Raw genomic sequence first — 144,179 nt, 5'->3', positions numbered from 1 at the left:
GCCTAAGCCTCAGCTCAATTGAATCACAGTTCAATTGAATCAGCATCTCACGGGCACAGGTGAGGTCCAGCAGCAATATCTGAAAAAACTGGGGATAATAATTATGATGCACAGAGTTGGGAAGTATGGGGTGAGCCAACCTGATAACCTAACTAGGGTTGACCTGTGAATGGGTCCAAAAGTCCTCATATACTGCTCTTATTAGAGCAGTTCTAATTCTTTTTCACAGGTACCACCTGCAGACAATGCCTAACTCATAAAGTAAATTCATGATGGCATCCCCAGGCCCCAAAGCAGTGTAAAGTATTAGGTAAAATTTTTGGATCAGGACAATATTTTAATACCCATTGGGTTATGTCATTCAGATAGGTAATTTTTCCACCTATGCAGAGAACCAGTCCTGGAAATTAATATTTAATTCTTAGTAAAAAAAAAAAAAACATTTTATTCTATAAAATTAAATAGTAGTTCATTCTATATTCTTCTGTATAATCCTGGGCAAATTACTCAACCTCCCTTAGTTCCTATTTTTTTTTTTAAATAGGAAGAATAATAGTGGCTACCTCAGAGAATTATACTATGAAAATGATATGTAAAATATCTGGCATATTAGAAGTGAAAAATAAATTTGATCTGTTATTGAATTATCATTTATTTATTAGGATGGTGTTTAGAAGCCAGCTGGAAATAAGGTGATGTCAGCAGGTAAATAAATTAGGCGTTCTCAGGTCTGTGATAAGTGGAAGGAATTAAAATGTGTCCCCTGCAGAAGCCCCTGGAGTACTGCTTGGCATGGAATAACCTTACAGGAAATTTCCAGCAAGGGTGGCAAGTTTAAGGTTACTTGCTTGGTTTGTATATCACAGTTGAACTACCTTGTTGGTTGCTGAGCCAAAGGAATAGGTAACGTTTTTTGAGTTATTCACTCGACTTAGTTTTCATGTGAACTCAATTGCTGAGGTAATGGATGGATATGTGAATACGGCCAACAAAGATGCAGAAAGAGAAGGGATGATTGGAAATCTAAGATATTCTTAACACCATTGTCATGATGAATGACAGTCTTGAAAGTTTGGAAACAAATCACATGTAGCTATACAAAAATTCCCAAGTAGACTATGATGTGTTTGCTTATTGATCTAATGAGTCATAATGAGCCCTTAATTTGTGCCTGGGCACTGAGGTAGTGTTATGAGAAAAAAGATAAACAAGGCAGAGGCCCAGCAATCAAGAGGACAAGGGAGGCTAGGGAGTCCTGGAGAGACTGACAGTGAAGATGTGATTATTAAACAATGCTACTGAAAGTAGTGGTTTTAGGGCTGTTTTATAACATTTAAAGAATAAAGAGACATTGAGTTAAGAATGTAGGATATAAAGTGGTACACAGAGTGTAATTCTCTTGATATTAAAATATACCTAGGAAAAGATGGAAAAGAAATACAGTATATAAAAATGCCGGCTAGTAGTTTTTTAAAGTGGTAGACTTATAACTGGACTTCCCTCTTCAGTTCTTTATTTTCTAATTTTTCTCTATTTATTCTAATGATTGGGGGGAGTACAAGGGATTGAACTCAGGGGCACCTGACCACTGAGCCACATCCCCAGCCCTGTTTTGTATTTTATTTAGAGACAGGGTCTCACTGAGTTGCTTAGTGCCTCCCTTTTACTGAGGCTGGTTTTGAACTTCTGCCTCAGCCTCCTGAGCTGCTGGGATTACAGTCGTGCATCACCTCACCGGCTGAATATTCTTAATGAGGAATTTAAGCATGAACTATCTTGAAAAGGAAAACCCATTTTAAAAAGATGTTCTGAAATTAAGTTAGAAGTTATCTACTTTCTATCTCTGCTACTTGCAGCTTTATGTCTGCCCCAGTTTAGGCTTCCTGAAAGTAAAGACTGAAACTCAACTTGGATGCAGGTATTTTCTTTGGAAAGAAACTCCAGGGAGACTGATCGAAAGAATGAGGTAAATAAGACACCCTGAAGAACAGCTATAAAGTGCAGGTGCATCCTTGAGTGAGTTACCAGTGGCACAGCTAGAGCTCAGCCTCCCTGGAGACTCTCTGAGAAACAGGTAAACTGTGCCTCTGAAAGATGGGAAGCTGGGCATCTATCCACTGACTTCTGTGCCCCTTTAATTGAGGATTGCTTTTGGAAACTTTAACGATTCCCAGTTTCCGGGTTGTGTTGTGCCTGGGCTAAGGAGCCTTGGAGAAAAGTCTGGAGACAGAATAGCAGAGAGACCAGAGGGGGCGCTGTGGGGAGATGTTGACTGCACAGATATATCCAATGTGCTAATGTCAGGTTGATTAGAAGGCATGGACAGGGCACACAAGGTCCCTGCAATATCCAAACGTGTCTCAGCTTAAGAGCTTTGTCCTCATTTCTCCCGCTTAGTGTTTATCCATAACTCAGGAACCGGAAGGCAGGCTTATCACATTTGGAACTGTGTGGAGTTGAGAGTGAGAACAAATTCAGTTAGTGTCAAGTTTTGAAAGATCTTGAGAGGCTGGGATGATGAATCAGATTTAAGGGTGGAATGTAAATAGGGAGAAATGTAAAATAAAAATTTATACATTGTTGCAAACAATTGCAAAGGCAGAGGATTGGAAAACATGTTTTAACAAAAGAAAATTTCATGTAACTTAATACATGTGGGTTTGCCTTTCTGTTTCCAGCAGAAATTTCAGTCCATTTCATATTGCAATCTCTGTATTGCATGAAGGCACATGTGATAGGTACTCAAATGATAGCTAGGAACTTACATAAAGAGGAATCTGTTTTTTGTTTTTATTTTTTTAAATAAGGAATTCAACTTGTTCTCTGCAGTCAAAATTTTTGACCACTAGAAGTTAGTGATTTGAGTTTAACATACTGGATACTCTGGTACAATCAGAGTGATCCAAAAATTGAATAGGCTGCTGTCAGAAGACTGAGGTTTATGGCACTGGCTGCAGTCAGTCCGATGGCCTATAGATGAACCTTGGAGGAGATCCTAGATTTCTTTAAGTCTTCTACATCTGGGGTCTTTATCGGTCTTTTACTGACCCCAAGTACACCACTGGTGCTCAGTCTGGAGTCACCAGTGGTGAGGGTTTCCATGGGAACCAAGAGGGGCTCAGAATTCTGTGACTCAACGCTGCATCCCAGAGGGAAGAGACAAGCACTGAAGCAGTCTCCCCAGTAATAGTATGCATTTTTTTAAACTGTCTAATTAAATATTAACCCCAGAGACAGCATTAATGGGTCTCCTATGTAAACTTTGTGCATCTCATAACCATCCGGGAAAGGGCTTAGGTAGAACACTCCAAGTGAATTAAATCTATATGCACATCTTCTCGCTCTGTTCAGTCACTGACAAATGGCACAGAAGCCCACCCTGAGTTCACCACACTCTGTCTCCTTTATTAACCTGAATGGCCCTTCCACTGGTACTTGTGGTGAGGGTCAGGTAGGGATGTCAAAAGGGAGGGCCTGGGGTAAATGACATCTTTGATCCTTTCTTGCGATTCCTTCTCACCTACGTTTTATTCCATTTCTGTAGTCCCAAAGTATTGAATTCCCTCCTGGGGATGGAGGCAAGAGGCACTGGGGTGGCTGTAGGGTTTGAGAACAGACAGCATTTAGTGGAACAACTGGGAGACCAGGATTTTTATCTTAGCTTTGTGATCTTGGACAAATTAATTGACCTCTCTGGACCCTAAATTCATTTTCTAAAAAAAAGATCAAGATTTTAACTATAGTTCATTAATTTCTTAGCCAACACTTTAAGGCTCTCCTGTGTGCTTAGGGCACAATGATGAACGAGACCTTGTGTCTACCCTTGAGGAACTCACAGTATCTCTGAGGATCTGAATCTGGAGTTCTTATTGGTTAAGATACAGCTGGCCAGGAATCTGTGAGACCCTTTCATTTGCACCCCAAATTTGTGTGTATCTTTTTAAAAAATTTATTTGTTCTAATTAGTTGTACATGACAGTAGAATGCATTTATGCATTTTGATAGATCATACATAAAGGAAATGTAATCTCTCGTTTTTCTGGTTATACGTATTATAGGATCACATCAGTCATGCTGTCATACATGTACATGAGGTAATGTCTGTTTCACTGTACTACCTTTTGGAGGGGGAAATTCCTCTGCTCTCATTAAATCTCATTATAGGGACTCATGACTCTCCAAACAATTAAGAATCCTTGCAGTTCTTCCCAAACCTCTGTCATTTGTGTGCTCTTTTTCATCTTTGCATACCTCCATATCATCTGTGCACATTTTTAAAAATTTTCTTTAAAATAAAATTGGATGCAAGCTCACATCTACAACAATATTCATGAAAGTGTGGGTTCAATTGTATAGAATATAGGTATATAAAATAGCCTTTAAAACAAATGCAAATGACACTTTAACAAAAAATAAAAAGTGCTCCTTAGTGTACCTCCCCAAATACTCTCCATTACCACGGACCCTACACATGTCCTCTGTGGCGTACTTCGGGAAGCACTGGTCTGGTGGTTGCCCCCAGACCACTCCAGCTGCAGTCACTTGAGGAATTTTCCACCTACTTTCTGTCCACTCTTCCTAAACTTCCCCTGTAGCCAGTCGAGGGGCAGATACGACTGTCCTGCTTTTTCCCATTGTTCGACTTTGTGATCATTGTGTGAGGCAGCTGTCACACCCCAGGGCTGTCCCCCGCATTCAAGCTGGCAGCAGAGGACCGGTTTCCACCTTGAGCATCTCCTCCCTGCTGCGGAGTCCTGCGCTGCTGGCCTTGCCGCCGCCTGGCTGACTTTTCTCGTGAATGACAGGGGCTGGCAGAAGGCTGGCAGTGAGTGGAAGCAGTCCTGACATCCGAGCTGTGTGCGGCGCGCTAATTACACTGATGCGGGGTCTGGGCCGAGTGGTCCTTTGCTCAGAGGAAGGACGCGATGCCGGCGCGGGGAGCGAGCGGCACTACAGAGGAAACGGGGGAACAGCAGCACCTAGGCGCATCCATAATTTATAAAATGCCAGCAGCAACAAAGGCAAAGAGGGACCAGAACTAGGAGAACAGAATAGCATAAAGCTTTTTAATGGTCTTTTTCTATTAATGTCAGATGGGCGACCGTTTTTTAAGTGGGTGGAAGGGTTCCAAGGCCCCCATGGTTCAGTCACAAAAGCTAAATGCTGCCATTTACCCCCTCCTCCCCGAGCTTCGTGGAAGAGCTTGGCTGTCCTGTAAGCCAAATGTAATATTTGAGGTTCAAGTAGGCGTCCGATCCTTCTAGAGAAGCTGCCTGCTCTTTAGAAGAGTTTCTAGCAGGAGAATTGAAACTGCTCGTTCTTTTGTGATGATAATATCACCAGCAATTTAGTATCTCTCACATTTACAAGAAGGCCCCAGAGCGAGAATTGCAAGATCACAGGCTCTGGAGTTGAATTTACCAGTAGTGAGATCATGGAAACCTACTTAATCTTTTGGGCCTCAGTTTTCTCTCTGAAAAGATGGAGGTGATGAAATTACCAAACATTCTTGAGAATGTTTGGATGCTTTGGTGATAATGCATACAAACTTGTGGAACAGAATATGAGGTACGAAATACAGTATGACATACCCCATACTTAGGTAAACTTATACCCATTTTCACAAAGCTTTTAACACTTTCCAAGTGCTTCCAAATTTAGTCCAATTTTTTTTTTTGTTGTTGTTATTTACATTCTCCAAGTAACTATTAAGCTGAATTTATGTGTGTCTTACCGAAGGAATTGCTATAAGTACTCTTAAATAAGTCCATACTTTGAGATTTGTCCATGTTGCTCCATGTAGGTGTGGTTCATTTGTTAACTCAGTTGTACATAGTCCCATGACTGATTCTTCTATTTTTCTACTGCTATTCAAAACAGGTATTAATTAGGCCTTTTTGATTCCTTTCCTTTACTCATATCCTCTCTCTGTCTGCATTTCTCTTTATCTTTTATGGGTTTCCCACTTGACTTTCAAGTATGGAGCCTAGATCATACCACCAGAAGTATCTTGCCCCTTCGAACAATATACCTTAGGCATTTGAATTAGGAAAAGATGTCCTTGACAAATAATTTCTTCCCCCACATTTTCTACTGAAAATTTGTCTTCAAGGGTTGCCTACTGAATCTAGAAACACCTTGGAATCAAGGATATCGCTTATGCTTAATGTTTTTTCCCTATTAGCTGACTGAGTTGAAACTGGAAAAATAATCTTATAAATTAAGGAGGGAAGAGATGGATGTTCTGTTTTATTGAACAGTAACTAATCACAAAAGGACTGTAAGAATGTTTTAAGAGTAAAGGAAATTCAAGTGCTCAGTGGAATTAGGCCCAAAGAACAAATGAATGGTAAAGAGTTAAAAAAGAAAAGAAAAAAGAAAAAAACCATGCAGGATGATGAAATATAGAGAAACTGAGATCAAACAGATTTGAAATATCCATTGATCTTCACTTTGCCCAAATGACTCATTCTAGTGTATATTAGTTTGCTAGGACTGCTGTAACAAAGTACCACAGACCAGATTGCTTAAACAATGGAAACTTAGTGTCTCACCATTTTGGAGACTAGAAGTCTGAGAACAAGGTCTCAGCAGGGTTGGTTCCTTCTAAAGGCTGTGAGGGAGAATCTCCTCCAGACCTTTCTCTTGGTTTCTGGTGATCTGCTGAAACCTTTGTCATTTCTTGTCTTGGAGATGTATTACCCTCTACTTTCTCCCAGTGTGTATTTCTCTGTGCCTAAATTTCCCCTTTTACAAAGGACACAGTCATCTTGATCAATTGCAAAGATTCTATTGACAAAGTCACATTCACAGGTACTGGAGGTTAGCACTTCACCATCTTTTTGTAACATAATATAAATTGTGTTCTTTTTATGCTCATCCACAATTTCTTTCTTCAAATCTTCCCACCTGGTTCATGTTAGAGACTGGATAGGTCCTAAGTCAGGGCATGTGCAATCTAAACAAATGACATTCACAAAGCTAGCACAAGTGTGCCTCAAAATAAAAATTTAAAAAATTGAACTTTGAGAGCAATTTGGCAAAATCTGTTATGGTTGAAGATGTGCAGATTCTGCAACCCAGCCATTGCACATCTAGAGACACAAGAACACATGCACAAGGATGTTAACTGAATCATGGTTTATGTTAACAGAAACCAAGAAGCAACCTCAAGTTCCAGCAAAAGGGGAGTGGATAAATCTATTATGTGATTCTGTGTAGCACATTAAATAAATGTACCACAGCTATGTATAGCAATACAGATAAATCTCCCACTAATACAGTATTGTCTGAAGATACACATATATAAAAAATAATTTCTTAATTTGCATTAGGTTAGTGGTTATTTCAGGAGGCTGGAAGGAAATTGGATAAAGTTTTGTGTCCACTGTAATATTCAGGTTTGGGACAAATATGTTAAAGTATTGATTTGTTAATTGGTGTGGTATGCCCTTGGTTTTATTATATTTACATGCTTTTCTTTCTGTTTGAAATATAATAATAAATTTAAACTGCTTTCTGGGAAACAATTTAGAGACCTACTATAGATTTTAGATTTTATTTTACTTTTTCAAAGGATTCAACAATATGTTTACACAAAAATGTGCAGATGAATGTTTATAGTAGCATTGTTCAAAATAGCCAAAAAAGTGGAATCAGCCCAAATGCCCATCAACTGGACGGATAAATAAACAACTCGTATTTTACCTCTATACTGGATTAGTATTAAGCCATAAAAAGTAATGAAGTACTAATACATGCTACAATGTGGATAAACATCATGCTATGGGAAATAAGATAGAGATAAAATATTGTATGATTGCATTTATATGAATTGTTTGGAATAGACAAATCCATATAGATGGAAAGTAGATTAGTGGTTGCTAAGAGGTGTGGAGAATAAGAGATGGGGTCTACTAGTGGGCAGAGGGTTTACTTTGGGGATAATGAAAATGTTCTAAAATTAGATGATGGTGATTTTTGCACAACTTTGGAATATGGTCAGCCTTTCTTATCCTGGGTTCTGCATTCACAGGTTCAATCAATTGTAGATCCAAAATATCGTGGGGATGAATATATCTTTACTGAACATGTGTGGCCTTTTTCTTGTCATTATTCCCTAAACAATAGAGTATAACAACAATTTACATAGCATTTACATTGTATTAGGTACTGTAAGTAATCTAGAGATGATTTAAAATATAGACAGTCTCTGACTTACCCTGATTTGACTTACAATTCTTAACTTTATGATGGTATGAAAGTGACATGCATTCAGTAGAAACCATACTTTGAATCTTGTTCTTTTCCCAGGCTGGTGACATGCCAGAGGATACTCTCTAGGGATTCTGGGCAGTGACAGTGAGCCCCAGCTCCCTGCCATGGGATCTCTAGGGGCAGCTACTCCGTTGCTCAGCTGTGATGTTTGGTCAGTTGGGTGTATTAAAAGCACTTTAGACATGATATTTTCAACTTACATGGGTTTATGAGAAAGCAACCTCATCATAAGTCGAAGAGAATCTGTATATGGGATGATGTAATGCAGGTTACATGCAAATTCTATGCCATTTTATATAAAGGAATTGAGCATCTAAGAATCATGGTATCTGTAGGAGTTCCTGAAACCAGCTCCCCAAACCAGTGGACAATTGTTTACTAAAAGCTACTGAACTGAATACTTTAAAAGGGTAAACTTTATGGTATTTGAATTATATATCAATAAAAAAGTTTTAAAAGGATTCATCTATATAAGCAGAATCCCTTTTATTTTTTAGTTGTTGATGGACCTTTATTTTTACTTATTTATATGCAGTGCTCAGAATTGAACCCAGTGCCTCACACATGCTAGGCGAGTGCTCTACCACTGAGTCACAACCCCAGCCCAGAATTCCTTTTATTAACACACACTTTTTCCCATATTTTTATTGGTATGTTTTAATTATATATAATATTGGGATTTGTTGTTACATAGTCATTCATGCACATGATATAGCAATATAATTTGGTCAATATCATTTCCCAGTACTTCCTTTCCCCTCTCCTTCTCCCTTCCTCTTGTCCCTTCCTTCTGCTCTACTCATTGCCCTCTGTTTTCCCTCCTGCCTCTCTTTTCCTTTTTGCTCTCTAGTCTCCACATATGAGGGAAAACATGACCCTTTACTTTCTGAGTTTGGCTTATTTTGCTTAACATGTGTGCTGAAGTTCCAGCCATTTCCCTGCATGTGCCTTAATTTCATTCTTTTGTGTGTGTGTGTGTGTGTGTGTGTGTGTGTGTAATTGCACAAAACTCCACTGTATCAACACACACTTTCAACACAGTTTGAACAACTGAGTATAAGAAGGGTATCTGTGTGGATGACACCTGGATGTGAGGGATGGCTCAGTCAGTTCCAGGATTAGAGGTGACTTTTTAGTCTTTATTTCTTTATTCTTTCTCCATATTTTCCAAGTTTTCTTTCTATCTTTTTTCTTTTTTTAAGGTGCTAGGTTTTGAACCCAGAGCCTCACACATGCTAGGTGAGCACTCTACAACTGACCAAATTTCCTACAATAAACATTTTCTATTTTTACAGTGAAGCTTTGTTGGAGAATTATTTTCAAGCTATTAATTGCTTATACATCTGGAGAGTACAGAAATTTGAAGAATCAAAAGTATTAATAACTATGCAAATGTACTGGATGCTTATTTTGAGCCAAGCACCAGTGTGCATTGTTCACTGAAACAACGTTAAACCCCTTTTTTAAAAGATGGAAAATGGGGTAGAAAAACATTAGTTAATATCTCCCAGGGGATACAGCTAGTAAAAAGTGGAATTGAATTTGAACTCAGACTGATTGCCTCAGAAGTCAGAATACTTACATTTTTCTAATAGTACATTATAGTTACATAAAATAGTGGGGTTCATTTGGACATAATCATACATGCATGAAATGTAATTTGGTCTATTTCAGTCTCCAGCACTTCCTCTTTCCTTCCCCTTCTTCCTTCCCCTGTCTCTTTCCTCTGTTCTACTGGTCTTCCTTCTACTTATTTATTGTTTTTTAAAATGGGTGCTTTATAGGTGTATATCAAGGAGGAATTCACTGTGGTTTATTCATATATATTCATATACATACATAGCATAATGTAGTCAATTTCATTCTGCAGTTTCTTCCTTTACTTGCTCTTCCTCTACTCCACTGATCTCCCTTCCATTTTCATGGGGTTCTTCCCCCTTTCCCCTTATTTTGCTCTAGCTTCAACACATGAAAGAAAACATTCAACTTTTAGCTTTGAGTCTAAGAAACCAGATGACTATACTGCTACATTATTATGCTTCTAAAGAGTGAAGCTTAGCCAGAAATGAGGTCCCTCTATACTTATTAGCTAATGGGAAAATGGATATTGGTTAATTCAACAACCACAATACAAAATCCTCAAATCATTGACACGTCTTTTCATAAACATATTCTTTTGCCAAATAAGACACACTTCTTTAAGAAGAGTCATATTCATATAATCTTTTGCAAAATTTTATTTCTCCAAAATTGAATTAAAGAGAAAGTGCTTGACATTTCCTTTTGCACACAATTAAGTGATAGCTACGATTCATAAAGGAGAATTCTAGTCTGGGATAACAATGAAGAGTGCAAGCTTATTTAACTACAAAGGCATTAGGATTCTCAGCCTCCTACATGTGTCCAACACAAAGAAAAGTGTATATTTGATTGCTCTCCAGTTCCTCTGTCTGGGGATTCAGCCAAATGGAATCATCGAGACTCAAAACATACTTTGGGGTCTGACTTTTCTATTTCAGCTGTCTTCACTAATCAAATGAGCCAGGTAAGGGAGGTGCACAGCTCAGATGCTTCATCCATCAATGTTCCCAGGCTGAATTTGGGGATTTGAAACTTTAATTCCGAGGAAGGAGGAAGATTGGCTGGAGAGATGGCAGCAGCATGTTCTGCTGTACAGCATGAAGATTTAAGCTCAGGAAGGAGAGAAAGGATAAAGAGCAGGGTAGAAACCAGCCAAAGATGAAGTGCTGCTGGCACGGAAAGGACACTGTAGGGAATCTTGGTTTGAGTTTTTATTATTCAAGTCTCAGCTACATGAGGTCTTGCGTGCAGCAGGACCTTGAATACTAGCTCTCAAATACTCGCTCTTGGCTCCAGTTCTTGAATCTCCTAAGGGCTATGGTGAGCATCCAAACACTATTTCTCCTTCTGGCAACTCAGTTTTCCTTGGGGGAAATCCACTCTCCTCTGATGGGATTGTCAATTAAGATACTCTTTCTTCTCCTGGCCAAAGGTTAGTTTGTGACCAAAGGTTAGCTGTACCCTGGGAGTGCTGCCTTCAAAAGAGAGTTTTTACTAGTTCCTGCCACATGATGCCAAAAACTGCTTTGGTTTCTGCCATTTGGCTTTGTGTGTGTGTATGAGCTTCCTAAAGCCTTTGGATGCATCCATTTTGGAGGTTTTTGTTTTCTGTTTAGTCTGGCAATTTCTGTCATCTCGCTGATGAATCCCTACTCTATTTCATGATGCTAGGATTCCATTTTATGGTTAAAGGAAAAGTTGAAGAATTTGGAAACCTTTCCAAATGGTTCACAAAAATGATTTAAAGATGATTCATTTCAGGAGCCAAATTAAAGAAATATAATTCATTTCAAGAAAGGAAATTTGAGATGGATTAGAATAACTGTCTTTGGCTGAGTCTGTGCTCTTGGAAAAGATGGAGGGTTGAAGTCATTGTTTTGAAGTTTTATGTGAAAATATTTTCTTTGAGATATTTCAACACATGGGACCAACAGGACATTTAAAAAATAATTTATGTGAAGGTATGCCTCCAATTATTTTTTTCCTCTTCACGTGTAGACATTAAGAACTTGCTGCTGGGTGTGGTGGGGCACACCTGTAATCCCAGCAGAGGCAGGAGGATTGTAAACCAGCCTCTAGCAACTTAGTGAGGCCCTAAGCAACTTAGGGCTGGGGATGTGGCTCAGTGGTTACACCCCCTGGGTTCAATCCCCAATGCCAAAAAGAAAAAAAAGAGTTTCCAAAAAGCATTGCTTACATTTGTCTATAACTTTTCAACTCCTAGTCACTCCTTAACTCACCATGGTCTAGTTTCTGTCTTCACAGCTGCCATCCTCAGATCTAGAGGGCTCCCTCTAGACCTCAATTTATGGGGCCTCTTGGCAATAGTTGGCACTGTTGACATTTCCTTTCGTTGTAAAACACATTCTTTATTTGGCTTCTATGACATACATTCTCCTGATTTTTCCTTCTTGCTTCCTGGACTAATTCTTCCCAGCTTTTGAAGGCTCCTTCCCCTGCCCATCCTGAAATGGTGTTCTTCACAGTTTTGACTTCGTCTTTCCTTTCTTTATCCTCCACACAACTGATGAATGGTTTTATCCATTTCCCTGGCTTCAATTGCCATACATTTGTGGGTAATTCAGCAAGTGTGCCCCCACCACCTAGTGCCACCTCTCTGTTCTCCCCTGCCTCCCTGTACCCCAGGCACTTGACTTCTCACCCTGTTTCTCTCTCCAGCAGCTTTCACACAAGTTCTCACTGCATGGAACACTTTTGTCCCTCCTCTTCACCAAACTCCTGCTCAATTTCTACATCTTTTCTTTCTGGAATCCTTCCATGAGCTTTCCCTTCCCTCACTTGGGTTAGTGACTCTTCCCAATCACCTTCCCCCCCCCCCCATCATATACTGAAATTTTAGCCAGATGCTAATAAAGTTGAGGAGAACAAAGAACATGGTTTCCTGCTCTTGAATGTCCTGTACCTAGCTGACGGTCAATACTCATTCTACATTTGTTTAATGAACTAATTAATAACATAAAAGAATATAAGAAAGCTTGACCCATTGTTCCTTATCACGATCAAGAATCCAAGGAGAGCATACATTGGATTAGAAGCGATGGGAAGTTCAATTACACTATTTGGGAAGCATTTCTATATTTGGCTTAATCAACATTAGTCTTGCTCTCTCTGTAGAATTATGTCATTTCCTTGTTAAAAGAGAGAGTCTTTCCTGCTAGGAAAGCAGACAGAAGGGACTAGGTGACATTTACAGACCTATACTGGTACTATGAACTCATGAGAAGCTTGCCAAATTTGGGATCGAACTGACTCAAAGTGCTTTTTACCCATATCTGTTAAATGAGTACACCTACAGCATAAAAATATGCATTATTAAAAGATGAATGGCTTAAATTCTGAGAGGAATTATTATGATTATTCCTATGCACATGTCTTCAAGTCCCTTGTTCTTCTTTTCACTTTACAGAAGGAAGATGATAGCTTTTGGTTCATTCTAGTACCTCCCTACTCTGAGCTTATATCCATGCCACAGAATGTGCTGGAGAAAATCCCATAACCACATTGGCAGGGCTCACTTTAAAGGGACCACTGAAACTCAAGTGGCCCCTTTTGCTGCCAGGCAACCCTACTGTTTGTCTTTGATTCTTTCACTTTCCTACATCCTAGGCAACTAGTTCACACATTTTCCTCTCCAAGTCTCCAATGGCTCCTCCCCAGTCCTTATTTTCAAGTAGTAAGTCAGTTTTACACTTCATAGAGAAAACAGAAGCAACTAGTAACTGAATCTAAACTTCTCAGCATTTTTATCTACCTCCTCTGCCTTCCTTCTCAATTCTGTAGGTGAAATTTCCATATTCTGTCTAAAGTCAGTTCTTTTTCTTCTTACTGGATCCTTTCTCCTCTCATCAACTTCAAGATCTAGTTCCAACAAACCTGCCCTCTCTCCTCACAAAATCGATTTTTGTGCTTTCTGTAACAGATTGTTTCCATCTTACAGAATCCTCTTCACCCCATTTCTGGTGCTAGCTACTGCCCCTCTATTTGCTCCTCTTTTCATGGAGGCTTCTCTATGAAAAGCCTTTTGTCTTCTGTCTTCAGCCCCTCTTCTCTCAATCTCTCTCAAACCCAGTCCAATCAAATTCCACCAAGACAGCCCTAGTCACATTTCCTGATAACCCCACTTGGCAAAGCCAGTGGTTAATAATCAGTCTTCATCATCCTCAACCCATTAGCCATGTTGGACCCATGATTGGCTCCCATTTATTTGATGTGGTTTTTCACTTTGCTTGTAGGATGACATTTTCTTGTTTTTCTTCTACCTCACTGGCTTATCCTTCATGGTCTCTTTTGCGGATTTCTCCTCTTTTTTCCAAGCTTTTTTCAGGCTCAGTTCTTGTCTCTCTTTTCTGTCTAAACACATTCTGTTGTTTATCTCATCATGCCTCCCTTCAGTTCTGTTGACTCACACCCTTTCGTTTCTGATCTTCATCCCTCTCCTGGAGACTCGTAGAGCCAACTGCTGACTCAACATCTCCACTCAAATTTCTAATAGACACCTGGGTCTTAGAATGTCCAAGGCATATCTCCTGGTCCTCCTCACTAAACCTGCTCTAGACCTAGCCATCTTTTCCCCTCATCTCAGAATATTGTAATTTCATCTTTCCAGTTGCTCAGGCCAAAAACTTTAGAGTCATTTTTTTTTTTCACTCTAATTCCTCACACATCCTGTTAGCTCTTCCTTCAAAATATATCTGCCCACCTCTCACCCCCTCCATGACTCACTCTAATCCAGGATGCCATCATTTATTACAATGGTTTCCTAAAAAATAGGTTCCCCTGCTTCTACACTCACCCCACTTTGGTCTCCTCTCAACAAAGCAGCTCGTGCTTTGTTGTTAAGTCAGATCAGGTCACATCTGTGATCAGAACCATTCCTTCCAGGTAAATATTGAAGTCTTTCCTGCAACTCATAGGCCCTAGGAGATGCAGAACTCTGCTCCTTCTCTGCCCTCATCTTCTTTCTCCCTGACTTGCTGCATCCCACACTGGCCTTCCTGCTGCTCCATGCTGTTCTAATGTAGTTGCCATTGTTCCCACTGCCTGGAATGCTTTTTGTCCATTTCCTTCACCTCCCTCAAATCTTTGCTCAGGTCACACCTGCTCACCTGGCAATTCTCTATAAAACCCTCCATGACCATCACTCTGGATTTTCCTTAACTGGCTCAACTTTGTCGTTCTTTAAAATAGTATCTATCACTTTCTATTTTACATATCATTTTTACTGTCTGTTTTTAGACTCCTCATAAAGTTATCTTCTACAAGAGCAAGGATCTTTGGGAATGTAACTTCCTTGACCTTCTAGAATAGGAGCTCTCATCCTTGGCATCATTGACCTTTGTGCTATATAGTTCTTTGTGGTGGGGACTGTTCTGTGTTTTGTAGGATACTGAGCAGTTTCAGTGATCTCTAACCACTAATCGTCAGGGACACTCCCTACTTATGACAACCAAAAAGTGTTTTCAGATGCTGGCCCAATGTCCCCAGTAGGTACAAATAGTCAAAAACCAGTTGAGAACAAGTTTTCTAGAAGAGTGTCTGCCACTCGCAGATATTAAATAATTATTTGTTGAAGGAAAGCAGAATGAGTAGTTTTTAGTTACACTTTGTTATGGTTTGGATGTGAAGTGTCCCCCCAAAAGCACACAAGTGAGACAATACCAGAAGGTTCAGAGGGAAAATGACTAGGGTTATAGCCTTAACCTAATCAGCAAATGAATCCCCCATGTGATTAACTGAGTGGTAACTGGAGGCAGGTGGGTGTGGCTGAGGAAGTGGCTCATTGGGGGCGTGGCTATGGGATATATATTTTGTATCTGGAGAGTAGAATTTTTCTCTCTCTCTGCTTCCTGATCACCATGTGAGTTGCTTCCCTCCACCACCCTCCTCACCCCAAGTCCCCGAGGAATGGAGCCAGCCTTCTATGAACTAAGACCTTTGAAACTGTGAGCCCTCAAATGAACTTTTCCTCCTCTACAGTTGTTCTGGTCAGGTCTTTAAGTCACAACGATGAAAAAGCTGACTAAAACAGTCTTATTCCTCATGTATTCACCCAGCATTCATAATTTACCACAGTCATCACCAGGAAGAGCTTTCAATCCAGAAACCTGAGGCATCCACAGGACGCAATGACTGTCTCTATGATTGCTTTTGTGAAAGACGACATGTGTGGAGAAAGGCATGAAGTTAGGGGTAGTAAAATAAAATTAGGCATCAGGATAAAGACACAGTGAGAAGGTACATGGGAGAGTGTTGCTTATGAGAGTTATGTGGATTTACTCAACAAGATTTACAGGCCTTGGGGCTGCGATTGTGGCTCAGTGGTATAGCGCTTGCCTGGCAGGTGTGGGGCACTGGGTTTGATCTTCAGAACCACATAAAAATAAATAAAATAAAGGTCTTGTGTCCATCTACAACTACAACATTAAAAAAAATTTTTTTTATAGGCCTTAGCGACAACTATTCTTCCAAACTACTTCCATTCCATTTTATAGCCATCAGTTCTCCTCAGCATTCCTATGGATCAGTTTGAGGTTTCAACATCTGTTTCTTTCCAATGGGTGTAGTAATAAAAATAACATTACTAATAAGTATAACATTTCTTATACTGTTCAGAGGGGCTAAGTAATTTGTCCAAGGTAGCACAGCTAGTACATGTCCAGTCCAATAGGGATTGAGAATGAGCTTGAATGATATTACTTAAACAAAACAGGTATAGTGTAAGTAATAGAGTAAGAATCACAAGACCTGTGCAAAAACCAGTCTCAATAATTAAAAGCTGTATATGCCATCTGAGGCCACTACTTCTTTTCTACAATCAGAAAATATGAAATGAAAATATGTAATAATAATGGAGATTTTTAAAAATGTTTCTTCAATTGAAATGATCTTTTTAATTTTCAAAAGAAAAATGCTCAGGCTGGGGCTGTAGCCCGGTGGCAGAGCACTTATCTGGCATGTGTGAGGCGCTGGGTTCGATCATTAGCACCACATAAAAATGAACAAATAAAACAAAGGCATGCAGCCCATCTACAACTACAAAAAAAAAAAAAAAAAAAAAAAAAAATACTCTGTAGGAAAGAATGAGGCTTTCAGTGCTGTTCAGTGAAGACTCCAGTGGCTTTAGCACGATTTGAGGGATAAGGAAAGGTTACCCTCTCCAAAGAGTATTTCTCCCAAAGGGTGTGTAACAGGGACCAAAATTCCTTTAAGCTAAATTATTTATTTGTTTGTTTCATGTTGAAAGGTAAATAATGCACCTGGTACAAAATTCAAAAGAAACGAAAGGATTTAGAGTGAGAAGCAAGACTCTCTCCTGTCTCCCAGCCACCTGGCTTCTGTTCCTAGAGGCAACTACTGCCTCCAGTTCTACTCGTGTCTTTTCAGTTCTATGCTAAAATGAGTATATAGGTGAATTCGGGGCTTCAGCTGCACAAGGCTTTCCTGTTTGCAGAGCACATGCACATGCCTTTTCTCATCTGACCCTTTCAGCAAACACCCCATCTATGTGAAAGAAGTCAGTTGGTCAACTCCACCGGCCCCCTTTGCATCGTGTATCCAGGGTCCTGGGATGTTTAATGAGGTCTGGCCTTTCTCCTACAAGTTGCTGCTCCCTTTCTACCCTCTTGGAAAAGTCTGAGCACAGAATGTGGCACAGGCATTTAGACAAAAAACCCAAATAAAATGGGCAAGCACTTGCCAAGTGGGCTTTTCTTTTTCTTTTTAACAGTGATCCTTGAATTTCCCTTCACATGCATGTTTTTGCCCTCCTTTGCTGGGCTCAGATGCCAGCTGCACGTTGCCATGGTCCGAAGAAGGACCTGTGGGTCTCCCCTGGCAGATGCTGCCACTGTTTTAGCCTGAGGGCCCTGCAGGCAGCCCCTGGCAACATTTTTAATTCAACATCAAACTTCAAGTTGAAATTTTAAAAAGAGGGGGAAAATGACAAGATGTCACTGTCTTGGAACCTAGCAAGCAGAGCTTGTAAATGTACCCAATTTGGGTTTCTTTGAGCTGGGGACGTTTCTTGTCCTTTGTGGCCAGTAGGAGTGGACTGAAAGTCATCAAAGAGACCCTGAAGGATGCTGCAAGAGCTCAAAGGGGATGCTACATCTCAATAGGAGACTTCCAGAACTGCTCAGAGAGCCTTTTAAATGAGTAAAGGCAGGTGGAAAGCTGGTTGGGTACATTTTTAAGTTAAAAAGGCAGGTTGCAAAATAATGTATCTAGAGACCTCATTTTAGAGGGAGAAAATGTGTGTGTGTGTGTGTGTGTGTGTGTGTGTGTGTGTGAACACACAGCAAATAGTTTGGAAGAGTGTACTCCTAAAATTCATGTCTAAGATTACACGGTATTTAAAAATTTTTTATGTCTTTCTTCATTGTCTAGATTTTTTTTACAAAGACCATGTATATTACTTTAATAACCAGAAAAAAATCTGTCTATATAAAATTTTAAAATAAGAAAGATAATCACTACTTGGGAGACTGAGGCAGGATTGAAGTCCAAGGCCAGCCTGGACAAGCTAGTGAGACCCAGTTTCAAAAAACAAAAAACAAAAACAAACAAGAAGCCAGAAAGGGCCCGTGGGGATGTAGCTCAGTGGTAGAGCATCCCTGAGTTCAATTCTCACTGCCACAAAAATTTTAAAAAGTAATAAGTTAAAGAAAGTAATAAAGCTGGATTCCTATTTCTTTAGCTTCTCCACAGATGCCTCCTAGAAGAGAAAATAGCAAGTCTTCAACTGCCTCCATAGCTTGGCTTAGTGCATAGCTTAGCTGTAGGTCAGGGGGCTAATTCACCTAGTGAAAAGCTGGGCCCAGTGTGGGCATTAGTTCAACAACAGCTCCCAACTTCCAGATCACTAGACCCCCACAGTTTACCATTGCTTTTATCATCTTTGACCCCACAGCACCTCTGGAAAGTGCACGGAGCTATCATTTATTTTTCTTCATTTGGGGGATTGAACCCAGGTTCTCACGTATTCTAGGCAAACACTGTCGCTGAACTACATCCCTAGCACTTTTTATGTTATTTTGAGACAGGGTCTCACTAAATAGCTTAGGCTGGCCTTGAACTTCAATCCTTCTGCTTCCAATCTCCCAAGTTGCTGGGATTACAGGGGTGTGCCACTACATCCTGCTAGAATCATCACTTTTATTCCCAATTTTTCATATAAAGGAACTGGGGCTCAGAGAAATTTAAGAGGCAAGCTTGAATGGCAACCTTATGCCCACACTTGAAGTCCACAGCATTCATTACCACATGCTTTAAGATGTGCGTAGCTGTATGTCCTTGCACATCAGGGAACAGTCTGTGAGTTCCTGACCATACACTGCTCATATTGGATGATGATGAAGAAAAACTTTCCTCTAGAACCAGAAATGCAAACTTGGAAATCATCTGGGGCTTATCACCCTGAGAGTTGCATTGTTGGATAAAGGTCTTGATATATACAGGATTGTGCTGTCTTATCTGCCCTCCAATGAAGATTTTGCAGGATTTTAAGAGACGGAAAATCTGACAGGGGCTACCTCTTGTTCACTAACCTAGCTCTGGCACCTAGCACAATACTTGATGCAATGTGCCTCTCTTTTTAGGATGGATGAATGAATTTGGGTGAGAGCTTGAGAGGAGGGGGGACTCCCTCCCCGTGTTCCAGGTCTGGTTCTTTCCACAGCTCACTCTTATTCTCCTCTGCTCCTCATCCCCCTCCATACTGACCACCTGTCTACTGATTAGAACTTGGACTCAGAAATGAGTTGGGTGGAGAGCTGAGTTGAAGGAAAGTGGGGTGTATAGAAAAAAAGCATGCTAAAAAGAGAGTGGTGGGGAGTAAAATCCAAGATGTAAATAATAATCCTTTTGCTCCCCAGCCCCCAGAAAAGGAAGGCAATTTCCCCTCAATCCTAGCTGCTCTGAGCACTAGCTATAAAAATAAAAAATGAGAAATAGACTCGGTTGTTGTCATTTCAAATACAAATGGGCATGTACATTCAAGCTTTATGGCTAGATAACTTCCACTTCCAGTGCTCAGTATTTATTGGTTTTGACTTATTGATAGAACATCCTGGGGCCTGAAGTCCTCCTTCCCACAGAGCAAAGACACCATCAGCAACCGCTTTCTCCTCTCAACCCATGAATAATAATGTGGATGATGATGACGGTGTTATTATTATCATTTGGTATTTAGCCAACGTCTTTCCCCGAAGTACTTAAAGCACTTTATAGGCATTGCCTTATTATTCCTCACAATACCTCCCTGGAGAGAGGGGGAGAACAGAGAGTTGATTTCCATTTCACTGAGAGGAGTAGCTGAGACCCAGAGCAATGAAAGGGCTGCTCCAAGGTCACCTGGAGAAACTGGGCTGAGGTTAGGACGAGAACCAAGGGCTCGTAATGGCTGTTTAAGGGCGCCTTCCTACTCACCACCAGGGAGAATGAGTCATTAGCTCATTCACTGAGTTCTGAGTGTAATTGGACATTAAAAGGGAAATTCTGGCAGAGGCAAATTCTAAAGGGAGATACAAAACATTTGTACAAAATAAAAACATTCTCAAAGTAGGTGGCTGAGAAACCCCTCACTTACCTCAAGGGTATCAAAGAGCCAGAGGTTGGAAATTAGAGGACTTCTGAAGAGGACTTCTTCACTCCAAGAGGAGGGTAGTGGCTGCACTTCACCTCAAGCCAAGGAGATCCCTCGACAAGCTTAACATGAGTTCTTTGGTATCTGTGGTATACATGCGGCAGGTGTGAGCTGTGTCTGAGAAATCCAAGGAGCATGAGGTCGTCCATAACCTCTGGTTCCTGAATGGAGGGCTGAGGCTTGGGAAACAATTTCTGTCTTAGAGTTTAACGGGGCAAAGACTGCTTGAGTGTTTGCCATGACCACATGTAGACCATGCAAGAGAAAGCCACCATGGGGCCATCTTAGATTTTGCCTGAGAAGACCATTCTAAGAGGCAAGGGGAACTTGGTACAAGAATGGGGAAGTGGAATCCAAGATGACCATGGGGCTCTGGGTGGAGCCATGAGCAATCAGCCAGAACGGGAAGGCATTCATCATATCAGGGAAATTGAGGCAAACAATCTACATTATTGGGGTTCCCCAAAGAATCCACGAAAGACTCTCAAGAGAAGGGGTCAGTTTTGAGTTTCTATGCAGTCTAGAAAGTGCTGATCACAACCACTAGGAATGAGGACTTTGCTGTTCCTGTTACCCGATCTTCCTCAGCCCTGCCCTGCCCTAAGAAGTTGGGGTTGGGGTAGAGAATTAGAAAACAGTCTAGCACATCCCGCCCCTAGCTCCAGGTCTAAAGAGGGAGAGATGGGGTGAATATTTTCACTTTAAATCATATTAGATATGTTTATTATTACATGGGATTGGGTATCTTGATTCTCAAACTGAGATGTTTTATGAATTAAATTTAATAAAATTCATCATAATACTTGACTTCAAATTATATTACAGAGCAATTGTAGCCAAAACTGCATGGTACTGGCTTAAAAACAAACACATTGACCAATGGTACAGAGTAAAGACACAGGAACAAACCCACACATTTATAGTCATCAGATCTGTGACAAAGGTGCCAAAAATGTACATTGGAGAAAAGACAGGCTTTTAATTTTTAAAAAAAATTTTTTTCAAATATATTTTTTAGATGTTGATAGACCTTTATTTTATTCATTTATTTATATGTGGTACTGAGGAACGAACCCAGTGTCTCACGCATGCTAGACAAGCACTCTACCACTGAACCACAACCCCAGCAAGACAGGCTTTTTATACGAATGGTTTAACCAGCTGGGAAAACTGGTTTTCCCTGTATAGAAGAATGAAACTACACCCTTATCTCTCACCCTGGAAAAAAATCAACTCTAAATAGATTGAAGACTTAGAATTAGAATTAGATCAGAAGCTATGCAACTCATAGAAGAAAATGTAGGGTCAACACTCCAGCATACAGACACAGGCAGTGACTTTCTCAATAGAATCCCTAAAGCACGGAAATAATGCCAAGAGCTAATAAATGGGATGATATCAAACTAAAAAGCTTCTGCATAGCAAAGGAAACAATTGAGAATGTAAAGTGAGAACCTATAGAATGGGAGACAATCTTCCCTAGCTACACTTCTTCAGAGGATTAACATCTAGAACAGGTGAAGAACTCAAAAAACTTAACACCAAAACCTCCAAATAACCCAATTAATAAATGGGTAAATGAATTAAACATATACTTCTCAAAAGAGGAAACATTAATGGCCAAAAAAATATGAAAAATGTTCATCATTAGCAAGTAGGGAAACGCAAATCTAAAATACCAGTCAGAATGGCAGTTATCAAGAATACAAAAAAAAAAAAGAAAAAAAAAAAAAAAAAACAAAGGCTGGAGAGGATATAAAGAAAAAAGGAACACTTTTACTCTGTTGGTGGGATTACAAATTAGTACAACCACTATGGAAATCAGTATGGAGGCTCCTAAAAAGATTAGGCATGGAACCACTATATGACCCAGCTTACCACTCCTCCGTATTTATCCTCAAGAATTAAAGTCAGCATATTATAGTGATACATGCACAATTCATAATAGCCAATATATAGAATCAGTCTAGGTGTCCATCAATGGATGAATGGATAAAGAAAATGTAGTATATAAGCCAGGTATGGTGGTGCAAACCTGTAATTCCAGCAGTTTGGGAGGCTAAGGCAGGAGGTTCTCGAGTTCAAGGCCATCCTTAGCAACTTAGTGAGGGCCTAAGCAACTCAGTGAGATCCTGTCTCTAAATAAAATATAAGCAAGGCCTGGAGATGTGGTTCAGTGGTTAAGCACCCCAACCCTGGGTTCAATCTCTGGTATCAAAAATAAATAAATAAATAAAATAAAGAAAAGAAAAGAAAAAAATGTGGTACATACATATTTTTTTCATTATGTGTGTATACACACACACACACACAATGAAATTTTATTTGGCCATAAATAAAAATTGAAATTCTGTCATTTGCTGGAAAATGGGTAGACCACAATGTTAAGTGAAATTAGTCAATTTCAGAAAGTCAAGGGTTGTATGTTTTCTCTCACATGTAGAAGCTAGAGAGGAAAAAGGAAAAGAAAGGTGGTGGTGGGCATCTCATTGAAATCAAAGGGAGCTCAGTAGAGGAAAGGGACTAGGAGGTAGGAGGAAGGGAGGGAGGGGAAGGGGTGGGGAGTGATATTGGCCAAATTATATCATTGTATTATGTGCATGTATGAATATGTAACAACAAATTCCATCATTATGTGCGACTATTATGCACCAACAAAAATGTGAAATCCCTAAGAGTAAAAGAGCGAAGTCATAGGGCCAGCCTAGGTTTTCATCCAGTGGCAGAAGACTCTCCCCATAGGGCAGATTTAAATGAATAAAGAAGGCAAAAATTAAACTGTACATCCCTTGAGATGTCCTTGTTCAACAAGTTGGTTAGATAAGCTCTCAGGGGGCCAAGGGTTATGCCAGGAAACACTGAAATATTCTAAACCTGTATCACTCACCACCATTTATACCCAATTTTATCCAGTATCATAATAGTAGCTACTGTTTTCAAGCAGTGACTCTGACAAAACACTTCATGTATATAAACTCATTTAATACTCTCCCTTACCCTGTGAAGTAGATATTTCCTCCCTTGTCTCAGAAGGAACAGAGAGGTACAGTAAACTGGCCAGAAGGCACATAGCTAATGAGCAGTTGAACTAGAATTCAACTCAGGTTTTACTGGCTCCAAAGTCTTGCTCCTGAGGTCTGCTATGACCCCTCCTTCAGAACCATCTAAGTTGCTCTCTGCCCCCTTGGATGTCCAGTGCTCCTCCCAACCACAGCAGCACACTTGGAACCCTGCATGTCTGACTCACAAAGTCTGAAATCAGCCTAGGTCAGCATCATTTGGGCCATGACAAACTCTCCCAACTCACCTGGATCTTGTACCAGTACTTAGAACATTATGAACCTCTTTCGTAGGGACTTGCATTTGTGACTGCTCTCCTGGAATCCTCTTGATTCTGAATTCCTGCTATTGGATCCTCCTAGCTTTTCACTTTAGGTTTTAGCTGGAAAGTCATCTACTCAGAGGAGACTTCCTGACTACCTAAACTATCCTCTCCCATGACTCTGTTTCCTTCAGAGCAATGATCACAACTTGGAATTATTTTGTGTTCCTTGCCTGTCTCTTTACTTAGCCTCTAAATTCCATGAGGACTGGTTTAATAATAAATATCTGTTGAAGGGAAAAAAAAAAATGGAGTGAGGAAGGCATAGGGGAGAGGGGAGAGGTTCATTAAGGGATATCTCTGGCTCTTTGGCATGAGTGGAACTGTTTAGTCATTCCATCACAATGTCTTCTTTTTTTTTTTTTTTTGGTACTGGGGATTGAACCCAGGGGTGCTCTACCACTGAGTTGCATTTTTATTTTTATTTTGAGACAGGGTCTCACTAAGTTGCTGAGGCTGTCCTCGAACTTGCTATCCTGCCTGAACCTCCTGAGTTGCTCGCTGGGTTACAGAATCACCAAGGATTTCTTGAGCACCCATTCTCTCATTGTTACAGATGTTGGCTGCTTCTGTCTCACGACTTGCTCTTTTCTTGAAAGGACTAGGCTTGACTGCAGAGAGCCTCTTGCTGGGAGACGTCTGTGAGGTCACACTGAACCCCAAGGGCAAAGTGTGGCATTTTGCTGACTGATGAGGGCAGTGGAACAGTCCAGCCCCTTTGTCTGGGCAGGAAAATTTCTGAGATGAAATTGATCCTGCAGATCTCCAGGTGGGACCAGATCTAGACTCGACTTTTCTTAAACCCCCTTCCTTGCCCAGCTCCTTCCCCTGCCTTGTCCTGTTTCTTTACTCACTACTCCCCAAACCCACTACAGATTCCTTCCGAGGTCTTTCCCTAGCAGAAGAATCCCCATCTCGCTATCTGAGACTAGAGAACCTAAGACAGGCCTGTTTCATGCTGGGCGTGGGAGGTGGAGAAGGGCAGATGGAGAAGAGAACATAGGCTAAAGCTAGGCGGGAACCACTGCAGTGTCACCTTCCTCTGCTCCTCATTCCCACCCTGATTCAACTGTACAGATGCCATGAATGTGCCACTCAGAATGCCATCAATTATTGAAGAAGCTCTGAAAAGAAGGGAATGTAAACGAAGATGAAAGATTTCCATGGAAGATAGACAGGTCCTACTGCTCAGGGAGGACCTAAGCTATCATGTCTGGGAAAAAAAGCATTTCATATTCCTGCTGTGAGAAAGTTCCAAATGCTTTGGAGGTTAAAGAAGCCTCTCTGACAAAGACAGGAGAGGGTAGGTGGGACTGATGTTCTGTTTTATCTACCCTCCGTTTGCTGATCAAGAGGCAGGCACTGTAAATCTGGCAGCAAGGGCCAAGATAGTAGTTAACTCTCTTCTTAAATCTCCACTGCTACTTTTTTTTTTTTTTTAAAGCTCGGAAGTGAGTCTGGCCATAATAGGGAGGTGGCAACCCCGAGAAGGGGAAGGGCCAGGGGAGTCTAGCCCTGGTCCTTGGGCTGTGCAGGACAGGGTGGAAATGCTTGTGTGAGATGATAATCCCTCTGAACCACTTTCTGAGTTTTGTCAGGCACTTGCAAGTGAAGGAAGAAGGAGAAGGAAAAATTCAGGTCAATGCTAGAACTCTTTAAAAAGAGATATGTAAATGAAATGTTTTATCTGAAGCAACTTTTCCCCTTTTCAGACACCTAGATGTCAAACAATTATACATATTAACTGAGGAATTATGATAATTCAATTACTGTAATAGACAATGAGATAAAGCCCAGCTCTAAACTGAGAAATGCTCTGCAGTAGTTTCAAACTAGCTACATGTGGACCTTCTACCACATCTATTGGGGAAAGTCAAGATTTGCAATTCAGGTCTGATAGGGGCACTGGGTGGATTGTGAGTCTTGGAGAGCTGGGAGGCCTGTCTGCCTTGTTCCCTGCTGTCTCTCTAGTGTTAACAGCAGTGCCTGGGCTCTAGCAGGAGTTCAATAGATGTTTGTGGACTGAAAGAATATATGATCAAGGTTAAGGGTGCTGACTGTGGATTCAGATGATGACCCTGTTCCTTTACACAAGCAAGGTTGTTAGGGCAAGATTTCTTGAACTTTCTGAATTTGTTTCCTCATCTACAAAATCAGAAAACAATGGTACTAACCTGCTAGGTTAGGTGTGAGGTTTGTACATCGCATAGTGTAAGCACCGTAAATGGCAGCTGCTAGTGTCATTAAGCATTGTCTATTTCTTGTGAAAAATGAACAATCAAAACATAATTTTACAAGAGTTAAAACTGAATTCCAAGAAGATCTGTGAATAAATACAATAAAATAGAGCAGTGAAATCCCTATTTTCCTGACCAATGATCGAAAAAAAAATGCCAGAAAAAATAAGACCATTCTTTGCTACCAAGAAACCTAAATAGCAGTTTTGAAGTAAAGAAGACAGTAATGTGTTACAGAATCTGGAGTGTCTATTCACATCTGTTTCAAAAGACTTAAAATTGAGTGATCATAAGATCTTCTAAAATATAATTAAGGGAAGAAAGTAAGTTATCTAATTATGTATTTGTGAATTATATCTAATTTGAATCCCAATTTATTATAAATATATTCATTTATAATAAAAACCTAGTGATGATTTAAAAGCATTCTATTCAGCTTTGATTTATAAAGTAAGATACTAATCCTCTCACACAGATTTGATGTGATATATCTAAGAGAGCCCATGAATATTCATAGCCAGCATATGAACTACATGTCCGCATCTGTATAATACTCTTCTTACCCAAGCTGAAAGATGCACCCTTTTTCCTCTGGAAAAAAAATAATTAGAGTGTAGTTGAAAATGGAAAAGCCAGCAGTCTTTTAAATAAAAGTTGCAGCATCCAGAGGGGCTGCCAGTCTAATAAATTGTTTGTTTAACTTGTTTGGGATGATGAGGTTGACAAGCCAACATGAAGCTTAAAAAGGAAATCTGCCAAGGTGGCCGGTATGCCTGGGGCTCAGGCTGCCTCCGGTGCCTCCATCAGGCATGATGAAATTCTCAGAAGCCCCATGTGCTCTGCTGGAAGCAAAGGCACAATTCGCTGACCGATGTCAGTCAGAGATCTTGCCTAGCTCCTTTCAACCGCAGGCAATCCTGATCTTGGGCCCAGGAGATTTCCCTCCACTTAATGCTGCATCTGACTGCTCCATCTCTCAGGGGACCACCAGGTGGAGACATCTCAGATGAGAGTTTGGGGGTCCTGAGCAAGGGCGTGACCCCACACAGGTGTACTTCATTGTATTCATTAGCAGTGGTCTTCAAAATAACTTGTGTGTCAAAAGATTTTTGTAAGTTGACTACTATTTTCCACGTACATGGATTATCATGTGAAAGAATCCTATAGCAAATCCTATTGAAAACTTAGAAAAGCTTTTGGAATGCTACTGTCTCTTCTACAATTATGGGGTAGCATTTAGTATAGAGCCAGCACAGAGCAAGCAAATTCCAGGGAATGACTTAGCAATGATGTACATGACCTTGGAAGTCATGCATCCTACATTTCTTTCTACCTCTGAGTGGGTAGGTTTGTTTACTTTTGCTGATTCTCTGAATAGAAGACTCATCTCCAAAATGGGTTCAGTAACATTTGCCTTATTAAAAAGCTCAGAGAATGAAATAAGCCTTGGCCCCATGATTCAGGAAGCACTCACTTGATTAGGTTGGTGCTCCTTGAAGAGGGAGACATACTCTAAGGAACCTACTGAATCAAGACCCATATGGAATTGAAGAGGAGGGAGAACCTCCAGGCAGATTTGACAACTTCTGAACTCTACAACCTTTGCATGAACCCCTATGAATGCTTATTCCCCTCTGTACTGTTTGTTTGCAAGCCTGTCTTCCCACGCGAATGGAAGATCTGGAAGAATCTCATGGGCTGCTGTATCACTTGAGGCCAGCACAGCACCCGGCCCACACTAAGTGTGGAACTGAATTAATTCAAATGGTAGTTTTAAATATCTCTAAATATGGTTTTGGGCATCAAGAAAAGGGAAACGGAGATCCTGTAAGTTAGGATTCTTTTACTTGAGGTACTGCACACCCAAACTACATGAGCTTAAACACAGGTAATCGAAAAGTCCAGGGGTAGAGTTGGCTTGAATAATGCAACGGGGACCTGATTTCTCTCTCTCCCTTAGCATTGCTTTCTCTAGTTGGCTCCATTTCAAACAGGCTCTTTGCCTCTAGCCAGCAAAATTATCTCACAGCTCCCGACCTAATGCCTTCCCAGTTTCCATTTTAACAGAAAAAAAATCAGAAGTTTTCATCCCTGAAAAATACTCTCATTGCAACTTTAATGTGGTCATGTGTCCATTTCTGAGACAATCACAACGGACACATCGATTGGTTTGCACTTGAGTTGTATACGCCTCTCGAGGTGGAGTAAGAGCAATTCCCCTTTAATCATGAATTGAGACTGACATTGGGGTGGGTTCTCAAGGTTGGTATACTTGTTTCAAAATGTGAGTGGGATTTTGTATTTATCCAGGTATAGTAAAGCAAGTGCCAATAGATCAGGAGACAACTGCCTTTGAAAAGATAGTTTGTTATCTAGTTTCTACCTTGCAGAACCTCACGAGGAAGTACCAGAGTTGGTTGGAAGGCTGGAGGAGCAAGGGGAAAGCATGAACAAAGCTGTTACTGTGGTTCACATGGGAAGGAATGGTGAGGTAGGGTAAGCAGTTGATCAGAATTAGGATTGCATAGCTTGAATAATTTTGGTACAGTCTGGTCTACGGCAATGGTCTCTGATTTTCTGGCACTTCATCCTAGGGTGATGTAGGTCAGGGGGACAGTATCTTGGACTGCAAGAACCTAATAAATGGAGGTGATGGGGGATATGGACTAGGAATTGTTTATATATCAAGAGTGTGCTCATAGTCAAATTGTTTGCAGTCTCTAGCAATTAGCTAAACCTGGGAAGGGCAATCCCTGGCTCCAGAAAGCCACAAGATGTTAAAGCATCATAAAATGCAGAAAATAAAAAAAAAAAAATGATTGATGTAGTACTAGGTGGCAAAAAACCAAATACCTATTACAAAGACCAAGATCTAATGTAGGGATGTCATCTCATTCATTGAGACATTAATTCGTTTATTCACTCATTCATTTTATTCATTCAACTTTTTTAAATGAGTACATCATTCAGCATTTATTATGAATCTCTAATGTGTTATACACTGAACTAGGTGCAAGGGACATAAACAGTGAACAAGACAGATATGGTTCCTGCCTTCCTGATAATTAGAACTATTACTCAAATCATTATAGGGCTTAAGAATGCTTAGTTTAGTCCTACTAGGACTTACATCACATGATATGTGATCCACTTATTCACTTTTTAAAAATTTATTTATTTTGATTCATTGTACACAAATGGGGTACAACTGTTGTTTCCACTAATTCATTTTAAAAGATTTTAAGCCACCTATTTATTTTAGGTTATAGAGAATGTTTGGCCTATTAATAGAATTCTGGGCCGTTGGAGAAAAGATCTGATAACTGTAAATAAAAATACTCCCACAAGTGAAGATAATTCTTCATGGCTTACATAGCATTTTAGAGTTTTCACATTGCTTTAAATAATCTCATTCCCCCTCACTCACAAGATCCCTGTTAGATAGAGAGTATCCTTATAATTATTTTAGAGCTAAAGCTCTAGAAGAGGTGAAGAAATTTGCCCAAATTTACAATCAGCAAGTGGCCAAGCAGGGCTCCAAATCAAACCCAGTTCTTTTTCCACTTGTATTTTCCAAACCATGGGACCCCTACCAGTGGCACTTGGAGTATCAAAATATGTGACCTCTCATAGTGAGAAATTCATTTCCATTTCAATTACCTCTTAATCCTTTTAGTTCTATCAAGGGCCAAGTTTCACCTGTGCTGGTCTTTAACATCTTTCACTTTCTAATTCTTCTCTCTCTTTAGAATCCAAGAAAGCACAGCTCTCAGGCTCAGAACATTTGGCGGGTACAACTGAGGAGCTAGAATTTAATATTATTGTTTTGCTTTATTTATGACAAGTAATATTTTTTTTTATTTATTTTGAGATATTAAGTTTTTAAAATAATTTTATTTTTTAAGTTATGAAGTGTTGATTTAAAACAAATACTAATAATGTAGACAGTTTGTGGGTATGTGCAAATCATGAAATGGTATCCACTTTACTGCAATCTGGGAACACCTCATGGACAGACAAGTAGGAAGAGACCCCTGGAAGGGAAAATGCAGGGGTTCTCTCACTTCCTTCTTGTCCAGCGAGGAAGAGGACTTGGTTGGATCCTGCTCCATGTCATGTTCTATCTGATGCTGATTTTCAAGCCAAGTTCTGGAGGCTACTGCCAATCCAAAATGATGTTTCCAAATTCTCTTTGAGAAGAAAAAAAAAATAAGGACAGTATGCAAGAGTGCCAATTGTTCTTATATTATATTTTTATTTATCCATATATTCATTTTTGTATGAGTATATGTATGTTAAAATGCTCATGATAGTTGAAGGTCATTGTTCATTGTGATTGTTTCAATATCTTTCCTTGGCTAACCAAAAAGCTAGTGACCTTATCTTAACAATGTCCCTTTCCTACTTTATTCTATATATCATAGAACCTCTGCTCTAGGAGACTTCAATTGCAGGAAACAGCTTGCCTTCTATTGCTAGAGGAAAAAAGATATTGATAGACCCAGCATTATAATTGTGGTCACTAGCAATGCAAAACAGCAAGCCATAAATCCTTATGAACTCAGGCACTGCTGTTTACCATTAAAGAGATCCTTCTTTCTCTCCAGTGTAACTAAATAGATTGGAGACTAGTGAAATAAGATAGCTGTTAAATTAAAGAGGAAAAAAAGTTCAAGTTTCAAGGAAGATGTTACAAAACAAACATACAAACCAATCAACCCCCAAACTCCCAGACCAAATATGTAGCTCTCAGTGACCTTGTAGACCATCTTACATGACAGTCCATTAAAAATGACAGCCCCACCCCTCTGGTACTGATGATAGAAATAAAAAGTGGCTTATCAGTTTCTTGGAATAGCAATTCTTTTTTCCACTAATGTGTCTGAGAAAATGTCATAACTGGGCACAAATAATTAGTTATAAGGCTGTTCATCTAAAACATCCTTTTTTAAAAAACCTGGTCTCAGGGATTTTTTTTAAATTTATTTTTATTTGTTCTAATTAGTTATACATGACAGTAGAATGCATTTTATATAGAAAAGTTAGATACAACTTAAATATCCAACACCAAAAAATTGTTTGGGTAAATCATGGCATACTCAAACACTAGACTACTGTCTAAATATATAAAAATATACTGTAGAAAATACTCAATATCATGTAAACATATTAAGAATGTATTGTTAAAAGATAAAGCACAGAAAAGCAAAAGAGTGAGCTCTGTACAGAATATTGGATATGGTATGACTTAATTTTTATTTAAAATATTGTCGTAATCCACAATATATCAGAGTGGTGAAATAATGGATGGGTTCTATTTTTATCTTTTAGTATAAGTAATTTCTAAAATGTTTATGATACAAATGTGCTACTTTTACTTTAAGGAGAAAAAAAAGTGATTTCTTTAAATTGGCCCCATTTAACCTGTTTAAAATGGGTCAGCAACCCTATGCGTAAGATTAAAAGTGTGTATTTGTGGACTTGCATTTTGCAGTGCTGATGTGCTTCCCCTAGAACCAAAGGGAGACACGAAACCTCTCTGCAAACTCTTTGTAGATTCCCATCTGTGACTTGATAAATATTTGATGCAGTGGCCAGTCAACATCCCTACATTAGTGAAACTTCTGCCCAGGAGCAACTGCACAGCTCTCAGCAATGAGATCGGAGTAAGTTAAAAAGAGTGTATTCATTAGCTACTTCAAAGGGTTTGGTTTTTTTTTAGCTGGCAATTTTGCAGACTGGATTATTGGCCCTGCTGTCTACTGTTGTGAGGACCAAAAAACATACGACCACAAGGAGGAGCCTGCTTTTCCCATTAACAACATTTTCTGTTCTTTGTGTTCATAGCCCAGGAGCAAGAATCCTCCCCCGCCCCCTCCTTCCTCTTGGTTAAACAGCCGTGAATATCTAAAGTGAGTTTAGGATCTGCATGATAAACTGAATGTTAAAACCTGGAGTCCGGTCCCTGTATCTGATGTAGTTTTGCGCAAAGGGTTGGGCCCTGGTTCTGTCTCTATCTCCGTGGTTACAAGTGATAATTAAAACATCAGCACTTTTCCCCCTAAATGTCTTGAGTTAATGAACAGAGTGGATGAACAAAATGTAGTAGGGCACAGAAGAAATCTAAAACTAGCTGAAATTAGTCCTAACTACAGGGATTTTTCAGAAGGATCTGAACAAGCTCCTAGCTATTCTTTAATCTTGATTTAGATGTCACCTCCTCCTGGAAGCTGACCAGAATCCATCCCCTTTTCCAGGCTTGGCCCCCCTCCACTGTACTTGATGCCTACTGTACTCCTCTGAGAGCCCCTAGGCTACATTAGAATTAACTTGCTTGCTTTTATTTCACACAAACGGAGTTTCAAGAGGTTTGTCTGTTCACTACTGTCTCACATAATATCAGGCACTCAGAAAAGTGCCGAATAAATATTTATTGAATGGAGTCTATTTTCCTTGAAATTACTGCTACAAAGGGCTTAAAAAATTGCAGAATTATAGGTCCTCAGATTTGAAAGTTTCCTCTATAGGCATTGAAATGGCAGAGGAAACTCAGTAAAATAGAAGACCAACAGGAGAGGCCCTTAGATAAATTGGGAAAAAGTTATTCTGAGTGTCTTCTCTCTCCTAGTTTCTCTTATTTCCTGCTTCTTGAGGCCTTCATCTTTTCTGTAGAGTCTTGCTCTCAGCTGAGGGTCAAGTAAACCCCAGGGTTGTGGCCATTGATAGCAATTTAAGGCTCTGCTTTTTACACAGGAGACCAGACAGTATGCCAAGAAGCCCTTGAACTCCTAGATAAACGTGGAGTCTCTACTGAAGAATCATTTTTATTTCATGATCTAACAGTTTCATATTTAAAAATATATAGTTTGGCTGGGCTTGGTGGTGCATGCCTGTTAATGCCACTGGCTTGGGAAGCTGAGATAAGTGGATCACAAGTTCAAAGCCAGGCTCAGCAACTTAGCAAAATGCTGCCTCTAAACAAAATATAAATAAGGTCTGGGGATGTGGCTCAGTGATTAAGTGTCCCTGGGTTTAATTCCCAATACAAACACACACGCACACACTCTACTGTTGTGAGGACCAAAAACATGCAACTACAAGGTGATATAGATATATATTTATTTAAATTTAAAAATTTTTAGTTGTAGATGGGCACAATACCTTTATTTTATGTGTGTGTGTGTGTGTGTGTGTGTGTGTGTGTGTGTACGTAGTTTGAAGAAAAAAAACATGTAAAATTTTCAGAAGACAACCCAAGACTTGAAAGAAATTGATTAGGATCTTTTGGGCTCAGCCCTCAGACTCCTGGGATTGAGAATTTGTTCTTGGTCTGATGGGTTACTTTGGTGGTAAACTGTGAGAAGTACTCCTGGCTGAATAGACTACTATCTTATATACACCTTTTATGAGTATTTACATTTCCATTAGTTTCTTTCAGATACTGAAAAGACATTAAAGTCAAAAGGAATTAAGACATAATTGTAGAATTTTCAGCATCATGAATGGAGGTATTACCCAGCAGGGAGGCATTGCATTTACAAAGTCCATTCCTTGGTATCCAGTTAGCCCTTCACAGGTAGGCCGAGCTCAGGATGAGTACCTTAAATGTCCATTTGGCTCTGTTTTGAATGTGTTTAGGCAAGTAACTTAATGCTTCTAAGCCTTAGTTTCCCTAGTTGCAAAATAAAATTAGAATATTTACCTTATAGGTGTGTTATGAACTACTATCAGATATGTTTTGATCTACTGTCTAAAAAGTACTGAGTTCAGTGCCTAGCATGTAATTAGTGCTTAATAAATAGTAGTTCTTACTAGTATTAATTATAAAACTAGCATATGCTCAATCTGACCTACTCTGAATTTGTGAGTATGGTGCGAAAATATAAATGAAGAACCATATGTTTGAATATTTAAGGGTTATAAACAAACCAGCAAACTGTTAAATAAGACAGAAAATGTTCCATTCTTCTACCTCTGAAACAAAATCGAGAATAGGTTTTTATATGACTGAATATCAGCAAATTTTAAAATTGATAGGTCTTTAAATTTTTTGCACTTATTTGGGAATTCTATAGTTAGGTTGATGTTTAGATGAGTAATTATAAAGACGTATAATTTATATATTACTATTCACTTATCACATTAAAATTATTTTTTCCTCATTTTTGCAAACTTACTAGTTATGTTTAATTGGAATTTTTTTATCTAATTTATATTTTAATGATAGTAATGCCAGTTAGACAAACTTTCTTAGGCATTGTACCCTTATTTATAAATTAATTTCAATACAGAGAAAACTTGCTAAGTCAACAGCAACTGAAATTGTCAGTAGAGTTGTAGCAATATTTATATTCAGAAACAACAGACTTTGTATAGCGAGTTCAAATAGTATGAAGTCTTATGGTAAATTATTGTTATCATAGAAATATTACAAAATGTTTTAATTTCATCATATAAACCCATCATTTACTTTGCAATTTTCATTTCTCTAAAAGCAGAATCTAGATCTATAAAAATTTTTTGGCATGGGTGGTACTTGGGATTGAACCCAGGGGTGCTCTACCACTGATCTACATCCCCAGCCTTTTATACATTTTTATTTTGAGACAGAGTCTCACAAAGTTCCCAAGACTGTTCTCGAACTTAAGATCTTCCTTTCTCAGCCTCAACCTCCAGTCCCAATCACTGGGATTACAGGCATGCATAAAGCACACCAGCTTTGTTCCATAAATATATACATATATATATTTTTGGTACCAGAGATTGAACCCAGAAGTGCTTAACTACTGAGGCACATTCCCAGCCCTTTTCTTATATTTTATTTAGAGACAGGGTATCACTCAGTTGCTTAGAGCCTTGTTAAATTGCTGAGGCTGGCTTTGAACTTGCAATCTTCCTGCCTCATCCTCCAGAGCCGCTAGGATTGTAGGCGTGCACCACTGAGTCCAGCTCCATGAAACATTTTTATCAAAATCTTCAAGTCTGGAATAGTACAAAGAAAACAAAAAATGACAATATGGCCCATGGTTTATTAAATTTCCCCGCCCCTGTTTTTTTTTCTTCAGCACAGGGGATCCAACTCAGGGCCTCATGCCTGCTAGGCAAGTGCTCTACCACTGAGTTGCATCCCCAGCCCTTAATCTCTTTTTAATTGAGAATACACTTTGATCTTTAATAACCCCAAAATAGTCTCAATAGAAATCAATTTGGGGATTATTTGTATGTGAATATTTTCCTTTATAGTGAGCAAATATTTTTGCTTACTTATTCTGATATTCTGTATTTGTTACATATTTCATATCAGTTTATTTCAATTTAGAGCAACTATTTTCTCTAAATTAAGACAATCTTCAAAAGGCAAAATATTAAACTCATTATTGATTTGAGTTTTTGGAGTTTCTGCAAGTTTTTGCTAATATAATTAGCAGTAAGTAACTATTTATACCAAATAGCTGTGGATAGCGCAAATTCAAAAGTAACTTTCTGAGGCTGGGGTTGTAGCTCAGCGGTAGAGTGCTTGCCTAGCATGTGTGAGGCACTGGGTTCAATCCTCAACACCACATGCAAATAAATAAAGGTATAAAGTCTATCCACAACTAAAAATAAAAAAAAAAAAATTAAACTTTCTGCCAAAGATCCCAATTCTTATTTAAGTTTCACTTTTTAAAAACCATTACTTAACTGATAATTAAAAACATACAAATTATACATATTAATGTGGTACCATATACTATTTGATGTATGTATACATTGTATAGACAGGTTAAACATATCTCCTGAAATATTTATAGTACTTGGTGGTGAAAATGTTCAAAATCCTCTCTTCTAGCTTTTTGAGCTGTCTGGTACACAGTTGCTACCTACAGTCACCCTACTGTGCAAGAGCACACCAGAACTTCTTACTCTTCTCAAACAGCCACTCAGTCCCCATTGATCCACCTTGCCCCATTCCTCCCTCCACCTACTCTCTCTGGCTTCTTGTAACCATTTTTTGGTCAAGTTCTATGAGATCAACTTTTTTAGATTTCAACTGAGTGAGATCATGTGGTACCTGTCTTTCTGCACCTGACTTATTTCGTTCAACATAATGATCTCTAGTTCCATCTATGTTGCCACAAATGACTGAATTTCATTCTTTTTATGACCAAATAATATTCCACTGTGTAGATGTACCATCTTTTCCTTATCCTTTCGTCTGCTGATGGACACATAGGTTATATCCATTTCTTGGCTATTGCCAATAGGGCCACAGTGAACAGGGATTGCAGAGTTCTCTTTCACATCCTGATTTCATTTTTTTTTTAAAGATATCTACTCTAAAGTAGGATTGATAGGTGATGTGGTAGTTCTATTTTTAATTTTTTGAGACTATTTTTCATAATGGCTTTACTAATTTACATGCCCACCACTGGTGTGTGAGGGCTCCTTTTTTTTAACATCCTCACCAGTACTTGTTATCTTTAATTTTTTTGGTTATAGACTTTCTGACGGAGGCAAGGTAACATCTCATTGTGGTTTTGATTTGCATTTCCCTCAGTGCAAATCAATGAGGCTGAGCATTTTTTCCCAGTACCCGTTGGCCATCTATATGTCAACTTTAGAGAAATGTCTCTTTAGATCTATTGCCCACTTTTAAATCATGTTAATTTTTTTTTCCTGTTGGGTTTTTGGAGTTCCCTATATATTCTGGGTATAAACCCCTTGTCAGATATATATGTCACAAATATTTTCTCCTATTCTGTAGGTTGTCTCTTCACTCACTCTGTTGATTTTTTTCCTGTTTTTTTTTTTTTTTTTTTTTTTTAGATTGATGCAATCCCATTATCCCATTTGTCTATTTTTACTTTTGTTTCTTGTGTTTTTGGAGTGTGGTCCAAAAAAATCCTTGCCCATACCAATGTCCTGAAGTCTTCCCCCTGTGTTTTCTCCAAGTAGTTTCATAGTTTGGGGTTTTACATGTAAGACTTTAATCCATTCTAAGCTGATTTTTTATAGCTGGTGAGAGATTAGGGTTCATGCATCTTCATTCTTTGGCAGGTGGATATCCAAATTTCTCAACATTATTTATTGAAAAGACTATCCTTTATCCAATGTGTATTCTTTGCAACTTCGTTAAAAAAAAAAAAATCAGTAGGCTGTCAATGTGTGGGTCTACTTCTAAGCTCTCTGTTCTGTTCTATCGCTCTGTGTGTGTGTATGCCAATACCATGCTGTTCTGATTACTACAGCTTTGTAGTATATTTTGAATCAGGTGGTTTAATGCTTCCTGTTTTGTTCTTTTTGCTCAAGATGTCTGTTATGGTTTGGCTGTGAGGTAGCCCCCCAAAGCTCAGGTGTGAGACAATACAAGAAGATTCAGAGGAGAAATGATTAGTTTGTGAGAGTCTTAACCCAATCAGTAAATTAATCCTCTGATAGGGATTAATGAGTGGTAACTGAAGTGGTAGACGGTCGCTGGAGAAGGTAGGAATTGGGGTGTGGCTTTGAGGTATATATTTGTAATTGACAAATGGAGATGTCTCTCTCTCTCTGCTTCCTGATCACCTGTGAGTTGATTCCTTCTGCCACACTCTTACACTATGATGTCCTGCCTCACCTTGAGCCCTGAGGAATGGAGCCATCCTCCTGAGACCTCTAAAACTGTGAGCCCCTATATAAACTTTTCCTCCTCTACAGTTGTTCTGGTCAGGTCCTTTAGTCATAGCAGTGAAAAAGCTGACTAAACAATGGCTTTGTCTATATGAGATTTTTTGTGGTTCCATATATTTTAGATTTTTAAAAAAAAATTCTGTTAATAATGTTATTGATATTTTAACGGGGCTTACACTGAATCTGTTTTGGGTGGTATAGACATTTTGGCAATATTGATTTTTCCAGTCCATGAACATAAGATGTCTTGTCACTCTATTTTTTGGTCTCTATCAATTTCTTTCATTAATATTTTATAATTTATATTGTAGAGATCTTTCACCTCTTTGGTTAAATTTAAGTGAGATATCTTAATTTTTTTGTAGCTATTGTGAATAACATTACTTTCTGGCTTTCAATTTCAGGTAATTTGCTATTAGCATGCAGCCTTGCTGTTGATTTTAGTATGTTGATTTTGTATCCTACAACTTTGCTGAATTCATTTATTAATTCTAATAATTTTGGGGGAAGTTTTTGATGTTTTCTATATGTATAATCATGTCACCTGCAAACAGTAACAGTTTGACTTCTTTATCAATTTAGATAGTCTTTCTTTCTTCTTTCTTTTCCCTTCCTTCCTTCTTTCCTTCCTTCCTTTTCTCTTTCTCTCTCTCTTTCTCTCTCTCTTTCTCCCTTACCTAGTTGCTCTGACTAGGACTTCCAGCATTATGTTGAGTAAAAGTGGTAAAAGTTGTATTCTACAGTTTAGAGAGAAAGCTTTTAGCTTTTCCTCATTCAGTAAAATGTTAGCTGTTGGATTATTACAATTGAACTTTATTATATTGAGGTGCATTCTGTGCATGCCTGATTTGTTTAGCATTTTTGTCATTAAGGAATGTTGAATTTTATTGAATGCCCCTTTTGCATCAATTGAGATGACAATACGGTTTTAGTACTTCATTCTGTTGATATGGTTAATCATGTTTATTGATTTGCAGATTGATCCATCTTTGCATTGCTGAGATGAATCCAACTTGATCATGGTGGTTAATCTTTTTTTTGTGCTACCGGGGATTGATCTCAGGGACACTGGACCACTGAGTCACATTCCCAGGCCTATTTTGTATTTTATTTTTAGACGGGGTCTCACTGAGTTGCTTAGCGCCTTGCTTTTGCTGAGACAGGCTTTGAATTTGGATCCTCCTGCCTCAATCTCCTGAGCCACTGGGATTACAAGCATGCACCACCACACCCAGCATGAATAATCTTTTTAATGTGCTGCTGGATTTGGTTTGCTAGTAATGTATTAAGGATTTTTGCATCTATGTTCATCAAGGATTTTGGGATCACCTTTTATTTCTCATATTCTTCTTCGGCATTTTGTTATTTTATGTAAATTAAATGTTATTGTTTTAATAGCACCTTGTCATCATTCCCTTTGTGTGTCTGAAAGTAGTTGTAGTGACAAATGACATTTTCATTAAGATGGTTATCTTTGGACAAATACAGAAAATATTCAGTGTTATTAGAGTCCACAATTTAAAGTTATTTTTTCAATCCTGCTTTTTAAAAAGTGAAATAAATTCAGTAAAATATTCAATTTTAGATTATTTAATTTTTACCTCTTGATAGTTTGGTAATATGTATGACAAATATTAGGTGTGTATTATGATTTTAGCCTACATAATTTACTTAAATGAATCATTAATTAAAAATTGCGTCTACATGTTTTTCTCACTTTTAATAGATTTTGAATTCTCCATTTTAGAAATATGATTTTTAAAAATAGTTTTATTTTTCTCGTGTGCTTTGCCATTTTGGCATTAAGTTTGAGTTTTTTTTTTTTTTCTGCTACACTAGAAAAATTTCATTGTTTCTTATGAATATTGTGCTGCTGTTATCACACAAACCTTGGCTAAAACGTAGAATACTTAATAGTTTTCTCTTAAGATACTGCAGTATTACAACAATAGTGTATCACAGTATTTACTTGTGACTTTCTAAAACACTATTTTTAGTTATTTCAAACATTTTTCCCCCAGTTCTAGTAGTTGCACATTTTGTGGGGGATGCCAGTAATATTTTGTGTTTTTTTAATGGAAATTTTTAGCGTTTCCTGTCATAAATTCTTTCAGTGGAAAAAGCTAATTGTGAAGACAAACTGAGCATGAGGTAATAATGGTAATAAAATATTTTGTCTTTCCACTTAGAATACAGAGAAGTTTCCACAGTATTTTTCTTCATTTGAAAAAAAAATTACCATAATATAAAATATTAAATTTTCTGCAATGTTTATGCAATGGAAAATTCATAACCAATAATTTGAATCAACTTAGTGTTCCTGGAAATATTCTTATGATTTCAGAAAGATATGACAGTCTTTTTCCAGGATCACCTTCCAGATAAACAGTAAAGATCGAACGTTCTCTTTCTTTTCAAATTTACAGTGGGCAGACCAGACTTGAATGTGTATCTTCTGACTTGTGAATTATTATGAATTATTGCTTTTTTATTGTCTTGTTTTGGTTAGGAAAAGTACTTCATTAGTAAAGGACATAAAGTTACAGGTGTTTCATCTGACCAGTTCAAGATGTATATTTGCTAAGAATGTCTTTCTTGCTTATCTTCGTTGCCTTGATCAGTAACTAAATTGTCATTAAATAAAAATCTATAATGTTTGTTTGTGAATTGTATGCAGGCCATGTTAGCAAAAGTCTGACTTTCATTGTCTATAATCTAAAAAATAGAAGCAATGTCTTTTAATATGTTCTATTATTTTCTTTTCTGACCTTATTTTTCTGAGCTCCACTTTCATGTTTTATAGTTTTATTCCAATCTAACTTGTTCTCATTTTCAATGAGCTAAAGAATTAAGAGGTAATAAAAAAATCTAATAGTATTTAAAGTGTTCCAAATATTTAACTGGAATAAAGATTAAAATATTTAAAAATTAATATTATTTTTCCTACATAGTCTCAAAAAGTTATTTTTCTTCTAGGCTATCCAAAATTATCAACTAGAATTTAAGGGCAAAATACAAATAGTAATTAATGAATCTTTTTTTTTTTTTTTTTTTTTTTTGGTACTACAGATTGAACCCGGGGGCTAACCACTGAGCCACATCTCCAGCACTCCACCTCCCTTTTTTTTGAGACAGAGTCTCACTAAGTTGCTTAGGGTCTGCTAAATTGCTGAGGCTGGCTTTGAACTTGAGATCCTCCTGCTTCAGCTTCCTGAGTCACTGGGATTACAGGCAAGCACCACTGCACCTGGCTAATTAAATAATCTTAATATTTAAAGTATTGAAATAAAGCTTAATTTTTATTAGTTTTAAACTTAACTCCTACTAAATACTTTTGTAAATATAAGATTATTTGGAATTGTTATGTTCAAAATCAATGAAAAGAATTGGTATTGATTCATACTTCAAGAATGCTATTTATTTGGCTGGGGTTGTGGCTCAGTGGTAGAGCACTTGCCTAGCATGTGTGACGCACTGGGTTCAATCCTCAGCACCACATATAAATAAAAAATAAATAAATAAAGGACCATTGATAATTAAAAAAATTATTTTTAAAAAGAATGCTATATCTAGTCTATTAAAAAAAAAAAAAGACCATTTTTTTTCTTTTGGTGGTAGTAGGGACTGACCCCAGGATCTTGCACATGCTTGGCAAGTGCTCAACCACTGAGCTACATCCTCAGCCCCAAGAAAAATACTGTTTTATATTGTAAAATGTTCTTTGGATGCCATGAATAGATGTTGCAAGTACAGCAATGATTTGTAAGTATTTATAGGCCCACAAATTAGAACTTGAAGAAAGCAAGAAAATGGATATTCAGCACTCCTGGGAAATGATACTTTATTATGCAAGAATCTATAGCATTCATGGCATCTAAGAGGAAGGATTTGACAAGTTAATTAATTTGTCTTTTCTCTAACCTAAATGCTGCCACAGCTTAAATTCTCCTCATGCTCACAGACCTTCTTTAAGTAGCTTCCTTCCATGATGTCCATAGCAGCATGACCCTCAATTCTCTATGACATTCAAAAAGTCACCTTTTTTTTTCCAGGTCAAAAGGCAAGAAATATAAGGTATTTCCTGTGACCTGAATGGTGTTAGTCACCAAAGTTGATGTTTAGGGTTGTGGTTCCTATGTGGAGCAATACTTGATCTTATATGTTCTTCAATAAATTTACCTGTCATTTGTGTTTGTAATGCTAGATTCTAAACAAGAGTCCAAGGTAGGGTCCATCCTGAGCTCAGAACAAAATTCAACACTACCTATATATAGGACCCACATGTGTAAAATAGAAATGGGTTCTCCCCCAACAAGTACCTGAATAAATTGACATGTAAACATTTTGGTGTTTATTTTTCCAGAATTTTACATGCTAATATACATAGATTTTTAATGTATAATTTTAAAAATAGACAAAGAATATCATAATATAAACAATTTTTAGTAAGCTTTTCTACTTAACAATATATTGTGCACCACTTTCCATGTTGTTACATAAAATTTGTTAATTCTATTTTATTAATAGTTGTATAACATTACACTAATTTTTTAGCCAATTCCTTTATGACTAAAACTTTTCCCTTCATTATTATAAAAATTATACAACTAATACCTTTTTGTAGGTGCCTTGGTTTTTACTTTGTTTAAATTCATGACTGATTTTGGTTAATTATGCTAATTTTTAAATATCAGAACTGAGCCACATATATTTCTTATTAGGGCCTGCTCCTGTTTTTCATCTTCTGAAGGTTTTCCTCAAGATTTTTCTGAGCAACTAAGTTCTAGATAAAAATTTTATACTAATGTACAGTCTGGGATCCAAGACAGTTTGATATATTAATGTGTTAGTCTTTACTATCCAGTAATAGCAGAAAAATTATAAAGTCAGATTAATTAAAAATGGCACAGGGAAATGCAAATATATACACACACACACATATATATTTAAATGTATACATACATGTATATATTTAAATTTTTATATTAATCATATATTTAAGTTACATATTATGAGATATAAATATGTATTATAAAACAATGTGTATATATACATATATAATTAAGACGGACCTCAAACATATGCATATTGCTACTTCCAATATTTATTTTGAGCCAGAAGGAAGATCCAGGATCAAGACTTAGGTTTGGCTGGTTCCAGTGCTGGTAGTCTTACCCCCATATTATACATTCTAGTAAGTATTAGAACTTTATGGAAGTGGAGTCTCAAAAGCATCTTTTTTTTAATATAAAAAAGATTTTAATTTTATTTGGGGTGTGTGTGTGTGTGTTTGTGTGTGTGTGTGTGTGTGTGTGTGTGTGTGTGTGTGCCAGGGACCAAACCCAGGACCTCACACAAGCTAGGCAAGCACTCTAATACTGAGCTACATCTTCAGTCTCTGGAAAGTATTTTTAAATACAGCAAACTGAGTATGGTGGTCACATTAAAGGAGTAGAGACATATTGAGGAGAAGAGTAGTGGGATTTTTGCATTTCTGTACGTCTTAACTTCTTTAAATAATGAGAATGGATTTATGTTGTACTTGTCAAATTTTACAAATGTAAAATAATCTTGTACCTGCTGGTGGGAATGTCAAATGATACAGCCACTTTTGAAAACACTTTGGAAGTTGTTTATAAAGTCAAGCATACATTTACTAGATGACCCAGAAATTGCATTCTTGATTATTTACCCAAGAAAAGTGAAAACATATGTCTGCAAAAAGATCTGTTCAAAGTTTAAAACAGCTTTATTCACAATCACTAAAAGCTGGGAGCAATCCATATGTCCGTCAATAAGTGACTGAATATATAAGTTGTAGTGTATTCATACAATGAAGTATAATTTGGCAGTAAAAAGTAACAAACTGCTAATATGTGCAACGACACAGCTAAGTCACAAGAGCATGATGATAAGTGAAAGGAATGTGACACCAAAGATTACGTGATTTAGGATTCTACTTGTATGATATTTACTAAGTGGAAAAACTATATGGGCAGAAATTAAATTATGGTGACTGGAAAACAAGGGACAGGATTAACTCTGCACACTTCTTATCCCCAGCTTCTGTTCCTTCCCCATTTCAACCCGAAGCTCTAGTCAGCACCCCTGAAGACAGAAGTGAGGATGTTGGATCCCTCTGTCTTCCCAGTATAGCTACATTTAATAAATTTCTTTCTTGGCATTCACCACTACTTTTTCCCATTTGGTTTCTGGGGCAAGTGATTGAAACTCATTCATTGGAATCCCCAGAGTTAGGCCTCCAGCCTGTCATCAAACTTTATTCAGGAAAAAGAAAAAAAAAAAAAAAAAAAAATAGAATAGACTAACAAAGATGCTCAAGGAAAGAAGGCAAAGGTTTTATATGCAGCCAAATGCCACAAGTTGTTAAGAACATGAAAGAACCAGAGAGTGTTGCCCCCATGTACGCTTCCTGAGGAATTTATTAAGAAAAAAAAATTTTTTAGGCAACAAAAATGTAAAAACATTGATATGATAACTGATGTTCAACATTAACTAATATGTGACTCAAACAACTATGATGATTATAAGAGTACACACCCAGGCAAAGTAGACACTGTATAATAATTAAAAGGAGCGATTGTAAGAGAGATGAAACATAGAGTATGCTCGTAGATTGTTTTATATTTACTAATGGGGTAACAGGATATCGATTCAAATGAGATGCTGGTGGATAGGGATGGGAGGAAAGAAATTATCATCTGATTCCAATATCATTAGGGAATCAATAGAAAGTAACAGAAGAGAGGATGGAAGAATTAAGGATATTTTAGTATTAATATACAATTAACCTTTAAAGAATTTAAAGGTTTAAAAATAAAACCTTCCTAAAGCCCAAATATATTTGAAAGAACAAATAAAATAGGCCACCTAGTGAAAAATTAGTGCTATAGAACATTTGCATATGTATAATATAAAACAATATGAAGTTAAAAAAAAAACATAATGTGCAAAGGAGTGCACCCAGTGTACTAGTATCTGATTAAAAAGCAAGCCTGGAGTTGTAGCTCCAGAAGTGGCAGAGCACTTGCCTACCACATGTGAGGCACTGGGTTCAATCCTAGCACCACATACAAATAGATAAATAAAATAAAGGTATTGTGTCCATCTACAGCTAAAAATATATTAAAAAAAAAAAAAAGGAGCTAAATGTGTATGTGCGGGGATGGGCAGACATGCATACCCAAGATGGTTAGTTTTATGTCAACTTGATTGCACTGCAGAATGCCTAGATTAAACTTTATTTCTGGGTGTGTCTGTGAGGAAGTTTCCAGATAAAATTAATATTTAAAGCAGTGATTTCAGTAAAGCAGATTGTCCTTGCCAGCGTGAGTGGGCACTATCCAATCTGTTGAGGGACTGAGTGGAACAAAAAGGCAGAAGAGGGAATTTGCCCCTCTTTGTTTCCTGCCCGCCTGTCTCAGGTGGGCCATTTCTTCTCCTGTCCTTCGGCTTGGATCTGCACCAATAGCCCCGCTAATTCTCAGCCCTTCAGACTTGGACTTTAGCCACTGGCTTTCCTGGTCTTGTTCTTTAGTTTGCTGACTGAAGATCATGAGGTGTCTCGGTTTGCATCACAACACACTCTGTCTTTTTCTCTCCCTTTCCCTCTCTCTCCTTCTTCCCCTCTTGCTCTCTCTCATGCTGGTTCTGTTTCTCTGGAGAATTGTAAAGTAGTATATATGTATATATTTTTTGCAAATAAGAAAGGGTAAGCCTGAAACTAATAAAATTAATCACATGTAGGAGTTGAAAAAAATTTCATAGCTTTTCATATAGCTATAACTTTTTAACTATGCTTCTGTTTTACCTTTGTGTGTGTGTGTGTGTGTGTGTGTGTGTGTGTGTGTGTGTATGTGTGTGTGGTGCTGGGAATTGAACCCAGGGCCTGTGCACATGAGGCAAGCACTCTACCAACTGAGTTATATCCCCAGACCCTTAAACATTTTAAAAAAATGCAATTAAACCAAGAAGGATAAGAAACTCTAATGGTGCCTATAAAAAGGAACAAATGAAACCTATTTCAAGGTTTCAAGGTTTTGAAACAGACCTGTATCTTTGGTGGACTATGCTCTAAAGATTAAAAAAAAAAAAAGCTGGAAACTGTCTTGAGCTCGATTAGTAGGGTAACTGTCAGGAGTGGTATTGATGTAGTAATTCTGTGTATTTAGATAAAGAGCAAATGAGCAAGTATATTGATCTTTCTGGAAACCAATGTTCTCACTGAGAAGGAGAGATGAAAATATGGACCAGGGGGATAGGATTAGATAAATGACAGGCTTAGAGAACTATGATGGGATTAAAATTGTGATTCCTCTGCACAATTGCCAATGAAATAATTGATTCATGAAAGACTTATTAAAGAATGTAGAGGATGAACTCTGTGTTGTTGGAGATGAAAGATCAAGATGAATTTATGATTTTAAATATACTTCCTGGTACGTTCACTGAAAGGGCCTTGAAGTAATGACACCCCTCAGCAGCAAGTGCTCTCACCCACCATTCTCTGGTTTTAAACCTAAAATGAACTGAGTGTCTTTGAAGAAATGGCCAATTCCAGGTGTGGATCAGGGAAAAGATAAGATGAGCCTGAGACTTCTCTGCTAGGGGGCAAAGACATACTCAAAACTGATGTGGAAATGTCAGGGCACAGAGATCAGCTTGAAGAGGCTCCTACTAGTCAAATTTGGGACGGACTGAGAATTCTGAAGAAAATCTATGACGGTGAATAATCTGAGTTCATAATGATACTCAAGAAAATTAAAGGATGAGGACAAGGGGAGAGAAAGCTCTTTTTCTTTAACGGAAGAATGGCAGCTAGTAATGTAGAAAAAATAATAGGCCTAGAGAAAAATTGCAGTTTTTGTGATCACCATTGTAATAGTTGGTTCAAACAAGGTTTATCAATGTATTTTAAAACATCGGGTCAAAGTTGTTGGGAAACAAGATGTTTTCATATTCTCAATGCACCATCCCACAGATTACTTATTAATCGCAATGGGGGAAATGAAGAATTCTAGCAGACAGCACCTTAATCAGCTGATTAAACTTAACAGGATCCAATGGCATCATGTGTCTGTCTGTGAGTACTGAGAAGGACTCAACATCACTTCTGTAGTAGTTCTGTTAAAATCTTTAGGATTTGAGGAAATAACCAGACAATTCAAATTGTGGAATATTTTAGGAAAAGAAAGGCCTGAAAGACTTTCCCCACTACCACCAAAGGAGGAGAAAAAGAAATGATTTAAAATGAAGATTATTACAGAGATGTGATCATTAAAACAGTATGTGATTTTTTAAAATAATTTTTAGTTGTCAATGAACATATATATTACTTATTTATTTATTTATATGTGGTGCTGAGGAGCAAACCCAGGGCCTCACACATGCCAGGCAAGCGCTCTACCACTAAGCCACAATCCCAAACCCAGTTTGTGATTTTTGATGATGAGATAAAATGACCAAGACAAAACAAAACAAAAACTGCAAAGGACATTACTGGGAAATTTAATGTCTTTTAAAATTTTTATAGTGGGGATTGAATCAGGGGTGTTTTACCACTAAGCTATATCCTCAGCCCTTTATATATTTTTGAGACAGGGTCTAGCTAAGTTGCTGAGACTGACCTTGAACTTGGAATCTCCTGCCTCAGCCTCCAGAGTTGCCAGGATTACGGACATGCACCACTGCACCTGGCAAGTTTTTTGTTTTGTTTTTCATATTAGATAATACAATCTGTGTTAAATCTATTATAACAATTTGGTTTTATAGAAGAATGCCCCTGTCTCTTAGGAGATATATGCTGAATTACTTTGGAGTAAAGCTTCATAAAGTCTCTAATTTATTTCATAGACTCACCAGCTAATCACCTAGGACCCAAGCAACCTGGCCTGAAAAGATGAGCTGTACTCTATCAGTTGGGATCCTTTGGCTTCAAGTAACAGGACACTTGAGTCAAGGCAACTTAAACTGTAAGGACACCTTGTGTAAGAAGAAGTCCAAAGGTAAATAGCTCTAGGAATGCTTAATTCATAGGCTGAAGGATGTTAATGTCCTCTTCTGTTGATTTCTCTTTAGTTCCCTTGGATTTACCTCATGGTTGCAAAATGGCTATCGCAGCTTCACGGATCATGTCTGCACATAACATATCCAAAGCAGTCAAGAAGGGGATGAGCCAGATCCCTTTCAGAGTATTCCTTCTTGAATCAAGGAAAACATTCTTTTTCATAACTCTTATGTCTCATTTTCCTTACAAACCAATTATGATTCACTGCAGCTGTTCATTGGAACCTAACTAACATAGGATGGTTTCTGGATGGGCAGCCAGCAGGGTTTGTCACATGAGCCAATCAGACTCACTTACTCAGAAATCCAAGCCAAGAAACCCAACCCAAGACTGCTGTTAGCAATTGAACTGATGGTGAATGGATGACAAGAAGGTGAGTCAAGATCAAGGCACAACGCAAACAAAAATAATCAAACAAACATGGGAGAGGGCAAGTGAAACTGGTAGATTAAGGGGAAACTGAGGCACAGTGACTGGGCCAGTGACACTAGCTGGAGGGTTAGAACCTGGTCACTCAGCTATCTGGATCCTTGTTGTTTTTTGCTTGTGATTTCATTTCCAGGCCACATAGGATATACCAGTTAGAATTCCTTATTTGCCAGAAACAGGAAAAAAAACAAAACAAAAACAAACACTGTCCTAGCACAAGAGGCATTAGTCATGAATGTTTAGAAGTGTCTGAAACCACCAGGGGCAAGAAGGGTCTCCAGGCCTTAGGAAGTGGTGGAACCAGAAAAAGGGAGCTCCACCAGCTCCTCTCTGCCTCTTGCCTCCATTTCTGTAGAGTGCCTTTCATTCTTTTTTCTTTTCTGTTCTTTTTGGTACCAGGGATTGAACCCAGGGCACTTTACCACTAATCCACATTCCCAGTCTGTTTTATATTTCATTTAGAGAAAGGGTCTTGATGAGTTTCCTAAGGTCTCACTAAGTTGCTGAATCTGACTTTGAACTGATCCTCCTGCCTCAGCCTGTCCAGCCACTGGGATTACAGGCATGTGCGTTTTGTTCTTACCTCTGTAGTAGGATGTCTGTTTCCTGGTCCCTATGTTAGCACACCACCACCCACATCTCCTGAATTTGCATTAAAGTTTTGACCCTGCTAAGATTTCATGTGGTAGTCAGTTTCTCAACCTTAGTTTCAAATTCCTAGAGGAAAGAAGCTGAGAGGCCTGGATTAGGTCAGATGTCCAATCCACCCAGTCTAGAGGCTTCAGGTCAGAGAAGATAAGAACAAAGCGAACGGAGTAGGGAGAGTCGTCTTAGGCAGGAGGCCTCCTGATTCATGGCTGGAAAGATACCTTGAAGGTATCTTTACCATAATCTCCCTAAAAGGGTGGCTCTCAAGGATAGGGGTAGGCATTCCCCCTACCCCCAGGGATGTTTGGCAACATCTGAAGATATTTTTGGTTATTTCAGCATGAGAGGTGGGAGCTACTTGCAGCTAGTGGGTAGAGGCAAAGGACTTTGCTGAACATCTCACAAGAATGCTCCCATACTCTTATGGGGGAAAGAACTACCTGGTTCAAAATGTTAATAGTGCTGAGGTTGAGAAACCCGGTGCCTCTTTTGATTCTATTTACTGTCGTTTCAATCAAATGGGGCATCTGTACCCTCAGAGCACAGCCCCATACCTGGTACACATAATTCTGTAAGTATTTGCTGAATGGAGAGTGAATGGAGACAGCACTGGAAGATAGGAGGACACTGGTCCTTCTGTTGATGTAGGTTCCAGCGGGCACTCTTGGAGAAGGTGCCATGGGAGCTCACAAAGGCAGGAGATCTCGCTAAAAAAAAGAGCAGCTGGAATAAGCACAAACAGCTGCAAACAGAAGACAGAACCATAAACACACGGAACTCGCTCTTGCAAGCTCACAACGCAAACAGCAGCTGCCTAGCTGCTACCTGCTCCTCCCACACCATAAGGGAGAGCTGCAAATCCTTAAGCCCCAAACACCTGTGGGCTATGACGAACATCTTCTCCACTCACCCCCATGAACTTGTCAGTCAGTCTAATACAGGCTCCAAGCCATCAGCTTTTTTCTGGCTTAGTCCCTATCACATCATCTGCTTTTCTTTCCTAAGGGGTATTGTCAGCCTGGAACCATAAGAAAAATCCTGTAAATGGATCAGAGTGAAGAGGGTTTCAGGAATAAGGAGAAGAAAGAGTTTGTAATTCCTGATAAGTCTGAGCCTGCTTTTTGGCAAAGAATAACAAGTTTTCTGAAGTTTCTGGAAAGAATGCCAGAAGTTAGATAACTCAGGGTCTTTGCTGCCCTCTACTGATGAAAATGAAGACGAGCAAGTGATTTGAGGGGAGCAGAGAGGTTTACAATAGACACCTCCATTCCCTTGATTTTTGATACATATTTACCGAGCTTGTACTTCCTGCTAGGTGGGGCACAGGGGTGAAACGCACGTCCCTGGTCTCATGGAACTTAAATTCTAGCGCAGGAGACAGACTTTAAATAAGTTAACCAATAGGAAACATTTTAAGGTTGTTCAGAATGCTCTGAAAGTGACTAACAGGGTCATGTGGAAGAGGGCAATTTGAGATTGATCTGTGAACTGAGACTGGAAGGGTGAGAGAAAGCCCTCTGGGATGGGACTGGGACCAGGAATTTCCAAACCGATGGAGAGGTGGGTGTAAACCACGGAAACAGAAAAGAGCTCAGTGGATTCCTGAGTCAGAACAGGCAGAGGGCAGTGAAGAGGGAAGTCTACAGAGGAAGGTGGGAACTACATAGATCACGGAGGGACTCAGCAGTTCTTTAAGGAGATTGTATTTTATTCCCAATAAATTTTATTTTTTAATTTTTAAAAAAATCGATCTTTATTTTTTAATGTTTTATTTGTTCTGTTTAATTATACTGATAAATTTTATTCAGAAGAGGAAGCTTTGTTTGTTTTTAAGAGCATTCCCTTCATAGATTCATAAGATTCAATAAGGATTTTTTTTTTCCTCCAGAAATGCCAGAAGGTTTTAAAAGTACATACATTAAATAAGGAAACATCAAGAGGGTTGCTCTGTCTCCTGTATGAATGATGGACGGTAGAGGAGGCACAGAACAGGCAGTGCTGATGGGGAGTCAGACTGGACAGATGGGCAGAAATGGATGGATTTCTCTTTATGGCTGAGTAATATTCCGTTGTGTATATATACCACATTTTCTTTATCCATTCATCTGTTGAAGGGCATCTAGGCTGGTTCCATAGTTTAGCTATTCTGAATTGAGCTGCTATAAACATTGATGTGACTGTGTCACTGTAGTATGCTGATTTTAAGTCCGTTGTGCATAAACCAAGGGGTGGGATAGCTGGGTCAAATGGTGGTTCCATTCCAGGTTTTCTTAGGAATCTCCATACTGCTCTTCAGAGTGATTGTACCAATTTACAGTCCCACCAGCAATGAATGAGTGTATCTCTTCCCCACATCCTCTCCAATACTTATTGTTAATTGTACTCTTGATAATTGCTATTCTGACAGGAGTGACATGAAATTTCAGTGTAGTTTTTAAAAAAAAATATTTGTTGATGGACTTTATTTTATTCATTTATTTTTATGTGGCGCTGAGATCAAACGCAGTGCCTCACACATGCTAGGCCAGAGCTCTATCGCTGAGCCACAACCCCAGCCCTCAGTATAGTTTTAATTTGCTTTTCTCTAACTGCTAGAGATGTTGAACATTTTTTCATATATTGTCGACCGATCGTATTTCTTCTTTTGTGAAGTGCCTGATTTTACTTCTTGTGCTTTAGTCTTCTTAAGGAAGTCAGTTCCTAAGCCATCATGATATAGATTTGGGCCTACTTTTTCTTCTAATAGGCCGTGGGGTCTCTAGTCTAATGCCTAAGTCCTTGATCCACTTCAAGTTGATTTTTGTGCAGGGTGAGAGATAGGAGTTTAATTTCATTTTTCTACATATGGATTTCCAGTTTTCCCAGCACCATTTGTTGAAAAGGCTATCTTTTCTCCAATGTATATTTTTGGTGCCTTTGTCTAGGATGAGATAACTGTACTCATAAAGAGAAATGAATTATGGCATATGCCAGTAAATGGATGGAACTAGAGACTATCAAGCTAAATGAAATAAGCCAAAACCCGATTATTCTCTCTGCTATGCAGATGCTAACTCACAATAAGGTGGTGATGGTGGAGAGGGGGTGGTGGTAGGGAAAAATAGAAGTACTTTGGATTAGACAACGGGAATGAAGGGAGGTGAGATGGGAATAGAAATGACAGTGGAATGAATCTGACATTACTTTCCTAAGTTCACATATGAATACACAACCAATGTGATTCCACATCATGTAAAACCAGAAAAATGGGAAGTTATACTCCATATATGTATAATATATCAAAATACATTCTACTGCCATGTATAACGAATAAGAACAAAAAAGAAAAGGAAAAAGAAAATAAAAAACAAACAGAGAGGCACTATGTCAGGTACAGAAGGACAGTTGGTTTTTATAAGGTAGTCTGAGTGGAAGCTAGGGAAGGGTATAAGACAAAGTGAAGTGGTTAACATCACTTTACTATCCTTGTTGGGGTTAATGCACAGAACATTCTCTTACTGTGTTGGCTAAAACTGGCCTGTTTAGGTGATTGGCTGTTCTCTCCTGGTTTCTCAAAAGGTCAAATAAACAACTTGGTTTTGATTTAGTGATGTGGAACATTAACACACGTGACTCCAAAATTGTTTGTGTACAACTATAATACACCAATTAAAAATGTGAGAAAAAAAAAAAAAAGAAATGGATGGATTTGAGGTGCCTTTGGGGTCTGGTCTTCAGGACACATTGGTAGGTTGGATATTGAATATAGGGATGGAGAGAGAGCTGCCAAGGTGACCAGGGCAAGAAATCAACTCTGACATGTGTTTGAAGAGCAGTGGAATCTAGAGTCTGTTCCTGGACAGCGGGCGAGGGCTATTGGCCTGGGCACCTTGTTCTTTTTGCCTCCCGCTCAGTCTGCATGATCATAGCTGACAGGGCCCAGGGACGCATCCCTCATAAAAATGGCTGTAAAGCCTCTTGCTAATATGAAGCCTCCCATAAATGTCAAGCGATGAGAATTACAGCCCCGCAGGCCCATAAAAGAGAGAGCGTGTCATGGCTTGAGGAAGCCACAGCGACTGTGAGGGCACCGAGCTGTCTTTCCAAGCTGTATTTTAGTTTTGGGGGAGATATGACCGGAGGAAGTTGAGTGCTGGCTGAGGCCAAAATGGCTCAGAGCCTTTTGTGAGAGGCCAAGTTATCAAAGCTGTCAGCAGTGCTTCCCTTCACCTGACGTAGGGCTGTTTCAAGGTGAAGTGCAACATGCTGTGAACGTGTACAGACTCAGCCAGGAGAAGAGGCAAACCCCACCTCGGGCAGCCTCTGATTCTGGGGAATGAACAGCATACTGTTCCCCACCTTCTCCAGACCCGCCTCTCAGCGGATCAGTGTGTAGCCCAGGTGTTCTCCTGCCTTGAGCTGCTCCCCTGCTCACCATCTGTCTGGCAATCCTTGGAATGCACCCCATATGTCTAGCCGCCCTGATCCCCAACCCCTTTTTTTTCTCCCCTTTGCTTTCTCTAGCTCTTTAATATGCACTCAACATACAGTTAAAAATCACTAGGACTAAATAGAATAGGATATATCCCATGCTTGTATGATAAATATCAAAATGGATTCTACTGTCATGTGTAACTAAAAAGAACCAACAAAATTTTTTTTAAAAAAATCAATAGGACTAGATGGTAATCATGGCATTGTTCTGGGGTCCTGGAATTGAGGCTGGGCAGCAAAGAAGATCCAACTCAAAAGATATCTTCACCTAGCTAGCAGCCAGCTAGATGAATAAATTCTGGGAGCATATATACCCTTAAAAAACAGATCGATGACATACAATCATGATCAATATCTATACTGAGGGTTGACTGCATACCAGGCACCTGCTAGGGGCATATTTCCATGATCCTCATGATAATCTCATGAGGTCCATATTACTATAATTCCTATGTTCAGATCAGGACGCTGAGGCTTGGAGAGGTGGAGACTTCTGTGGGGGGGTACTAGGGATTGAACTCAGGGGCACTTTACCACTGAGCTACATCCCTAGCCCTTTTTATATTTTATTTTTATTTGAGACAGGATCTCACTACAGGGCCTCGCTCACTAAATTACTTAGGGCCTCATTAAGTTGTTAAGGCTGGCCTTGAACTTGTGATCCTCCTCCTCAGCCTCCTGAGCCACTGGATTATAGGTATGCACCAGCACACCTGGTAGCTGGTAACTTTTGCAGAGTGACATAGCTAGTGCATAGTGAGCTTTTCTTCAACTTGAGTTGAACTTATCTTGAAGCCTATACCTTGCTCTACTTTGGTGCCAGGATAACGTAAGATTCCTAATGCATGGAGATATTCTCTATGCTTCTCCAGCACTTTGCCCCTAACTTCTCTTACACACACACACACACACATCTTGATCCATACCCCCATCCTGACCCTGATCCTCTGGACCCTAATGACATTTTAACACTTAATCAAAATTATACCAATGTTGTTCCATAGTCATAGAAAGAGCATTTAGGGGCTAGAGATGTAGCTCAGTGGTAGAGCATTTGCCTAGCACAATGAGGCCCTGGGTTTGATCTCCAGCACTGTCCAAAAAAAAAAAAAAAAAAAAAAAAAATCCCACTTCAGGAGCAAATGCCAATAAATTCAATAAATAACAAATACCGCTAAATAATAAACAGATACTACTAAATAATAAACCCTTAAAAATAACAATAAATTTCTGGATCAATTTTCACATTATATATTTTCTATATTTTGCTATTGATTTGTTGTTTACTAAAGTTGTTTCTGACAGAAGCAGTTCTTCATTTAAATTTTAGAATGAAAACGTGATCATTTTAGCAGTTTGGTCAGCATCAGATTTTACCAAATTTAGTTATTCAGATGAAGTTCCCTCAGTGAGTGTTATTTCTATCAGATGCAACTTTCCTGGGACAAATGTTACAGATATGCATCTCAAGATTCCATCTTCAGTGGATATTTAGTCAATACATCTTAGCACGTGCAGTCATAGCCATTTCCGGTTTTGTGTTTGTTATTTTTGCCGGAAACATCCATTGTAAACTGGACAGCAGACTAATAGTTAATATTTACTTCTTCACTCACCAATGAGAAAATCAAGAGCATTTTATGCAACAGAGAGATTTATGTAAAACAGAGACAAAGACTCAGACATGGAGAGATAAAGACAGCAAGAGGTAATAAAAATAGGAACGAAATTATATTTATAGTAATTCCAATAACTTACTTACTATGAGCCCTATTCCAAACACCTCAAATGGGCTTACATTTATTTAACCTTCATAATAACCCTATAGAGATAAAATCATTTCCATTTTAAGAGGGTAAATGGTGGCACAAACTCTGAAAATAAATTGTCCCCAGTTACATAGCTACTAAGAGGCAGATAGATCCAGGGTCTAAACCCAGACAGTGACAGAGAAACTGCAGCCGTCTTTGCATGTTGATTGCTTATTTCTTTGTACTGCTGCATCAAAAAATGTGGAAAAATAGTGGAGTGAGTCTAAATGTCCTTCTTCCTCACAGGCAATTCTGCCCTCTGCATTGCTCTCCCACACTTCTTCCAGAGAAGCAACCTGACCTTGAGAGGAGGAGGACACACTGCCCACAGGGCTGGTCTCCTGGACCTTTGCTAGGCTCCCCAGCACCCGAGCTCATCTCCTTTGAAGCTCTTGTCACCTCTGCACAATTTCTTTTGCTTCTTCGTTTTCCTCAATATACCAAAAGTTCCTTGTGAACAGGAGTTGCATCTCATTACCATCATTTCCATTTCTTACTATAGAACTGTACAAATCAGAAAGGTAATGAAAATTGTCAAGGAATTCAGTTCACTAATAGTGAATTCCACCAATGGCATTTTGCCTTGTTATTTATATTTCAGTACTATTTTAGCCTGACAAGTTCTCCTGCATAAAGAGACTTGTGATTGTTCATGTCAGTTCTGGAAACTTCTTATTTAAAGGTTATGACGTTTTGATGTGCTGATGCAAGTGACTGGGGTGTGGGTGATTCGTTTGATTTCCACATTCTTTCACTTTCTACTTTGTTCTAAAAATTCTGAGTGTCTGCTGATGAGTGTTCACTACCAAGGGAATTTGGTTATGATTTAGCATAAACCCAAGTCTAAAACCAGAACAGGTCTGTATAGAATTTATGACTGATCTATGAAGTGGATAAGTTATTTCTATGCTACCTAAAATCAGAAATCTTAATGTTGCCCAAAGCTCCCCTCTTGCCCACATGTGGAGAAGAGTTCAAATAACTTCTACAGAGGTGAGTTGTTGCTATAACAATTAAAAAAATGATCATCTCTCCCCATGTCCTAAGACTGTGTGGTACTTAATGACAGAATACAGGTGTTGAATTTTGGAAATGTAAAAGACAATTGTAATGGAGTGTTCAGTCAATTTCATTAAGGAGGTATAACTCTGTCTCTGCCACTAATTGGAGATATGACCATGAGAACATCAGACTCTCTCAGTCTCCATTTCCTCATCTGTAGACAAACAGTTGGACAAGATGATCTTGAACATTCCTTTCAGTTCTTCAATCAACGGTTTTGGTAACTTCTCAAGGTGGTAATTTGGGGAAATTATATATGAAAAATATATGAAACAACTGTTATTATGAAACAGTCTTAAACATTATCTGTGGGGGTTTCTCAGCCTCATCTCTCATGGATGAGAAAAGGGCTAACTGCTGAAGGATGGTGTTGGCTGTAAATCAGTCAATTACCCATAAACTTATCAATAAACAAACAAGAGCCAATACACTTAAAATGAGATGGGGCGTGAAGGTTCTGGCCATACCAGCTCCGGCCTCTAACAACATGGAGTAGCCCAACTCTCTTCTATTTAAAAACACACAGGTAAAGGCGCCCAAGACTGGGAGGAGCTTCTTCTGTGATGGACAGGATAGGGTGGAGTTAGGGGAGCCATTTTCTCTGGAAATCTAGACAGAGAACCGTCTGATTCTACTAGGTAAGGATGGTTTCCCACAATTATCTTTATGCAAGATTCCCAAGATTGTTTTGTTATTGTTGTTGTTTTAATTTTGAGAAATAGAAAAATTTTAATAGTAGAGCTGTAACGAACTACAAAAGAGGTCATTGTTGTTGATATAATCAGAGACAGGCTCTTGATCAACCCCTCTCCCCAACAAGTTCAGGGAAAGAAATAGCAGTGACTCTACATGCTGGATTTCATTAACTGTTTATGTTAATAAACCAAGAGACTGTAAATATTTTATTAATTATTCTGGGACAAATTAAAAGTTTCTGAGAGTTAAACAAGTAAAATGCACACAATGGATTTAGATATAGTCATCTATTTCGTGTGGGGGGGACTGCGTGCTAGAAGTTCTCTACCACTGATATGCACTACCAGCCTTTTTTATTTTATTTTTGAGACAGGATCTCACTAGCTTGCTTGAGATCCTGAACTTGAGATCCTCCAGCCTCAGCCTCCCGAGCAGCTGGGATTGCAGATGTTTGCCTCCATGCTCAGCAACCATCTGTGTTAATAGACCAAAAGATTGCAAATGTGTTGTTGATTATTTCAGGAAAAACACAAATTAGGGTAATCTTAGAGAATGTGATCATCATTTAATAACTGGAAACCTAAATGATCATATGATAGCTTATTAGGAAGAAAACTGTGGAATCAAATGTAGATGGTCATCCTAAAGCAGAATTCTAATCTGTAGCTCACAGATACCAGGTAATCCATGAAATTTTCTTAAGGGTCTGAAAATTAATGAGTTCACCAACCATTAATTGTCTGTTAATTGCCAATTATTATGGCTTTAATAATAATAATCACTGTCTTGTCTTTGTTTTCTACAGAACATTATAGTAAAGTACACACCTTTTATTTTTCCTTCTAGCCAGAACCTTCACGCCCCATCTCATTTTAAAAGTGTATTGGCTCTTGTTTGTTTATTGATAAGTTTATGGGTAATTGACTGATTTACAGCCAACACCATCCTTCCTTCTAGAAGTAGTCTTAGCTATTTATGTAAGTTCTTCAGTTGGGCAGAGTTCCTCCAATGCACGGGAAGGCACAGATGGAAGATATATCTTTATTTGCTCTGAGTGGAAGGTATGTTTCTGTTTGCAGTAGTGATTTATCAGGATATCATGGACTGAAGTCATTAAAACTTCAAATAAAAAAACTTACGGTCCTTGTTCTTTTTCCAGTCTCATTGAACTGCTTCCTGATGATTTTGCTGGTTATGTAAGTTTGCCTACACGGAGGACAGGAATATCTAATCCACTCAACAGTTGTAATTCTCCTTGTAAATTAATAAATTGTTATTCTGGTTTATAATGATCTTCATGTGTTCAGTTTAATATAAGAGTTCTTGACTTTGGTTCTAGTCTCATTTTGCCAATGTAATCTATTGGGGGAAGTGTAAAATTAGGAGTGCAATCCTTAACCATATGCATTTTTCATGGTCAAGGGTAACTTGGGAACCTTTTTGGGACTCGTGTCACTGAGACTTTTCTGGGGACACCACTGTGCATATTTGTGCACTTCTTGCCCATATCGTTAGATGGGCATCTTATCCTATCCTCTCATTTTGTAGATGGACAGGCTAACACATACCTCATAGGATGTCTGTGGTTTCTAACTTCCATATTTAAGATCTTTGTGAGCTGGGCATGGTGGTGCATGCCTGTGATCCCCACTTCAGGAAGCCGAAGCAGGAGGATCACAAGTTCAAAGTCAGCCTCAGCAACTTAGCAAGCCTCAGTGACTAAGCAACTTAGCTAGAACCTGTCTCAAAAAAAAAAAAAATAATAATAATAATAATAATAATAAATAGGGTTGGGATGTGGCTCAGTGGTTAAGCACCCCTGTGTTCAATCTCTGGTATAAAAAAATTTTTTTTGAGTACTTAAAACAAATTTTAAAATCTTTATCTTGAAATAATTTTGGATTTATAAAACAGTTGCAAAGTTAGTGCAGAGATACTCCATACCTAACTTCTCTTAACAGTAACATATTATATAACCAGGGTATATTGATCAAAAGTGAGAGGTAAATATTAACTAGACAACAGGCTTTATTTGGATTTCCTCAGTTTTCTCCTTTAGTGTCCCTTTCCATTTCAGTGTAGAGTCCAGGGCACCACAGTACATTCAGCCAGCACATGTGCTTTGTTACCTCAAACCTGTGATGGCTTCTGTCTTTCTCAGCCTCATCCTTTTGAAGAGTATTCATCGGATGGTTGTCTCTCAGTTTGGATTTAAGGTTGCCTCCGGTTAGACTGAAGTCGTGTGGGGAGGAGTACCACAGAGGCGAGTGCCCTTCTCATGGCATCGTAACAAGTGTGCCTGCCCTCATGGATACTGGCCTCCCTCACCTGGGTCAGATGGTCTCGGCCAGGTTTCTCCACTCTAAGTATACACTGTACTGGTTAGAGTCCACTCACTAAGTCCAACCCACACTCAAAGAGAAGGGATTAAACTCCACCTTCTGGAGGGAGGAGTATCAAAGAATTTGTGGGTTTAGGTTAAAATCACCACAATATTTTATAAATTTTGGGTGAAGATTTTTTTATTATTTTTTAAAATTTTTACAGACTGCATTTTGATTCATTATACACAAATGGGTACATTATTTCGTTTCTATGGTTGTGCACGATGTAGATTAACACCATTTGTGTAATCATACACGTACATAGGGTAATGATGTCTGTCTCATTCCACCATCTTTCATACCTCCAGCCCCTCCACCCTCTCATTTCCCTCTCCATAATCTAAAGTTCCTTCATTCTTCTCTCACTCCCCACCCCCAACCTCCATTATATATCATCATCCACTTATCAGGGAAAACATTCGCCCTTTGTTTTTTGGGATTGGCTTATTTCACTTAGCATTCCTTCCATTTCTCTGCAAATGCCATAATATCATTCTTCTTTATGGCTGAATAATATTCCATTGTGTATATATACCACATTTTCTTTATCCATTCATCTTTTGAAGGGCATCTAGGTTGGTTCCAAAATCTAGCTATTGTGAATTGAGCTGCTATAAACATTGATGTTGCTGCATTACTGTAGTATGCTAATTTTAAGTCCTTTGGGTATAAACCAAGGAGTAGGATAAAAAGTGGATCAAAAGGTGGGTCCATTCCAAGTTTTGTGATGAATCTTGGGTGGAGATATTTTGAGGCTATGAAACAACTCTCTTTTTCTGAAAATTTCATCAACTTTTGGTACTCATCAGTAAATTTTGCCTGCAGCAAGTATCCCTGTGGTTGTTCTAATGGTGACTTTTTGTTTTCCTTATCTCTTTTACATTTATTAGAAATAGTTTTACTGGATATCTATTTGTACTCCAGCATGTTCTGGTACCTAGCATCTCTTTTTTGGGGGGTACCAGAATTGAAATCAGGGGCACTTGACCACTGAGCCACATCCCCAGCCCTATTTTGTAGTATATTTACAGACAGGGTCTCAATGAGTTGCTTAGTGCCTCACTGTTGCTGCGGCTGGCTTTGAACTCACGATCCTCCTGTCACAGCCTCCCAAGCCACCTACCATCTTTTTATTTGGTTCCTTGCCTTTGTCAGCTTGAACAATTCCTTCCTTTATAGGTATCTTTTCTTCTAGAAGGTACACAGATTTTTTTCCCTTCTCCATTTTGTGGTCATCCTATAAATATTGGCTTTAAAAAAAATCATATATGCTCTGGGTTCAATTTCCAGCACCGATAAAAAAAAGAAAAAAGCCATTATATCTTCCATTGTTGTCCACTTTTCAACAAAAAGTTAAACACAAGATTTGTGCTATCTTATCTTCTCTACGAGGATGCGCTTACTATTTATCCATCTAATTTAGCTTACGTCGGATTATCTCATATCATGATTCATCTTTACTTTTCTTATCTGCTGTCAGACCACAGACTAATGATATAAACGGATACATTTTGCTATGGGTCAGTTTAAATGCTTTTATGCAGTTCTTTGCATTTTAATGTTTCAAGGGCCTAAAATATTTTATCTATTAGTGGAACTTTTCAAATATTAAATAGCAGAGATGTTAGTACCATAATCTCTTATCTACTCATCATCCATCTTCAAGAATTATCAAGTGATAGTCAACTGTACCTTTCTTTCATCTATATCTCCCTCTACCCATATCCCACTCCTCTCTGCTTCTACCCTTGTTTATTTTTAAGTTAATCCATATGTTATTTCATCAGAAAGTCTTCAGTAGGTGTTAGAAATATTTTGTCAATTAGAAATGATAATCAATCAATTTGCTCATTGACTTATTTATTGATTGGCACTGAGCTAGGATCAAAAATCATGAACACATTTCCTATTCTCTTGGAGTCAATATTCAACTGGAGACTGAAGTCACTATCTGAGTGATCTTTATCTAATTTAATTTCTTCATTCTTAGTTACTGTCATTAGTCAACTTTTTGTCACGGTGACCAAAATACCTGACGAGAACAACCTAGATAAGGAGAACTTTATTTGGGAACACGGTTTCAGAAGTTCAGTGTGTGGTCAGTGAGCTTCATTGTTCTGGGCATGTTCAGGTGTCTTTGGCAGAATGTTGTGGTGGAAAGCCATGGCAGAGGAATGCTGCCCAGCTCTTGGGAGCAGGGAAGCAGAGGGAGAGACAGTGAGGAGCCAGGGACAAAATATAATATCCAAGGACAATCTCTCAGTGACTTACTTCCTCTGGCCATACCCTAGCCATCTACAGTTACCACTCAGTAATTCATTCAAATTATTAATCCATCAACAGGATTAATCCACTGATGAGGTTACAGCTTTCATAATCTAATCACTTTACATTCCTGCATGGACACAGGAGTTTTGGGGGGGGACACCTCAAATCCAAACAACAACGATTACTTAATTTCTCCCTGTCTCAGTTTTCTTCATATGTTAAAAGGAAGGTCATGATCTCTTACTTAGATAATACACAACTTTACAAAAGTAAATGGATAATATATGGAAATTTGAGCATCAAAATGGTTGATTATAGTTGGTTGAAAACTATTTACTCTACTAAAAATCCATCAATCATAATGATAAAGATGAAATCAGAAAAACTAATTTGTTTCCAGATGAACTGCTTATCAAATCATCTTTTATTTTGAAAATTGATAAAGGAAAAGAATTATGCATTTATCTGCTTTTAAAATAGAAAACATATTTTAGGGTAACTAGCTTCTGTTATTGAAGGAAATCTCTAATTTGCAGAAGACTGTCAGCTAGTAAATGTAGAAGGTAACAGAAAATTAGAAAATCATTAGTTTGCTACCCTTAAGGAAAGTATTGATTCAAGAAAGGATAAAACCATTAAATCATTAGGTTAGTGGTTGACCGGGAGGTTGACCATTCATTCCATTTGGCCCGAGATGGTTCTAGTTTATGACTGTTGTCCAATTATAAATATTAATAGCTCCCTTTTCAGCCTCAGTGTGATGGTTTGGATAATAAATTATAGGGTTGCCTTATTGATAGTTAACTGGATATTTGAATGGAGCCCAAATAATATCATGAAGAAAATAATCTGATTACCACGGAAGCATTGAACTGTTATCACTTCGCCCCCATGTCAATCTTGGTATCACTAAGGGTAGGACAACCAGATATGCAAGTTTCCTCATGTGATACAGTAGAAATACACAGCACACCCATGAAGATCTTTTGTTAAAAATCTTCAACTTAAACCTTATCAGGTCTTCATATCTAACTTTCTGCTTACAGGTAACACAAGGATTAGAGGAAGCAATCAGACAGATCCAGAAGGAAAAACTGGCTTGGGCTTCAGCAAGTCAGTATCATAACTGTTCTAATTTCAAATGTCTTGGCATGGTTTTGAATTGGACCCTAATTTGATTAAAGCAGCTAGAAGGGATCTCTTGGGGACAGTCGGAGAAATTTAAATATGCATTTGGTTTTACTGTTGATTTGGTTATGTATGAAAAAAATGTGTGTACACATACATATTTTATATATACTGTATATCTATATATCTATATATATCTATATATCTATATCTATATCTATATATATATATATATACTGGTACTGAGAATTATACTCAGGGGTGCTCTACCACTGAGATATATTCCCAGTCCTTTTTAATTTTTTACTTTGAAACAGGGTATTGTTAAGTTGCTGAGGCTGGCCATCCTCCTACCTTAGCCTCTCAGTCTTTGGGATTACAGGCATGCACCACTATGCCTGATTGGAAAATATTTTTGCTGTGTAGGAAACTGTAGGATTTTCTGAAGAGATATATACTGAAATTTTTAGGGGTAGAATGTTATATCTATAATTTGCTTCAAGATACTTTAGCTCTAAAGACAGTAAGTTGTCAGGTAAAAAAGACAAAACATGTAAAACATCATGCACGTCATGTTGAATGTCACAGATGTAGTAACAAGTGGTTGGAATACTATAAAGACAGCTAGGGTGCCGTAGGAAAGAACATAACAGGGGAAACTACCTATGTGTGGTGTCAGGAGGTCAGATTTTCTCTCTGAAGGATGCCTCCTGAAGGAGCCCACGTGAAAGTTGAGCCTGAAAAAGCAGTGTGGTAGGGCAGATGGCCTGCAGAGCATTCCCACCTCCTGAAATTTAGCCCTTGTGGAATTCCCTCCGTGGAGTGTTGGTCTGGACTTACCAACTTGCTTCTAATGAACAGAATATGGGCAGAAGTAATGGGATTTCACTTTTAATATTGTTATCAAAAGTCCGTGGCTTCTGCCTTGAGCATTCTCTTGTCCTTTCTTAGATTACTTGTGGTGACAGAAGAACACTGCCATATTGTGATCAGCTTCATGGAGAGGTCGGTGTGGCATGTCCTCAGCCTAAAAACCTGTAAGGAAATGACACCTGTCAATTATCAGGTGATTGCACTTGGAAGCAGATCCTTCAACATCAGGTGGTCTCTTCAACCATGACCCACAGCCTAACTGCAACCTCAGTAGAGACCTTTAGCCAAAGACACTCAGGTGGTGCCAGAATCCCTGATGTGTGGAGGCTGGGGAGTAGTATATTTTATTATATTAAACTGCTGTGTTTGGGGGCGATTTGTTATACAGAAGTAGGTAACTAATACAGATAGGGTGAAAGAGAGCAAGAAGAGCATAACGGGCAGAGAGAAAACATATGAGATAGGCACCAAGGTGATGGGAGTCTTTGAGGAACTAAAAGAAATCAAATATGATTAGAAATCAGAAAGCAATAAGGAAAGATGAAGCTGCAGACATGGGCATGGTGTGGATTTTGAGGCCTATGAGGACCGTGTCAATAGACTGTTCTTTACCCTCATGGGCAATGAGAAGTCCTTAAAAGGATTTAAGAAACTGATGTTGTAGAGGCTCAATTGGCTGATTCACAGAGAATGGAATCAAGGGGGCCAGGAAAGGAGCAAATCTGAAGGAAGAGCTAAGTCACCCAGAGGTGGTCGTGGAAATATGTGCAATTGACCTTCTCAACTCAGACTTTGAAAAGGTCAGCATTGCTTTATGACATACTCTGGTTACACAAAATTGGCACAGGGATGGACATACAAATCAACACCAGCTAATATGCTAGCTACCCAATGACCAGTCAGGTTTTTTTTCCTCTGAAGAATTTGTACTTGTAGATAACAAGAGATTTGACAGTGATGTGCAGTCACTAGACAGTGAGGCGAGCTGGTTGTTGCTTTTCTGTCCACACTGAATAGGAAGAGGGAGATTAGGAAGTGGGTTTGCGGAAAGAGGAGGCAAAGATAATGGGAGGGAGAAGCCATGTGGCCCGGGAAGGAAAGGAAGAGGAGGGAAGCTCTTCAGGTTCTTGCAGCCTTCCAGTTCCTGTAAAAGTCAGGCCAACTAGTCTTCCTGTCCATAGATTTCATGATCTCTCTTTCCTCAACCAATCCTCATTTCACTGGCGTTGACTTTAGATTCTTTCCCGTGCAACCAAAAATAAAAAGTTTTTTTTTTTTTTTTTCTAGAATACATTTCTGCCTCATGATTGAATAGATACTTTGATTCCTATTTGTGGAAGTTATAAGGCAAATACTCTGTTTTATGCTGTTAACACTTCTATGTTACTGAAGGCGTATCTTTGGACTCATGAAGATGCATTTACTTCAGTTCAGGAATTCTCAGCTCCATTTAGGCAGTCCATTGCTGATACTACATAATGGTTGAACATACAATAATGATTTCTGAGTTCTCTCACATTGTTAGATCTAGTTCAGAATATGGGCGGTGAGAACATTTTGTTCTAAATTCCATAATTGGGTCACAGACCAATGAAGTAATAGAAGGGAGACACAACTGAGATGCCATCTAGGAAAGTGTTGCTGGCTGCCTTCAGATATTGGTACAGAACGGCAGTAGCATGGTTAGACTTTGGACCCTGTTGACTGGAGGTAGAGTATCTTGGTTATCAATGTGGACTCTGCGACCTGATGGCTTAGGTTTGAACTCCAATTTTCTCAATCACTGCTAACTGCAAGATGGGGAGTGTATTACTTAATCTCTCCTGGCCTGTGTTATCTATAAAGTGAAATAATAACTGCTTATATCATAAGTTTTTTTTTTTTTTTTTTTAAAGGTTGAAACATGTTAACACATTTGAAGGGCTTAAAACTGCTGGGCATCGTGGTAGGAGCCTGTAATTTCAGAGACTCTAGAGGCTAAGGTAGGAGGGTCACAAGTTCAAGGGTAGCCTTGGAAACTTAGTGAGACCCTGTCTCAAAATAAAAAAAGCAAATAAAAAAAGGCTGGGGTTATAGCTCATTGTTAGAGTGATTCATTCCCAGTACTGAAATTAAAAATAAAGTGCTACAACAGTGCCTAGCACAGAAAATGATTGATAATGTTACCTGCTAAATGAGATGCTTATGTAACAAGTTCAGCATACTGACTCAGGAAATGTAAACTATTATTATTTTTTTGCGGTAGTCCTGCATGTTGAGTTCATGTTTCCTATTCATAGTAATATTTATCCAGATGTTGTTTCTTAGCTATCTCACTGTCTTTACATACATGTGCGCAAAAAACTAGAAAGTATCTTGATTTTGACCTTTTTTGTAAAGAACTAGCTGACAAAATGCCCCTGTCTTAATCCTTCAGACTGCTATAATAACATACTATAGACGGGGTGATTTTAACCAACGGAGCTTAGTAACTCCAAGATCAAGGAGCTGGAAGATTTGGTGTCTGGTAAAGGTCCACTTTCTCACATAAACCTTCTCTCTCTAATCTCAAATGGCAAAAGAGGTGAGTGTTCTCTTTGTTCACTTTTTTTCTTCTTCTTTTGGTACTGGGGATTGACCCAGAGGCGCTTTATCACTAAGCCATACTCCCAGCCCCTTTTTGAATTTTGAGACAGAGTCTCAATAAATTGCTTAAGCTCTATGTTGCTGAGGCTGGCCTCAAATTTACAATCCTCCTGCCTCATCTTCCAGACTTGCTGGGATTACAGGCATGTACCACCATGCCTGTAATTTGTTCATTTTTATGAGGACATAAATCCCATTCTTGAACACTCTGCCCCTATGACCTAATTACTCCCCAAACACCTCAGCTCCTCACCTTGGGGGTAAGAATTTCAGCATATGAATTCTGGGGGGACATAAACACTAATCATAGCAGTCCCAAACCAACTCTGTAAACAAATATTACTTAGTGATCATTTTTTAGTTGCTGCCTATTCCATGGTAAATAGTTTACATGTGAAACTCACAACAATTCATTTTCAAATAAAGAAGCTGAAGCTATGAGAAATCAAGTAATTTGTTCAAGATTATAGATCCAATAGTGGGCAGAGCCACGACTAGACACAATACTTTTTTATTTTAATTATTATTATCATCATCTTAGTTGTAGATGGGCACAACACCTTTATTTTATTCATTTATTTTTTATGTGGTGCTGAGGATTGAACCCAGTGCCTCACAGGTGCCAGGCAAACTCTCTAACACTGAGCCCCAGCCCTAATTATTATTATTTTTTTAATGCAGTGCTTAGGATCGAACCCAGTGCCTCACACATGCCAGGCAAATGCTTTTACAACTGAGCTACAATCCAGCCCACTAGAGCCAGGACTAGAATCCTAATCTCATTTACTCAAAGCCTGTCAGTAACTGCTGTCCATGATGCCTGTGAGGTAACTGGATGTGTATCCATAAGGCACTGTTTCTGAGAACTCTTTTTAGATATTTCAAAGACCAATGTTTCAAGAATAATGGTTGAACCTTGCTGGGGATATAGCTCAGTTGGTTGAGTGCTTGCCTCACAAGCACAAGGCCCTGGGTTCAAATCCCCAGTACGGGGAAAAAAAAAAAAAGTTGAACCTTTAGAGTAGACAATACTGACCTTATAGGTGAGTGAACACTTTTTTGGATCTGGGGATTCAGCACTGAAAATCAAGTCCTTTACAAGTAGAGGAAAGAGGAGCAAGTGACACTTTAGACAGGATATTTTTCTGATTTGGGTGAGACTTGCGATTTGGTGGTCCCCAACTGGCTTTGGCGTAAGAAGCATAACTGGACTTGAAGCCTGACTGCCCCTCTTATCAACTATGTGAGTGTCACCTTGCACTAGTCATGTAATATCTGAGCCTCAGTTTCCCCATCTGTAAAATGAGAATACACCTGCGTTGTAGAGCTGTTGAGGGGATTAGAAATAGTATGTAAAGTACCTACCATGGGTTTAAGATAGCTGTGCAAAAAATGATTGTTAAAAGAAAAAGTCTGATTTTGCACTGAAATCACTTCTCCAGAGTCCCTTCTGAGAAATGTCTTTATAGTAGGTCTTAGGCTCTGATGTAGGTATTAGTTTTAAGCCAACACCATTTCTCCATCTCACTTTGATAATACTAATTTTGGAGATCTATAATTCAATTGTTACCAATGGGGCAAGGATGGTATTTGTTATTCTATTCTGAACAGCTATGTACATTATTAGTATGGGAAGAATTATCAAACTTTGACTACTGAAAGTTCATTTGGTCTCTAAAAAGATGGACTGAGTCTCTTTCATTTTTTTTTTTTTCCACATTGATTCAACAAAAACTTCCAGATAATAAAACTTTCGGTATCTCTGCAGGGAGTTTCTTCAAGTGATAGTTTATTTTCATCTTTTACATATTCCCTTATTCAGCTTCTAGAAGGATCTATTTTGAGATCTTCTTGTCCCTTCTCCCCACAAGAAGAAATTGGTTTGAGGTGATCCATCTATACCAGTATATTTTCAGAATAATTGGCCAGAATTTGGGGATACCCTGATGTTGAAAAAGGGATCCACACTCCTCTCACACACTCCTGCCTTTTAGTCAGACTACAGTTTGTTCAGAAGTCACATCTTTAATGAAATTTTCATCATCCTTTTCTTCTCTGATTAAAACTACAAGTTCAGACTTTATAATTCTTTTTTTTTTTTTTTCCTTTTTGTTTGGTACTGTGAATTTAATCCAGGAGTGCTTAACCAAGGAGACACATCCACAGCCCTTTTTATTTTTTATATTTTTGAGACAAGTTGCTGAACTTGTGATCCTCCTGCCTCAGCTTCCCCAGAGGCTGGGATTACAGGTGTGCACCACCGCGCAGGCCCTTTGTAACATTTTATCATATTTTTTGTATTGAAATATAATTCACCTACAATCAAATTCACTGTTTAAGCATTACAATTCAATGTTTTTTAGCCTATTTACAAAGTTGTGCAACCATCTAACACCTGATCATTTTCATCAACCAAAAAGAAACTCCGCACCCGGAGTTAGCAGTCATTTCCAATTCCTCAATTTTCCTTCACCTCCTGGAAATCGCTATTTTTACTTTCTTTCTATATGGATTTACTTATTCTGGACATTTCATATAAATAGAATTATACACTATGCGTCCTTTTGTATCTGTCCTCCCTCAATAAAATGTTTTCAAGTTTCATCCATTTTGCAGCACGTACCAGTACTTTCACTTTTTGACAAGTGCATTTTGAGACTGAATGAGAAATGGTAAATCTGTAAATCGCAGTCTTGTCTTTTCCAATTTACTTTGCTTAATGCAGCAACTTATATAATGCACACAGTCTGCAACTAATTATTTAGCATAATTGGAGGGTACGTTCGCAATCTATCATGTACTATTTAATAACATGCACATAAAGAGTCCTGTTACTGTAAAGCCGGGAAGTACTTGGTTCCACAGTAACGCTGTGATTGGTCTATGCACGACCTGTGTCGATTTTGATTGGCTCACCCAAAGAACGTCGTCTCAGCCTGAGTTACTAATGGCCAACATGGCTCCATAACTAGCTCCTGGAAACCAGCAGACACGTGGCTACCGGAGGCTGGGGCGAAGGTGGGAGGACCTAGTTTTCCTTACCGCAAGGGGGCGCTGGCTGTTCCTCGTTGTCACAGTATCATTTCCCAGAAAGCCTCCCAGCGACCAATCAACTGGCTGTCTCAATACCGCTTTCAAAGTCGGCGGGCGCTTTGCCCAATAGTAAGGCAGACACCACCCCTAACCCTAAGATTGATGGAAAGTTCCACCAATTATCTCATAGATCCCGGATATCTCCGCCTCTCTCCCATAGGATTGACGATCCTTCTGACCAATAAGGAACGCCAGGTCGGCGGGTGGATGAACGCGGCTCTCTGTAATGGCGGAGCGTGGCGGGGACGGGGGGGACGGTGAGCGGTTCAACCCGGGGGAGCTCAGGTAAGGGATGCTCCCTTTCCTCATATCTCGGCGCGCTGGCGTCCCAGGGACTAGATCCGCTTGCGGCGATCCGGGGTGGACGGTGGGTAGGAGCCTCGGCGGCTCTGGGCGAGGACCGCATGGGGTTGGCGAAGGGGGAAGGAGAAGGTGGCTTGAATGAGAGAGCCGGGCCGCGGCCTCCTGCGTTTTCTCCGCAGCTCTCAGCAGTTTTCGTGGGGCCTCGCCGCCCCCCGCGACCCGCGGGCCAAGTCTGGCGCTCCCACCGTGGGGCCCCGCCTAAGCCGCGTGCCGCCTCCTCCTCGGCCGACCTCAGCCTACCCCAGCCTTCCTGCCGGCTGCTCCGTTGGCCCCGTTTCCTCATCGGCGCCCCTTTCACTCGGCGGCCAACTCTCGGGACCCCTGGCCCCTTTCGACTCAGCCTTTTCCACGCCCTCTGCGGCCCTTTGGGGCCTTCACGTTTGTCCTGTTATCCTGTCTCCCACATGACTTGCAGCCTTAACTTAGTGTCGCTTTTTTTCTTTTCTCGCTTCTATTTTTTGCATAATATTCTGTAGTTGTGAGTAGTCACTGCAGCAGCCGTTTGTTAGGCGCTTACCGTGTCCAGTAAGTCCTTACTTAGGGTTCTCTCATTTACTTATCATAACCATTCTTTGGAGTAGTTGCTGTTTTCATTTTGCAGGCCACAGACTAGGGCATCATCAGTTAAGTTACTAGCCCATCTTGAGCCAACAACCTGATCGAAGTAGAGTCAGTAGAACCAGAGCGCATAGGTGGAGTTGTGGCTCCAGGAAGTGGCTTGAACCCTGGCAGTTAGGCTCTAGAGCCTGCTGTCTTGATCAGTATTCTCTTCGTCTTACGCCATTGCCCTAAGGAGTGCAGTGACCTTTCTTCCTGTGGAACCTCAGTGCCTATGGAATTTGTAATTAAAATTCGATAAAATGAGCGACCTGGAAGAATCTTTTCTGTAGGTGATTTTTGCAGAAAAGAAGAGGCACTATGCTTTATGTGTATTTGATGTGTGTGTGGTATGTGTTTCTTGTATGGGAACATTGTTATTTCAGATATTGAGTTCCCATTCTGAATTGTGCTGTTGTATAAATGAAAAAGAGCAGTGTAGATTATGAGAATTCTGTCATTGTTTAGGCTTTAAGGTGAAATTGCCAAAGGAAGTGGTACTGTTATGTACTGTTATTGTTTAGAAAGAAATAATTTCTTTTAGATTCTGAATTGCTGCACAAAAAATCCCCAAATAAAATTTTGTCTTATTTCAGAGATGAATCTCAAATTCTTTGAATCTCAAATTCTTTAACTCTCAAATGTACACTAATGAGTGATCAAAGTGCATTATTGGGGTCTTTTAGTGATGAAAAGTTTATTCTTTGATTTTGATCCCAAAAAAGTTACTCACCTACTCTGAGATAGATTTATTAGGGAATATTTTGCATTTTAGAGATCTTCAGTTTTACAGTGAATAGCCTTGTAGACTTAATAGTCTAGACATTAGTGCAAAACTATTTAACTAGGGCTTTAAATTAGGTGGTCTTTTGCCTCTTTGGTTAGAACACATTGTACAGACCTTTATTTTATTGTTGCTCATGATTCATAATTTAACTATTTATGTAGCTGTTTTGATGGCAGAAGTTAGTTGGGGCTTTGTTTTGTAACCCGAATGTATTTCATGGTGTGGCAAATAAGGTGTTTAGTAGATATAGAGTAAGCAAGTGAAGATGGATTTAGAGAGGATTCACTTATTGGTTGGCATTTATTGTGTGCTATGAAATAGTAAAGCCCTGAACCAGACCAAAAATGGTTTTTGTCTTCAAGGAGTTTCCATTTTAATTAAGGTTGATCTAAATTTTAAGCTGAACCAATCCCATCAGAGAAGAAATCAGCCTACAAGTGTGAAGAGACTTCTATAAGGTCCCTGCGTATCGGTAGGGTCTAGATTAAAACCTAGGTATATTGACTAATAGTTTCAACAATTTACCTTCTTTATATAGGTAGCATTTTTACATTCTTGCTCTTTTAAAATATTTGCAGTTTTGTCTTCAAAACATTGGGATGATAGTGTATCTGGATGGCATACTTCAAGAAAGAAAAAAATACACTTGTATTTTCCTGGCGTTCTGGTGAAAATTTTTGTGTGTTCTACTCATGCACATAGGCTTTTGGTTTCCGTGTTTTAAGTGGTGGGAATGCAAATTCCCTACAATAGATGGAAAGTTCAGAGACCTAAATGTCATTTATCCCGTTATGGTTGACGGCCACTAAAATAACTTCTAGAGTCATATAAAAGTATAGATCCTTTACCTCGGTCTTTTGTTTACATATTAATACTTATGACAAGGTACTTCAGATTTAAATTTCCTCTTATAAAAATGGGAGTAAGAACTATCCTGGTGTTACTACTGACTAGCTAGCTGCCTTAAATTATTGTTTCCTCTGCCAGAATGGATTGTTGCGAGGATTAAGAAAGTTAGTTCAACTAATGGCCATATAACTACCTAGTAAATAGGAATTACCCAGTGTGCACTATCATTATCAAACAATGTGGTACTACAGTATACTGAAGGGAAACATATACTAGTGGGTAGTAGTAATGCAAAAGTAAACAAATGGAAATTTCTTCATAGCTTTTATCATAACTGAAAACTCAAGTTGGGTAATGAACCAGAGAAGGGACTGCAGGAGGCTAGAGGTAGGGAAAAAGTTTTGAGGTGACATTCGAACTGAGCCTGAATAATGAGAAAGCAGCTAGTCAGTCATGTAAAAAATCTGGAAAGAACATTCCAGGCAGAGGGAACGATAAGCACAAAGGCTTCAAAATAAAGAACTGGAAATATTTGATGATCAGGAAGACTAGAGTTTGTGAAAAGGTCAACAAAGGCCAGGTTATTTGAGTCCTGATAATATATAGTTAGGTAATAATTATTTACCCTATGGCCAAAATTCATGTAATTTAACAGTTGACCAGTACTGTTACTTTACAAACATTACAGCAGTGGTAATAGTAGCTAGTACTTATGTAGCACTTAGTTTTAGTTGCTGTTCCAAGTACTTTTATTAGTACATTTAATCCTCACTGCACGTTCTGGTAAGGTGGTTGTGATAAAGCAGAGTATATAAAGAACTCAACACATTTTCTACACATCACTGACATCAGAAATGGCAACTTTAGGCTGTCGAAGGAGGAAATTATGAGAATTTTGTCACCATTTTTAGTGGCAGACTTTTGAAAGCCATCTCGTCAAATAAGTACCTCTTAGAGGTAAAACAGTGTTAGGTTTTGTGGGAGATGAAAGTAACGATAGTTGAAATAATTTACTGAGTACTATCCTAGATGTTTAACAGAGATTATTTCATTGAACAGAAATATGAGGTGGATTTTATTTCTGTTCCCTGTTCATTTATATCTGAGGAAACTCAACTCAAATTATGTAACTAACCTGATAACAAAAGGCTATGACTTTTTCTTGATTTTAGAGCCTAAATGCGTGAAGCTATTAGCAGGAAGTGTGAAATTCCAAAGAAAGAATTATTGTAGATTTTTTTTTTTTTTTTTTAAGAAAGGTGAGGCAGACTGAAAGGAAATTTAAGATTAAGATATATTATTAATTCAAGTCTGAAACAATATCTTTCCTTGGTGATGAACTTTTTTCTGCCCTAAAGGTTAAGACATTCTTTAAGTAACAGTGACTATCTTGGAGGTGCATATATTTTGAAAATGACGTGGTTATTCTGATACTATCCATATTTTACAATCACTGGTTTTCACTCAAGCTTTACAACATTCTGAGCAGTAGGATCATTTGCAAATTTGCTTAAATGTGTTTGTCTTAGTAGTTCTGGGCTTGTTTACAGTCCTGTTGTTCTCCTAGAAGGTAAATTGGTTCTTCATTAGCAGTTTCTCTGTGTGTCAGATTTGAACTGTGGTGTGAAAAATTTAGAGAAAGTTCAAAGGAAAATCATAAGCAGAGGGTTGAAAAATGTAGGAAAGTTGTACAGAACTCAGCTTGGTGAGGAGAGAATATAAGAATGATTATTTTCAAGTATATATGAAGAATATAATGTTAATCTTCTCTTGGGAACATAAGTATAGACTGCATGTATAATGTAGAGATTTATAGTAGCTACTGGAAGCTTCACTAGATTGACTATGGCAGATTGAGACAGGTTCTCACAGTGTTACCAGACTGGCCTCAGATTTGAAATCTTCCTGCCTCAGCCTTTCTGAGTATGTGGGATTATGGACATATGCCTGTGCCTGACTGTAGTAAAAATAATTATAATTATGAGATTCAACATACTCTACTTATAAAGAGCTTAGGTACATTATCATGTAGGAATTCATTGGTGCATGCAACAGATACTCATTGCACTTTGTTTAGACCTAAGTATGTGCTAGAGACATAAGAGTGAACAGAATTCCTTCACTGGAAGGGCTAGCATAACACCATGGTGTAGAAAAGCCACTTGTTTGTGTGTGAATACTGACTTTGTCACTGAACCACCTTTGTTGCCTTGGGCATGTTATTTTACTTCTCTATGCCCTACTTCCTCATCTCTAAAATGAAGTTAGTAGTAGTATCTTTCTCATAGGATTGTTACAATGATTAAATGACTTAATATTTGAAAAGAGCTAAGAGCACCGCCCCTGGAACATATTTAGCACTTTTAAGGGTTAATGATGTTTGTTTTAAAGCGCTGGCACAGGAGCTGGGGTAAGATAATGCTGTCATTTATGATATTATTTATTTGCTTACATGCCATGGAGAGAAAATACATGAGGGTATTTAGCTAGAGTAAGGGGTAGGTCAGGGTGTAGTGATGGGAAAGGCTTTCCCTTTAAATAGAAAGACAGGTGCTCTCTGAAGCTACCTTTTCTATCCCCCTTTAAAAACTTTGTAATTAATTTCAAACTTAAGAAAGTTGCAGGAATAAAGTTTGAACACTATTATTTTTCCACTTCTGCTTATAATATTCACTCTTTTTTTACTCTGAACCATTTGTAACCATTCGTAAGATAATAACTTTATGACCTTTTATCCTCAAATACTTCAGCATGTATTTTCTAAGAATAGAGATACTCTTTTACTGAACTACAGTCCAGTAGTTCAGTAATTTACAATATTTTATTGTCAATTGATGTAATAATGTCCTTTATAGTATTTCTTCCCTTTAGGATAGAATCCAATCTATAGTTAGTATGTGTTTTCATGTCTCTTTAGCCTTCTTTAATCTAGAACATTTCCAAAGCCTTCCTTTGTCTTTTCTGTATAACATTGACATCCTGAAGAATACTCTCTCCCTTTAATAGACCATTCCTCATTTTGTGTTTGTTTACTATTTGCTCTTTATTAGATTAAGATTGTGCATTCTTAGCTGGAATAGGTGATGTGTCCTCTGTCACATGTTATTCACCTGTCCTTTAGATGATATTTTGATCATCCTGTCAAGGTATTGCCCAGTTTTTCTATTATATAGTGTTTTTCATCCTACCTTGTGGCTATATCTTATGTGGGGAGACAGTTGTAAGACCATTCAAATATGTCCCTCATCCAAATTTTCTCCTACATTTGGCATCTTGTGGGTTATTCTCACTGATCTGGTTTTTACGATGAAGGTTGCAAAATGATGGCTTTCCAATTCCACTTGCTTTATAAATTTGATTTAATTAGAGGTCAGTAGCTACTCTTACTGATTTTGAGATTTAAAATATTATTTATTACTCTCTCATCCAGAATGGCTCAACAGCAGGCCTTGAGATTCCGAGGCCCTGCTCCCCCACCAAATGCAGTGATGCGAGGCCCACCACCTCTCATGCGACCTCCTCCACCTTTTGGTATGATGCGAGGCCCTCCTCCACCACCTCGGCCCCCTTTTGGACGTCCTCCTTTTGATCCTAATATGCCGCCAATGCCTCCTCCAGGAGGGATACCTCCACCTATGGGCCCTCCACACCTTCAGGTAAGGCATATAGAAGTTGTCATTTCTTTGTTGGCATTGGTATCATGGAAAAGAGAAGCTAAAAGAGACACCCATGTATTAACATGTTGCTCTTAAAATTATGGTAGCAGTAACTAGTATAGAAATTTTAGAACAGGAATTTAGATGATGATAGAAAAGTATACATAAAAATCTAGGATTGAGTAGGATAGTTCTTATCTACCTTTAATAGTTTTGTGCATTATCTTTAATAGTCTGTCTTCTCTATGGGACATGAAGGTTGAAATCTTGAGATATTGAGTAGAGGACATTCATTTTCAATGATTTATATGGTCAGTAAATATAAAAATTCATGTGTGTATATGAATATTCCTGAGTAATTATTTTCCTCAGAAATGATGCCTAGGATAGAATCTGGAAGGTGACAACAAACAGATTTTGTAAGCATAATGCTTGAATATGTTTTCTTTCCACTAAAAAAAAAAAAAAAATTGTTAGTATTTTAGAAAAAGGTTTGCTATGGAATTTCTTTAAATGAAAACTTTTTTTATGGTATTGTAACCTGAGGCTTATATCCCTCTTTAAGTATTTCTACACTTACTTGTTTTCTGAATTGAGGTCACTGAAAGTATCAACTCTCAAATGTTTGTTTTGGAGATTGTATTCTTTTTGAGTATGTGTTTATACTTTCTTAGTTAAGACTGCATGTTTCTGAAACCAAGTAAATTTAGTGTTGTTATCTGCTTTTCATTAGGTTAGATAATCAAGAATTAACTATACTAAAAATTGAAAAAGATAATGATGTTCTTTTTAAGTGATGTGGTTTTGTATTTGCTTCAAGATTAGAAAAAGATAAAGCTTTTTGAGCTAGTGACTGTAGAAACTTACTACATGTGAATTTCTTTTATTTGCACATTTAAGGGTTAAACTTTGGAATATTGTAAAATGTAATGGGCTAGCGTAACCCCCTCATGGGGGTTAGCAAATATTGTGATGAAATACTCTTTGATGATGTGATGGTTTTCTTGGTCCTAATGGATAATTTTGTGGCTTTACATTAAATGCAAATGATTTTTAGGTAAGGGTGCAAGAGACATATTTGGGGTAGATAATTTATGTATCATGGGTCTGTGTGCTGATGCTTGAAGGACATGAAACAATCCAACAAAAATAAGCATGGGAAAGAAATATTTTTAGGAAAATGAATATAGATTAATACAAGCATAGTTTCAGTTCCATTTTTCCAGCTGAAAGTGCTTTGGACAATTGAATTTCAATATTACTTATAGATCATAGGAGTCTTTTTAATCCTTGTTCAGAATCTGTCTTTAAAATGTCAGACCCAATATCCATTATATTTTTAGGTTAGAAACTTCTTTTTGCACAATGAAAACTTTTTCTTGAAGGATCCTTGTATTAAAGAAATTGGGTATATATGGTAACAAAAGAGGCAACTTTTAAATGTTAGTAAGCAATTGCAATTAAATTGTTTGGGATCTTGCATTATGTCAATAGTCATTAAGGAATTTTCTGAGATACGGTTATGTTAAATTAAAAATTATATATACTGTATCCTGAGTCAAACTCTGATTTTCCCTAGAAAGGACAATAGGAAGCTGGGGGTATTTTTCAGTTGCATAATGCACGTGAAGTCCTAGGTTCAATCCTGGCACCAAAAAAAAAAAAAAAAAAAAAAACTTGATTGGTAATTTTTTTACCATATTTTAAAAACTTAACTGATATTCACATCTTTGATGAACTTTATTACTATTATGTGAAAAATAGGAAATGGTGACTGTTTTCTTAGCTAATTTTTTTCTTGTAATAAAAGAGAATAAAGGGTTAATAAATCTATATGATTTTTCTTTTTTGGTTATTTCTAAGTTATTTTGTGAAATAATATTTTCTCTTATGGTAGTATCTATTATGAGATATTAAAATAGAATATAAAAATGAATTTTTTTCTAAAAGCATTCCTGTGCCCACTGTTTGAAAAACAAAGTATAAAGTACAAAAAGTTCATCCATAATGCTATAACCCATAGTTGACTAATATTAGTATTTTGATGTATATCTTTATTTCTGTTTAGTAATCATTTTTATTACAGAAACTTTGCTTATGTAGTAGATGAATGTATTTGAATGGACTGTAAAACTATTTTCTCTTTTAGTGTTTTACCTTTGGGATAAAAGTCATAATAATTTGAAGGAAATAAGGTAATTACAAGTGAATGTAACCATTCTTGTGAATTAACAGAGACCACCTTTCATGCCTCCACCCATGGGAACCATGCCTCCTCCTCCGGGTATGATGTTTCCACCAGGAATGCCTCCTGTGACTGCTCCTGGCACTCCAGCATTGCCTCCTACTGAGGAGATATGGGTTGAAAATAAAACTCCAGATGGGAAGGTAAGTTGTGAATATATTTAACTCATTATCTCCATGGTGATGAAAGAATAAAAACTTGAGTTCTGGCAGATTGAGATCAATTGTAGTACCTTTGTCAATTAAGAATGAGCCTGAGCCAGGTTCAGTGACCCACACCTATAAACCCAGCAGCTCTGGAGGCTGAGGCAGGAAGATAGCATAAGAATGAGCCTTACTTGAGCAGGGTTTTTGGTAGGACTCCTGGAAAAGTAACTGGATTGGACTTCTAAACTTTCATGGAGTGCTCACCGACATTAACCTGTGTTTCTGGAAGCTTATGTTCTAAATGATGTGTCACAGCTTCTGAAAACAATTCCCAGTTTTGGCGATGGCTAGCAGGGGTTATCATAAAGTTGTACCCATAGCTAAGACTAATTACAATGGGAGGATGCAAAACAAAACTAGCAAAGAGAAAAGGATGTATGAGGCAAAGTATGAAGGAAATCAGGTATAAGCTTCCAAGAGTCTTCTCCCAGAGGAATCAAGGGTGTGGTTAATTTCCATAGCATAATATGGTGATATCATGTGTTAAGTGTTTCCTAAGCTCACCTGAGCCCACAAGTCTTCACTGGGGGTTTTACATAGTTGCTGTCTGCCTATCGTATACCCAAATTCTAGACTCCTATAAGGAAAGCAAATGTTCAGCAACAACTATGTCATTAGCATAAACAGTTTAGGTGCAGGAGACATTCCTGTTAGGAATAGTAGTAAGCCTCTCAAAATTCAAATTCCCAGGTCCTAGCCAATGGCTGACTTTGAAAGAATAACAGTCTCAGGCCAGTCTTGTTGACTTTCTGCCCAAAATGTAATGTTTTTTTTTTGTTGTTGTTTCTTTTTTTTTTTTTTTTTTTTTTTGTTGTATGTGTTAAAAATGCAATATGTTCATTATAGAAAATTGAGAATTACTATAGTCCAGTAAACTATGGATAACCTATTTTTATATATTTTCTCTTCTCTAAGTTATTTTAAAAATCTTTTAAGACAAAATATAGTTGCATAATCATTTTTAATAGTAGTTGACCAGTGACTTTTTCTTCTTCTGCAGGTTTATTATTATAATGCTCGGACTCGTGAATCTGCGTGGACCAAACCAGATGGAGTTAAGGTTATTCAGCAATCAGAACTGACACCTATGCTTGCAGCCCAAGCACAGGTTCAGGCCCAGGCCCAGGCGCAAGCACAGGCCCAGGCCCAGGCCCAGGCCCAGGCCCAGGCTCAGGCGCAAGCCCAGGCCCAAGCTCAGGCACAGGCGCAGGCGCAGGCGCAGGCACAGGCCCAGGCCCAGGCCCAGGCCCAGGCGCAGGCGCAGGCGCAGGCGCAAGCCCAGGCCCAGGCCCAGGCACAAGTACAAGCACAAGCAGTAGGAGCTTCTACCCCTACAACCAGTAGCCCTGCACCTGCAGTATCCACTTCAACATCATCATCCACCCCATCCTCTACCACTTCTACCACAACAACTGCCACTTCGGTTGTGCAGACAGTATCAAGTGAGTACCTGCCAAGCATGTGTTTATATTTAGGGGCTAGAAAAATATACAAGTAGGGACTGTATTCTGAAATGATCCTAGTGTTTGTGGTATTATTCTTGATGTTATTTTAAACATATTTTTGACATTAAAACTTCTGGGTTAGAGAAAAACAAATTTGCAATAATAGGATAAATTATTTGCTTTGTTCAGTTTATGAAATTAAACTGCAGAAGTGCAGTTAACTGTTCAACTTGGCCAGCATTACTGGCAGGCACTATAGGGTTTGCAAAATAAATCTAAGCCTGGACTTATGAACTTACAGAGTATCCAACTCTTCTAATTGAGGAGGCAGGAATAATACATGTGAAGTAGAGTAATGTGCAGAATTATACAATGAAAATAAATGATGTAACACTTGGAGAAATGGAGAGTTGAGTGAGTTTGGTACATGGGTATTGAAATTTATTACAGAGAATATGGAATAGGATTTGACAAGATTCACAAGTAAAGAAAGGATTTTCAGGTAGGAACAGTATGAACCAAGGTCAAGAAATGAGTAGTAGTGCAATTTATGGGATTGAAAACTTCTGAGGTGAGACAGTTTGTATTGATTAGTAGACTAGATAAGAGTGGGACCAGGTTATAAAAGGTCCTAAAAACCAGGCAGATGGGTGAGAAAAGCATTAGGAAGCCTGTGTAAATGCAGTGCTTTGAAAGATTTTTCACGTGCTAGTGTTTTGAGTAGTGGAGAAATCAGGAGAGACTTAGGAACTTTTTCAGTAATCTCTAAGCAGTGGCGGATTCTAGAATGGGATTTAGGCAGACGAAATGAGCTGTGATAAGATCAGTCAGAAAAGCAATAGAATTTTCAAGTATAAAGTCACCGGGGCCCCTCAATTAGATCTTTTCCAAAAAAGATGAGAAGGTGAGAGAGTATAAATAGAAGATTCCAAGGAGATGGGGATTTATTTATTTATTTATTTACTTGTGTGTATTGATGTTGCTCTTCACTCTGCAAACTGAAACTGACCCAAAGTACTTAATGATTTTATTGATTTGATCATTGTTATGGTACTGCACTGAAGATCATGGCTTTCCTGATGGGGTGATCGTAATTTGTTTTATTTTACTATCTGGATAACGAGTAAGAATTTTAAAGTCTTTACTCCCAGTAGCTTCAGGGACTTGGAATTATTGGTGTGTAAAAATATGTACACGGAGAATTTAATGACAGTGGGTTCAAATTTGAATTTATTTTATGGTACAGGAAATGAAGAAGTATGATATGTGTAATAAAGAAAGTTTTTAGAGACCCTACTTTAATAATTTTTAGGTAGCCTGGGGGAAATGTAAGAAACAGGAAAATGTAAATAATAACTTTACAAGTTTGTTTTCTTTTGTAGCTGAGATGAATATGGAAGTGTAAGAGTTGTACTTACTAACTGGTTGAGGGTCCCTTACCTTTTTATAGGCTTCATTCCTTTAAAACCAATGTGGCAAGGCAGAAAACTGCCAGTTTGTGGAGTACCTGTGGTGGCAGTGGGAGAAGGATATTTATAAAGGCAGTGTAGTTCCATGTGGAGGCTCTTTGTTGCTTAAACTTTCTTCCCTGCCTTCTTAGGAAGGAGAAATAGTAGTACTTTGTTTTAAGGGAGGTGTTTATACTGATATTTTAATTATCCTATTTTTATATTCCATTTCTTCATCACTATTCCATCAGTAAGCTCAGAGATCATCTTTGGGATAATCAACTATTCTATGAAAAATGCCATTTGCCGTTTTTTCACATTGCCCTTCAGTGACTGGGAGGCCAGTCCCTGAGAAAAAAATAGCAAAATCTTGTTCTTTTTACTACTTTTAAACATTAGTTTTGATGTTGTCTCTCTGAGTATTCCTGGTTATCTGTTAGTTATGTTTCACTTGGTTCAGTATCTTAAAGTATTGTCATACTAGTCTTAATATTTTTTCATCTGTTATACATAGTCACTTACTTGTCTTTAAAATCTGAGACTGGGTTAGCAGTATATTTGGAGGTATAGAGCTTTACTAATTATCTTAACAAATGGAATCAGTAGGCATTTACCCCCTAGTTCTAGGTATCATTCTCCTAGTTTCCCATTTAATTCTTTGATTGCTTTTACCCCTTTCCTCTTATGACTCATTACCACTAAGACTATCCTGTGCTGGAAAATAAAAGGAATGCCCTGAGTAAATACTTTTTTGCCATCCTCATTGGTGATCCTTTGTACTTGAAATTTGATTCCTGTATGAATTAATTTTATTTTCCTGGTGGTAGTACTTAGGATCATAATTTTAGTAGTGATTTGAATTCTGTTATGATATCTTAAAATATACTACAGTATAGATACGTGTGTAGGTAGGACTAAAAATTAATGTTTTAATCCCTATTGAGCATAAACTCATTTTGTGTAAATTTTATGAAAAATAAGCATGAAATCTTCGCAGGGAGTTTGGGAAGAATAAATATATTTTCAGCCATTATAGTAGATTACAAATGCTAAATGGTGTATGTATGGGACTGGGCAAATGTTGCATGTAATTTGTATTTTTCACACTGTTATAAAATTATATTAATATGATACTGTACCTTAAGGCTAGGTCTATGCTAGACCAACAATTCATTCCTGGGCCCCTGAAGATACTTGTTTGGCCCTGCTGTCTATTTAGCCAAGGTGAGTCCCTTATTAACAAGTATGAAATTGCTCACATCTTCCCAGCCTAAGTGAGTTTTTCATTTTTAGAAGCTAGGAAAAGATACAGATTTTGTTGTCAGATGGATTATTGGTGCTTTGTATTAAGCAGTGTGCTATCGTCTGTAATTAAAGACATATAAGGATTGGGAAAGCACTCCCCTGCCCCCCATTTAATTTTTTAAATTCATTTTCAGGCCAATACAGGTAGAATTTGACACTTTTTTTTTCTTTACATCAGGAGAAAGATAAGCTATTTGCTACCAATGAATTTTATTTTGAAATGAGATAGCTATGAGTAAATAACAAAAATGTTTTGTAATATGTGAGAACAAACTTTTTTTAAAAGAGAAATTTGGATTTTTTTTGGTTAACTTTACGTGACTATTTAGGAATGAGGTGTTTTATTTTTGATAATTAAAAATAATGTATTACTAAAACCTAAATTATCCTGAATTTCACATTCTCCTGGTCTTAACTTTTTTTTTTCTGAACTTTTTTTTTTTCCTGAACTTTTTTTTTTTTTTGTGCTGCTGGGAATTGAACCCAGGACCTCATACATGCTAGGCAAGTGTTCTACCACAGAGCTTTAACCATAGCCCAAACCCAAACTTAAGAAAAAAATGTTTTCTAGAAGAATTTTTAAATGATCAAGGAGAAACCTGAGTTATTTTTTGACTTTGGTCGTTCATATCCAGTCAGTCATTATTATTTGCATATCTTTTTTCCTCTGTTTTTCATTGCTTGGAGAATTCTAATAATGTAATTGCTTTTCCCACTGCTGTTCTACCTTTCTTCCCTGTGCATATGCTAGGTTTAAATGAACATTGATTATTACTGTTCCACACAAAATCCATTAGTCTTTCTTCCGCATATTTTGGGAAGTCACACACCATGAGAATGCATTCTTAATAAAAATTTCAAACTCTAAGATGGTATATATTGTTAAAAGTTAGCTGGCCACAGTTGTGCATGCCTATAATCCCAGCTACTTGGGAGGTTGAGGAAGAAGGATGGTAAGTTTGAGGCCAGCCTGGGCAACTTAGTGAGACCGTGCCTCAAAATGAAATAAAAAGGACTGGGATGTATCTCAGTGGTAGAGTGCTTGCCAAGCATGTGCACGGCCCTGGGTTCATTTCTCAGTACCACCAAAAAAAAAAAAAAAAAAAAAAAAAAAATTGAAAGGCATGAACAGAGGTAATTACTGTTAATATATATCAGTATATGTTCTAGATCATTTTCCCTTTCTGTACCAAGCAAAAGGCAGACTTCCTAGCCTTCTGTTCAAGGCTTTCTACTATCTGCCTCTGGCCTCCATTTCCAGCCATAACTTGCTAGTTTTGTTGGTACACCTAATATTTTACCGGTTGATTGCTGACCTTCAATTTTTTGAACAATTTTTTTGTGCTCTACTCTTTGCCTCTACTCAGAATCCTATCACTTGTTTATTTTTTCCCTTCCATTCCTTTTCCTCTCTGAAATCTTGAATCTTGCAAGGCTCATCATCCCACTATAAAATTTTCTGTAGCCTCTCTACAGTTAGAGGTGTGGTATTCGGGTCTTGATTTATAGCCCTTTATGTTTATCCCATTTCACTTTGTTTCTATTTTTTATATTTCATTTTACTATTTTCAAGCTTCTTGAAGACCGAGACCATTTGAAAATTTCTTTACAGTGCATGGAATGGTCCCTTAAATACTTAGTGACTGAGTGAATGCTGAATGAATATAGTAAAATGGTTTATGAAGGAGTGATACATTTTTTTTTTTATCTTTTTATCAGCACCCACAACACAAGATCAGACCCCAAGTTCTGCTGTTTCTGTTGCCACGCCTACAGTTAGTGTTTCAACTCCTGCTCCTACAGCCACACCTGTGCAAACTGTTCCCCAGCCGCACCCCCAGACGTTACCTCCTGCTGTTCCTCATTCAGTACCTCAGCCAGCAGCAGCAATACCTGCTTTTCCACCAGTAATGGTACCTCCGTTTCGTGTTCCCCTTCCTGGCATGCCAATTCCACTTCCAGGTAAACCAACAGATTGCAATAGCCTTTGCAGCTCTGTTTTCATATTGTCAGTTAGTTTGTTCTCATGTGTCTGTTGCATTTGAAATTTGCCTTGAATCTCACCTGTGTGAAATGTTTTCGAAAGATTCATGGCTAACTGCAGTATTTCTCTTTTTAAGTTTTGGTAAATGTCCTTTTTTTTGTTGTTGTTTACATGTCTTAAAATTAGAGTCACATTTAAAGCTACACTTATTTTGTATAATAGCTGCAGTGAATTAAAAATGATCATCTTCTCATGTTAATATGTTCTAAATGCAGTATTTTTAAGGAATTGAGTCTGTGAAATTGAGAAATCACCAGCCATAATAGCCAACACAAGTTGAATGCTTTATATACAGTACACTGTTCTCAGCCCTTTTTATGCATTAATTTCTTTCATTTCACAACCATCTAAGAGGTAGGTACACAGACAGGTTAAATTATTTGTCCAAGGTCACATAGCTAATAAGTGATGGTGTTGGAATTTGACCCTGTGCCCTGTAGATCCAGATAACAGGATCTTAATAATTATGTTATGCTGGGAAGAAAATGTGAGTTACCGAACTTAAACAAACCAGAAGGTTCCCGAATAACATTTGTGAAGTATAACATTCATCATTTAAAACTTTAGGTTGTTATGGTGAATTTGCATGTTTTATTGTCTTATGAGGAATTGTTAAAACTAGATAAGGAATTAAAAGATTGAGAAGTAGAGTTCTTCCTATAGGTAGTGGGTAGTGGTAGTGTTGGGACTAGGGGTAGTATTGAGAATTCTTATTTGAGTGCAGTAGCTGTTGTCAAATGGGTTTATTTGATCCTTGAGCCATGATTCATTTTTCTTGTATTATAGTTGAAAGTATACCTTAAAGAGGTCAAGTTTATAAGGCTAGTTTGTAGCAAGGATGAATAAAACCTAGTGCCCAATCTCTGTATTTTTGACACTTTATTGTACTTGTTTCTGTGTAAAAATAGTTGTGATATAGCTATTTGTTAGAATTGCACACATCTTAATTTTCACTGTTGTTCAGTTGTCTTTTTCCTTGTGATCACTTTGAAAATGACACTTCCAGATAATATACCTTGGCAAGAAAGGAACCAAAATTTTTAACAATTAGTGTTTTTTTTTTTTATTTGATAGATCTTTTACACATTATTAATGTAATTTTATATTATTAAATGTGCTATATGTGATGTGTAAGAAACTCAAGTCATTAAAATTAGATGAAAATAAGAAATGTTTTCTTTAATTCTAGGACTTATCCATTTTCTAAGTTAAATTTAAGACAAGCAGCTAGTACTTTCCTCGGATATAATTTTTGTAGGAAACTAAGTGATAAATGAAGAATAGCTTAGCATTTGTCATAACCACTTTTTGAAATTTTGACCTGCTTTAGAGTTAATAAATAAATTCTGGATTCTGAGTGATCTGAAGGAGCTGGGTTGTTAAATCTGTAGAGAGAAGACTGAAAGGTAGCATGATAATACTGCTGAAGTATTTTGAGAGGTGATCATCTGAAAAAACTTGTGTTGCTCTAGAGGATCAGAAGGTGAAATGTACAGAAATAGTAAAATTCATTTCTGCAGAAAGTGAAACTGTCACAGTAAAACCCCTCCAGCTGTAGCTGCAGTTTGATGTCACATGTTCTTCCCAGAGCCTTATCCCATCACATAGTACTGACCATTGGGTGACCAAATTGTGGTGGCATATGTGATGTCTGGCAGTAAAAGGCATAAATGGCAGTTGTTAATGAAATTTTGCAGGTCAATTGTAAGAAAGCTTGAATTGGATAGTTTTTAAGATTTTATCCAAGACAAGATTCTTTGGAGAGGGAGCTAGTCTCCTATAGAAAAATGATACCCGTATTAGTTTATTTTTCTCATTTTCCTTTTTAATTCAGTTCTATATAGTGAAAAAGAGAACTTTTCTCCTTGACAGATTTTTGGTTTTATGTACACTTTTCTACCTCAGTTTTTCCCTGTTCATTTCTTGTCAGTATTAAGGAGAACAGGAGAAATTTATATGTAATTTATTTTGGAACCTTAAATTCTATTTTAAATAGCATTATCTGGCTCTAACGAGGATGATTATGGGATAATCAAACATGATGAAGGGAAGTAGTAGAAGAATTAGGTAAAGTATAGGAATAAAGGGTAGAATTTGAGAATAGTAAATTGCATTGGGATTATAGGATTTCTAAAATCATTTTGAATTTTAAGGAACTTGCTGTCATTGACATCATGATTATCCAAAATGTTAAATGAAATTTTCTAATTTCCAGATTAGAGCATAATTTGAGGACAGAGTTGTAGGAAAATTGGATAAGTGTTCTCCTTAAAAAAAATATTAGATATTTATATGTGTGGTTATCTTGTGAGTATTCATGATATGCATGTAGTACCCTGAGAGAAAGCTTTAAGTTTATCTTGTTAGCCATGACAAGAAATATGTATAACTCTGTGGCATAGTCTTTGTTAATTAAATGGAAGTTTTTTTTTTTTTTGACCCCGTTGATACTTAGCAATGGCAATTAAGTCTCAATATGAGTATATTTGAGTTTCATCAGTTACATAGTTAAATTAATTTTTTGGAGGATGGTTTTGGAGAACATTCTTTGAGAATAAAGTTAATATAGCGTAAGAATTGAGTTTCTAGTGCCTGTTTAATAGGTTTTGTGGTCCTGTAGATGGCACTATTTATACTAATTTAAACTTAACACAGGCTGTAACTTCCCTAAGCAAATGAATTTTTCTATTACTTTCTTTCAATACTTGGGAAAATAAAACTATACATATAACTTTACTCAGCTTCCTCTTATGATCCAGTGTTTTTATTTTAGTTTAAGAAGTAATGAAAGTTTAGCTCTACTATTCTCTTCTTTTTTGTGTGTGTGATGCTGGGCGTTGAACCCAGGACTTTGTGCTTGACAGGCAAGCACTCTATGAACTGGGCTATATCCCCAGCCCAAGCTCTAATATTCTTTATCTAAAATAATAATTAAGAAGCTAAAGGCACTTTTCAAATGCTAGCAGTATTTTTGTGTGTGTGTGTGTGAACATAGTTACATTATTTACAAATGGATCTAACTCTGAATTAGGAGAGATTTCTTTTCCTGTCCTGGGGAAAGTAGTTGTTTGTTATTTTTAGTTTTTATGGGTACCACACTAAGTTTAAGTTTAGGGTTTTTTTTTTCCAGCCAAAAAATTTTTTTAAAATTTATTTTCCTTATATTATTCTTCAGCCTTCAGTCTTTTTCTTTTAAATTTGCACTTTATTTTGAATTTTTCTTAGTTTTAGTTTTCCAGCTTTTACCTTGATTCCCTTATGACCATTGTAATGCATCATAATGATTCTTCAGTCTACTCAGAAGTGTACATAATTTCCATTCTTTAATGCAAGCGGTATTTCTTTAGCCAGCCTAAATGTTAGTGGTTTTTGCAGCCATCAGCCTATATGGTGATTAGTAATAGTAAAGGTGCTGGATGTTTCTTAGTTACATCCTGCCTCCACAATGTTCCAAGCTCTTGTAATTCCATAGAGCAGGCACTCAACATGAATATTTTGTCATTAGTTGAATGCTGCTATCCTTCATCTTTGCCTTTCTTTTATTTGAACCATTATTTGCAGTGGAATATTTGGATCCATTTCAAACCTTATTTTCTTCCTATGCCACCTACTCCTTTTGTCCTTAGTCTTTTCTTACTCCTTTTCTACTTCTGCATAGTTGTGCTACATCCCTCAGCTCCTGCATGTAGTTTCAACTTAGCAGCATAGAGTGTCTTGTTAGTGTCATGCTGCGTGTCTGCCTTTCTTTGGCATCTAAGCAAGAGCAGCATGGATTTGATGTCCTGTGGGAAAATGCCCCACTTGAGAATTTGTTACATATATGTAATGAAGGGGCTTTCTTTTGTTGAACTTAACCTCTGAGACTCCTTCAAATATTATCAGGGCTGGTAGGTACTTGATGTTGTAATTTAGAATTAGAATCATTAAATTAAAATGACACCACTTCCCACAAAATGTAAAACAAAGAAATTTTACTCCATCCTTGGTCTTTTTCATTGGAAAGAGCATTCTAAATTGCAGTGGTAAATTATTTCCCTGAATCCCAGTGGTAGCTGACATACCATGGCAGCTTTCCAACCTGTGCTTGCTTATCCATTTTACAGGTGTAGCAATGATGCAAATAGTCAGCTGCCCGTATGTAAAGACAGTCGCTACCACCAAGACCGGTAATTTTTAAAACCATCTTAGTTTGTTTTGTCTGTAAGTTGGCATGGTAGTGAATGTTGTTGTTTATCCTTTTATTTATTTTTGCCCAAGTGAGTGGATTTTTTTATATTTTTCTTTTTAACGAGTAGTATAAATGCAGTTGTCATATTTGGCCAACACTGAATTTTCCCAATTGCCTGTAGTATTAGCTTCTTTGGTTCACAAAAGCAAATAAGGTCAGATCACTTTATATCTTAATTTATGTAATAAGTGTAAACAACTTCATTCTCATATTCATAACATTTAACTTTATTTTTGATGTGTGTTTTTAAGTTAAATATAAAAAAATCATTTCCATGTGTAAAGTGATGTGATTATGCTTGCATGCTAGTGAGTATATGTGTGTGGATATTTGTGTGTATAGTATAAATTTAATTTATTGAAGTAACATAATTACCTGGAACTTAGATTTAAGAATCCCCCCTCAGTTTTGTTTTCATGTGTCCTTATTTTAATAGTATTTTATTTTATATAGTATTAGCTCATTTAGTTATCTTGTAAAAATATATATCTTGGCTTGTCTTTTAAAAAGTAGAAGCAGCCTTTGCTTTCTTTTAGGAAAAGAATAAACTGATGTTGTACAGGGATAACTGACTCAATCTTTTGGATTTGATAAACTCAGTCATTTACTTAAAAACAGAATTTTATTATACTATTATGAAATATTTTAAAAGGCAATAATTTTGCCTCAGGAAATATGTACATTAAATATTATTTCATTAGAATTTGAGAAATTATCTTTAAAAAACATTTCTATTCATATGTACCATGATTTTTATAATTTATGTTGACATATCAGAGGAGACCCAAATTTCTGACTGTTCTTCAGGTACTTGGGTTGAATTTTCATGTTGAATTTCAGAATTAGAACTAAAAACCCAGGGAAAAAGAGCTGAGTAATATTTGAATCACCTTTTTATATATATATTTTTTGTTCTAACTGGTCCATTCACTTATTAATATTTAATAGAAAGATTTAGCTCCTATTTTAAGAGTTTTGTTTGTATCCCAATTTAATATGTGGATCTAATTTTTTATTATTCTTTTTTTAGGTGTATTGCCAGGAATGGCCCCTCCTATTGTACCCATGATACACCCCCAGGTTGCTATTGCAGCTTCACCTGCTACCTTAGCTGGAGCAACAGCAGTTTCTGAGTGGACTGAATATAAAACAGCAGATGGGAAAACCTATTATTATAACAACAGAACATTAGAGTCAACCTGGGAAAAACCCCAAGAACTAAAAGAAAAAGGTATAATTGTTTTAATGACTTGGGGCATAGTATGAACTGTAATGAGTATACTGTTTGAAATTCTGAAATGATTTCTTTTTAACATGCTGGATACCTAATTACACAATTATGGGATTATTATTTTTACAAAATTGATGGATGCATATTTATTTCTTCTACTTACATTTTTACCATAATTTTTTCTGTCTGGGGATATTAAGTCATATGTGCACATTATACACACAGACACACACACATTTTTCTTTTGTTGGTAATTGTTATATTGTCCTTGAGATTGGCAAAATTGATTAGGAAGGAAAGTGTTTATTGTAAAGACAAGAACTTAGGCTTTTGAAATCTTAGGTGTAGAAGACTCCACTTGCTGTATCACAAGTCCCTATTTCTATTTCTAAATTCCTTAGTATCTTATCCCTTTGAGCAAAATATATGATGACTACCAATGATATGCTAATGACCTGAAAGACATATTCCTTTGAAGTCAGCAGGTCTTTAAGGAGTTTTTGATTGCATTGGGTTCAAAATCAATGATATTACAAGGAGGAATATTTTATCTTAATGCTTAACAACTAGTAGTAGAATATCACAATTGCTAATTCTCTGCAAATTCTTTAAAAGTTACATCAAAACCTTTGCCATTAATTGTTTAACAGAAAAATTAGAAGAGAAGATTAAAGAGCCAATTAAAGAGCCCTCTGAAGAACCTCTGCCAATGGAGACGGAGGAGGAGGATCCTAAAGAAGAGCCCATGAAGGAGATAAAGGAGGTATAGGGCCCTGACCTGCTAATCTGGTAGCCAGCCTTCGTTGATTGGTACAAGTTACATGTAACTGAATATCTATTTGGAGTATACTTAAATAATTGCTATAAGTTTTATTTTTTATATTGAACTGAGGCCCCAAGAAAAGAGTGGGTCTTGGACTTGAGCTCTAACCTTCTGATTTGCAGACTGATACATGTTTAAGCTAGAAGTGCAACTTCATTGGATAAAAAAATGTGGTGTGTGTATTTATGTACATACATACAGTGTTTTATTCAGCCATAAAGAACAAAAGTTAAGTCATTTGCAGGAAAATGCATGGAACTGGAGACCATAATTTTGAGTGAAATAAGCCAGTCTCAGAAAGAAAATTATCTTGTTTTTTCTCATATTTGGAAGTTAGAGGGGAAAAAACAGAAGAGGAAAAAAAGGGAGTGAACACCATGAAAGAAGGGAGGCCATTAGGGCAGAGGAGAGGGATCTGGGGAGTGAGGAGGGGAGGGGAGGAGAATGAAAATGATCAAATTAGGTTTTTATATGTGTATGAATATACACCAGTAAAAGTTTTTATAAAAGCATGACTTCATATTTAGGGAATGTTGAGTGATTATATTTTCTGTCCTCCCTACTATTGTATCTTAAGTGTGAAATGATCCCTTTTTGTTACTAAGAGTTCTCTTTTGTGGAAGCTTCCTTTATTTGGTGTGGGAGCCAATGGTAGTCATGTTTCAGTACTAGGGAAGATAGCAGAAATAAGAAACAACCTCAGATGAATAGGTCTTCTCTAATTTCTATACTGTATAATTTTCCAATTCTGCTCCTAAGCATATGGTTATTAAGTTTGTAAGATAGGACCAGCTGCTGCTACTTCTGGGTTCTGCTATTATGAAATTCAGTTCTTTTGGTGGGGCAAGGATTTAGGAATTCTCTCCCAATTCTAGTAATAGACCTTATACTTTGTGATATTTACAGTGATAACTGACTTTTGTATTTTTTCATGTTATTAATTAAATATGAATAATATCATTTCCCTTAGGAGCCCAAAGAAGAGGAGATGACTGAAGAAGAAAAGGCTGCCCAAAAGGCAAAACCAGTAGCTACTACTCCTATTCCTGGTACTCCATGGTATGTACTTAGCTTAATTTAATGAGTTGTTTTTATTTATTTATTTTTTTTATCATACCTTGTTTGTTACATTGGGGTTGTTTAAACCCCAAATTCAGTTGCTACAAGTGTATTTTTCATTTCATGGTCTATTAATGTTTATTCTTAATAATTATATACTTGAGCCTCTGAGAAATCCTGAATCTGCTGGGGGTTTTTGATTTTGGTACTGAGGATTGAACACACTGAGCAATATCAGCAGCCCTTTTATTTTTTGCTTTGAGACAGGTTCTAAGTTTCCCAGGATGGCCTCAAAACTTGTGATCCTCCTTCCTCAGCCTCCTGAGTCTCTGGGGTTACAGGTGTGTGCCACCACACCTGACCTGTATCTTTCTATATTTGAAATGTTTTAAATTTGCTTATATTTATATACATATTCATTCCCACTTTATAATTACATTTAAAGAACTAAGTAAAGTTATGTCTTTTTGTAATTTTTATAGTTATGTACTTATAGTTTTTATAGTTTAGTTATATCTTTTTATTTTTTTCCTATAGCATCCCAAAGTGTGGATTTTTAAAAATTAATTCCCTGTGGTATTATTCAGTAGGGTCTTCCATTCCTCAAATTTTCTTCAAACTAGCTAGCAGATTTAGAGCTATGTGGCCAGGTTGAGGTTTGCTCTTTTGGCCAAGATTAATTCCCTCAAAATGCATCTAGTTGTCCTTTTTTTGTGATGTTAGCAACCATTGATGATGACAACTAGATGTACTTTGAGGAAGTTAGTGGTTTTCAACCAGGAGTGATTCTCCCCAGTGGACATTTGGCAATGCCGGGGAATATTTTTGGTTGTCACAACTTCAAGAGTATTAATAAGCATCTAGTAATTAGAGGCCAGGATGCTCCTAAACATCCTTCCATGCCCAGGAAAGTTCCCCCTGAGAAATATTTATTTGCCCAAAATGTCAGTAGTGCAAGGTTGAAAAACCCTGGCCTAAATCCTATAAATCATTAAGGACTGAAAGTTGCAATGTATTTCCTTTATTCTCTTTTAGTTTATTAACTGAAATACTTAAGTATTTCTCCTCATCAGTATTGATTACTTGGAACAAACTATACAGGAAAGAAGGGATTTGCCAGTTTACAGAATAATGAGTTAATTTGAGTATTCATAGATTTAACTATATACTATACATTCCTATCCATTCATTCCTATCTATTGAAGTTATCCTTATTGATGATCGACTGTATTATCTTTGGTTTTCTTAAAACTGGCTCCTGAGCATTTTTGTTAAAATTTTGTCTTTTATATCTTCCTTTTCTTTTTTAGATAAGCTGTTCTAGGCTTCTCTTACTATTTCCTGTCTCAGACCTGGAATTGGTTGTTTCTTCAAGGAACCCTGTTTTCTTTTTGTGAGAAGTGGTATTTATAGATCAGAGCATGAAATCTGTTTCTCAGTGGGGATAACATAATTACTCATTTGCATTGCTCATATGATATACAGTATCAGTACCAATACTATCACTTAATATGATTCTTGAAGACAGTTAACTTTTTTTTTCTAGTTATTTTTATGTGTAGGGCATTTCACCCAAATTATTGTGTTTTAAAGATATTTGGCATAGTTGCCTTCTATACGGTTATTTCACTGACTTCAAAAACAAATTATTAAAAAATAATTATGGAAAATATGTATCTGGTTCCAAAGTCACAGTTATGAAAATAGTCTGTATTCAAAGAATATATTCCTGAGTTGTGATTTCTCTCTTTGAATATGTACATGAAAGACCAATAATCAACTCTAAACTCCCTCAGTTTATTTTCAGATATGGGTCTATCCTCAGGTAACTAAAATTTTTAGAGTTTGTATGATTCTTACTTTTCTTCATCTGTTTTTCTTTTCCTTTTCTGGACAGCAGTAATTTATGTATGAGGTCTCTTAGATCTAGTCTTCCTCTAAGCCTCTTAAGATTTATAGTTTTCTTAAAAACTTTTTTTGTCTTAGTTGTAGATGGACCTTTATTTCATTTGTTTATTTTTATGTGTTGCTGAGGATCAAACCCAGTGCCTCACTTGTTAGCAAGCACTCTACCACTGAGCTACAACTGCAGTCCTGTTTCTATAGTTTTGCACTCTGCTTTGAGTTAGTTTCTTATTGTTTTTCTGACCACTGGGTCAGGTCTGGTAGTGACCATCTTATTTTCTCTAGTTCTACCCAGAATGTTATAATTTGGAAAATCTTTTTCTGAAACTTTACAAGTCAGTCTTAGAGTGTTTCTAATGCATTTAAATTTGGTGTTTTGTAATTGTACCTGATCGATCTCCCCCCCCCCCCCCAACTCTCTCTCTCTCTTTCTCTCTCTGGCTTCTGGGCCCCCTTAACCTTAGGTAGGCTGTTACTTTTCTCCTTTGGTTTACTGGGGTATTGTTCTGTTACAGGGCTACAAAAAGACTACTTTGCTGCTAAGGTACCCATTCAACTGTTTTTAGTTTTTATAGGTCAAGGATACTTGACATTCCCATAAATGATAGTTCCTTCCTCCAGAGCATCTACCTACTCTGCAATGTCAGGTTCTTTTCATGGGATTTGCTTTTTGCTGGTTGCTTGCTCAGCCCAGAGAGAAGCCTTCTCTGCATGCGTTCTCCATGTTGGGACCCATGATCCCAAGGTTGCAGTTATTACTATCACTAGATCTTAATAGTTTTTTGGCTCAGAAGAGTCAATTAGTTTGAAATTGGGAATGAAGAAGGAAGGTTGCTATGTTGCATAATTGATTATATGTACGTCTGTAATATCATTGGAAAAGAATGGCTGAGCTAAATTCACAAAAAGCATAAGATATGAAAATTATATGAAGTTAAAAATTGTAGAATTCTGCTAGGTATGGTGGCACATACCTGTATGCCTATAATCCTAGCCACTCCAGAGGCTGAGACAAGAAGCTAACAAGTCCAAAGCCAGCCTCAGCAACTTAGTAAGACCCTGTCTCAAAATAAAATTAGAAAGGGCTGGGAATGTGGCTCAATGAAGCACCCCAGAGTTAAATTTCTGATACAAAAAAAAGTATGTTGTAGAATTTTACCTTCATCCAACCACCACATTAATAGAAGGTTTGTACATACATCTTCTAGATCTTTTGTTGTATTATTTTATGAATAGGTGTATAGGATATGTGCGTGGTATACGTGTGCATCATGAAATATTTCTAAAATGTATATTCCTCTGTTTTTTATTAAATATGTAAATCTTTTTATAACGGCATAGTTTTTCTGTTGTATGAAAATGCATGATTTTCCTACAAATGGATGGTTAGATTGCTTTCCTTGTTTTGTTTTGATCCTGGAGTTACAAAGGATGTCTTTATAAATATTTGTGAATACATTCAAGTTATTTCTGTTGGATTGATTCCGAGAAGTGAAATTGTTGAATTAAGTGATAATAATTATTTAAACTTTTGGAGAATATTGCTAAATAGAACTTATAGGGTTTTGGACAGGGTTTGGGTGAAGGAGTTACAATTCTGCAAATTACTTTTCCAACTAACATCCTGAGATTACCAGTTTTCCCTCACACTGGTGTATTTATATCATATTCCTTTTAAATCTGTGATTTTGGAATGCTGGTGTGGTTGAAACTTTTTTATATTGGCTGTGTGGTTGCTTTTGCATAGTTTTTGTTCTTTTTTTTTTAAATGGACTTGCTTTTTTTAAAAAAAAAAACAATATGTGGTAGCTTTTTGTGTATACTCCTTTGACTTTTACATGTGTTTTAGTTTCTCTCACTGTGTTGATTTTTGCTTTGCTATCTTGTCCCGTATACGTTTTATATTTTGGGAGTAGGAGGTAGCTTTAGTGGTATAGTGCTTGCCTAGCATACACAAGGCCCTAGGTTCAATCCCCAGCACCACACACACTTTTTGTAAGGTCAAATTGGTGTCTTTATTTATAGCTTTTAGATTTGGTGTCTGTCTTAGGAAGTATCCTTACTGCACCCCCAAATACAGGCATATGTTACTAGTGCTTTTGCAGTCCATCTGAATGTATGAAAGATAATGATTGTTCAAATGAATTATTTTCCAGGTTATTAATGAAGGAAGTGTAATTTGAATTCCCTACTTTCTAATTTCATTTTTCTCATAAAATAGATGAAGTGCTAACTTTAAGCATTTTAAATAGATCTTTTTGTCTATTGATATTTTTAAATGTTGCTTTTCAGATTTTTGTTTCTTGGAGATAAGTTAAGGAAGTAAGTGTAAAATTTGAAGTCTCCTGGTTCCTTACCTGTACTGGAATTTCCTTCCTGGTATTTCATGACCTTTGTTTGACAATTTTGTGAAAATAATTTTGTATTCTCTTGGATAAACTTCAGTTGGGTAAACTTCAATTTCTGGTTCTAAGACTTTTTAATGTTTTTTGAGAAATATTTTTATTTAGTTGCTTATTTCTTTGCAATACTGGGGATCAAGCCTGGGGTTTTGTGCATGCTAGGCAAGCACTCCACCACTGAGCCATACCTTTAGCTCCTATTATTCCAATTTATATTCATATTTGTGATTTTTTTCTTAGCATTTGTCTCCTTTGCTAATACATAAAGGTCTACAGAATCAAGGACTGTTGCCTAAAAGGTCTTGAATTTAGTTTAAAGCACAGTGCCTGGTATATGCGAAGTACTCAGCTATTTGTTGAACAAACAAATCTTTTTTTTTTTTTTTTTTTTTTTTTTCAGTATTAGTGATTGAACCCTGGGACTCACATGTGCTAGGCATGTACCTACCACTGAGCTACAACCCCAGCCATTTTTTAAATTTTGAGATAGGATCTTGCTAAGTTGAACTTTGAATCCTCCTGCCTCCATCTCCTAAATAGCTGAAAGAAATTCTAGACCAGGAGGCATCAGGACTGAATCCCTGCACTCCATGTGGCCTTGTCTGTAGATAACCTACCCAGTAAATCAGGGGAATCCAGACGACAAAGCCTGGTTGAGGAAGCAGCCAGCACAACAACTAGGAGAGTGGTATCAGAACATGAGTGTCTTATTTTCACAGCTAAAAGATGGTATTGTGGGCACCATGTGGACAAAGGAAGCTACTCCCTTTTCTTTCAAGGCATAAACTCCTGTTTCTCACTTTTGATAAATGTTTTTTAAAGAACATAAATTGTAATTTTTTACACTGGTTATTAAGATCGTGCAACAGTTTCAGCTTTTAGTAGTTCTGTACTATTGCATATAATAATGACTACCTGTATTTGCCATGCCTTATCTGTAGTCTATGTTGGTTTTAACTTGACAAAAAAAAAAAATTATTATTATTTTTTTGTACTGAGGATTGAACCCTAGGCTGCTGTACCACTGGGCCACATCCCCAGCCCCTTTCATTTTTTATTTTGAGACAGAGTCTTGCTAAGTTGGTTAGGGTCTCAGCTAAATTGCTGAGACTGATCTTGAACTTTAATCCAACTGCCTCAGACTCCCAAGTTGCTGGGATTACAGGTGTGCACCAGCATGCCCAGCTTAATTTAACTATTTTATCTCTGAATTTAAGTCAATTTTGTGTTTACTAAGAGTGGCATATAATTTTTTCTTTCCTGCTGTGCTTCTACAGTTTTTGTTTGTTTCTATAGTGTTCTCCCAGTATTTTATTATGACAAATTTGATACCTAGAGAAACATTTAAATAATTCTAAGTATAAATGTATGAACTGTCTAGATTCTGTAAATTAACATTTTACCACATTTGCTTAATCACTTATCTGTCCATCTCTCAGTACAGCTCAGTCTTGTTTTATTGTTGCATTGAAAGTTGTAGACATTAGTATGTTTCACTCCTATGTACTTTATCATTCATATTACTCTTTTAGGGTAGTTTTATGTGAGACGAATTCTTTGTTGTTTCTTGGTTAATTCTGAACTGTCTGACATCTCTATATACACATATATGAACCCTGCTGGAGATTTGATTGAGATTGCACTGAATCTTTAGAAAATTTAGAGAGAATTGACATTGTAACAGTATTATCTCTACCACTTTTCATGAACATGATTTCTTTCCATTTATTTAGGTCTTTAATATCTCTTAGTGTTATGATTTAGATATGGTATGTTCCCCAGTAACCTTGTGTGATAGCCAAAGTAGCAATGTTCAGAGGAGAAATGGCTAGATTATGAGTGCTATAACCTAATCAGTAGATTAATTAATTCAATAGATTAACAATATGAAAAAACTACTATACTGGGTGGTAGCTGTAGACAGGTAGATGTGACTGGAGGAAGTAGGAGTTTTTATTTTATTCCTGGTCCCTCAATCTTGCTCTCTACTTCCCGGTACTATGAGCTGAACAGCTTTTCTCTGCTTCACCTTTCTGCCATGATGTTCTTCTCCATCTTGGGGCCCAGAACAATGAAGTCAGCCCACCGTAGAATGAGACCTCCGAACCCAAACTAAACTTTATTACTCTGAGTTGTTCTTCTGGATATTTTGATGTCAGTAACAGAAAGCTGACTAACATACTTTAGCATTGTTTGGTGTAGAATTGAACATAATTGGCTAGATTTAGTCCTAGGTATTATGTTATCTGATGCTGTTGCAAATTAGATTTTTTTAAAAAAGCATTCATTTTCTACTTGTTTGCTATTTGTATATAAGAATGGAATTAATTTTTATGTATTAACTTTGTATCCCAGAACATTGCTAATTCATTTCTTATAGTAGTTTTTCAGATTCCCTGGAATTATCCATGTAAACAACCATCATTTACAAATAGAAGTGTTTATTTCTTCTTTTCTGATCTTTTGTCATTTTTTTCTGAATTTCTTATTGCCATAATCTTTAGTACAGTGCTAATTATATAGAATAGGTTAAAGCAGGTGTACTTGTTCCCTATATCAATGGTACAGTTTAATCTTTTTCACCAGTTACAATATTAGCTGTAAGCTTTTCATAGTTTCCTTTATGAGATTGAAGATGTTCCCTGCCTTTCCTAGTTTGCTTGTGTGTATGTGTGTGTTTTAATCAGCTATCCAAATCCATTGATCAGTTTTTCATTCTTTTAATCTAGGGAATTATACTGGCTTTTGAATGTTAAACTGTTTTTGCATTTCTGGGATAAATGTTATTTGTCATGGTACCTTTTCTTTTTTTTTTTTTTGTGGTGCTGGGGATTTGAAACCAGGGCCTTGTGCTTACAAGGCAAGCACTCTGCCAAGTTAGCTATATCCCCAGCCCCTGGTACTTTTCCTTTTAATGTATTGTTGCATTTGGATTTACTTTATCAGTTTTTTTTTTTTTTCATATAGTGAGTTCTTAAGTCATTGGTAAAGTTTCTTTTTCTTTTGTAATGTAACTATTAAAAGCCCTAAGTTTCCTTGTGTCCTGCAAATTATGATATGGTATATTTTTCTGCCATTCAGTCCATACTTTAAATTCTGCTTTTTGATTTTGTCTTTGACTCCTGAATTATTTAGAAGTCTTTTATTTCATTTCCAGATAGGGTTTTTTCTAGATATCTTATTTAAATTATTAATTTAATTGTCCTGCAGGCAGATAGTATACATTGTATGATTCGATTACTACTATGTATGTCTTCTATTTGAATACTGTTTGTTTTGAGCCGTGTTGGTCTATTGCTGAGAGAATGGTGTTGATGTACTATAATTGTAGAATTGTTTATTTCTCGTGAATTTGGTCTATTTTTATTCATTTTGAACTATTATAGACATGCACATTTTATAATTATTATGTCTTCCTGATGAATAATTGTCCTTTTTATTATTAGGAAATTAACCTCTTTATTTTTCATTATTCAGTTTGTCTTAAAGTTTCTCTTTTTTAAAAAACAGCAATTGCTGCCTTTTATTCTTTGTTTGCATGGTGTATCTTTTTCTTTTAGCTTTTCTATGGCTTTGTATTTAAAGTGTGTTTCTTATAGATTTTCTTTTTTTATATTTTTTAATGTTCTAATTAGTTATATGTGACAGTAGAATGCATATGACATATAGAATCCATAGACTCCACATTTTGACATATTATACATAAATGGAGTGTAATTTCTCATTCTTCTTCTTGTACACAATAAAGTGTTTACACAGGTCATGGAATCATATATGCACAAGGGTAATAAAGTCCAATTCATTCTATCATTCTTACCCTCATACCCCCACCCTTCCCTTTATTCCCCTCTGTCTAGTCCAAATTACCTCTGTCCCTCTCACTCACACACAATTATGAATTAGCATCTAAATATGAGAGAAAACATTCGGCCTTTGGTTCTTTGGAATTGATTTATTTGACTTAGCGTAATATTCTCCAGTTCCATCCATTTACCAACAGATGCCATAATTTCATTCTTCTTTAAGGCTGAGTAGTATTCCATTGTGTATATATACCACATTTTCTTTATCCATTCATCTGTTGAAGGGCACCTAGGTTGGTTCCATAGTTTAGCTATTGTGAATTGAGTTGCTGTGAACATTGTGGCCGTCACTGTAGTGTGCTGATTTTAAGTCCTTTGCGTATCAACCTCTAGGAGTGGGATGACTGGGTCAAATATTGGTTCCATTCTAAGTTTTTTGAGAAATCTCTATACTGCTTTCCATAGTGGTTTCACCAGTTTGCCATCCAACCAGCAATGTATGCTTTTACAGACTTTAATATAGCTTTTGAGTGTGAGTATCTTACATTTTATCTATTGTCAGTTCTTGCTTTTTAATTGGAGTGTTGAGAGACTTAATATTTAATGTAATTTTTGGTATGGTTGGATTTAACCATACTGTTATTTTCTGTTTGTCTTTTCTGTTTTTATGTTCTATTTCTGTTGATTTATTTGCATTTGTTTAGTGTTTAATTAATCTTTTGCATTTTTGGTGAAACCTCTTTGCATTTTTGTGTTGCTTGCTGGTTTAGGAATTGTAATATACATACCTAACCTCCACAGTCTATTTAGAGTTAATATTGTACCATGTCCCATAAAATATGGAAACCTTGTTATCAGGTCCTTTTCTTAACCTATATCCACTGACCTTAGTTGTATGTATCAAACATATATGACTTACATGGATGAAAACCCAACCACAAAACATTTTAAAGAATGTAAGAGGGAAAAATCATTTGTATTTACCATTTTTGTTGTTTTTCTTTTTTTTTTGTTAAAGATACAGGTTTTCCTTTTATGTCATTTCCTTTCAGCACAAACAACTTTTGTCAAACAGGTCTTCTGGAAATGATATCTCTTAGATTCTCTTCATCTGAGAGTATCTTGTTTGCCCTGCCTGTAAAGGATGTTTTTTGCTGGATGTTGAGTTCTGGTTGGTAATTTTTCATTCCAGAACTTTAAAGATGTTTTAGTGTATTCTGGCCCTGGGTTTTTTTTTTTTTTTTTTTTTTTTTTGGCGGTGCTGGGGATTTGAACCCAGGGCCTTGTGCTTATGAGGCAAGCACTTTACCAACTGAGCTACATCCCCAGCCCCTGGCCCTGGGTTTTTGATAAGAAAGCCATGATCATTGGGATAATTTCCTAATTTGTATTATTTGTGCTATTTTTCCCCAAAACCTTATTGTGATTGAGATTTGATTATCTTGTGTCTAGTACTGGTTTTCTTTCTTCCAGTCTTTTTAATTTTTTATTTGTTCTTTTTAGTTATTCATGTCAGTAGAATATATTTTGACATTTACATACATGGAGTACAACTTCCCATTCTTTTGGTTGTACACAATGTGTAGTTACTCTGGTTGTGTATTCATGAATGAATATAGTATAGTAACGTAGGACTGGTTTTCTTCCAAGTTTATCCTATATGGGATTTGCTAAGCTTCTTTAATATATAATTTATGTCTTTTACCAAATTGGGAGATATTTCTAGCTATTGTGTCTTCAGAAGTTTTTGGTTTTGTACCAAAAACTTTGTACCTATTTTTTTCTCCTGTTTTTATGCGATCCAGTGACATATTAGACATTTTATTACAATCCCATAGTTTCCTGAAATTCTTTTTATTCTTTTCTGTCCCTCTCTGCTCTTCTGGAGGACTAATCATTGATCTGTCTTCTAGTTGTAGGTTTACTGTTATCTCCATTCTGCCCTTGAGCCAAACCAGTAAAATTTAATTTCCATTATATTTTATTTCTATAATTTTCATTTGATTCTTTTTTACAACTTCTGTTTCTCCATTTAGAACTCTTTTTTTGTCATTCATTTCAGGCATAATGTCTTTTCTTTGTCAGAAATTCTAGTTGTTATTGTTGCCTTAGAGTCTTTGACTGTTTCAGCATCTAGTCATTTTAGGCTTGACAGCTGTTGATTAACTTTTGATTATCTGGTCAAAAGATACGGTTTTTATTGGACATCTAGCTGCCTGGTCCACCTAAGGACCACTGTTAGATGGGGAACTTGTGAAGGGGGAGAAGTGGAATATGTATTCCCTTGCTTGCTTCTTAAAATTTTGACTCATATACTTTTGTCTGTTTATTTTTTTTTATAAAAACCTTAGATTCCTACCAGGTGTAGTGCACATCTGTTATACCTGCTACTCAGAAGGATTGCAAGTTTGATAGCAGCTTGGGCAATTTAACAAACCTTATCTCAAAAAATTCAGAAGGCTGGAGATGGGGCTTAGTAGTAGAGGGCCCCTGGGTTCAATCCCTGGTACTACAAAACAAACAGCAATAAGAGCCAACTTCAGAGACTTCTCACATACTTATTATTTCTCTTTTGTCTTAAGTTCTTTACTTATAAAACAGGAACCAGTGTGCTATGGTGATCTATGGGGCTCTAGTACAGTTGGTACTTCCCTTTTAGTTTTTATACTAGATATAATCATTTCTTCATAGAAGGTTGCATGTGTAATTTTGGTTTATTATTAAATAATAAATAACAATAAGAAATATTAAGAGCTATCATGTAATTGATGGGGTGCTATAGTCTGTTCTTTAAGTTGTACAACTGCTTACTAGCATTATTTGTTGCCATTAAACTCATTCTTTGTGATGGTTTAAAATTTAGTACTCTCAAATTGAGTGCCAAATCAAATTCCTACGCATTCTGAGTACAAATTGTTTTGCTTTTCTTGTTTTGTTTTTTCAGTATATTGCACTGCTGTTTTTACTTTAGTCAGTCAGCTCTTTTCTGTTTTAAAGGTCTTGTTTGGTTCTCTATAAATAACTGTTAGTAAGAGGAACATATCCTTGCTCTCTCCCTTTTGACAGGTTGAAATGAAAAGACCTAGGTATAGAATATGTTCTTTAACATAAGAAAATGATATTTTGAATCCATTTCTTAGGTGTGTGGTTTGGACTGGAGATGAACGGGTCTTTTTTTATAATCCCACCACTCGTCTTTCTATGTGGGACCGACCTGATGATTTGATTGGAAGGGCAGATGTTGACAAAATTATTCAAGAACCCCCTCATAAAAAAGGATTGGAAGACATGAAGAAACTAAGTAAGTTTCAAATTAGGAATTTCTCCTCTAATTTTAATTTTTTTAAATATTTTGATAGAAAGTATGAAGGCAATTTAGGAATATTTAATCTTTAAAAATAGATTGATATTCTGCTTTGAGTACTGTAATGAAGATATAAAAAACAGAATTTGAATAAGATTGTGTTTTGTAAAATATGTTTTTTAGCTTGTTTTGGTCAAGATTTTCATTCAGTTCAAGATAGATATGCTGGAGCTGTTGTTGCTTGCTTTATGCTCATTGCTACTACTGAAGCACTCCTTAATGAGCCTTTTGGCACTTTTTGGGCTCTGTGATATATATATTTTTTGCAATAATCAAAAACTGCAGTTTTTAAATATTTTGTTGATTAAGATTTTCTTGTTTTAAACATTGAGACAGCATTTCAATACATATACAAATATTTATGTACAAATAATTATGTAATTTTCATTGTGTGTTTGTTGTGTATTTCTTACTGGCAGTTTGCCTGTATTGCTATTATTGTTTTTATAGACTCTCCTTAACCCCATGTAGTGTAGAAGCACAAAAATCATTTAATTCTATTAATAAAACAAATCTTAATATGTCTTTCTAATGATTGAGAAGTTTTCATCGATTAGTATGAATGTAGTCCTGACATTTTCTGTTTATGAGTAATTTCCCAATCAGTGCAACTTTGTCTATCTAGTACTGAAGGTATTAGGCACCTGTTTTGTCCCCTTTAGCAATATTTGCTTCATAGGTATGATAGTAATATTCTATGACCATAGTATTAAATGAAGCCAAGGAAGAATGTGACTTGCTTTTGTTTTTTGTGAGTCTGTTTCAAATATTTGATTCATTTAGTTGATATGCATTAATATGCATCATAAAAATATACTATAAGTCCAGAATCAGGAAAATTTTATGTATTTGTAAAACTAAGCATCGAACAAGAAAATTTTCAATCTGAATTGAAAATTGAAAGGGAGGATAAAGAGAAGCATTGCTTTTAATGCTTTATTACAAAAATGGGTATTAAGAAGTGGATATTTTATGCAAATAATGATTTTTTAAAAGAAATGGTTGTGAAATATATGGATTTAATTGTTCATAACACTATTTGAAATGTTTTTGCCAGGACACCCGACCCCAACAATGCTGTCCATCCAAAAGTGGCAATTCTCTATGAGTGCAAGTGAGTGAAATACCTATAAATTACAGGTTATTTTTAGTGCTTTTAAAGCAAATGTTCTGGTAGTGATTAGCAGGATTTATGCCTATATAATTCAGTGATTGCATGCTTATTTTTATTCAAAGTTTTGATTAAATTTTCTCTTATAGTTAAAGAAGAACAAGAATTAATGGAAGAAATTAATGAAGATGAGCCTGTCAAAGCAAAAAAACGGAAGTAAGTAATATATATAGTTTGTGCAATTCCAGATATTTACATTTTAACATTGATTAGGTTATCAGTTTGTGATTGGAAGTCACAAGGTAATATTTGTGTTAACAGGAGGCAGAAGTCATGTTGCTCTCTTAGACCTCATATTAAATAGCTGTGTTTTATAATACAGAAATTGTATTCTTTCTATTGCTAGACTTGGAGAAGATTTGGTTATTTCAATATGTATTATGATACCAAATGGCATTTTAGAAATTGATTATTCTTTACAAAAATTCACTAGATCTAAATTTTGTTAAAAAGGTTTTGCCATATAGACCCCGGGAAAAGTCATTCTAGAGATTTCATAAAAATAGACACAGACTTCTCTCTCTTTATATACTTAACTTGTGACATACCAAATCCTGAGTCTGGTCATTATTACCTGTTATGAAGTAGGCCCATGAACTTAGAAAGTACTCAGAGAAAGAGATTGCTAGAAATAGAAGAATTAGCTGGGCCAGTACTCTAGAATTTAGTGAAATATGAATGTTACTTATTATGTGGGGGTGGAAGGTTGGAATAGAGGGTGTGTGTGTTGTGGGAATGGGACCATTATTTAGCAGCAAAAAGGAAAGCTTGGAGACATTATTAGGGACTGGATAATTATAGTCCTAATCGGAAAAGGACAGATTGAATGCAGCCAAACTATGGCAAGGAAACGAGTATAATAATCCCTGTCAAGGGTGGTTCTTTTTTAAAAAAAAAAAATCATTATTGGCAATAGTATTAAAGAAATTAAGATATTAAAGAGAATCACTTGTAATTTGTCACCTTGACACAGTTAGTTTCATTTTTACAACTAACTTTTTAGTTTTTGACCAAATGTTATCAGTTATTAACCAATTTAGTATTCTTTTTTAAAAAAATTTCTAGAATAAGACACTTGTTTTCTACATTATTATAAATGACTGTATTCATTCTGTTTATGTACCATAATTTTGGATGTTTCTATGATGTTAAACTTTTTAGGTTGTTTTTAATTGTTTGTTCTTATAGACAACTCTGTAAGGTTTTTAACTGCTTTTATCAGGAGAATGTCAAAGAAGTCCTTTATGTGGATTGCCCGAGCTTCTCTATTTAGGTACAAAGCTAAAAGCCTATTTTTCCTGGCTTAGTTTTTCTTTTATTTCTTTTATTGAGATAGATAGTGATAGTTTGTATTGTGACATTTTTATTTAATATAATTCTATAAATTATATTAGTTAATATATTTCTTGGATGTCTAAACTTTAACTATTTAAATACTTCTTAAATAAATTATTTTAAGAGGGTATATTGTTTGGCAAATTGCTTTTACCTGTTTGTTTTGTGCATATCTTAGGTCACAGACTATCTCGCTAAGTTCCTGCAGGTCATGGACTGTGTCTTCTATTTTGATTCATTTCCTAAGTTGCTAATTACCTCTCACATTTATGGGTTAGCCTTAGTTCCATTTAAATTTCCTGGGCTACCTATGGTTTCCTATATAGCATGCTTTTGAATTACCAGATTTCTGTAGGGAAAATAAGTCGATTTTGTTAATGCTATATACTTAGCAGATCATATTTTAAAAAAGAAGATCTGTTCAAATACACCTGAGTTATTGAATTTCTTTTTGGGTTATTTACATGAATAGGCCTTTTTCATAGTAATATGTGTTGAGAGGTGACTTGATTTCATGTTTACAATTTTGCTTGAGTACCACATGAGCAACAGGCCTACCCTTAGTCCTGAGGTACATTTTTGGAGGAACGAGAAGTAGTTTAAAAAGTCACTGATGAGCAGTTCTAATTCCTACTACTACTACCTAACTACTCCTGGGCCCATGTTGCTCTCTGGGACCTGTCCTTCATCTTAAATCTCAACTTATCACCCAGAAAGTGAGTAATAAAAATGTCAGGTAGGTAAGGTATATATCTCACATATCCACTTGGCCAAGTTTGCAGATATTTTATTTTTAAAATAAATATTTGAGATTACTAAGACTTAATGCCAGTTTTTATTGGATTTTAAATGTTATGAATTTATAACAAAACATTTTGGAGAATACCATTTTTTCTATATCATTTCAAGAACTAAAACAATTACATTCTGTGCTGTTTGATTCTAACACATAGTTTTACAATCTATGCTATATACATTTTTTTCCCCCTAGTAGATAGTTCACTTTCTATATCAACTAGTGTCAGGGAGAGACAGCACATTAAAGGTATATATATTTTCCTAACAATACATCATTGTAACATCATTAGAAACTCGGTAATTTTATTACTATTAGAATAAAAGTTGTTTATCCCTTGGAATTCCTTTGAAACCCTTAATATAACTTGTTTTTGCCAAAAATATGCTGCTCAGTAGTGAGTCTTGAAAATTCCATTGATTTTAAAATTTTAATATGATTTTTTAAAATATTTTGTCAGTTGATGCCTTATGTTTTATTTTTCATAGGCGAGACGATAATAAAGACATTGATTCAGAGAAAGAAGCTGCCATGGAAGCTGAAATTAAAGCTGCCCGAGAAAGGGCCATTGTCCCTCTGGAGGCACGAATGAAGCAGTTCAAGGACATGCTGCTAGAGAGAGGGGTCAGAAAACAATCTTTGGGGGAGATATTTCTGTTTTGTATAAGTAATATAAATATGTCTTGCTAAAAGGTCAAATCTAAGGTTAGTGCTCATGTTGTAGGGGGGGGATTAAGGGAACCCTATCAACTTAATGTGTACCTTTTTTTTGAAACAGCCTTTTCCTTGGCTAATTATATCATATTTCACTAAATCCCATTTTACTGTCCTTTTAAGTACAAATAACATTTAACATTTGTTGGGTCATTTAATTTTGGTGAGTAATATATACGAGTATTAACATTACAGAATGGCGGACTACTTCGGATAGGTAAGGTATACATGATTCTTCCTTTAATATCTTCAGAGTGGCTTTTGGTGAAAGGAGAACTGATATTTTTTGATATTTTTAGAAACTTAATTGAGAAAGAAATTCAATGTTCGGGTTATATTCACAGATTTATTTGAATGAGTATGACTGTTCAATTTTAAATCACAACATTGTTCACAAGATTGGAGATAGTATGGGAAATCAAAATGCAAATCCTCAAGGCCTTTTCTGATGTACTGATTTTTTAAATGTCACACAGTAGTGGTTGTTTTAATGAGTAATTAAGTGTGTGTTATTTCTATATAATATAGAAATGTTCAGAGCCAATTAGTGTGGAAATTTGCTATTGCTAGCCTCCCACTGTTTTTCATTTATTAGTGATGGAAACTTCAGTTTGGTTTTTATGTCTCCTTTATAAACAGATGTCCTGTAGATTTCAAGCAAAATTTTGACCTTTATGTTTTTAGAGCAAATTTAATGATGAGGCAATACATTTTTTATTTTAAAGGTGTCTGCTTTTTCAACATGGGAGAAAGAGTTGCACAAGATAGTTTTTGATCCTCGGTACTTACTTCTCAATCCTAAAGAAAGAAAACAGGTAAAAGGAAAATAACATTATAAGAAAAGTATATATCATTTGACAGCATAGGATTTTTTCCTAACAATACTTTAAAAATAGTTTTTCATCTTAGTACACAGTCATTTATGGGTCTTTCTATAGACTTTTCTGTGTCAGAAATACTTGGATAATTTTACCCTTATGGACAGGATTGTTATTCTTTAAACATTTTTCGTTCTTATGGCATATACACAGTAAGGTTATGTGTAAGATGGTTTTAAAATTTATTACAAGTGCTTTTATTTATTTGCTTTTTATTGGGCAAAATATGCAAATTTGGAGGAAAATGGCAAAATAAAGATGAGTAAAATGGGGGGAAAACTCATATATATTCTAAGCCAGTAGGTAGACCACCGACTGGTGAACATTTTGGTTTTTATTCTTCTTGACCAATATGTATATGTTATATGTATGTATGTGTGTTGTTCATAGATAGTACTCAAAGGCATAAGCTTGTGTCTCATACACACAACATACACAAAGTTCACATCTAAGTAGCATCTATTAAACTGTTTTCATCCTTAGAGAAATGATGACCACTTCAGGGTGTCTGCTGAACCAGTTACCTTATTACTGATCATCCATTTTATTACCATGATGATTTAGTGAAACATATCACCTCATGGTGATGGCTTTTTTCTTTAAAGAATTGTACACTTCCAATTTATGTAATTATTGAATTGTCAGAATCATTCTGACACAGATCTGTGAAATGGTAAGTATTTGAGCCACTTACTATAGTGCCATTGAGCTATGAAATTTTTTTTGGTAACAGCATTCATCTTTAATATTTATAATGTAATGATTAGAAAATTCACACAGATGGTATGATTTTGCATGTAAACCTAATAATGAACTTTAATGAATAGAGAAAATTTATAGTGTGCCAGACATACATTGTAGTACTTGTAATAGAAAGACATGACTTTCCAAATAAATTTGCATCTGTGTTTCAAGTTTGGTAGCCATTTTTGGGTTTTAATCATGTTCGTATATGATCATGTCATTTTCCTGTCAGTTGATGGCCCTATCAAAACCTATAAATCAACCTTGATTCTTTATTTTTCCCATTTCCATTATATCATCAAACTACCTTCAAAACATTTCCTAAATCTGACTGGCTATTCACAGTTTTCCTTACCAACATCCTAATCCAAGCCACTATGACCAACTCTTTATTTAATTATTTAATTATGACCAACTCTTTTATTTAATCGTTATTATTATTATTTTTTTTTTTTTGCAGGGGTTGGGGTTGGGGCAGCTTGTACCTGGGATTGAACTCAAGGGCACTCAACCACTCAGCCCCAGCCCCGCCCTATTTTGTATTTTATTTAGAGACAGCGTCTCACTGAGTTGCTTAGCACCTGGCTTTTGCTGAGGTTGGCTTTGAATTCTCCATGCTCCTGCCTCAGCCTCCTGAGCCACTGGGATTACAGGCGTGTGCCACCATGCCCAGCACTACAACCAACTCTTATAATTTGTGTAGCCCATAATGGATGTTCCTACTTTCATTTTTGCTCCTCTTAGTGAAGTTCTTTTTCCACACAGCAGCCAGACTAGTTTTAAAGTTTAAGTGATATCAGATGTAGTCAATGTTCCCTTGTTTAAAACTCTTGTTTCCCACTTCATGTGGGATAAAACTGAAATTCTTCTTGTCTTACTACATTTTATATATACTCAGTCCTATACGTTCATTGTAGCCACACTAACCTTGATATTCCTTAAATAAGTCAGGCATATTCTGATATTTGCTATTTCCTCTGCCTGGAATGTTCTTCCTTCAGGTATTAGCATAGTCAGCTCCATCATTTCATTCACATACTTGTCTGAGTGCCTTCTGATCAGTCTGTAGGTATTATCTCTGCCTTTATTTTCTGCTTATTTAGCACGCAGTTCTAATTTTCTAAAATTACATCATTTATCATGTATCTCCTCCTACCATAATAAAGGCTGGAACTTTGCTTTTTCCATTGTTCTGTGTGTATTTTCTGAATCACTGCCTAATCTAAGTATCCCAAAAGTCTTATTTTAAATATTTTGTGACTTATTCTTCATGGCCCTGAATTTTATAATTTCTATTTGAATGAAATCATTAGTAATATATGAGAACTGAAATTCTTGACCTGTTTTGGAAGCAAGTGATTATTTCCATAATAGAACTATACTTAAAAAGAGAAGTATAATTCTATTTTTTAAAAAATATTGTTAGTTATAGATGGACACAATACCTTTATTTATTCTTTCTCGTATGGTGCTGAGGATGGAACCCAGTGCCTTATCTGTGCTAAGCAAGCACTCTCCAACTGAACCACAACCCTAGCCCTGTAATTCTGTTTTAAATATAGTAAAGGTTCTTTTGCCTGGTAGACTTTTTTTTCTTAAAACTGTATTGTAAGTCTGAGAGGAAGAAGTTAATATTTGCCATTAATGTATACATATTTGCATGAAAGTATAAAATCAAGGAGAACACAAAAAAGGTGCTAAGTTAACCATTTGTACTTTGTAATTTCATGTCTGAAATTTGTGTGTTGATGTAAAAACAATTTCATTTCAAATGCTTCATAATCTAAAATGGCATGTCTTTCAGTTGTCTTTTTCTAGTTATTTGTAGATTTTCACATAGTTTGCATTATCATTAAAGATATTTTATATAATTTTAATTATTTTAGCATAAAACTTTATTCTTTAATCTTATTTTGAATAAAAGGTCATTTAAGGGAGTAGAAATATTTTTATCTGTTAGGTTAAACTTTTAAATGAATAGCATTTTTCAAAAAAATCAGACTGTTTTCATGTAGAATTTTAGGTTGTGGCATAGAAAGTAGTTACACTAGCATTTTAAAATGAGTGGCCTCATATCAATAGACATTTTTAATATACTGTATGCTATTCACAGCTTTTTTTTTTTTTTTATGGGCATAAACCAAAATACATTAAATTGCCATACCATCTAGTCTTTAAAGGTATATCTAGTGGTTAGCAGTCAGAGATACTGCTAAATATTTACCCCAAAATGTTAATAGTGCCAAGGTTGAAAAGTCTACTGTGGGATGATTTAGGCTGGTTTGTTGAGAGTCCCTTGGAGCAACTTTATCTAGTTTGATTCTTGATAAGTAGTATCTCAGTGGAAGGATACAACCAAGTCTTGTTGCTTTGGTTCTAAGAGAACTTTCTTAATATTTGGTATATATTAAGAGAATCCCCACATTTTGAGTCTGGTGTGCCTCATTCCAAATTCATGAACCCTCAGTCCAGAGATAATTTTGTTTTAAATTGTAGAACTGGGGCCAAGAGGTTTTTAATGGAAAGGGTCAGATAATTAATATTTTAGGCTTTGTGGGCCATACTGCCTCTGTCACAACTCTGTATCTGCTATTTTAGTGTGAGGGCAGCCGTAAGTAACATGTAAGGGAGTGAAACATGACTATTCAAATAAAGGCTTTATATATGGACCCTGAAATATGAATTTACTCTTCATGCGCCATGAAATTCTTTTTTCTAAAAATCTTTAAAATGTAAAAACTGTTTTTGAACTGTACAAAAACAATCTGCCACCTAGAATTTGCCACCCTTTGCTTTGGAGAATAGTATTTACCTTTTATTGGAGCTTAAGAGCTACACTGTCCAGAAACTAAAAAGCTGGTGAGGAGATCTAGCAGTTTAATAGCTTCTTAAACAGGTTTTCATCGGATCCTCTTTGTTGTAGCTCTATCACACCCACACTTACATAAATGTCCGGTGCTGTCATTTTCTGAGCTATTTGAGGATTCTGTGTAATAATTAAATAAATTCCTTCTTTGTTTTCCTGATGTCTGGCTCATGCCCAGCTCTCATGTCTTATATCCTTTACCATTTGTTCATTTGCTTTGCAACTTCCCAAATGGCTCTTTCTCATTTTCCTGCCTTTGATGGTTTATGACTTTAAGAAGAAATAAATTCCTCAACTCTAATTTTATTAGGATTTGAAGAAAGTGGAAATCGTATGTATAGTTCATCATCTTGATTGTGCTTTGTATATTTGTTTGTTCATTTATTTTGAGATGGGGTCTGGCTATGTTGTCCAGGTTCTTGAATTCGTGATCTTCACACCTTAGCCTCCCAAGTAATTGACGGTACATTATATAATAGTTGTAAAGCATGATTATATTTTGGTGAAAATAGTTTAAAGAGAAACATTGAAATAAAATTAAGCTATAGGTTCCATGTTGTTGATTTTTGTTTTTCTGGAAGATATTAGGAGGACTATGATTTCTCTTAACATTTCTAAAATTACTTGAAATTACAATACGTAATCAGGGGGAATATTCCAAAATTAAATAGATTTTTAGTTTTTCTTTTTCTCTTTTATTCTGGATACCTAAGCAGAGAGTGGTATGCTTATTGTATTTCATTGAATCTTTTAAAGTGATCACAATTTGTACTATAGATAATCTGCTTTTAGCTCTCTATATTTTTTTTCTATTACAGTTTGGACAAAGACTTTTTTGATAGTTGAATTACCTATATGAAAGACTGACTTGTCAAATTGGTGTATTTTTGTGATAGGTGTTTGATCAGTATGTAAAGACCAGGGCAGAGGAGGAACGCAGGGAAAAGAAAAACAAAATAATGCAAGCCAAGGAAGATTTCAAAAAAATGATGGAAGAAGCAAAGTTTAATCCAAGGTATGTGATTCGTTACTGTCAAATAACAAAAGATGTTTCTCCTAAAATCAGTTTAAAAATATATCTCATCTTTTGGATATTTGGACATGAAAAGCTGTGTTTGATTGGTTTCTGCCTTAGTCTTGTTCTGATCTTTTTTCTTAAAGTGTTTCCTTTAGTCAGGAATAGTGGCACTTGAGTGTAATCCTAGTGGCTCAGGAGGCTGAGGGAGGAGGATCACCAGTTCAACTTAGCGAGGCCCTGTCTCAAAAATAAAAAGGCTGGGATGTGGCTTAGTGGTTGAGTGCCCCTCAGTTCAATCCTGGGCACAAAAAGAAAGAACAAAAAGAAGTATACTTTAGAGAACCCTATAGATAATATAAGAAGGTTACCTTTGATTTAAATGTTTTCCTGTGAGAATAAATTGTTCTCCATTTCTCCAGGGACTGGAAAGTGATATAAAATCTGTTCTTATCTTCATAAAGTTTTTTTGCATAATAAATTGCAGAGGAGAAAAAATATTTTGATTCATGTGAAGTGGTAAAGGACTTTTCATTTCAAAGTTTTCTAGATTGTTTTGTCTAACATTTTTAATGTTAATGTGTATTGTATACATGAATGGGCTCAAGAAAATGAGACACTTTAAACTCATTTCTAGCATTATAGCAGTAACTGAAGCAATTGTTGAGTATTTTATGTGCTTAGGTACATTTAAAAGAATACATATATATGTATATATTCATGAGAACATATACATACACACACACACACACCCCCATTATCTTACTGAATCTTCACAACAGTCAGTGTTTAGATACTCATGATATATCTGTTTTACAGATAAGGTAAGAAAAGCAAATAGTGAAACTGGGATTTTAACTTTAGCCCAATATTGCACAGAATAGTACCAGTAGGAGAAATTATTCTTAATTTATGGTTTAGTTGGAATAATAATGATATTAGGTTGCTATGAACACCTCAGTACATGGAGAATTTTTTTTTTTTTTTCCTTTTCTTTTTGAGACAAGGCTTCATTATGTTGCCCAGGTTGGCCTTGAGCTCTGAATTCAAGAAATCCTCCTACCTCAGCCTTAAAAGTGTTGGGACTACTGGTGTGTGATACCACACCTAATTATGTATTTATTTTTGCAGTGCTGGGGATTAAACCCAGGACTTAACTCATGGTAGGCAAGTACCCTGCTAGCCTCATGGAAAGTTTCTAAAACCATAGGGTAGGCTCATGGAATCTTCAGTGTTAAATAAAAAGTTCATCTCATTTAAACAGTTATATCTTGTTAGTAGAGGTAGGAAGTGATGGTGTTGTAGATAGTGTATTTGGTATTATAGTTTTGTTTTTGAAATGTGAAAAGAAACCTATGGTATTAAAACAAATTTCAGAAAATAAAGCTAATAGAGTATTTGTGACCATGAAGAAGGTAATATTCTTCAGGAGGTTATAGAATTTCAGACTCTTCAAGTGGTCTTGAGTTTTTTCGTAGTTAGAAGGATTCATGAGTCACAGTTGACTGTGCTATAAAAGACATTTTTGGGGAGTTGAGGAAATTCAGATATGCATTTGATGTTGATTTATGACTGAGAATTATTAATTGTTGAGTTATTGTGGTTATGGCACATAACTACTTTTCTCTCAGGAGTTGCATGCTGAAATAGTTATAGATGAAGGTTTATGGATGTCTGTAACTTATTTACAGGTGATTCATTAAAACTCTTTATGGGTCTGGGAAGAATTGAAACTCCAAAGAGGTTTTCCTTTCACAGATCTAAATCTTACAATAATGTGATAGTCTACTGGTATTATTTCTGGGCAGATAGATTTGTTAAAGGTATCTCTACAATGCAGGTTATTTCAGAAAATAAACAATGTGCTCTATCCCTACTTTGGTACATTTAATTCTAATGTACGAATTAGGACCATTTTTAATCAGTAGAAGCAAACAAGGAAGAACTTAAAAAACCCTAGTAGAGCTAGTAAATATACAACACTGGGGTTTGTTCCAAAGGAAAAGAATGACTGATAATTACTTAACTGTTCCTATTTCTTCTGTGTCTCTTTTTCTTTAACTGGAAATTTCAGGCATACTGTGGTCAACTATACTTACATCCTCCCTGGACCCCTACCACCAACTCACCCACTTCCCCCCAAAGGATTTTGTTTTAAAATGTGTAGTGCTTTTCAGGGTTAAGAAACAAGTCATAAAAAAAAAAAAAAAAAAAAAAAAAAAAATTGCACACAAATCTAATGATAAAAGTTTATTTTAGTCAGTTATGCTAAAAGATGATGAATATTTTATAAATAATGTCTAAAATAATTCATTTCCCACTTCTACACTTTGGTTTTGCATTTTAAAAGAGATTTACTTAAGATACTAATATGTTATTTCAATTTTAAAATTAAATTAAAATAAGGTCTTTATCATAAAAACAGATGTGATGAACTTTATCATTCCTTTTCTGGGATAGAGATTTTTGTTTTACCTTAAAATTTTATTAGGGTTGCATATTTATTTTTCAAGTCAGGTTTACAGTATTCTGCTGTTCAGAATGTTGAATTAGTGAAACTTGACATTGTGACTAATTTGGTTTCATACAAAAGATAATTATAATATGACTTTGGCTACCAGAAGGATAAAAATAAGTTACCTATGAGTGCTACTTTTAATTTTTTAGTTGATGTTTTAACTTTGAAATTCTAAAGTTAACCAGCTAATTTTTTTCCTAATTAAAGTTGTAACATAAATTTGGTTTAATATAAGAATATATTTTGGCTTTGCATTGGAATAGTTTTTTAAGAGGAAAATAAGCTTTTATTTCCCCTTCTACAAGTGTGCTAAAAACATGGGTTTTCTTTTGTTTCTTTTTTTTAGAAATTCTTACTATTTTAAGTTGAAAACATCAAATATTAAAATATTTACCAAATATATATGAAAGTTCATAATGCCTAGTATTCATGGACATACTTTTTAAAAAATACCTAACATCATTAGACTTCATCTTATAATTTAAAATGTTTTGATATTATTAGGTTCCTTCAATCTTTTTTTTGGTCTCCTCTTTTGATTAGATGATTATTATTGATCTAAGTAAACCTCAAGTAAATTACTCTTTATTCTAATATATCTATTCTCCTATTAGACCTATCAGTTTCCTCACAGCTTAAGTTCTTTTGTATTTTTCATATCTCTGTTGAAACTTTCTCTTTGTTCATTTATTAAGACCATATTTTCGGGCTGGGAATATAGCACAGTGGGTAGAGTGCTTGCCTTGCAAGCATCAAGGCCCTGGGTTCAATCCCCAGCACTGAAAATAAAAAATAAAAAAATAAAGACCAGATCTTCAATGTTTGGAACCTATTTTTCTTAATTCTTGCAGTATGATTGTAATAGTTGCTTTAAATAGTCTGCTTAGAATAACATCTGGACATTTGATGTTTAGTTTTTATTGACGTAAAATTTTTTTCTATCACTTACATGTTTTTTTGTATGTATAATGATTTTTTAAAAATTATTGAATATTGGACATTGGGGATGATGTGTAGAGATTCCAGAATCTGTTTTCTTCAGCTGAAGAGTGGAAATTTTTGTTTCGATAGACATTTTAATTATCAGGAATCCCCTTAATTTTATGCTTGATTTTATAATTTGTTAGGGTAGACCTTAAAAGTATTTTTTTTTTTTTTCCTCAACCTCCCAGCTTCTCTCCATTATGGATATTTTGTGTACTTTGTTGTCTTGATACTATTTCTCCTCCACTGATGAATCGCCATTATCTCTTTTTTGCTTTTAACCCTGTGACACCATGGTGTATAGGAAATGGTTGTTTCCTACTCTTGGACAATTTGGCCTTATCTGCGGATTTGTCAGAAATCAACCCTAAGTGAGATTTTTTTTTGTGGGTTACCCTCTCTATAACTTTTCCTCCTCCTTTCCCCTCCTCCTCCATCCTCCCCAATCCACAACCCCTGTTGTACATGGGATTAAATTCAGGGATGCTATGTCATTGACCTAGAAATATCTCCAGCCCCTGCCCCCCTGCCCCTTTTACTTTGAGGTAGGGTCTTGTTAAGTTACTGACACTGGCCTTGAATTTGTGATCCTTGTCCTTTAGCCTCTGGAATCATTGGGGTGCGGTACCAGGGAACCCAAGGCTTTTAAGCACTGTGCCACATCTCCAGCCTTTGTTTGTAGACAGGGTCTCCCTGAATTGCTTAGAACCTCGCTTAGTTGCTGAGATTGGCCTGGAACTTGCGATCCTCTGTTCTCAGCCTCCTGAACTGCTGAGATTATAGGAATGCGCCACCATGCCCAGCTTCATTGGGATCTTTATAGTTTCTTCCCCTTCTATTTTAGTACCCAAACTCTAATCTTTTTTTCTTGTAACTTTGGGCCCACTGTGCTCCACTTGCATTCTGACTTTCTGCAAAGGTCAGTGGCAGTAGGACTTGTTTCATGAATTTCTCTCTCTTTTTTTTTTTTCCAGACATCTAAGCTTTTTTTTGCCGGCTCTTGTTGAATTCTAGAAATCAGTTGCCTCATATACTATGTCTAATTTTATAGTTTTTTTTAAAGAAAGAGAGCTAATCCATTAAGAGTTATTTCATATGACTAGAAGCAGGTTTCATCTTAAGGGTAGAAGTAAATGAACTCCTAAGTCTGTTGAAGCACAGATATTCTTTAATCTTTGATCTCCTGCCTCTTTTTTGTTTTTTTAATGTGTGTATGCATATTTTTCTGATACCATGCTGATGGCATACTAGTCAATAACCACATTTTTCATTCTTTATCCCTTCTTACTCTTTTTTTTTGTGACTCATTGTTCACTGTTTAGGCAGATTTTGGAATTTAGTGTGTCTGGCATATGTTCTTACTGGGAAAATGGTATCTTTTACTATACTTCTCTACCAGCAGAAATAGCTCAACCAAAGTTAGCACACTTACCATTTTGTTACAGAGTTACTTTTAGTGAATTTGCAGCCAAACATGCTAAAGATTCAAGATTCAAAGCAATTGAAAAGATGAAAGATCGAGAGGCATTGTTTAATGAATTTGTGGCAGCTGCAAGGAAGAAAGAGAAAGAGGATTCGAAGACCAGAGGTGAGAAGGTAAGATGGTTTTAGTTCCAGTGTGTGATTGATGAGAATGTGAATGGGAAAGAACTAATCTGATGCTGTTTATTAACCTCATTCATGGGCATAAGTATTGGACCTATGTTTGCTTTTTGCTGTTTTAAGTTACCCTTTAAAGTTGTTATATGTGTGTGTTCTATCAGTTTACCTCCATGATGCTTATTTTAGTAGCTTCACTAAAACTATATAGGATTACTTTAAGTTTTATTAACACTAAAATGCCTAGTAAGTGCAGAATTGGCTTTTAGGACTGCCTGCTAAGTGTCTGCTAAGATTTCAAAACTCTTTATAGGTCATAACATTTGAATTTCAAAGAACTATCTTTTTTTTTTTAACCCTCTAAAAAATAGCATTTTTGTGACTTTCTTTCAATACACATCTTACATATAAATTATTGCTTATCAGAATTAAAGGTCAGTTATAAAAGATTAATGAATTCCAAATGTCATTTGATAGCAATGTCAGGAATGGAGAGGAGCTTACCACTGAGGAGGCAAATTGGTAGGGAGATGGCAGCAGTGGTGTGTGAACCATCAAAACATGCAGCCATTCTCCTTAGTGTCCCGGTGTGCTTTTATGAATGGGAGAAAATAACCTCTGGAGCTTAATCATTCTTGACATTTAAAATCACCTCTTATTCTGGAAAGTTAAAACATTACAGATTCTATTAAGAAATGTAAATGAATAGTTTGTTACTTTTGACTTCTAGAATAACCTGTTTGATTAAAGAAAATCAAGTAATTAAATGTTTAATAATGTATGATTGTTTTTATACAAGTTGAATGTGTTTCTTTGTATTTTTAACTTAATTTTCTTTTTCCGTCTACTTTTTTTGTAACTGTTTTATGTATTCTATTTTATAATGAGTGGGTAGACTTTACAGTTTTGTGCTGTGTAGCCTGTCAGTTCAGTCTGACAGTTGTCAATCTCTGAATGCAAAATATTATGGAATTCCCTAGTGAGGATAGAATTGGTATTTCTATGTGATGATTTTAGCCTTTCTCAGTTCCAGTAGTTTACTTTTTTTTAGTCTTTTTCCTTACAAAATGGTGAGCATTTTGTCTAGAATGTGTTAATTTAAAAAATGAAATTAAATAGATATGACATATAAATAAATCAAACATTTATTTTCTTTTGATTGGAAAATTGTAATTCTTTATAGGTTTGGCTTATATCATTACTAAATAAAAAGTAATAATAAGTCAGGAAATTGCTAAAGGAAAGCTTTCTGAGCCAGTTTAACAAATGCATAATCAATTTTAACCAGTCCATCAAAGGAGAAATCTTTAAGGGTTTAAGTATAGTAGATTTTATATTCACATTCTGAGATTATTTGTTAGATGAAATTTTATCACTTTTATTTCATGACTTCCATTGTATTATTTATATTCTTATGAAATATGTTGTCTGTAAAGGTTTAAAATTAACTGACTTACATGAAATCTGTTGTTTTTCCCCTTAAGTAGCTTTTCATTTTATAAAAATGCCTTTAAAAGTTACTTTTTTAAATATATTTTACTTAGCTTATATTTATTTTGTTGGCTAAAACAGCTACCCTCAGACTTCTGTTTATTTTGAAGTTTATTTACTTATTTCTTATAACCAAGTTTTGTAAAGTTCAAGTACTTTTTAGAATATCACATTTGAAGTTGCATGTAATGGAATCGATCTTTTGGCATTTTTCTCTTTTCCCTTTTTAAAATTTTCTGTTAAACAAGCTAAATAATTTAGTAATAGGGAAGAAAACAGGGAGAAAATCTAGATCTTGACTTGAATTAATGGTAAATGACAATTTTTTAACATTGACGAAGCTAGAAATAATTTCCTCACAGAGAGCAGCCTTAGAAAGCCACTTAGAGCCTGTTATGGTAATCTCTCCCAATGAAAGAAAGTTCAAATTTAATTTTATTTATAGTGTGTATATACATCAAAATGTTAAAACCATATGAGAAACCCTTACTTTATAGGGTTATCTAATATTTGATGACTTTTAAGTTAATAAGAATTTCTGTGGTTTAAAGAAAAATTCCTATTTGTTACAGATTGTATGTTTTAACATAGGTGTTGTGAATTTTGCATTTAGTTTACCAAACATATTTAGGAATTTGTTTTCATCATGTTAAAAGCAGACAAGATGAATAGAAATTATATCACTACTGTTAAGTAGTGATAGTAGTGATTTAATCACAGTATCAAGTGCTTTCTTTTATGACACTTTATTTTTGTATATTCTGAAAGTACATTTAAAAAATGTCCTTTTCCACAGAGAATATGAGAAACACTGTGATAGAACCCAAATGAATATTTTCTTAACTGTGTTGAAGTATTGGGTTTATGAGCACTACTCATTAAACAGTTAAGAGCCAACTTCAACATTGGAGAGATCCACAAGTGATTAGTTCTTGTCTTCTAAAAATATTTCTGATATAGAAAATCTGTTTCTTATAACTTTACAAATGTTTTCCAGAAAGGATATTAACCTCCTCTAATAAAAAGAAATGAGGTTTTAAGGGGAATTGGTAGGTAGGAATAGGCAGAAGGAATGATTCATTCACTTTTGTGCATACATCTTAAATTCTGATTGCATCCCTGATTTCTTAATTCCCTTAAGACGGGAAGACAATTTTCAGTCCCTATGGTGGAAGGGTCTTGATGTGGTCAGAAACCCTTATTGAAATGATTTTGGCTACACTGGGAACATTTCTGTGGTAGGAATACAAATTCAGATGAGATGGAATTTTAAAAAACATTTAGGTCCTCAAAAGACTGTAAAAATGTTTTTTACCTTTCTTCCCTATTTAAAAAAAAAAAAAAAATATATATATATATATATACACACATATATAGAATTTTGGAATAGGGTCTTAAGAATTAATATTATTTAATAACTTTGGCACTTAGTATTTTAAGTATGGTATTTGAAAGTAGTTCTTTTAGTAATGATTAATTATGATCAATGTATTTCTTATATGTTAAGGTACAAACATTGCTCTTTTTAAACCAGAATACAAATTTTTATCCTACTTTGATTTTAGACATTTAACCGTATAAGTTTGTAATGACTTACTATTTGTGCTCAAAGATTTCTAACTTCTCCTATTTTAATAAGTGAAAATTTTATTCATCAATTTTTAAGATTTAATTCTTGCCAACTCGAAGTTATTTTACTATCAATTCATAAGCCTGAGTCTTACCTGAAAATGAAAGCAACTCAATGCAAATTGACACCCTCCATGAAAACATGGGCAGTTCTGAGGTCAAAAGTTAAACAAACCAAAAAAGTTTTATTTCTATGTTGTTTTTCTTTGTATAATATAACTTATTTTGAATTAGACATATTTTAAATGTGAGCCTGTGTGCTTAATTGATTTTTATACTTTTAATAAAGAAGCAATTTTGTTACTCTTTTTAAGATTTATTCTACTCTAAGTGCATTTTAAAAGTTATTCTCATTTAAGGTAAGTAAATGGTTTTTTTCTACTTGTAAATATTTAGCTATGATAATTTTATCATGATATATCATTCTCCCCCATCCCACTACCTGTTTTAAAATATAGATTAAATCAGATTTCTTTGAATTATTATCAAATCATCACTTGGACAGTCAGTCTCGATGGAGCAAAGTAAAAGACAAAGTAGAAAGTGATCCACGTTACAAAGCAGTGGATAGTTCATCAATGAGAGAAGACCTTTTCAAACAGTACATTGAAAAAATAGCCAAGGTAACCATTATGTTTACTTGTGTGTGTTTTTTTTTTAATTGTATTTGTTCTTTTTAGTTATACATGACAGCAGAATGTCATTTTGTTTACTTGTATTATCACTGAATAATAAAATTCTTAACTGTTTAAGGGTGTGTGTTTTTGTGGGAGGGTTGGAAATGTTGGTATTTTTAACAAATCTGGTTGATAGGGGGATGAGGTACAGTGTTTATAGATATATTTTGGTAAAAACTACATTCAAAATTTTTTATTTGGCAAGCTAATTATTCTGTGAAAGCATATTTTGATGGAGTTGGTAAGAAAAATATACAATTTTACTTTTACAGAATTTAGACTCTGAAAAAGAGAAGGAGCTTGAAAGGCAAGCTCGCATTGAGGCAAGCCTTCGGGAAAGGGAAAGGGAGGTTCAAAAAGCTCGTTCAGAACAAACAAAAGAAATAGATCGAGAGCGAGAGCAACACAAACGAGAAGAAGCCATCCAGAATTTCAAGGCTCTTCTGTCTGACATGGTATTTGTTAAGCTTTTGTTGTCCCCCTCTAAAGTATGAATGTTAGAAATCCATTATATTACCTTATTGTGAACATTTAATGTTCTTTGACTACAAGGGATAATTTGTTGTTTATAAAGCTTTTAAAAATTGAATACTTGGTATTAGCCCTGTAGAATAGGAAAACTGTAGTTACTTAACAAACTTAGAAATTAGGTGTTTTGCATGTATGAAAATTCATAATCGTTTGATCTCAGAATTCTGTTTTTTAATTCTTCTTGATGAAAACCATCTTAATTACACACTTACCTGTCATAGTATTAAAGTGTACAGAACATAATTGGACTTTTTTCTTGATGATTTAGGGTCATCATTGTGATGATCAATTATTATACATATAGATGATATGAGATGTAGGACTGGAGGTGTACTGACTCCAGGAGATACCCTGAAACTTTCTTGAAATCTTCTGCCTTACCTCTCAGGGTTGTTGAGGTATGTAGGGTTTTTTGTCCCTACACTGATGCCCCCAGACTGCTATGTTATACTAGTTGGTTATATTTTTGCCCTCTCTTTGTCACCTGTTTCATATACTTCTTTTCTCTCTTTAAATGGGACTTTTCTTATTATTCCTGTTGCTTCTTCTAACTTTTCTTTTTTCTGTTTCTGGACAATTCCAGTAGTTTTGAAATTTCTCTCCTCTCCTTTAACATTCCCCCAAGTTGATCTGCTTTATTTCTATCCTAGACATTTTTGTGCATGGAACACTTGCCTAGCATGCACAAGGCCCTGAGTTCATTCCAGAACACCACACACACACACACACACACACACACACACACACACATTTGTTATTCTCCTGATGACTTGTAAGAGGTGAAGGTTCTCTCTACTCAGAGTAGGTCAAATGCAACTCCTTAGCATAACATAAAACGCAGTTCATTCCATGATTTCCCCACACTTTATTATCTTTGCTTTCCTCACTTGCTCCCTGAGTTCCAGCCTTCTAAACTGTCCTCTAATGATCCATACCATCCTACCATTGCTTTATGGCAGTCTTTTCACTGGGAATGCTTTGAAACTGTTCCTTCTGCAGTGACACACTTTCTCATTTTTCAAGAGTGCATGCAAATCTCTTCTGTGCAGCTACTTCCTGTCCACGTAGTTAGATTTGATCTTGTTCCTTTTATCATTCTTGTGATTAGCATATACTTTTCAGCACTTATTACATGTAATTGTTTGCTCCATTTGTCCTTTAAAAAAAGAGTGTACTCTTTGAAGAAGGTGATAACATCTTATTTTGCAGTCCCAGTGCTACATACAGTATTTATCTGGCACATATTTAGATTTTTTATAAACATTGGCTGAATAAGCATTTCTAAATTTTTCTTAACCTATCTTTTCAGTCTCCCATATTGGCAGCAATGTGACTTAATACTACCACCATCAGTGGTATTGGCAAGCCAGCCAGACCTGTTATATCCTCTGTTTCTTTTGTCTTTTAAAAAAAATATATATTATTTTCATTTGACAGATCATATCAGGTATACTATAATCTTATTGTATTTATACTATGTGGAATAGTTAAATCAAGCTAAATAACAACTATCACTTTGCATAATCATTTCTTAAGATGAGACATTTTAAATTTATTCTTAGTTCTATTTTCAATATGTAGTACAATATTATTAAGTCATCCTGCTGTGCAGATTTCAAAACTCATTCTTGCACTCTCTAAATTTTGTATCCTTTGCCCACTAAGTCCCCATCATCTTTTCCATTCCCTGCTACTCCATTCTATTGTCTCCTTTTGTGAGTTCAACTTCTTTAGCTTCCACATATAAGTGAGACCGTGAGGTTTTTGTCTTTCTGTGCCTGGCTTATTTCCCTTAAAAATGTTCTCTAAATTTATAAATGACAGGATTTCATTCCTTTTAAAGGCTGAATAGTATTCTATTATGTGTTTTATATATTTGCATATATCTATTACATTTATTTACATAGATGTTATATTTTTTTATTCATTCATTGATGGACACTTAGTTATAATGCTGCAGTGAATATTTGGGAATGCATTTCTCCCTTCAATCTATTGATTGACTTCATGCTGATTTTAATTACTTTGTATGTGTAAACTAAGAAGGGGATTGATGGATCATAAAGTAATTTTGGTTTTAGTTATCTGAGGAACTGCCTATGCTAATTTATGTTGCCATCAACAGTGTATGAAAGTTCCCATTCTCACTAAAAGACTTCTTTGAATATCTTGTTTTTTTTTTCCTTTTCTTTTTTTTTGGGGGGGTACTGGGGATCGAACCCAGGGCCTTGTGCTTACAAAGCAAGCACTCTACCAACTGAGCTATCTCTCCAGCCCCTGAACATCTTTTTGATAAAAGTCATACTTAAGCCTGTGTGATGGTAAACATTTCTAATCTTAGCTCTGGAGGCTGAGGCAGGAGGATAATAAGTTCAAGGCCAGCCTAAGCAACTAATTGAGGACTTAAGCAGCTTAGTGAGATCCTGTCTTTAAAAAAAAAAAAAAAGGACTGGGGATGTGGCTAGGTGGTAAAGCTCCTCTGGGTTCAAGCCCCAGTGGGCATGCGCACGTGCACATACACACACAAAGTCATACTTGGTTATGAGGTAATATCTCACTGTGGTTTCAGTTTTCATTTCTGCAATGATTAGTGAGCTGAGTATTTTTTCATGTACCTATTGGCCATTTGTTTGTCTTCTTTTGAGAAATGTGTATTCAAGTCCTTTCGCCCATTTTTTAATCTGGTTCATTTGTTTTCTTCCCGTTGAGTTGCTTGAATTCCTTAATATTTTGGATATTTATTCAATTATGGTTTGCATTATTTTCTCCCATATTGTACATGTTTCTTCATTTGTTGTTTCCTTTGCTGTGCAGAAGCTTTTAGTTTTATTCAATTCCATTGGTCTATTTGTCTATTTTTACTTTTATTATTAGTGCTTTCAGGGTTATATCCAAAAAACAATTGTCTAGACCAGTATCATAGACCTCCCTTACATCTTCTCTGAATTTTAACAGTTTCAGGTTTTTTGAATTTTGAATTGATTTTTTTTTTTTTTAAATGGTGTGAGATTAGCTTCTATTTTTATTCCTCTGCATGTGGATATTCAGTTTTAACTAGTACTATTTATTGGAAAAAACTGTCCTTTCCCCAATGTGTGTTCTTGGTTCTTTGGTTGAAAATCAGTTGACTGTACTTGAATAAGTTTATTTCTGGGGCTTTCTGCTTTGTTCCTTTGGTTGATGTGCCTTTTTTTATGCTGTACCACGCTGCTTGGTTTATAATTGCTCTATAATATATCTTGAAATCAGGGAGTATGATGAGTTCAGGTTGTTCAAGATTGGTTAGGCTCTTATGAATCTTTTATGGTCTCATGAATTTAAAGTATTAAACAGTTCTTTCTGCAAAAAATAACATTGGAATTTTGATAAGGAGTGCACTGCATCTGTACATCACTTTGGGGTAGTGTGACATTTAATAATATTCCTCCAATTTGTGAACACAAGATATCATTCAATTTATTGTTCTCTTCATTTCTTTTATCAGCGTTTTATAGTTTTTCAGTACATATGTTTTTTACTCCTTGGTTACATTTATACCTAAGTATTATCCTTTTTAACTTGTTATTAATCTGTGGAAGTGCTACTAAATTTTAATGTAGATTGTATCCTACAACTTTACCAAATTTGTTTTATCAGTTTTAATAGTTTTTGGGGGTTTTCTATACATCACACTATCAACAAACAGACGATTTTATGTCTTCCTTTCCTGGTGGGATATCTTTTGTTTATTTCTCTTGCCTAGTTGCTGGGGCTAGGACATTCAGTACTATGTTGAAAAGGAATGGTGAGAGTGGGCACATTGTCCTGTCCTGAACTTAGGAAAAGTTTTTCAACTTTATATTGTTCAGTATGATGTTAGTTCTTGGTTTGTCTTATGGCCTTTATAGTATTGAAATATATTCCTTCTATAACTGATTTGTTGAGTTTTTGCCATGAAAGAGTATTTTGTCAAATGCTTTTTCTGTATTGATCGATGATTATATCATTTTATCCTTCATTTTGTTAATATGGTATATCACAATTAATTGATTTGCTTTTGTTGTCTTCTTGACTATGTTATGTCTTGCTTATGGTTAGAATTGTTCAAGTAAGTAGTTGATAAGTCTAAATTTGAGCACAAGATTTATCATGTTGCCCTTTTTTTTGAGATCTTCAGTATTGCAAGAATACAAACTTAATATCATCATATTTGATAAGGTGTTAATACCTAGGTACTAAAGTTTTTATGGATTATGTTTGATGGAAGATAATGTCTCTCCATTCTTCCCCACCTTCCTAATTCTAAACATGTATTTGATAGTTTTAGTTGAGCAGTGGGGAGGTAAGAATTCTGGCTTAAAGTATGCTTTCAATTATTTATTAACTAAGAGCTACCACAAGCTTTTTTTCTAGATCATTGGCAACACACATTGCTTAGTTGTTAATTAACTTAGTGGTATTCAAGTGTCCTGAACTAACTTGCTAAAAGTTCTATTTAAACAACCTTTTAACATAAGATTCATTTTATAATCTAGTCAAAGGAATATATTTATTTTTCAGAAAATGTTATTACTTAGTTTCTGAATGTGAGTCTTTCTAAAATAAAAATTGGATTATCATTCCTCAACTAAATAATTGGACCTCTTATTGTTGAAATATGAAGTCTCTTTGGTAATTATATATATGACAGGTAATTCTCTGTGTTTAGGTACGTTCTTCAGATGTGTCATGGTCTGATACTCGGAGGACCCTCCGAAAAGATCACCGCTGGGAATCTGGATCCTTATTGGAAAGAGAGGAGAAAGAGAAGCTTTTTAATGAACATATTGAAGCACTCACCAAAAAGAAAAGGGAGCACTTTAGGCAACTTCTGGATGAAACCTCTGCGGTGAGAATCTCTATTTTTTCCTATCTTTCATCTGGATGAATCTTCCATATTTCAAAAAGTAAAACATTGATATGATTTTTAGTGTTGTGGTCTTTAGATCTCTTACTGGAATTCATAGTTTTTATGACACTCTTCTCTGATTTTTTTTTCTTTTAAATATGTTATGGCATTCTTACTATTTAGAAATTACTTCTTTTTGCAGTTTTCAAATTCATAACTGCTCCTATGCTAATTCAAATTGTCCTTAGTTGTGTGTGATCAGTGATCCCTCCTGATTATAGATTTAGTAAATTCCTTCTTTTGCTCCATTTTCAATTTGGTACTATGGCCCCTTGTTTGGCAGTTTGTACCCTTTGTTATTCAGGTTTTGTTCCTGTTTATCTGCTCTCTTTTTGGTGATGGTTTCTTCAGAAGTTATGATGTTTGCCCATGTAAATACAGGGTTTGCAGGTGATTGTCTTAGGCCACCTTGAAAGTATGGCCATGAAAATAACTCTTGTGGCAAGCCAACAAAAAGAAATTGCATTAAAGCTGCTTCCCTGTCCCTAACTAGTCCAGTTACGCTTGGGCATTACGAGAGATCGCAGGTCAGTGTGTAATATTATGTACCATATGTGCTGCAGTTTGACCCCCTAAATAGAAGTGAATTGTATTTATGTTGTTTATTCACTTTGTCTTTTCAAAGATTACCCTAACATCCACGTGGAAAGAAGTAAAAAAAATCATTAAAGAAGATCCTCGGTGCATTAAGTTCTCTTCTAGTGACAGGGTAAGAAGGTTTTGTCTGAGATCTGTCAGTTTATATATATATTAGTTGGGTGCTTAATCAGCAGCGCTAGTTTATTTTTTATTGTTTAATAGTCATAGTTTTATTGCCAAGTTTCAGGGAGGGGATCTCCAATCTGCCCCAGGATATTAATACCTTGACCAAAATGAAGTTGATGGTTTTAAGTCAGCTATTTTCAACTCTATGAAAAATGAATCGGATTTTTAAATTCATGTTTTATTTTTTGCACAATATATTAAGAAGGCATTATCTTAAGTTAAAATTTTATTTCTTGGGGATAAACTTATGTTTGGGATCTTAGAGATTTAATGAAGTTATGCTTTTATTTTATAGTCAAGTCCCACTAGCTAGACCTATTCACACTGGCAGTTGATACTAAAATATCAAAACACCTGACTTTTAAGCTACACTAACAGAACACTACAATGAGATCCTGAGTTCTTGTATGTTCCAGAGACTTTATAATACAGAAACCTCTCAGAATCATGAGGTTTATAAAAAGTGAGTCCTGTTGTCATGTGCTCTGACTCCAGTATAGTGAACAAATTCACCTAAAGTTTAAAATTGTGAATATATTAAGAAAAGTATTCCTTACTACATTTTTTTTTATACCTTGGCCCTTTGTGTGTTCTTTCTTCCCATCATTCCCCTTGCCTGGTTTGTTTCTTTAGACATGGTATCTAAAAACAGATCTAATATCCTTCCCCTTCATACTCTAGTACATTGGATTTTCAGTGTCTGGACCACAAAATATGCATGACTGGGAAAGAGTTATAGACTGATAAATGGGAGACCCACTCTCAGTTTCTAACTTACCCATTTAGAATTGGTAGTAAGACTTTTTTTTTACTAGGAAGCTAAATGTTCAATATAAGTCTTTTAAGTTCTGAGTGTTTCCTTATACTTGGTATATCCATAAATTATATCCCACTAGTGTCTTTGTGCTTTTATATATGTCAATAGGAAATGAATACTTAACCCTTAATCTCTTTATTTTTAAAAAGATTTCTACCTCTTGAGGTTGTTATGAATATTGAAGGAGATGATCATTGTAAAATGCTCAGCAGTGTAGTACTTCATGGTTTCCCATTTTTGCTTTTTAAATTTTTTTTGCCTTAAAAATATGCATTGCAGATTATATACTTCAGTGAATTTTATAGGACCCAGAATATATCTGATTGTCTTTTTCTTTTGACTTTTTAATTTTATTACATGAGTTAACAAATTACTGGTTTAATTAATAATTAACATTTATCTCTCCCCCCCCCCCAATAATCTTACTGTCTTTGTATTTTTTGGCAGAAAAAACAAAGAGAATTTGAAGAATACATCAGAGACAAGTACATCACAGCTAAAGCTGACTTCAGGACGCTTTTGAAAGAGACCAAATTTATAACATATAGGTGTGTGCATTGAATTGTTTCATGTTGACCGTCATTGTCTTTACTAGTCTTTACTCTAACGGCCAAAGCATACTTTGCATTCACACACATGTTGACATTAATTTTTAGGAATAAGAAGATGCCAACTTTTATCCAAAGCCAAATACAGCCCATATCTACTGTACTTTCCCCCCTCCCATTTTTTTTTTTTTTTTTTTTTAAAGAAAGGGCCCAGATGTCAATTCTTATTTTGTGTTACCCACCCATCTGGTTTTTAAAACATACTTTTGTTTTTACTTCACTGCTTTTTTTGTTTTTTTTAGGAGTACCCCCAACTTTATAAGAATGGTATTTCATGAAGAGACTTCACTATCAATTATCTTTGCCTCCTCTGAAAACTATTCAATGTGGTTAGATCATTCTAACACCTGAAATCCTCTACTGAAGCTTAGCAAAAACATTTTTTTTCCCTCAGAGGAAAGCAGTTTGCTGGATATGTTTAAATAATTTTTAAAAAGTTATAAAATCAGAGTCTTTAAAACAAGATTTCTGTGTAGCATATCCAGTAGTTCTCCAACCGCAGTCATTTACCATTAGGGAGACGATTTTGCATTGCTTATCAATCAGTATGCAGGAAATCATTTTTGTTTCATGCTCCAGCATTTCGTCCTTTAAAAGAAAAATTTGAAACATTTTAATGAAGGGTATGTGCACGGGAGGATAGATAGTGCTGAGGGTGTGGTTTTTAGGTATTTTGTCATTTGGATTTTTTGGTCAGGATCCTTAATGTTTTGCATCAGCTTGGGCTTTTAAATTAGATGTGAAGTAAGACTTCTTTCTACATTTTTATAGTTAATTTAGTGAAAGATGTGAAAGTGAAAGCTTGTGAAAGATGCTGGGATTGGCAGCCCCGCAGACTGAAGTCCTCTGTTCATCCACAGAACAGGTACAGCACGGGCAAGATTTACCCACCCACCCTCAGCCCTGATCTGGAGGGACCACCAGTAGGGGTGGGAGGGTAATTCAGCTTCTGAGGCCCTTTCACTCCTTGGAGTCTTTGCTGAGGTGATTTACAAAGGTGACTACTGCAGTGAAATTTTTCTTAAAAAAAATATGGAAAAAAAAAATGGAAACACAATTAGGAAGTAGATGGACATTTCCAGCTCATTTTTGAAAGACCAGTGAACAGCAGTCAGTAATTCTTGGTCTTCTTTTTCTTATTTCAGATCCAAAAAGCTAATCCAAGAATCTGATCAGCACCTGAAAGATGTAGAAAAAATTTTGCAGAATGACAAACGGTATCTAGTACTGGACTGTGTGCCAGAGGAGAGGCGTAAACTGATTGTGGCATATGTTGATGATCTGGATCGCCGAGGTCCACCGCCACCTCCCACAGCGTCAGAGCCCACTAGACGATCAACAAAATAAATCTAAATACTCTTCCACAGGGGTATCTATTAATTCAAAAACTTGCATGAGCCAGTTTTCAGGTTTTTACATATATGTGCATTAGTCAACCTATTGGAAAACCATCTGACGAACAGGAGAAGCAATCTCGAACAGTTTCTGAACAGAACATTTTGGAAATATGCTTTTCTTTGTGTGGCATGACTGACATACATACTCAAATATAGGCTATCTCTAGTAAATCTAAAATATTGAAGCTAAAAATCATCTTTTTATGAGGTGTGGAAGTCAGTGACTTGGTGACGTTCTTTCTAGCAGTGTTATACATGCAAGACAAAAGAGCATTTGTGGTTTGAACTTGCAAGATGCAAATACCACAGACTCCCAAGAAAACTTAAGTTGGGGTTTGTTTTGATTTTGTTTTTTAAAGCGGGTAAAAGAGAAAACACTGAAAATTGAATTCTTCCAGAGGCTAAGAATATTATAATGGACATACTTTTACCTTTGTCTCTAAAGAACAGTTTAGTTTTTATTTGTTCACTTATGTGCTTTGATTATTCCCTCTGAATTATAGGCCAAGTCTTGTTGTTTAGCCTAAGAGAAGATTTATTTAGTAATTTCTTCTCAGGTATGGAACCACATTCATAACTAACATGTTGACCAGAGTAGAACTGCTGGTTGGACATATTTTATTCTCCATTAAATGATCTTTATCAATATTCTGGATTAGACAACAAAATTACCTTTCTGGGTGTTCCATGTAAACTATACTCCTGTTTGAATGTTAAACTTTTGTTTCTAAAGTTTAAGATGTTTGAATGTTCAGTTTATGTATTTGAACTACAATAAACCAACCCTTTTTATATATGTGGATTGTATATGATTATTGTTACAAAAGTATAAGAACTAATTTTTTACCTATTTTTAAAAGAAACAGCAAGTGGAATTTGACATAAAGTAATGTTTGAATCTTGAATATTACATAGTTTTAAAAATTTTGAATATGAATACATTATTTCCCACTATAAAGAGAAGAAATTTGTAGAGTACTATTTTTTGGGTGCTGAAGTACCTTAGTAATACTTACTGCTTACTAGAAAGAAGATGCTGGTTTTTGTTCTGTTTTTCTTTGCTTTGTTGTGTTTTGTTGGCATTTATATTAACATTGATGGTTTGTGCCTTTTTAACATCCTTTCAATATGTCAAGCATATCACACCATGAAACTGATTCTCAATTGCATTTTCTAACTTTATCTCCCCAGTCAAAAAACAAAATAGAACTTTTTATCCTCTCATAGCTTGTCAGTTTAAGTGCCAGTTTAAGTTAGTTTTTCCTGTAACCTCATACCTACTGATTAGAACAGAAAGAGGGAATACAAACAGACCTGTATTTGTAAGTTATATGTATATAGTTAGAGACTGTGCACATCCATACTATTTGATAAATAGCTTGGATCTATTAAGTGCCATGGAAATTATGTGAACTCTGTAGAAACCTGGCCCTGATTGATCAAAGTAAGGTCTTAATCTGAAAAAATGATAAATAAGGTTTGTATTTTTTTCCTCTCTCATTTTGAAATTTATTTTTATAAATTCACCAAGTGAAGTGTTTGCCAAAAGGAACTCAACTATTATAGAAATATTACTGCTCTTCAAATGTTTTTACATCTTATTTTTTTGTCCTTCTAAATTCCACACAGAATTGTTTGCTTACTTAACCACATTCTGTTTTCTTACAGTAGATCAGCAGTGTGAAGAAAATGACTTGGTGATATCTCATACTTTTAAAATATTTGAGTTTGGTTGTTCATATAAAGTACAAATCAAAATTTTCTGTATAGATTTTTTTTTAAGGAATCAAATCAGGACTCTGCATGTCACATTCTTAATGAAAGTTTTATTATAATTATACTGTGTTTCAGTATCAGTATCTTCATATGGTGCTGCCTTTTTTTGGGGGGGTGCTAGAATTTGAATCCAGAGGTGCTTTACCACTGAGCTTCATTACCAGCTCTTTTTATTTTAAGACAGGGCCTTGCTAAGTTGCTGAGGCTGACCTTAAACTTGCAATCCTTCTTCCTCAACCCCCCAGCTGCTGGGATTATAGGCATGAGCCTCTGTGCCTAGCTGATGTAGTGCTTATCTACAGACTCTGAAAATCATTTTACCCTGAGACCTGAGCCACTGTTAAGGTCCGACCTCCCAAAAAGCCCCATTTTTCCAAGTGATAATTTTAAAAAGATGATTTAAGACACAGCTTTAAGTTTCCAAAAACTATCTGAAGTCAAACATAATTGTTTTTATTTCTTTACAAGTTAAAATGTCAAACACTGAAAGCTTACCTCCCATATTTTCTAAATATATAGTGAACATAAAACCTTTATTCAAATGATTAATCACAAACAATTTTAATGGTGATTCCTTGTATAACTTATTAGTCTCACAAAACAATATTTTTGGATTCTTCGGTTAAATTATACTTTATCTGAACGTGAAACTTTCAAATAAAATTTGGATTGAAGCAAATAAAAACAGTTCTACCTTTTGTGTTAAAAAGCAAACTGACCATTTTTTGAAAAAATAAAAATCCCCAAATCCACAGATTGAACATTAAAAAACAATAGATCTTTGCACAGAATATTCTTGATATTTCATATTTTCCATTGCTCACTTTAGAGGTATTTTCCCCCTCAATAAAAATACTCAAGAATTCCATATGAAAGTAATGATGGATAAATGTCCTTTTTGTATTTAAAAGGGAAAGTATGTCACAATTATTTTTTAGCAGATATGTTTATCTTGCTATAAAATGAAGTTATTGCCTATTTAAATTTTGCCATATGTCTAGGAATATTTGATTTTTATTGCTTTTCACTCTGCATTATCCTTGTGATTTTTATTTTATATTAGCCAATTTGCTTTTCATACTTTTTCACACTACTCAATTATTTTTATAACTTAGAAACCCTACAATATTTTAAAAGTTGAGTAGGGTTCCAGTTCAGGGTTCAGGGGTTAAAATTAATACCTTTTAAAAGATTAAAAAGTAATTTTGAAAGATTACCACATCCATCCTTCATATTTGAGGCTTGCCTTTAATTAATAGTTAATATCTATGTCATTGACTGCAGCTTATAGTTTATCATGGGAGAAAGGAGATATTGGGAAGGAACAAATTTCTGCTTTAAGAAAAATAACTTTCCAGCATTTTGGAAGAGAAGGAAGGGTGGTTTAAAGAAATTTTTTTTTCTATATCACAATATAGGATGTCATATTAGGCTGCTAAAATTCTCAGACTTTGAAGCTAAAGACTTATTTAAGTGGCCTTAAAAAGATCATTAAAGCAGACTATAGTATACAGCAAAGTTTAAACTTGACCAAAAATAGCTATAGTTTGAAATTAGCCCAGAATTGGGGTAAGGTTGGGTTCCTTATTCTGTTAACTTTGATCGGAAAAATTAATATGGATTTTCATCAAGTAAACATTTATTAAGCAAGTGAAGATAGCTCATTAAGTAAAATTTACTCAATGTGTTAGTGAAACCTCTTACGTGGAAGTAGATTTTGAGCTTTGGTTATTGGAAATAAAATTTGATGACATTAGAGCCCGCAAATTTAGAAAGAAACAATGTAAATGACCTCAGCCTTTAACAGACAAAAGCTCAACTCCAGCCAGTGTAGTACAGGGCTGGTTCTAAGGTGAATGCAGTAGAAAAATTCACTATGAACAAGTGACTAAATAGCTTAACTAATCATTTTGGCAGCAGCATCTTTATACAATACTTTACATGATTTTTTTGAACTGCCAGATTATAATTCTGAAGCATAATTATTACATAGTGTTTTACTTACCAAATTGCACATTTTGAAAATGCAGAAGCATTTTTGTAATTCCTAATGGTTAATAATTTTATACGGTAAAAGCAGCATTGATAAGCAGCAGTACAAGTAAATACAATAATCATAATTTGTTTTTCTTTGAAATTTTATTTATCACAACCCTCTGTCTCTTGATCTTCATGTTCCCAGGGGATAGGATCATTGTCTTGTACAGAAGGGACAGTGTCCCTTTCATGCCAAAACTGTTCCACATCAGGGAGGATTGGAATCGCTGCCTTCTCCATTTTCTCTTTGCTGGAGTTGGGAGAGCCGGGTTTCTCTTTCTTTGGAATGGGTGCTGGGGATTCTGGGGAGGCAACTTTGTCAGGAAGGACCTCCAAGTTACCAACTGGTGTTTCCTGAGCCTCAGAGGCAGTTGGAGAATTTGGGGTTACCATCCATTTCCATAAGCCTTTCAAGCCTTCCCTGAATTCTTCTGACATCACTAGAAAAATTAGAGGATTTGCTGAAGAAATGGAAAACATTAGGACTTGAGACAAGGCTATGAAACCCTGTGGTGGACTTGAGCCTCCAGCCTTCAGATGCCATACCCACAGCCACGCTATCCATTCAGGGAGCCACAGAAGAGCAGAGGTGATAGCAATACTGAACAGCATAACTGTGAGTTGCTTTGAACGCATCTGGTTTCTAAAATTTTGAGTCTTAGTTCCTCGGTTTTTACATTGACTGTAAGCTCTCCAGAAATAAAAGCTAGCCAGAAGTAATGGAAGGCAAAATACCAGGAGAGGGTAGAGCTTACCAAACATTGACATGAACTCTTCAGCCACAGCTGGTATGTCCATGAGGCACATTTCCACACCTGCATGGTACCTGGTATTGCTAAAGAACCATTCTGGCAGGGGTAGCAGGCTAGCCACAGCCCAGATGGCCACCAGCACTGAGCAGATGGTGCAGCTGTGGATACTTACTTGTTTGGCTGGTTCACTTGAATACATGTAGCATATTTTGGCCACTGCAACAATTGTCAGGTTCTTGGCTGCCATGCACATGTGGATGAACCAGTCAGAAGACTTACAGAGAAACCAGCCTAGATCCCAAACACCTTTGGAGTATGCTGTAGCTCGAACAGGTGCCGAAAACAGCAGAAGGGAAAGATCAGCCAGACTGAGATTCAGAATCAAGGAGTGGATCATGGATGACTTTCCTTTCCAAACACTGTGAAGGAGGATGCCAATCACACATAGGTTCCCCACAAAGCCCACCAGGCAGACAGCCACCAACAGAGCTGGGATGATGGTCCTCCAGTCCTTGGAGTCAGAGGGCAGGTACCCTCCAGCAAAGTGGAGGTAAGCAAAAGATACGTTCATGATGCTGGAGTTGGAGTCAGCAAAGGCAGCGGCCAGGATCACCTTCTCCATTCAGTTCCTTCTTAGGAAGTTAGCTTATTTAGGTTTGTTTTCTGCCTTGGCTCTTCACAGGAAATAAATTCTGTCGTCAGTGTCAAATGACACCTCTGGACCCTCCCCCTTGCTTGTTTCCTGAGAGCAGAATGTGGAAGAAGGCTGGTAACTAAGATCTTTTTTGCATGCAGTATACCTGTGCCTGCACTAAATGACAGGCAGCGGCAGCACAAGGATGCTGCTCATTAGCAAGTCTAATACTGAATAGCAGCCCTGTAGAGTAATAAAAATATAATACCTATAAAAGATAAATGAGAAGAACATACACATAAGTGGAATTTGTTCCTGGGGGGTGGTGGGAACAGGGGGAGGATCACTAGAACCAGTCAGGGCAATTATTTTCAACCAGCTGTTTCTAAACTCTTGACTGAGGTCTTACTATTTAGTAAACACTACATCTGAACCAAGTCCTTTACACTTAAACATGCCTCAGAATCAACTGGATGGCCTGATCCAGTAGGTCTGGACTAGGTCCCCCAAATTTACATTTCTGAGTTTCAAATGCGGTGTTGCTACTGGTTTGGAGACTACACTTGGAGAGCCAGTTTTAAATGGAGAATCAGTGCTGCTGCTGCTTTCCCTTTTGCATGCAGAGAATCAGCTTCCTTGTTACCCCACCCTCACCATCCCCTTGGTCCTGTCAACAGCTTGCACAGCTGGCTAGTAAAAAAAAAAATTGGGAAGAAGACCTATTAAATCTAATTATGGATGACTCAAGTTTAGTCTATTGTGGGTCTTTTAGAGGTAATTGTGGAGCTTGGAATTAGAGCTGGTTTACATACTAATGAGGCTTTTAGAAAAGTGATGGTGATGAAGGCAACCACATGATGAATGAAGCTGCTTTTCAGAGAGAATTCCTGAAGGATTTACCGAGACAAGCAAAATAAAAGAAAAATCAACAATTTCTATGTTGCAGGCATTTAAAAGGAGATGGCATTTAAAGTTGGGAAAAGAAAAAAATTTCAGATTAAATGATTCTAGAACCAGTCTAAAATTGGAAAACATTACAAGGCAATGGACACTGGGGACAACAAGAGGAGCTAGCATTGTTCCAAGAAAGGGGCAGAGTTGAAGATACGTTCCATCCTAAGCGTGACTGACTCAGGATTGCTTTTAGTGTGATCCAGTAGAGATGGTACTGGGCTGGGCGACAGACTAGATTCTGGTACTAATTTTGCTCTTACCAATTCTTCTAGGAGAGGAAAGGGATGACATTTTAAAATTCCTCTAAGCCCAGATATCAATGATAAGTCTGACCAATAAAGCTACCTACCAGAAAAGCTTCAATGGTGCTGGGTTTGTTTGATCTGTGTTCTTTCTTGTCTTCTCTGGAAGATAGAATGATGGCTCTGGCTCTTGTGGACGGGTGTGGGGTGTGGTGGAGAGGGAGTGGTTACAAACAGGTACAAAGGACCTGTTTTGGGATGATAGAAATGTTATAAAATTAGATTATGGGGAAACATGTTTGTACGACTAAATTTACTGAAACCTTAAATTGTATACGCAGGATATGTGAATTTGTGATATTACACCTCAGTAAAGTTTTTTTTTTTTTTCAAAAAACTACATATTATATAAACTATGCCTCAATAGAGCTTTTTTTTTTTTTTTAATTTGAGATTGAGATATGGTGATGGACAGATTTCCTGGCTTTTAGGAATGCTGCATAGCCTCTAGCAGAGGGAATACTCTGTTCTGAGATTGATTAGACGGGAAAAAGGGTTTAGGGAAAAAGAAATTGTGGCCTCAAAGGACCGACGCAAAGGGCAGTGCTAGGTGGAGAGGGATATGGGGAAAAGGGAGAATCAGAATGAGGGGAGTTGGTGGCCTCTGATGCCGGGTTTCTCTGGTTGGGTAACGACTGTCTGTAAAGCCTGGTCTATTTCCACACTCATGCTATAACCCTTGCAACTGTGCAGCTAGCTCCCTGCCCCAAAACCCTCAGCTGCGTCCCATCCTGCCTTTCTTAGGGGATACCACCTGCCATGATGTTGCCAGGAGACAACTTGTGGAAATTGTGAATGAGTAATTAAAAATTTGGGCCATAGGCATTTAAAAAAAAATTCTACTTTACATTGAAAGTAGAATTTATATTTAAGTAGCAAGAGAACTTAATCAGCTTAATCTTCAAAAGAACCCAGATAAAGCAAATTGTGGCCAAACTTATAACTGGTTTCTGGTAAAAGCAGAGCTAAATGTGAACTTTCACCAATACTAGGCAAAGTTTGCTCTGTAGCTTAGTTCCAGGGAAGGGTAAATGATCATGACAATTTTTTTGAGGGCATCCTAAGAGTCAGTCTCTGTGCCATGTGTCCCAGGCACTTAGATCCTCATGACAGCTCCGGAAGAGGGATATGATTATATTCTCTGTTTGCATAGATGATGACACTGAGATATAGCTTGCCTGTGGGTCAGTACTACACAGCTAGTAGATAACTGATTTGGAGTGGGAACCCCCACGGGTCCAGAGTTGGGTTTCAGAGCTGTTTATAAACTGCTATCCTGCCCCACCAAAGAAATTGTGAGATGTTCTTTAAATAACATGATCCTCAAATTAACAGAATTCAGTCAACAAAAACTGAGCCTTCTGTCATGGACAAGAAAAGCTCACAATTTTCTTTCAGTGAATATGTATCGAGCCCTTCTTGTGCTAGGTGTGATGCTAGACCCTGAGAACCTAGGCTGGTAGAACAGTCCTTTTTCTTAAGGAGCTACAATCTAGGGGGAGAGACAAAGAAACAAACCTCAGTGACAGTGAAATTGTCATTGAAGAGTCCTGGTTGCTATGGATGCCTGGAGGAGAGGCATCTGACCCACACCAGGAGTTGGTGGGGGGTGGTCAGAGGAGAGTCTGGAAAGGCTTCTTGGAAGCAGTGATATTGGAGTTGAGAATTTAGTCACGCACCTGCCCACTCATTTCTGCCAGAACCTTTCTGGAGCTTATCAGTGCTATGTATTCAGTACCTCTGTTTAAAACACCAGAAAACAGCTGCTGCTTCTCAGAGGGGTTAGCACTGTTTACTTCCCTCTCTGAGAGTGAACCTCTGTGACTACCCACAGGTGATTAGGCTTTGAACATGGCAGATGAAATTCCATTGGAACGGAGTGAATCAGGCTGGGCTTCACTGACCAGCTGCAGTTTGTTAGCTGGCTGGAGAGCTTTTAAAGCATGCTCAGTTCCGTCTCCGTGGGCACTCACAATTTAGCTCGTAGTTCTGCAGTTCTTTGCCGCTCTTTTACTACCATACATGTGTTAATGAAAGACCGTGAATAGGTTACTTTTTTTTTTTTTTTTTTTGCTGACCATTGTGCTCTGTTGAGGCTCCCATTCTCTCACCCCCTGGTTGTGTTCCTTTTGTTTTTGGACCACTGTTGTTTTTGTGGAGTATCTTTTGCTGAGGGGCCTTCCTGAGTGACATTTGCATTATTTAAAGTCTGGTGTTCCAGAGTGTTAGTCCAGGTTAGGGATACAAGCAGAGCAACAAGCCATCTCTAAGGTAAGTGAGTAGGTTCGACTGGGTTTGAGTGACCACTCCTACAAGACACTCTGGCCTGCTTTTATTGTTGGGGAGGGACTTCTTAAGTCCCATTGAAGGGAAGATGATGGAGGGAGTCTGTGCTGTTACTAGGTGATCATCAAGTCTGGAAGATTATTATCATTACCTAATAAGCCATTTCATACCTGTTTGATGGTCACCTTGCATATTTCAAATCCCATAGACCTGTGTCTGTGAGAGCCAGGGACTAGGAGATAGAAGACCTCAACTCTATCTTTGAAAATGAGACTGTTAGATCAAAAAAGATCATTTAGGATTAGAGTCGAAACCTTGTTTTCCAGTTTGGAGATAGTGATTTGTCTCATAGAAGATGGCATGACACAAGCTGGAGTCTGGATGCCAGGTGGATGTATTTTTTCCTTCAATCTGTCCTACTTCCTGGCAGGGTTCTTTTTCTTTGTTAATAACTGCCCATTTTGACTTTATGGAGCGAGAATAAAATTTGCATAAATGTGATGGCTCCTTGGAAAGCAGAGGAGGGTAAGAACATGAGGATGTGTCTGCACCAACCAGCTTATGTAGAACTTTAAACTCTTCCTGAGAAACAAAAACCCACAGTCCTATCCAAACATGACTGTGGCTGATATTTTGAGGCATATATTTTGTTCCTTTTTTTCCCTCTAAGAGTTTGCTTTTATATTATTATAATGTAAATTATAATAGCCATGATTTTTGTTATATTGTAATGAGGGGCTCCAGTCAACCAAAAAGAGGTGTCTCAGGGGTTAATCTATCCACAGTGAAGAATATGTGGGTTACTAACTTGTAGGCACATCGTCCTAGGACAGAGCCTTTTCAGCAAATAAAACATTGAAATATTTCAACAGGCTCAGATGGTCCTACTTAGATATAACCAGCCCATCCCTGACTACAGATGTCTTGTTTTTTAGAGTATAGTTTGCTGTGGTTTCCTACTGAAAGACATGTTCCATTATTTGGGGGGGGGGGGGCGGAATCTAGTTATTAAAAAAACAATCAAAAGTCCATTGCAGGCTGGGTTTGTAGCTCAGTGGTAGAGCGCTGGCCTAGCACGTGTGAGGCACTGGGTTTGATCCTCAGCACCGCAAAACAATAAAGGTATTGTGTCCATCTACAATTAAAGATACATATGTAAAAACAGTCCATTGCCATCACTACCTCGTACAAGGATTTTTCTTTTTTAAAGTTTCAATGAGTTATAATTCACATGTCCTACAATTCATCCATTCAAGTGTACAATTCAAGGTTTGGGGGATATTACTCTCTCCTTTTCCCACCCTGACCAGCCAACATGCTTGTGGTAGTCTCTCAGTGTGACTAGATCTGTTTCCATGACTACCAAACACAGCATGGGGCCCAGCATCTTACACAGGCATCTAACATCCCAGGACCCCACAGGCAAGGAAGTGTTAAGAGATCCAACAAGAATTTGATTCCTTGGTGGCAAAAGAAGAAAGCAAAGAACATTGTCTTCCTTGAATCTCAGACTTTGCATTTTTAAAATGAGCAAGATATCTTTTGTGGTCTATAGATTTGACTCTTTGTTTACTTTTGGGAGGGGAAAAAATTATTATTGAAACCTGAATAAACCCTTTAGATTTTACCTACTCTTACTTGCTTTTCTAGACTCAACCTGCTTCACCTGCTTTTAGGTACTCACTTTTGGTTGACGGTAGATAGCACCTCTGATGTGTCATGATGGTAAGGACTGAGGAAGTGTGATCCGATCACTCTTCGATGCTTGGGCCCATAAATAGCCCCAAACCCTGCAGGTTGAGACTTGCTCTTCTGTCTCCTCACATAGCTGCTTCCTGAATGTCTTTTCTCACTTACAAAACTTGTCTTTTCAGTGATTGGCATTTTGTACTGTGAGCAAAATAAACCTGGTGTGGTGGCTTTTTTTTTTTTTTTTTTTGCTGTTCACTATACCACCAACCTGGTAAAATTTTTAGTATGAACAATAATACATTGTGCTCCAAATCTTTAAAAAAAAAAAAAAAAAAGCTGTTTTGAAGAAGGGAAGCTATAGATCTAAAAATGTTTCAACCTGGGTACAAAATATTTGTCAGTTACCTTTTCTGAAGAATGCATAAACAAAGTGTTTTTTTTTTTTTTTAAACACTTTTTCTTCCTCATACAAATCCTTGTTAAAATTACAGGAAGTTCTAATTTTCTTCTAAAACTTCTCTACTTTATCATAATGATCCTCATGTAATTGGGAAGTAGAACTATCTCTAATTTTTACCTTCATAATTTTTAAAAAATTAAGTAGAAGAGGTGGCGATATCATGGATCAAAGGAGAAACTGAGATGTCCCAGAGGTTGTGATTTGTTCCTCATCACAAAGCTAGTTTGTTACTGAACTGAGATAGATCTTGTATCCTGATTCTGTTTTCAGTTCTTCCTATCCAACCAGCGTCAGCGAAACATTGGTATCTCTCAGTATATTTTCAGGCATTCTGTGTTGGCTTCTTATTGCAGCTGTCTATGTAAACTACTACAAATTTAGTAGCTTAATCAACACAACTGATCTTGTAGGTCTAAAGGTCAGAAGTCTTAAAATCAGTCTTTCTAGGCATGGTGTTTCAGGCAGCTGAGTGAACTCTTCTACACAGATGCAAAAGATTAACATGTTATCTGTATAGTGACGCTGTAAAGTTCTCATTCACAAGCACAGTTTCAAGTATTAACTCCTTTGCTATCTTCTTAATGTCTTAAGATAAAGCACTCCTCAAAAAAAAAGTCTTAAAATCAGTGTGTCAGGGGCGTGTGCTCCTTCTAGAGGTTCTAGGGAGAATCTGTTTGCGTACCTCTTTTACTTTCTTGAGGCTGCCCATATTCCTTGGCTGATATTCCCTTCTTCCATCTAAAGACTGCAGCACAGCTTCTTCAAATCTCTTTGGCTTCTGCTTCCATCACCACTTCTTCTCTAACCACTCCCCCTGCCTTCCTCTTACAAAGGATCCCCGTGATTTTATTGCACTTGGCATGGATAACTCCAGATAATTTCTCCATCTCAAAATCCTTAAGCACAGCTGCAAAATGTCTTTTGTCAGCCGTGAGGTAACAAACACAGGTTCCTGTGATTAGGGTGTAGTCTTATTTGGAGGGATATTATTCTTTCACATATCCTAAAAGAATTGTTAGTGAATTTGGGAAACGCTGAACTAAACAAAATTAAGTAGGACTCCTCTGAATTTTGAGAAAGAATAATTACTAGAGCTTACATTGTTGCTACTTTATTTTTGAAGCACTTACATGTTACATGTATTAAAAAAAATTACATTATCTCACTTCATTCTTATTGACAATACTAGAGTTCTATTTCCTTTAAGTGAAGAAACTGAGGTTCAAAGTTAAATAACTCAAGGTCACACTGCTAATAGGCAATAGCTGGAATACAAACTTTGGATCTGTCAAGCTGGGCATGATAGTACACAACTGTAACCCCAGCTATTGAAGGGTTGAGGCAGGAGGATTGCAAGTTCCAGGTCAGCCTGGGCAATTTAGGGAAACCCTGTCTCAAACAACAAATTTGAATCTATTTGATGCTAGAATCTGTGTGGAGATTCACAGTATTAAAGTTTTAATATGTAAGGCAGAGGATTTAGGATCCAAAATTTTCAAATTAATTTATCTGGGATCACAGCAACTTGTCAAGCTTCTTACTGTTCTTTAGAACACACTTTATGAAACATAGTGGCCTCTATATCACTGTTATCCAATATAATTTTTTGTGATGTAAATGTTCTATATTGTCAGTGTCCAAGATGGTAGGCATTAGCTACATGGTTTATCAAACACTTGAAATATGGGTAGAATGACTGAAGGAGTGAATTTTAATTTTTATAATTTAATTATTTAAATTGAAATAGCTGTATGCTTCTAGTGGCCTCCGCATTGGACAGTACATCTCTGTTCTTCCACCTCTAATGTTCAAGTCTAACCCAAGCCTAAATAATACTTTCACTCATAGTACTGTATTTGGCAATTGGTATCAAATGTCATTTGAAGAATGTTGAAATCTTTTGAAATGCTTTTGGCAAGGATGCGTTTCTGTGATGGGCAGTAATGGTAAAGCAGAATATCAGGAATCCTGTGAGTAGTCAATGGGAATCTGAGTACTACTGAGTCTTAGTCTTTGACAGAACTATATGTAGAATTGTTTAGTCTGACAGCCTCCCCTAAAGATAAATGTCCAAGTTAAATTCTTCGGTCATTCAGCAAAAATCTAGGAAGCCATTCTGAAATTGTGGAAAAATTAAGGAACTAGAACAAAGTTTCTATCAATTTTTTGGAATCACTCTGAAGAGACAGGATGTACTTTGGTGGAAATACTACCTGTTCTATTGCATAAGACCATATCATTGGAGATACTGTAGTGCAGTGGCCAAGTTCATATTGTGGGCTAATGGTGTTCAGATTTACTTTGGCCATGGCAAACTTTTTTTTTTTCCCCCCAGATGAAATATACAGATAAAAGGGAACTAATGACTTGAAGCAAGTGTTGGGGTGGAATCATGGTCCTATTTTTCTGATCCCCTCTCAACCCCCACTTACTGTTTTGGCCCTTCAGGTGCCTCTTTGAAACTCTAATAGGGTATATAAGTCACAGATAGACTCTATAAAAGATTTTAAAAGCTTAGAGGCCAGGAGACTTTCTGAATTTGTCAGAGAAGGCTGCATGGGAAAGGTGAGACGTGATGCTACCCAGATATCTCTATTTGCATATTTTTCAAGTACATTGTATACCATACCTAATTTTGAAAGAATCCTATTAGATATTTTTGCAAATTTGCCTTTTCTCTCCATGTTATGTCATAAGT

At 36.5% G+C, this 144,179-nt stretch overlaps 2 protein-coding genes across 7 annotated transcripts; one reads left to right on the top strand and one right to left on the bottom strand.

The window, feature by feature from the left end:
* The first annotated feature begins 69,527 nt into the window (after positions 1-69,527).
* Positions 69,528-131,382, top strand: TCERG1 (transcription elongation regulator 1). Of its 6 annotated transcripts, XR_013764718.1 has the most exons (24): positions 69,528-69,651; positions 75,393-75,618; positions 77,854-78,006; positions 79,070-79,511; positions 83,987-84,229; positions 88,415-88,477; positions 89,570-89,770; positions 90,421-90,533; positions 91,564-91,652; positions 102,903-103,063; positions 104,184-104,240; positions 104,387-104,453; positions 105,520-105,570; positions 106,917-107,052; positions 107,868-107,957; positions 112,527-112,645; positions 117,593-117,743; positions 121,325-121,489; positions 121,816-121,998; positions 126,762-126,941; positions 127,627-127,710; positions 129,031-129,131; positions 129,963-130,056; positions 130,337-130,473. XR_013764718.1 is itself a non-coding variant. In XM_079145352.1 (23 exons), the coding sequence occupies exons 1-23, from the start codon at positions 69,593-69,595 to the stop codon at positions 130,536-130,538; spliced, it is 3,336 nt and encodes a 1,111-aa protein (XP_079001478.1). In that variant the 5' UTR covers positions 69,528-69,592; the 3' UTR covers positions 130,539-131,382. The 6 variants fall into 6 exon arrangements, 5 of the variants coding, with proteins under 5 accessions (XP_079001478.1, XP_079001480.1, XP_079001479.1 ...); XM_079145352.1 differs by lacking the exon at positions 129,963-130,056 and having other exon boundaries at positions 130,337-131,382; XM_079145354.1 differs by lacking the exons at positions 88,415-88,477; positions 129,963-130,056 and having other exon boundaries at positions 130,337-131,382.
* A 2,197-nt stretch (positions 131,383-133,579) lies between these two features.
* GPR151 (G protein-coupled receptor 151) lies at positions 133,580-137,355 on the bottom strand. The gene has a single exon (XM_079143607.1). The coding sequence runs from the start codon at positions 135,773-135,775 to the stop codon at positions 134,504-134,506; it is 1,272 nt and encodes a 423-aa protein (XP_078999733.1). The 5' UTR covers positions 135,776-137,355; the 3' UTR covers positions 133,580-134,503.
* Positions 137,356-144,179: the final 6,824 nt, after the last annotated feature.

The sequence above is a fragment of the Sciurus vulgaris genome (assembly GCF_902686455.1).
Source record: "Sciurus vulgaris genome assembly, chromosome: 6".
NCBI classification, from domain to species: domain Eukaryota; kingdom Metazoa; phylum Chordata; class Mammalia; order Rodentia; family Sciuridae; genus Sciurus; species Sciurus vulgaris.
This window is presented reverse-complemented; position numbering and strand designations above follow the sequence as displayed.

What these genes read in the sequence shown, in the direction of transcription:
- GPR151 (XM_079143607.1), bottom strand. Translation starts at nt 135,775, where the DNA reads ATGGAGAAGGTGATCCTGGCCGCTGCCTTTGCTGACTCCAACTCCAGC.
- TCERG1 (XM_079145352.1), top strand. Translation starts at nt 69,593, where the DNA reads ATGGCGGAGCGTGGCGGGGACGGGGGGGACGGTGAGCGGTTCAACCCG. An exon ending in TGGGCCCTCCACACCTTCAG is followed by an intron (nt 75,619 to 77,853) that starts GTAAGGCATATA and finishes GTGAATTAACAG; the next exon opens with AGACCACCTTTCATGCCTCC. An exon ending in TTCTGGATGAAACCTCTGCG is followed by an intron (nt 126,942 to 127,626) that starts GTGAGAATCTCT and finishes GTCTTTTCAAAG; the next exon opens with ATTACCCTAACATCCACGTG.